Source organism: Schistocerca cancellata, chromosome 7, assembly GCF_023864275.1.
Source record: "Schistocerca cancellata isolate TAMUIC-IGC-003103 chromosome 7, iqSchCanc2.1, whole genome shotgun sequence".
NCBI lineage: Eukaryota > Metazoa > Arthropoda > Insecta > Orthoptera > Acrididae > Schistocerca > Schistocerca cancellata.
This window is the reverse complement of record NC_064632.1, coordinates 1,894,681-2,038,859: the sequence shown is the minus strand read 5'-3', so window position 1 is coordinate 2,038,859 and position 144,179 is coordinate 1,894,681. Positions and strand designations below refer to the sequence as shown.

Genomic DNA, 144,179 nt, shown 5'->3' with positions numbered 1-144,179 from the left:
TGTATAGTTACCCCTCTTTATGCTCCCCTCCCCGTGCCACCGAGTTTCTTGAATAGCTGTAAAGTCTACATCGTATCTATGTAATTTGTCTAATAATGCCTGGAACATTCGTGGCCTGTTCAAACTTTTAACGTTCCATGTTCCCAACCTGAAAGTTCCTTTCGGCCTGAATCTCTTCGAAGTAGGTTCAGCCCGGATCTCTGAATGGGAACCTAGTTTACCACCAGAATATTTTACTTCAAAGGGACCCACGCCCATTAATGTTGCTGATTCTTGATGAATAGATTTGATAGTAAGAGAAGAAGAAACAGGGATGGTTCATCACGCCATCGCCTGCTCCCCACCGGCTGTCCGCGACTGCTTATTTTTTTGTATTCGCAGCTACCCTTCATATCTGAAGGCCGTATCCCCTATCTGCAACCTGGGGACGCGCTGTGCCATGGTGGTAGGGGCAACTATAGATTCTGAAATGAAAAAACAGTAACAGGTGCATACCCGATCCCTAACATTACTGACACATCAGATAATTTAGGTTAGTGCAACTCTGTTCAACCCGATCAAACAATGGAAAATCCAGGATGGAATGTAACAATATTATGAGAAGGGAAGTTGCCATTCACCATATAGCGAAGATGCTGAATCGCCAATAGGCACAACAAAAAGATCTTCACACTTAAAGCTCCAGTCTTGGGCAACTGTGAAACCACACTGTGAGCGGCAGCACCAGTGCATGATGAGAGTGGAGACTGGGTGGGGGAAAGGAGAAGGCTGGGGCGGAGATGGGGAGGGATAGTACGGTGGGGGTGGGGGGACAGTGAAGTGCTGCAGGTTGGGCGGCTGGCAGGGAAGAGGGGAGGGGGGGGGGGTTAGAGTAGCAGAAAAGGAGAGAAATAAATTTAAAAAATGAGAAAAAAAAGACTGGGTTTGGTGGTGGAATGACGGCTGTGCAGTGCTGGAATGGAGCAGGGCTGGATGGGTGAGGACAGCGACTATGAACACACTGTCAAACATGATGTCCTTCAGTTCAATGACTGCTTCACAGCCTGTGTCATGTGGATCCTTCACACCAACACCAGCTTTTCTGAATTGCACAGGTGGGAACTTTCCATGCAACATCCTACATTCCCGTAACCCTCCGGGCCTCAGTCTTTGTTAGTTGCTGTCCTCACCCATCCAGCCCCTTCCCTGCTCCCATTCCAACACTACACAGCCGTCATTCCTTCCCTGCCCACCGCCCAACATTCAGCACTTCACTGTCCGCCATCCCTACTGTACTATCCCTACCCTTACCCGCTCCAGCCTCCTCCTTTCCCATCCACCCAGTCTCCATTCTCATCGTGCACTGGTGCTGTTGCTCGCAGTGTGGTTTCAGTTGCCTGATACTGCAGTCGTGTGTGTGTGTGTGTGTGTGTGTGTGTGTGTGTGTGTGTGCGTTGTTGACAAAGACTCAGCATATCCGCTATATGGCTAATAATATTGTTACATTCTGTTCAACTCTAGATTTAAGAAGTGGGCCTCACCAAATTGAAGCACACATTGATGACAGACCTAAAACAGCATTTACCGCACCTTTGGGTCACTGCCAATATTGTAGGATGCCTTTTGGGTTGAAAAACAAACCTGCTATGTTTCAAGATTTACTAATGGTGCTCTCAGAAGTTTGAAACTAAACAAATGCATAGTCTACCTAGAAGATATAATTGTATTCATAAAAAGCCTAGAAGAGCATGTTCAGCATTTGGAGACGGTATTTGACAGATTGGAAAAGACTCGACTTACGCTTAGTATTGGTAAATGACACTTAGCACAATCGCAAGTAGAGTATATGGGGCACATAATTTGCCAAGGTGGCGTAAGGTCCAGTCCAACTTTACACCAGCAGTATGTGACTTTCCATCTCTCAGTCAGTTAAATAATTACAATCTTTCTTTGGATTAGCAAAATTATTACAGAAAATTCAAGAAGAGGTTTTACTGAAGTGGCACACCTATTAACAAAATTATTATGAAAAGATTTTACATTTAGTTGGGTTCCTGAGTGTCAGGCAGAATTTCAAAATTTAAAACCTATATTAACTTCGAATTCAGTTTTGATTTTTCCAGATTTCACAAAAGGATTCATATTGCCATCCGAGTCAAGTGGTACAGCTTTAGCAGCATTTTTGGATAAATCATTGATGGAAAGAACACCCAGCTGCAGATGTGTCTTGTCAGATTAATAAGGCAGAGCAAAATTATTCCACCACTGGCATTAATATATGGTATTTCCTATTTTCGATGTTATCTACACAGACGTAAGTTCACAGTAGTCACTGATTATGGTGCTTTAAAATGGTTACTAAGGGTTAAAGATCCTTCAAGTCATGTAATTAGATAGGCTTTGAAAGCAAGTGAATTTCAGTACGACATAATCCATAAACCAGGTATTAAACATGGAAGTTAGCCTGTGGTTGTGTGTGGGTGTCCCTAGCTGACGTGCAAATTAGGACCAGAGTGGAGCTCTCACGCATACCACACTCATGAGGATGCACATTAATTATATGCAAGGAAAGATGCTAAATTAATTTGGCCCCAGTGCAACCTGCCTTGAGCTGTCTAAATTTGAATATTACATCTCCTCCAAAATAATGATGGATAGGAATACAAGGGAATCATGTAGTTCCACATAAAAAATGCTGACCTAGAGTATTATAATGAGATTTATTGACTCAAAGACAAACATCATCTTGAAATTCTAATATGAGCAGCGTAAGAATCATAAGCTCCACGAGTTATTGACAAATTTATGAACAAATATAGATAGGGGACCTATCAGAGCAAATTGCTCTGAGGCTCCTGTATGTGACAGGGGCCACAATTAGAAGCAAATTAACTGCAGTCACAGCTAATGTGTCTGTGATCAAACACTTTATCACTCTATTGCCAACAAAAGGAAAGAGGTGCTAAGAGGCACTATGTTTGGATGTGAAATAGATTGATGGAGTCCCTGTTAGCTGGATCAGTGTATATTATCACAAACAGTACATTTCAGCTTGCAGAAGACTGCTGCTTTTCGTGGCTGGATGCACTATGATGAGGCTGATGGCATCCAAGGTAGAGGGCTCCAAACTCGACCACAAAACTATTTGTCCAGGTGACCACACAGATAAGACTTAGGCACCTGTCGTACAGCTGCCAACCTCACCCGCCCCAGTGCATTCACTGCTGGGCCGATGTGGGTATTGTGTGTATGCTGGTTGCATTTCTGGAACTGCATCAGCTTTCTCCCCTCATCAGCTATGCTCAAAGCTGGCAGCTAAAACCTCCACAACATTTGTAAGGTGGAAGGAGAAATTATTTTTAAAAAATTATATCTGTTACCCAAGCAAATTATTTCCCTTAAATGCCAGTACAGAGCATCTGATCATTGATTTGCATAATGAAGTAGGCCAATTGTATATTAAAGGCAAGGAAAACAGTTAAAATTTTCTAAGTTCCAGAGCAAAGCTACCTTGCTTATGTTAGGACAGTGCTGACATGAGACAGGTGTAAAGAATTCCACCATCAAGAGTGTGTTGAGTAAAAACAATATTGGTGATTCAGGTGTGCCAGCCAGCGGACCTCAGCAGAAATGCAGTAGTCATGGCAACTAGACAGGATCACATCACCTTCATTATGTGATGAAGGAAATGCTACTGCTAACGCAATGACACATGCCAAGAGCTTTTACAAACCAGTCCTATGCTGCAAGAAGCTCGTTAAGCAAGCACGGCACAGTGATAACAACTGACATGACACCTTCATAATAGCGAGACCTATGTGGTCGTGACTAGTGATGTCAGGTAAACATTGGCCACTACTTCACTCCATAAATACCCCAGCATTTTAGCACGTAATCCAATCGGTCAGATGGATCGATAGGGTACATAATGTTTGCTCTTGATTCCTTGATCACAGTAAAGTGACATTGGACACAAGTCTGTTGTAGATTTCCTGCACACTACTGAGCAACAACAGCCATTATGGGAAGAAATGGGTACCTCCCCATAACCATCAGTCACAGAGTTCAACTCTGCAGTCTGTCACTGTCATAGATGGGTGGCTCCGGGTGTCTTCCTTATCATCCCAGTTTAGGACACCAACATTCCCGATACTTTGGCGGGTGGGACAGGGTCTACCTAATCGGCAGGACAGGATTGTCGTATTACATGTTTACATGACAATCATCGTCATCGTGGTTCAACAAATGAAGAAGAATGGCAGTGAGGAAGAGGGGACAGAGTACATCCCACATCAGCAAGTGTAAGTCCAACACACATGCCGCCTTCACTCACTGCTGTGGCATTGCAGTACTGCACACATCGAAGCCATTTTGGGCAGCAAAGGCCATAGTAAGAGCCACCAAGGAACAGGCACACGGCATCGGCTACCGTGAGCAGACAGGGCTGCTTATGACTCGATTCCTTAATGGACGCTGACTGCAACTTGTGGAAATAAATAACTAATTGTGACTCTTCTTTCACTTTGCCTACCGGCGACAACAGATCACAACCACCCTTCCAATGAAAACTGACAAGGAGCGAACTGGAAGAGTGTCTCTTGTCACACAGCCATCTCTGCTTTCACCCTCCCATCAGTTGTCTCTTGAAATATATTTTTGCATCTGGGAAGGAATAAGCCAACAGATACAAGATGCCTTTATGTACAGATTGTGTAGATGTTGAAAAGGCCTTTCATTCACTTAGCCATTGTGCTGTCACACAAGCCTTAGTTTAGCAATGGGTAGCTGTGGTCTATGTTAAAATCCTGTATCATATATACGAAACTTCTACAGTGTATCTTGCACCATATATATGAAACTTCAACAGTGTTTTTTTAGTGGGAAGGAAGCAACTCAAGAGTTCCCAGTTCACAGGGGAGTGAAAGAAGACTATCCTATCCCTCCCAAGTTGTTCTCTGCCATCCTAGAAATGAAAGCGTCAGAATTGAACTGGGAAGAAGAAGGAATTAAATTCAACACGAAGAGACTTAACAACCTCAGATTTGCAGAAGAGATTTTGCTGTTGGAAAATGATTATGAGGAACTACAGACATTGGTATTGTATCTTGCCTTGGTATTTCAGGCAGTGAGACTGAGAGCATAAACATTTCCAAGACAAAAGTTACCTCTAATAAATGGAACACAATAGGAAAAAAAATCGCAAAAATACATTACTAGACACTGTCAGAGAATAGATCTATCTTGGCTGACATGTACAATAATATGAATGGAGACATAATATCTTAAATACTTTCATGCATTGAAGTAGGCCTTAAAGCATTTGGAAGATGTTCAACTATTTTCATGTCATACATCATAGTAATCCAGAAAAATAAAGTTTTTGATCAGTCTGTCCTCCCTGTACTGACTTATAGCTGTACACCTGGTCACTATATAACATAGTAAGCTGGCGCACCCCACCTGCTATTGTTGCACTCCTTCTAATAATAAATATTTTTCTCTATTCATTTTCCATTTTAAATTTAGTCTTCTACTTAGTAGGTACGCAATACATGCTTGAACCTCTCAAAACATTAATCAGGCAGTGCTTCTTGTAAATTCATTATTATTACTTCAATTATCCATATGCTGATTAAAACTGTGCATGAAGTTTTCTTAGAAACTATGTGAGTTAAAACGAATTAATAGTTGAACTTATTGCTGCAATATGTGCTAGAAGACATCAACTCAGCTACTCAGACATTTTGGACATATGGACAGAAATCATTAGAAAGCCCGGAATAGAGACTTTACAGTAATATGTTTTAATTTTCCTGAAACTACTTAATTTGAAAGATAATAAGTATTAAAGTTTGGATACATTCAATCCTCAGACCAAATGACACTCATCATAATTCATGAAGCCATTAATGAAGAATTTGTGTAAATTACAATGATCTGCAATGTGACAACTGATCACACAAACTGGTAATTTGTAACACAGACACACAATATAGTTCCGTGACCTTTTGTATTTTATCTGAGATGGATGCTCAGGTCAGTTACACCAAACACCACCTTATTATCAGGAGTTCATTAATTCACCTCTTTACACAAGCAAGGCTTACAAAGAACTGGATGGCAGAAATGCACAAAGATAATGTTTAGCTTAATTAAAAGACGATACTCAGATCGATACTGGTGTCAACCTCATCGGCGCCACATAGCCGCCCCCCTCCCCCGCAGTACAGAGTACTCTTGAGACACCGGGGGGGGGGGGGGGGGGGTGACTATGGTGTCGGCAGGGGTGGTCCGTGGGAGCCGGACCATGGTCAGCTCGACAGCGTCGTTGGGGAGCTGAGTGGGTAGATGTCGTGAAGGAAGGTCCGTGGCCAACGAACCTGGAAGTCATTGAAATGCGCCGGGCGTCGTACTGGGTGTGCTGGTCAAGCGGTGACAGGTAGGCCAACGGTTTGTGGGAGGAACGGAGTGACGATGACGATGTCTCCAGTGGGCGTGGTGAACACACGAAGCATGTCCAGGTTGACGTCGGGCGAGAAGGGAATACATTTCATCAGGTGGCAGGGGATGGTGGAGGTTGTGTCATGAGCACCGGATGAAGGTAAACACACGACGAAAAGTGTACATCGCATAGTATTATAGAGATGTCATGGATTATGTCTGGGAGAACAGGCACAAACACCTCGACCAAGGGCACGTTCAACATGGGGGGGGGGGGGGGGGGTGTAAGAAACCTTGATAGGGCGAGGCAGGCAAAGGGGGAGAGGTCGAAGGGACTAGCGAAGGGCTCGGCTGCGAAGGCGTGATCGTACGTAAGCTCGACGTGGGGAGCATGGGGTCACTCGACGGAGTGCGTGAGACCAGAGTAGGGAGCGAGGTCGGAGGAGAGGTAGGCGAATGGAGCTGGAGGTAACTCAATTGAGTGTGTAAGTCCGACCCGGAGGGAGCGGTTGGAGCGTCGTGAGCCACGACAGAGAGTCGCGTGGTTGTGGCCTGAAGGGAGGTAGAAGAAGGCTCAACATGAGCAGGCTTCAGTCTGTTGATAGAGACTGTGACAGCTGAATCTTTTATCTGGACGTCATGGGTGTTGGCTGAGTACCGGAGAGCTCGGTACGGGCCGGTATATGGGGGTTGGAGGAGAGTACGGACAGTGTCATCTCGGAGCATGACGTACTCACAATTGTCCAGAGATTTCGGGACGCGAACCTCAGGGCGGGAGTAGCTCACAAGTTCGCTCACAAGTTTGCCAGGCAGAACAATGTTCTGGCCATATACGAACTTGGCTATTGTGCCCTTGAGGTCTTACTTATAGGTCGCACGAATGCTGAGTAGCACAAGGGAAAGGGCCTCGGTCCATAGACAGTCGTGGCATTGAAGAGACGCCTTGAAACTGCGGTGCCAGGGCTCAACTAGCCCGTTACTTTGCGGGTGATATGCTGTGGTATTGATGCGCCAGATGCCGCAGATGATACAAATCTCGTCGAACAGGGCTGACTCAAATTGTCTGCCCTAGGCAGTCGTGATGATAGCTGGACATCCTAAGCCCAATACCCATACCTCGACAAAAGCTCAAGCAACAGTTTCTGCCATGATATTGGGGAGGGGGCCAGCCTCGACCCAGTGAGTTGTTCGGTCGATAGATGAGAGGACATAACGAAAGCCATTAGAGGCGGGGGGGGGGGGGGGGGGCAGAGGCCCAACAATGTCAATGTGAATATGCTGGAAACTCCCAGAAGGAATCGAAAAGGCGCCAGGGGGTGGGGGGGAGGAGGGTGAAATGTGTTTGTGTACTTTTCAGCGTTGGCATGCGACGCAGGAGTGTGCCCATTCCTGGCAGTCCTTGTTGACATTTCTCCACACAAAGTGCTCCGCAACGAGGCAGGTGGACGCACGAACCCCAGGGTGGGCTAAATTATGCAGTGCATTGAAGACAGCTCGACGGAGCGTGGTTGGGATGAGGGGGCCTAACGTGCCCGTACTGTCGTCGCACCAGATCTCACCAGAAATGCCAGGGAAGGTGGTGCGGACGCAGTGTAGTGAAGAGGTAGAGTCTGAAATCACGTTTTGTGTTTCCTCGTCGGCAGGTTGGAGGTTAGGCAGTTCAGAGAGGTCTAACAGTGAATGAACGGCATCGACTCGTGAAAGGAAATCTTTAACTATATTGTCAGCACCCTTTATGTGTCTGACATCGGTGGTGAACTGAGATATGAAGTCCATGTATCTGAAGTGGGGAGGAGGCGGGTCTGCTGGCGGGTTTGTAATGGCCGCAGCCAGGGGTCTGTGGTTTGTTAAAACATAGAAAGGGCGTCCCTCAACGTCATTCTTAAAATGCTTGATCGCTTTGTAGACTGCGAGCAACTCCTTGTCAAACGCAGAATATTTCCGTTGTGCATTGGTGAGCTTGCGCGAGAAGAACTGCAGATGCAAAGTCTGGAAATCGACTGTCTGGCTAAGGACAGCACCGATGGCAATATCACTCACATCTGTGGTGATGAAAAGCTGCACATTGGGATGAGGATGTGTGATGGTGCAGGCCTCGGCAAGAAGATTTTTGAGGGTAGTGAAAGAGTCAGTCATAGCAGGGTTCCAAGGAACGGGCCGAGATCCAGAAGTGTGAGTGCCTGCCAAGGCGTCCGTCAGTGGAGCCTGAATCTCTGCAGCCAAAGGTAGATGTCGGCAATAATAATTAACCATCCCCAGAAAGCGTCGGAGTTCTTTGAATGATATAGGTCTGGGTAGGTTTAGTATTGTTTGTACCTTCTCAGGGGGCAGTGAAATGCCGTCAGCAGAGACCTGAAAACCAAGAAAAGTGGCAGCAGGTTGAAGTAGCTGCAATTTGCCCTGGGTGGTCTTGACGCCTGCTGCTGTGAGAGTGTCTATAACAGTTTGCAACTGTCGAATGTTGTTCTCGATGGAGGAGTTGAACACGAGAATCTCATCAAGATATGCAAAGAAGAATTTTAGGTCGAATAGCACTTCGTTAATGAAGCGTTGCCAGGTCTGGGTTGCGTTTTTCAGACCGAAGGGCATAAATCGAAACTGAAATAACCCGATTGGGGTGGTGATTGCTGTCTTCTCGAAGTCTTTAGGTGCCATGGGGATCTGGTGGTAGGCCTGTTTGCAATCAATGACCGCGCCAGGACCCGTCTTTCTTGGGTGTCATATGAAATAGCATAGACCAGCTACTGGCAGAGGGTTCAATGACGCCAGAGCTTAGTAGTTCAGAAATCTGCTTTTTAAGGTCGGAGAGGCGCTCGGGACAAAGTCGATGTGGTTTACTGGAGATCGGGGGGCCTTGCATGAGGCGAAGCTTGTGAACCATGCCGATGGTGACTACGGAAATGTTGCCGGTGGCACGGGAGGTGGTTTGTTTACAATGTGTGGCGGGCGGGGCAGGCGAGGCGTGGCCGTGGTGCTCGGAGCCACTCAGCAGATCAGACGGGAGCCGAGGCGGCAAAGTGTCCCAGGAGTCAACGCGACGAGATGGCCGCTGGCCCGAAGCAGTAGCACTGTGGTCGGGTGAGCTCGGTAGAGCTCGTGAAGCGTTAGTGAGTCCATTGTCTGAGGGCGTGGCCTGCGGCAGCACGGTCGCGGGTGAAACGCTTGGCACGACTGCACTGTTTGTGTTATCAGTGGCGGTCACACGGTGGCGTGCAGGAGCTTAAGTTGCATGGTTTGAGGTGCTGTCAGCGAAGGAAGGGGTAGGAGCTGTCAGTTCAGGAACACGTGACACTCGTCGCGCATGCGCACTTGTGTCCGGCCGAGTGTCAAATGCTGTCATGTTAGGGGGGGTGTGGTCCTGTAGAACTGTCGGTACAGGTTATGGTAGACGTGATAGCACAGTTGCGACGGGTAGAGGGAGGTAAGCACACGGATGCTCGATTGCTGAGACTACAAGCAGATTCGGCACACTTACTGACCTTACTCTGTCCATGCTGCAGTCTCTGTAATTCCTTTGCTGCGTCGGGTAGCTGGACCTGAGTTTCGCGTGGAGCCGGAAGCAGAACTCGATGTTTTCCTTAGGTAGGTGAGAGACGTTTTCAATCTCGACAAGGCACTTGTGCGTTGTTTGTTGTAACGTTGTCGACAGAGCCGTGCATGTTCGGATGAGATGAGCCCGGACTGACGTGTCACGGGGGGGTTTTGCAGTGAAGTATGATGAGGGTGGATGTTCGACGACGCTAAGGATGTGGGCAGCAGTGAAACATCGGCGCCTGTGTCCACCAGGAAAAGGTATCCCGACGAAATGTCTTTAACATAGAGTCACCACAATTATCCGGTCGTTCCCGGACAGGATTTAGCACTGGAGGGTGCCTGTCATGTGCGCAGGAGGCGTTTGGGAAGTAGCAGGGTGGTCTGCAGTTCAGTGCCGCCTCACCAAACTGTGTGTGGACGTAACAGTGTGGGTAGTGCGATTGCATTTCCTATGGAAAGTTCGTTGCCAGAGGCGGCGGCCGAGGTTCGGCGTTCGCAGCAGGCTCAGTTGCAGGAGGGGGCGTGACCGTGGGCGGAGACGGTGACGTCCCGGTAGCTTGTTTACTGCTTCCTGGAGCGAGCGGAACAGTCGGCACAGTACGGCCCCAGCCGCGTCCGGATGCAAGGCAATGAGCCTGAACCTGAGACTTGTCAGGTAGGCAGTGGCTGGCGAAATAGAGCAGTGATGCATCGTGTGGCTTGTCAGCAATTGTCATTCGTTGCTCGACAGGTTCAGGAGACCTCTGAGCCAGAGCAAGGGGGATGTGAGGAGACAGTTTATCTGACCAGATGGCGAGGAGAGCTGTGTCAGAGAGTAGATCGTCGCTAACCATGTCACGTAGCTGTCTCCAGAATTGGGAAGGTTTGTTGTTGCCTAGTTGCTCGAAGTGGAGCATTGCCGTATTGCTGTCTCAGTTGAACGCGCAAGCCGACGTTGAACTGTCTTTTTGGCTAGAGTGTACCGGGTAGATGAGTCCAGGGGTCGACCAGGTCAGCAATCAAGTCCTCCTGGTCGAGCAGGTGGGTGATGAGGCACAGAAATCTGGTTGATTCGTCGAGTTTGAAATGGTCGAACACTTCGTCCACAATTTTGTTCCAGGTTGTTGCCCTGTCAGGATTGAACTGCGGCAGTGTTGGTAAGCATTGTAGAATGTTCGGAAGAACAGGTTGAGTTGAATTCGTTGGGGCACTGCCTGAAACGAGCTGCTGTTGCTGCAGTATTCCAGGAAAGTGTGCCTCCCGAGGATGTGGTGACAACGGCAGGTCGGGTGGCAGCGTGAAGGTAACGTGTTGTGGTTGAGCGCAATCCGTCATGACGCGGATACCGATGCGGGTGAGACACCGTAATGTGTTGATTGCACTTGTGGAAGCTCAACACGTTGTGGGTGTGTTCAGATTGACGCGTTGCATAACACTGACACAGATGAGGCACCGAGATGTGCCGAGAACGGTAGCGGAAGCTCGACTGGAGCCGGTGCGGGGGCGACCGGCTGAGGAAAAGTTCAAAGCTTGAAAATGCGTGCTAGTCCACGGAAAGCTTAATGTACGATCAGAGCCGGAGCCACCTGTGTTGCAGGGAGACTGCGGAGGTGCGGCCTGTCCAGAAGCACAGTGTGGAAAATGATGTCGAACGTGGGATGGAATGTATGAATGTTCACTGTTCATAATGACTCCACTCAAAACGGTGTGCAGATAATGTGAATGTCCTGGCACAAAACACTGAGGTGTAGCAGTGGGACAGAGGTGGAGGCCAGGCACAGATGACAAGTTATTGTTCCTGTTGCAGGCTGAGGTATTGAAGCTGGATGGTATGTGCTGGTGCTGCACCGTTCAGGCGCGGGCGTGGTCGGATCCTGAGGAGGTTGACCTGTGAACAAAGCATTTCCGGCCATGTTGCAGGAATCCGTGTGGTACTGCATGGATTGCGGTGTGGCAAATCGTTGTCCTGGCGGTGGTAGGTTGTACAACAAAGCCTTTTCAGAAATCGGCATTGGTCCCGCACTGCACGGCGATCCGTAAGAGGTAACTGCACTGTTGATGAGGGAGGGCATATGTGGTGGGAACAAAGGCATCTGATAGCCGGAGTCATGTACATTCCTAACCTCACTGATTGCTGCAGGCACGAAAACGTCCGGCGATATCAGCGTAATCGTCGAGTGAGAGGCATCGTGCTCGTTAAGTGTTGGGCCGAAGCCATTGTTCAAATCTTGTGTTGATGTAATACATGTGAAAATAACCGACGCAGAGGCCGTGGACGTAGTAAAATGGTGAAAACGGAAGACGTTACAACTCGGGGTCACCAGTCTGGTGGATGCTCGTGTCAGTTACACCAAACAACACCTTATTATCGGGAGTTCATTTATTCATCTCTTTACACAAGCAAGGCTTACAAATAACTGTATGGAAGAACTGCACAAAGATAATGTTTAGCTTAGTTCAAAGACGATACTCAGATCGATACTGGTGTCGACCTCATCGGTGCCACATATCAACTCATTGCATACCTAATAAATTAAGACTTTGTTGAAACATGTAGCTTATCCAAATTAGTTAATTCTAACCTAGTAGTTTGACAAATATATAGCTTCAGAAATCCAGACGTGCATATGCAAGTCTATATTGACCACCTCATCCACAAATCTTCAGCCCCAGGCAAGCTTGTACATGACTGACATCTCTGTGAGAATCCATTGCTGGTATTCATGCACTCAGCTTTTACTTAGTAACTTGTACTATCTTTTATCAGCTTCTTTGAGTCAATCATTGGATAACATTCATTCCTGTCACTTATTTTTGCCAACAACATGAATGTCTGTGTGCTAGTAACATATACCTGGAAACCTGGCATGTTGAATGACTGTAATCAAAAGCCAATTTTGGTATTCAAACGGTAAGACTCCATATGTGAAATGCACAGTAGATAAACTGGCACTGTCATACTGATTAATAGGATGTTGAAAGTGCCTGTCTGTGATTAACTTTTTATGTAAACTCTGAAACCAGTCATAATAGTGCTGATGGTGAAAATAAATGTGGAATGAGCCAAAGTTGTGCTGAGTACGTTATTGTAGTATTTCCCATAAAGACAATTTTACAACAATGAATTTTCATCAACAAGGCAGCAAGTAAAGAACAGAATCCACAGGTAGGCAACCTTCCAACTTCATGAAAATACAAGATGAAAACTTAGACCTTCATGGTGAGGCATGGAAGGTCTGTGTTGGGATTTAAACTCAAAGACAAGAGACACACTATGAAGGAGTTATGCAAACTGGGGTCACAATTTGCCTTTAGATGCACAGCACTTGAGTTTACAAGGAAAGATGAAAAAAGAGCATAAGACATCAGACCAATTATCATTGTCAAAGACACTGTGGAGAGAATCAGCCTCTATTGAAATGCCAATGGATCAGCCCTGTTGCCAGAAGAAATGATGACCATTGGATAAGGACAGTACTGGAATGTAGTCCAAGAGAAAGAGACAGACCTAAAGGGAGACCACCAGCAGAATATTGCTGGAGTTCAGTGACTGAACCGCCCAAGGCTATTGCTCATGGAAGAAGTAGTTTCAGATGTATCTGAACTCAGAACTTGGAGATGCCACATCATTTAATAATAGAAATGGCCAATGATTTACAGGATGTCCCATTTATCTTGACCACCCAAAATAACTGTTTGTCCAGATGCAAATTACAAAATATTTCAAGCAAATGTTCTTTAGCCTTCAGGGGGACATCAATCATCATGATTGCCTTCATTGTAGCTTTGTTTTTTACAAAGATATGAACAGTGGTATGACTTTTTTAAATGGCACCCTCGATTTTTTATTCGGTAATTCATTTCCTCTTCTAAGGACCTATTCAAAAATGTATCACAGTGTATCATTCACTGAAAAACAGCATTATTTATTATATAACACAGCATTGACTTTAAGCCTGGGATCAAAAACTTTTCCACTTGCTGGAGTTGCCGGCCGGTGTGGCCGTGCGGTTCTAAGTTTGGAATCGCGTGGCCGCTACGGTCGCAGGTTCGAATCCTGCCTCGGGCATGGATGTGTGTGATGTCCTTAGGTTAGTTAGGTTTAAGTAGTTCTAAGTTCTAGGGGACTGATGACCTCAGAAGTTAAGTCCCAAAGTGCTCAGAACCATTTGAACCATTTTTTTGAACTTGCTGGAGTTGTCAGAAAACAAATGAAAACCAAGTAAAAGCATAACACAAAATTGATTTTCACTCTCCTGTACCATTGCCCAGGAGTTGAACATTCAAAGGTACTCAAAGTGGTCACCCTGGACACCAATACACTGGTGCACTTATTGAATGAAAGAATTATTTACTGCTTCCAGTGTTGCCTGCTGAAGAGAATTACAAGCAAGCACAATACGTTCCTGCATGTGCTCTGGAGTTGTTGGAATATCGCGATAGACAATGCCTTTAATGCATCTCCAAAGAAAAAAGTCCAGAGGATTTAAATCAGGAGACTTAGCAGGCCAAGTAACTGTTCCTCCTCAACCAGTAAAACTGGAAGGATACCTTCTGTTCAGAACAAGACGTGCACACAAGGCATTATGTGCTGGACATCCATCGTGTTGATACCACATAAGCATTCTGCTTCTTAGTGGCGCTTCATCCAGAAGAGGAGGAAGAATTTGACTGAGGAAGTTGGCATACACTGTGCCGTTTAGACTACCATTGATGAAATAAGGGCCTATAATTGTAGTACCAAGCATCCCACACCAGATGTTAACTCTCCATTGACGCTGATGTTCCACCTGTCTAAGCCATCGTGGGTTGTTGCTGGATCAATAATGCATGTTCCTTGCACTTACCTGTCCTTTGTTTGAGAAGGAACATTCATCGGTAAATAGAACATTGGAGAAGAAATTCTGGTTGCCGAGGATTTGCTGCTGTGCCCACTGACAGAACTGTACACGATTCTGAAAATCATTCCCCTGCAGTTCTTGATGTAGGTGTACGTGGTAAGGATGGAACCGGTGATGTGAGAAAGAACACGATGTACACTGGTTTTAGGAATCCTAATCCTGTGTTCAAGCTGTTGTTTGCTCACATGTGGATTCATAGCAATGGAAGCAAGAACAGTAACTTTGGCAACTTTGTCTGTGCGAGTGCTACAGCGATTGCATTGTCACGGGTTGAAACTTACCGTTTCCTGAAGCGTTGCAACAAGACGAGGAAACATCCATCAGGAAAGTGGGTTCTTGTCAGGATATTGCTATCTGTACAGTTCCACTGCCTGTGTAGCATTTCACCTACTTTCAACAACAACAACAGTAAAAGAAACGTTATGTGGATGCAGTTTGTAGGAAGGACAGCCTGTACAGTATGCCTAGTCTACACAACAGTATTTAAAAGGCCTAACTACTGTACTAAATACACCTGTACATAAGAAAGCAGTATTGTAATGAATGTTCTGCTAACTTAGATGAGTAGCATTTCTACCTTCTCTTCATTGGTGTACATTCTACTCACATAACTCTTCAACTGACGATGGTTGACAGAATGACAGGTGTGCATTCTACTTATGTTTACATTTGTACTCTGACAACATCAGCTCGTGGATGTGTTCCGTTACCCCTAGTACCTGCACTAAGCGCTGGGAGTGTCAATGTCAGTGTCCTGTTATGTAATTAATAATGTTATGTTTCAGTGAATGGTACACTGTGATACATTTTTTAATAGGTCTTTAGGAGAGGAAATGAATTAACGAATAAAAAAATACAAGGTGGCATTTAAAAAAGTCATACCTCTGTTCACATCTTTGTAAAAAATGACGCTACACTGAAGGCGATCGATATCCCCTTGGCGGCTAAAGAACATTTGCTCGAAACATTTTGTAATTTGCATCTGGACAAACAGTTATTTACAGCGGTATATATATATATATATATATATATATATATATATATATATACGAAAATAATAGAGGGAAACATTCCACGTGGGAAAAATATATTTAAAAAGAAAGATGATGAGACTTACCAAACAAAAGCGCTGGCAGGTCGATAGACACACAAACAAACACAAACATACACACAAAAATCTAGCTTTCGCAACCAACGGTTGCCTCGTCAGGAAAGAGGGAAGGAGAAGGAAAGACAAAAGGATATGGGTTTTAAGGGAGAGGGTAAGGAGTCATTCCAATTCCGGGAGCAGAAAGACTTACCTTAGGGGAAAAGGGAAAAAAGGACAGGTATACACTTGCACACACACACACATATCCATCCGCATATACACAGACACAAGCAGACATTTGTAAAGGCAAAGAGTTTGGGCAGAGATGTCAGTCGGGACAGAAGTACAGAGGCAAAGATGATGTTGAAAGACAGGTGAGGTATGAGCGGCGGCAGATTGAAATTAGAAATTAGCGGAGATTGAGGCCTGGCGGATAGCGAGAAGAGAGGATATGCTGAAGGGCAAGTTCCCATCTCCGGAGTTCAGACAGGTTGGTGTTAGTGGGAAGTATCCAGATAACCCGGACGGTGTAACACTGTGCCAAGATGTGCTGGCCGTGCACCAAGGCATGTTTAGCCACAGGGTGATCCTCATTACCAACAAACACTGTCTGCCTGTGTCCATTCATGCGAATGGACAGTTTGTTGCTGGTCATTCCCACATAGAACGCTTCACAGTGTAGGCAGGTCAGTTGGTAAATCACGTGGGTGCTTTCACACGTGGCTCTGCCTTTGATCGTGTACACCTTCCGGGTTACAGGACTGGAATAGGTGGTGGTGGGAGGGTGCATGGGACAGGTTTTACACCGGGGGCGGTTGCAAGGGTAGGAGCCAGAGGGTAGGGAAGGTGGTTTGGGGATTTCATAGGGATGAACTAAGAGGTTACAAAGGTTAGGTGGACGGCGGAAAGACACTCTTGGTGGAGTGGGGAGGATTTCATGAAGGATGGATCTCATTTCAGGGCAGGATTTGAGGAAGTCGTATCCCTGCTGGAGAGTCACATTCAGAATCTGATCCAGTCCCGGAAAGTATCCTGTCACAAGTGGGGCACTTTTGGGGTTCTTCTGTGGAAGGTTCCGGGTTTGAGGAGATGAGGAAGTGGCTCTGGTTATTTGCTTCTGTACCAGGTCGGGAGGGTAGTTGCGGGATGTGAAAGCTGTTTTCAGGTTGTTGGTGTAATGGTTCAGGGATTCCGGACTGGAGCAGATTCGTTTGCCACGAAGACCTAGGCTGTAGGGAAGGGACCGTTTGATGTGGAATGGGTGGCAGCTGTCATAATGGAGGTACTGATGTTTGTTGGTGGGTTTGATGTGGACAGATGTGTGAAGCTGGCCATTGGACAGATGGAGGTCAACGTCAAGGAAAGTGGCATGGGATTTGGAGTAGGACCAGGTGAATCTGATGGGACCAAAGGAGTTGAGGTTGGAGAGGAAATTCTGGAGTTCTTCTTTACTGTGAGTCCAGATCATGAAGATATCATCAATAAATTTGTACCAAACTTTGTGTTGGCAGGCCTGGGTAACCAAGAAGGCTTCCTCTAAGCGACCCATAAATAGGTTGGCGTACGAGGGGTCATCCTGGTACCCATGGCTGTTCCCTTTAATTGTTGGTATGTCTGGCCTTCAAAAGTGAAGAAGTTGTGGGTCAGGATGAAGCTGGCTAAGGTAATGAGGAAAGAGGTTTTAGGCAGGGTGGCAGGTGATCAGTGTGAAAGGAAGTGCTCCATCGCAGCGAGGCCCTGGACATGGGGAATATTTGTGTATAAGGAAGTGGCATCAATGATTACAAGGATGGTTTCCGGGGGTAACAGATTGGGTAAGGATTCCAGGCGTTCGAGAGATTGGTTGGTGTCTTTGATGAAGGATGGGAGACTGCATGTAATGGGTTGAAGGTGTTGATCTATGTAGGCAGAGATATGTTCTGTGGGGGCTTGGTAACCAGCTACAATGGGGCAGCCGGGATGATTGGGTTTGTGAATTTTAGGAAGTAGATAGAAGGTAGGGGTGCAGGGTGTCGGTGGGGTCAGGAGATTGATGGAGTCAGGTGAAAGGTTTTGTAGGGGGGCCTAAGGTTCTGAGGATTCCTTGAAGCTCTACCTGGACATCAGGAATGGGATTACCTTGGCAAACTTTGTATGTGGTGTTGTCTGAAAGCTGACGCAGCCCCTCAGCCACATACTCCCAATGATCAAGTACCACGGTCGTGGAACCCTTGTCTGCCGGAAGAATGATGATGGATCGGTCAGCCTTCAGATCATGGATAGCCTGGGCTTCAGCAGTGGTGATGTTGGGAGTAGGATTAAGTTTTTCAAGAAGGATTGAGAGGCAAGCCTGGAAGTCAGAAATTCCTGGAAGGTTTGGAGTGGGTGATTTTGAGGAAGAGGAGGTGGGTCCCGCTGTGATAGAGGACGGAACTGTTCCAGGAAGGGTTCAATTTGGATAGTGTCTTGGGGAGTTGGATCATTAGGAGTAGGTTTAGGATTATTTTTCTTTGTGGTAACGTGATTTTTCCAGCAGAGAGTACAAGTGTAGGACAGTAAATCTTTGATGAGGTCTGTTTGGTTGAATCTGGGAGTAGGGCTGAAGGTGAGGCCTTTGGATAGGACAGAGGTTTCGGATTGAGAGAGAGGTTTGGAGGAAGGGTTAACTACTGAATTAGGGTGTTGTGGTTCCAGATTGTGTTGATTAGAATTTTGAGGTTTTGTGGGGAGTGGAGCTGGAAGTGGGAGATTGAGTAGATGGGAGAGACTGGGTATGTGTGCAATGAGAGGAGGTTGAGGTTTGCTGGAAAGGTTGTGGAGGGCGAATGAGTTGCCTTTCCAGAGGTGGGAAACCAGGAGATTGGATAGTTTTTTTGAGGTGGAGGGTGGCATGCTGTTCTAATTTGCGGTTGGCCTGTAGGAGGATGCTCTGAACAGCCGGTGTGGATGTGGGAGAGGAAAGATTGAGGACTTTTATTAAGGATAGTAGTTGACGGGAGTGTTCATTGGCTGAGTTGATGTGTAGGTGGGTGAGGGCAATGGATAGTTCAGTTTGTAACTGGTATAGGGACTGATGGAAAGAAGGGTTGCAGCCAGAGATGGGAACTTTAAGTGTGAGGCTTTTGGGGGTAATGCCAAATGTCAGACAAGCCTGGGAAAATAAAATATGGGAGCGTAATCTGGCTAGGGCGAAGGCATGTTTGCGGAGGGAATGTAAATAAAACTTAATGGGGTCATTGTGGGGATGTTGTGAGGGTGACATGGTATTAGAAGGTGGAAAGTGTAACATGAGGCTGAAATGAAAATAAAAATATATGGGGAGAGATAAAAGTGAAGTAGAAAGCAACTGGAGATCTTGTGTGAAAAAAAGTCGAAAAAGTGTTGGTTAAAGCTGAGCTATGTTGATCCTGTGGTGAACTAGGGTTGGTAAACAACGATGTGCACAAAGGTTAGGTTGTTGTGTTGCCGCTAAAACACGTTAAAGGGTGAAGAAATTCGGGAAAATTTCGAAAAAATTGCGTGTAAATGTATTAAAAGGAGTGGTTTTGTGGTGGCAGATTATGAAAATGAGGCTAACAGTTGTCTGACGAAGAAATAATGACGTTTAAACCTGTGGGAAGCGGCTAATAATGATCAGTGATGTGGGAAAATTTTTTTTTGTTATGGTTTGGAAGTGGGTTACGTATTATTACGTATTATTGAGTATATATCGACGAGATAAAATTGTATAGTAGATTACGGAAAAAAGGAGAAGTTGAATACAAAGTGAAACTACTGGCAAAAACAGAAGGAGAAAATAAGACGACAAAAAAGATTTCAAAATGCAACAGTGGCAATAACAAACGTAATTGTTGGGTTCAAATTAATGATATGAATATAATAGAGGGAAACATGCCACGTAGGAAAAATATATCTAAAAACAAAGATGATGAGACTTACCAAACAAAAGCGCTGGCAGGTCGATAGACACACAAACATACACACAAAATTCTAGCTTTTGCAACCAACGGCTGCTTCGTCAGGAAAGAGGGAAGGATAGGGAAAGACGAAAGGATGTGGGTTTTAAGGGAGAGGGTAAGGAGTCATACCAATCTCGGGAGCGGAAAGACTTACCTTAGGGGGAAAAAAAGGACGGGTATACACTCGCACACACACACATATCCATCCACACATATACAGACACAAGCAGACATATTGAAAGGCAAAGAGTTTGGGCAGAGATGTCAGTCGAGGCGGAAGTGCAGAGGCAAAGATGTTGTTGAATGACAGGTGAGGTATGAGTGGCGGCAACTTGAAATTAGCGGAGATTGAGGCCTGGTGGATAACAGGAAGAGAGGATATATTGAAGGGCAAGTTCCCATCTCCGGAGTTCGGATAGGTTGGTGTTTGTGGAAAGTATCCATATAACCCGAACGGCGTAACACTGTGCCAAGATGTGCTGGCTGTGCACCGAGGCATGTTTAGCCACAGGGTGATCCTCATTACCAACAAACACTGTCTGCCTGTGTCCATTCATGCAGATGGACCCAGAACCCCCCACAGAAGAACCACAAAAGTGCCCCACTTGTGACAGGACACTTTCCGGGACTGGATAAGACTCTGAATGTGGCTCTCCAGCAGGGATACGACTTCCTCAAATCCTGCCCTGAAATGAGTTCCATCCTTCATGAAATCCTCCCCACTCCACCAAGAGTGTCTTTCCGCCATCCACCTAACCTTCGTAACCTCTTAGTTCATCCCTATGAAATCCCCAAACCACCTTCCCTACCCTCTGGCTCCTACCCTTGTAACCGCCCCCGGTGTAAAACCTGTCCCATGCACCCTCCCACCACCACTTACTCCAGTCCTGTAACCTGGAAGGTGATGATGATGATGTTTGGTTTGTGGGGTGCTCAACTGCGTGGTTATCAGCGCCCATACAATTATCCAATCTTTGCTCAGTCCAATTTCGCCGCTTTCCTGGATGATGATGAAATGATGAGGACAACACAAACACCCAGTCATCTCGAGGCAGGTGAAAATCCCTGACCCCGCCGGGAACCTGGAAGGTGTACACAATCAAAGGCAGAGCCACGTGTAAAAGCACCCACGTGATTTACCAACTGACCTGCCTACACTGTGACGCATTCTATGTGGGAATGACCAGCAACAAACTGTCCATTCGCATGAATGGACACAGGCAGACAGTGTTTGTTGGTAATGAGGATTTCAAAATGCAACAGTGACAATAACAAACGTAATTGTTGGGTTCAAGTTAATGATATGAATATAATAGAGGAGAGAGCAGATAGGTGGAAAGAATACATTGAAAGCCTCTATGAGGGTGAATATTTGTCTGATGTGATAGAAGAAGAAACAGGAGTCGATTTAGAAGAGATAGGGGATCCAGTATTATAATCGGAATTTAAAAGAGCTTTGGAGGACTTACGGTCAAATAAGGCAGAAGGGATAGATAACATTCCATCAGAATTTCTAAAATCATTGGGGGAAGTTGCAACAAAACGACTATTCACGTTGGTATGTAGAATATATGAGTCTGGCGATATACCACCTGACTTTCGGAAAAGCATCAGCCACACAATTCTGAAGATGGCAAGAGCTGACAAGTGCGAGAATTATCGCACAATCAGCTTAACAGCTCATGCATCGAAGCTGCTTACAAGAATAATATACAGAAGAATGGAAAAGAAAATTGAGAATGCGCTAGGTGATGATCAGTTTGGCTTTAGGAAAAGTAAAGGGACGAGAGAGGCAATTCTGACGTTACGGCTAATAATGGAAGCAAGGCTAAGGAAAAATCAAGACACTTTCATAGGATTTGTCGACCTGGAAAAAGCGTTCGACAATATAAAATGGTGCAAGCTGTTCGAGATTCTGAAAAAAAGTAGGGTTGAGCTCTAGGGAGAGTCGGGTCATATACAATATGTACAACAACCAAGAGGGAATAATAAGAGTGGACGATCAAGAACGAAGTGCTCGTATTAAGAAGGGTGTAAGACAAGGCTGTAGCCTTTCGCCCCTACTCTTCAGTCTGTACATTGAGGAAGCAATGATGGAAATAAAAGAAAGGTTCAGGATTGGAATTAAAATACAAGGTGAAAGGATATCAATGATACGATTCGCTGATGACATTGCTATCCTGAGTGAAAGTGAAGAAGAATTAAATGATCTGCTGAACGGAATGAACAGTATAATGAGTACACAGTATGGTTTAAGAGTAAATCGGAGAAAGACGAAGGTAATGAGAAGTATTAGAAATGAGAACAGCGAGAAACTTAACATCAGGATTGATGGTCACGAAGTCAATGAAGTTAAGGAATTCTGCTACCTAGGCAGTAAAATAACCAATGACAGACGGAGCAAAGAGGACATCAAAAGCAGACTCTCTATGGCAAAAAAGGCATTTCTGACCAAGAGAAGTCTACTAACATCAAATACCGGCCTTAATTTGAGGAAGAAATTTCTGAGGATGTACGTCTGGAGTACAGCATTGTATGGTAGTGAAACATGGACTGTGGGAAAACCGGAACAGAAGAGAATCGAAGCATTTGAGATGTGGTGCTATAGACGAATGTTGAAAATTAGGTGGACTGATAAGGTAAGGAATGAGGAGGTTCTATGCAAAATCGGAGAGGAAAGGAATATGTGGAAAACACTGATAAGGAGAAGGGACAGGATGATAGGACATCTGCTAAGACATGAGGGCATGACTTCCACGGTACTAGAGGGAGCTGTAGAGGGCAAAAACTGTAGAGGAAGACAGAGATTGGAATCCGTCAAGCAAATAATTGAGGACGTAGGTTGCAAGTGCTACTCTGAGATGAAGAGGTTAGCACAGGAAAGGAATTCGTGGCGGGCCGCATCAAACCAGTCAGTAGACTGATCACCAAAAAAAAAAAAAAAAAATAGAGGGAAACATTCCATAAGGGAACAATATATCTAAAAACAAAGATGATGTGACTTACCAAACGAAAGCGCTGGCAGGTTGATAGACACACAAACATACACACAAACTTCAAGCTTTCGCAACCAATGGTTGCTTCATCAGGAAAGAGGGAAAGACGAAATGATGTGGGTTTTAAGGGAGAGCGTAAGGAGTCATTCCAATCCCGGGAGTGGAAAGACTTACCTTAGAGGGAAAAAAGGACAGGTATACACTTGCATACACACACACATCCATCCGCACATACACAGACACAAGCAGACATTTGTAAAGGCAAAGAGTTTGGGCAGGGATGTCAGTCGAGGCGGAAGTACAAAGACGAAGACGTTGTTGAATGACAGGTGAGGTATGAGCAGCGGCAACTTGAAATTAGCGGAGGTTGAGACCTGGCGGGTAATGAGAAGAGAGGATATACTGAAGGGCAAGTTCCCATCTCCGGAGTTCTGACAGGTTGGTGTTAGTGGGAAGTATCCAGATAACCCGGACAGTGTAACACTATGCCAAGATGTGCTGGCCGTGCACCAAGGCATGTTTAGCCACAGGGTGATCCTCATTACCAACAAACACTGTCATTCCCAACAAACTGTCCATTCATGTGAATGGACAGTTTGTTGCTGGTCATTCCCACATAGAAAGCTTCACAGTGTAGGCAGGTCAGTTGGTAAATTACGTGGGTGCTTTCACACATGGCTCTGCCTTTGATTGTGATTCTCGAACGCCTGGAATCCTTACCCAATCTGTTAGCCCCGGAAACCATCCTTGTAACCATTGATGCCACTTCCTTATACACAAATATTCCACACGCTCAGGGCCTCGCTGCGATGGAGCACTTCCTTTCACGCCGACCACCTGCCACCCTACCTAAAACCTCTTTCCTCATTACCTTAGCCAGCTTCATCCAGACCCACAACTTCTTCACTTTTGAAGGCCAGACATACCAACAATTAAAGGGAACAGCCATGGGTACCAGGATGGCCCCCTCGTACGCCAACCTATTCATGGGTCGCTTAGAGGAAGCCTTCTTGGTTACCCAGGCCTGCCAACCCGAAGTTTGGTACAGATTTATTGATGACATCTTCATGATCTGAACTCACAGTGAAGAAGAACTCCAGAATTTCCTCTACAACCTCAACTCCTTTGGTCCCATCAGATTCAACTGGTCCTACTCCAAATCCCATGCCACTTTCCTTGACATTGACCTCCATCTGTCCAATCGCCAGCTTCACACGTCCGTCAACATCAAACCCACCAACAAGCAACAATACCTCCATTTTGATAGCTGCCACCCATTCCACATCAAAGGGTCCCTTCCCTACAGCCTAGGTCTTCGTGGCAAATGAATCTGCTCCAGTTCGGAATCCCTGAACCATTACACCAACAACCTGATAACAGCTTTCGCACCCCACAACTACCCTCCCGACCTGGTACAGAAGCAAATTACCAGAGCCACTTCCTCACCCCCTCAAACCCAGAACCTCCCACAGAAGAACCCCGAAAGTGCCCCACTTGTGACAGGATACTTTCCGGGACTGGATCAGACTCTGAATGTGGCTCTCCAGCAGGGATACGACTTCCTCAAATACTGCTCTGAAATGAGATCCATCCTTCATGAAATCCTCCCCACTCCACCAAGAGTGTCTTTCCGCCATCCACCTAACCTTTGTAACCTCTTAGTTCATCCCCATGAAATCCCCAAACCACCTTCCCTACCCTCTGGCTCCTACCCTTGTAACTGCCCCCGGAGTAAAACCTGTCCCATGCACCCTCCCACCACCACTTACTACAGTCCTGTAACCTGGAAGGTGTACACGATCAAAGGCAGAGCCACGTGTGAAAGCACCCACGTGATTTACCAACTGACCTGCCTACACTGTGACGCATTCTATGTGGGAATGACCAGCAACAAACTGTCCATTCACATGAATGGACACAGGCAGACAGTGTTTGTTGGTAATGGGGATCACCCTGTGGCTAAACATGCCTTGGTGCACGGCCAGCACATCTTGGCCCAGTGTTACACCGTCCGGGTTATCTGGATACTCCCCACTAACACCAACCTCTCAGAACTCCGGAGATGGGAACTTGCCCTTCAATATATCCTCTCTTCCCGTTATCCACCAGGCCTCAATCTCCACTAGTTTCAAGTTGCCGCCACTCATACCTCACCTGTCATTCAACAACATCTTTGCCTCTGCACTTCCGCCTCAACTGACATCTCTGCCCAAACTCTTTGCCTTTTAATATGTCTGCTTGTGTCTGTATATGTGTGGATGGATATGTGTGTGTGTGCGAGTGTATACCCGTCCTTTTTTCCCCCTAAGGTAAGTCTTTCTGCTCCCAGGATTGGAATGACTCCTTACCCACTCCCTTAAAACCCACATCCTTTCGTCTTTCCCTCTCCTAACCTCTTTCCTGATGAAGCAGCCGTTGGTTGCGAAAGGTAGAATTTTGTGTGTATGTTTGTGTTTGTTTGTGTGTCTATCGACCTGCCAGCGCTTTTGTTTGGTAAGTCTCATCATCTTTGTATATATATATATACTTTTGTTCAAAATCTTAATCTCTGAATGTTCTTCACCAATGGCTTTGAAAGTTTGATCCAATGTTGCATTCAAATACACACATTTTTATTTATCTATTTCTTAATACCTGTAATATATAAATAAATGTGTAATATATAAATGGCAAATGTTATTACCAAAAATCTCAAAGTTCTTCACTGATTGATTTTACACAATACTCTGATCAACATCCAGATGAACATAGGCTGCATATTTTTAATATATAGAATATATCACTTTATGTGTAAAATATGAAGAGAAACATTGTTACTAGGCTACAGGTCAGAGAGTGAGAAAAATAGGAGATGGGAGAGTGGTGGGAGGAAATGGACATAGAAAATTGAAAGATGGAGATGGACAGAAAGAGGGGGCAGGAGAAGCTGGAGAGAGAGGGGAGGAGAAAGCAAACATAGAAAGTGGAGGAAGAGGAGGAGGAGATGGAAAAAGAGAGTGGGAGGGATATGGACAGAGACAGTGGAGAGAAGGTTGAGAGGACATGTATGAAATTCCTATACACAGTAGAAGTGTGTATGTGTGTGTTTTGTGTAAAATAATCAAAGCAGCTAGTGCATCTGATTGCCAGCTATAATTTTATTGAGGCTCAAGAATGTTCTTTTCTTGCTAGACTATTTATTTATTCCTTGATAGCAGATTTGCAATATTAAAATATATTATCTGGCACATCTGAAAGAAAAACAACATTAGAAAGAAGTAACAATGGCCTTCAAAATCTTTTCTCATCCGCTATAAACTTTGCTTCTTATCACATAATGTGGGGGGGGGGGGGGTCCTTGCATCTGTCTGTGATTTTTCACATTTGCTCCTTTAAAAAAGAAAATTTCTTGAAGAAAAACAAAATATGTAACAAATAACAGAGTATAATCTATGATGGTATCAAGATTCTTTTTGAAGGTATATTAAAACATGTTATAAAAGGTTTGTAAATTGACCAGCACCAACACCTTGGCTTGTATAAATATTCTCTATCACATTCCATAAATGAAAAATGAAATTTAATTATTGACTAGTTTTCTCCTTTGGGTGTGTTTTTTCACAATAAAATAATGTTGTAAACCCAACTTTTGGTGACACCTATGTTTTTACTGCAAACAGTGACCATGCCATAAGAAACATAATGGAATGCACAGTTTTTCACAATGGCTGTTTATTTCTTTGGCAAGAATTTGTTTGGTGATTCTTTTATTTATTTATTTGTCCGTCTTTAAGCATTTACTTGCAATCGATGTCGTCATGAGTAATGTACAATTTACATATTAAGAGATATAACTATTGTGAGGTATCACACAAAGCTAAAGTATACATTTTAAAGGAACATACATAATAAAGGAATATATTTGATACATAAAGATATCCCACATAACTAAAGTGTACATTTTAAAGAATGTGCATAATAAAAGATTACATTTCATACATAAGGATTTCTCCACATGTTTAACAGTTAAATGTGGAACTACAGAGACAAAAAAAGCTTAGGAAGAGGTACAAACAGAGTTGCAAGTTGTTTTGTACATCAGGTCTATTTTTGAAGAGTTTTCAAATTCTTTAACACTGTAAAAAGCTTTGTCTTTCAGCCATTTTTTATTCTTACTTTTAAATATATTAACAGAGACACAATGTGCCTACACAGGTAATGTGTTGAAAAGCCTTATTCCCATGTATTCATAACTGTCTTATGTTTTCTTGAGTCGAGTTGTTGGTATGTCTATCTTAAATGTTTGACGAGTGTTATGATTATGAACGGACTGCCTAAGGTTCTAACTGTTAAAGTTTTGTTTTATGTACAAAAGGCAGCTGTATATAAAAAGAGAAGGGACTGTCATCATCTGTAATTCTTTGAAGTATGACCTACATGATATGTTATTTTTGGTAATCCCAGAGATGCTCCTGATGGCTTTCTTCTGCCAAATAAAAATTTTCCTGGACCATGGAGAATCACCCCATAGAAGAATACCACAGCTAATATGGCAATGAAAGAATGCATAATAGGAATTAATCAGCAGGCTTTCAGAAACACAGGTGCATAATTTTTTCAATAGATAGATAACTCGCGAAAGCTTTCGAGATATGTTGTCTATGTGACTCTACCAGGTTAATTTCGTATCTAAGTATATGCCAAGAAGTTTGGTAGAAGTGTTCTCAATATCAGCATTGGATAATCTGAAGGATATATTTACAGACTTTTCATAGTTAATAGCTAACTCATTGGCTTCGAACCACATATTGGACAATCTGAGAAAATCTTTACTTTGCTCCTTCAGTTTATTTATGTCCTTCGCTGAATTGATGAAAGTTGTACACTGTGTCCAACATGCTTCACCCCATTGATGGAGTGGATTTTCTACCTTTCTATGGCCTCCTACTTGATCTAGGCCACCAATGGCCCATTGACTGAACAACTCAATTGACAAGCTATGGATACTTCGTCAAATTATAGACACAGGTGTTCGGTGGAGTGTTGGTTGGCCACCAGTGATTTTCTGCACTAGTTTCCAGTCGTAACTTACAGCATTACCCATATGATATTCAACAGTACATCTCATTTTCATAGTGCCTAGATGTCCCATTAATGGGAGAATGCAGTCAGCTTAACAGATGCAGGTGGCCACACAATAATCTCCCTACTGCTTGATCAGGGAGTCTATCACCCGTCAAACAGCACTTGTTCTTCCCTCTTTTACCAAAGAAGGATAACAGTTGGCACTCCTTTGACAATTACAGGCAACTCAACACTCAGACAATTTCAGATGGCCATCCTGTCGGGCACATTGAAGCCTTAATCATAACTGTACACAGCAATCTGATATTTTGAATGATGCTGCACATTCTACCATAAATCAATTTCTCCACAGGATATTTCAGAAACTGTGGTTCACATAACATTTAGACTATTTGAATTTACCAGAATGCAATTTGGACTTTTTAACTGCAGGATGAAGTTTTCAGTAACTCACAAATGAAACAACATGTGATCAGGTGTTTTGCTACATGTTCTTTGACAAGTTTTGCAGTGATAGTGAAGAGTACATGGCTTCAGAAAAGGAACATAAGGAAAGCCACAAGGTACTTACCAGATGGTATCACTTTCAATCAGATCAACCACATTTTAATTGACAGGAGACATGCAACTGACATCCTTGAGGTTGATAGATGCAGGGAAGCTGACTGTGATTTGGATCATTACATGATAAGAATGAAATAGAGACAAATCATTGTGGTCTTTACATCTGGAGTTAAGAGGAATATCCTGGAAGATACAATGTATCCAGATTAAAAAAGCGGGAAATGTCTGAAAAGTATGAAGCAGAACTTCAGAAGAAGTTTGAGGCAAAACAAAACATGACATTGGAAAGTACTGAAGTGAAGTGCAGTATAATGAAATATGTGCTGCAAGACACTGCAGAAGTAGTTCTGGATACAGAAGAAAGGGTGGAGAGGACAGGATGATATAATGAAGATTGTAAAAAGGCAATTGGAGAGAGAAATGATAAAGATGGCAACATGATCTGATACAGATGAGTTCACGAGGAAAATGAAACAGGCAGATGATTCTATAGAAGTAAGAAACGAGAATCAGAGAAGAAATAGATCATGGAGCTAGAAGAAGAATATAATGACCAAGAAGCAAGGAAATCCTATAAAAGATTCAGGAACTGAGGAAAGTATTTCAGTCGCATATTGTATTCTGCCGAGTTAAAGAAAGAAATTGTATAGGAGGAGAAAAACAGATTGTACAATGGTGAGCTGAATATTTCAGTAAAATACTAAACGTTATTACAGACATCGTACCACTAAAGAAAATGAAACAGAGTGTGACCAGCTGTGGCACAATGTTAGCCAGGATAAAATATCTGTAGTCAAACCAACAGTAGAGGAAGTCAGATTTGCAATCAAAACTCTGAAGAAGAAGAAGAATAAGGCTCCAGTGAATGATAACATTTCAGCAGATATGATAAAAGGTAGGGGTGAACATGTGACAAGGCATGTCCACCAGCTAATGGTTCATTTATGGGAAAAAGAAGTGATGCCAAACCAGTGTGCCTTGACCATTATTTATCTGATTCACAAGAAGAAGGAAAAAGGAAACTGTGAAAATTACTGTGACAACAGTTTATTATGTGTTGTGTGCAAAGTCTTAGCCAAAGTTATTGCCATAAGACTCACTCCACTTACAGACGAGATCATTGAAGACTACCATTTTGGTTTTCACAAGGCAGATCAAATACTGATTATATCTTCATTGTAAGAAAAATAATTGACAAATGCTATGAATACAATGTGGATGAACTCAGCTTTTTGTAGATTTATAGCAGGCTTCTGACAACATTACAAGGAAAAAGCTGAAACACATCCTAATATAAGTAGAGTTTCCCATATAACTAATCAGATTGGTACAAATGGCTCCTCACCAGCATGAAGTGCCAAGTGAAAGTAGAAGGTGAACTCACTAAAGAATCTGAAGTTGACCAAGGGTTGCAGCGTCCTATCTATACTATTTTCAATATTGTGTTGGAGACTGTGATGAGAAGTTTGGTGATCAACACTGTATAACCTTATGAACCAAAACGTAGCATATGCTGATACCATTTGTATGCTGTATAGGAGACTGGATTTAGCAGACTAGGAAAGGGGGCAGAAGAGTTGGGGCTTTGAGTAACTGTATCTCTTTGTTTCTGGCAGGAATGCTGCTGTTAAAGAGAAACACGTACATCAACCTGAATGGAGCCAACTAAGAAATATATGTAAAGTTTCAGTACATTGGTAACCAATGATAACACTGTAAGTGAAAAAAAAACTAAGGCGCGGATGAGATCGACACCCGTATCGCTCTGAGCATCAGCTTTGAACTGAGCAAAATATTATCTTTGTGCGGTTCCGCCATACAGTTCTGTGTAAGCCTTACTTGTGTGAAGAGGTGAATAAATGAACTCCTGATTATAAGGTGTTGTATGGTGTATCTCACCCGAGCATCCACCTCACTGGTGACCCCGAGTTGTAACATCAACCGTTTTCGCCGTTTTACTGTGTCCGTGACCTCCGCGTCAGTTATTTTCGCGTGTATTACATCAACACAACAATCGAAGAATGGCTTCGGCCCAGCACCTAACGCCGGAGTTTTGATCGACATGCATCATGTTGCAGGCCATGTACACCCCCACCAGGACTGCAACACGATGCCTCTCACTTGTCAATTACGCCGATTTCGCCGGAAGTATTCGTGCCCGCAGCAATAAGTGAGGTTACTAGTGTACATGACTCTGGCTATCAGACGCCTTTGTTCCCACCACATGTGCCCTCCCTCATCGACGTTGCAGTTACCTCTTACGGATCTCTGTGCAGTGTGGGACCAATGCCGATTTCTGCAAATACTTCGTCGGAAAACCTACCACCGCCAGGACAACAATTTGCCACGCCGCAATCGGTGCAGTACCACACAGATTCCTGCCATGTGGCTGGAACTGCTTTGTCCACAGGTCCACCTCCTCAGCATCCGACCACGCCCCCACCTGCCTCAGTGCAACATCAGCACATGCCTTACTGCTTCGATACCTCGGCCTGAAACACGAACAATAGCTTGTTATCTGTGCCTGACCTCAACCTCCATCCCACTGCTATGACTCAGTGTTTTGTGCCATGAAATTCACCTTATTTGCACACCGTTTTGAGTGGAGTGACTACGAACAGTGAACATTCATTCATTCCATCCGACATTCGACATCATTTTCCACAGTGTGCTTCTGGACAGCCCGCACCTCCGCAGCCTCCCTGCAATACAGGTGGCCCCGACTCTGATCATACGTTGTGCTTTCCGTGGACTAGCACGCATTTTCAAGCTTTGAACTTTTTCTCGCCTGTCGCCCCCGCACCGGCTCCAGTCGAGCTTCCACTACCGTTCTTGGCACATCCCGGTGCCTCATCCGCGTCGGTCTTCCACGACACGTCAATCCAAACACACCTGCAACGTGTTGAGCTTCCGCAACCGCAATCGACACATTACAGTGTCTCACCCGCGTGGGCCTTCCGCGTCGCGACAGATTGCGCTCAACCACAACACGTCACCTTCACGCTGCCACCCGACCTGCCGTCGTCACCACATCCCCAGGAGGCACACTCTCCTGGAATACTGCAGCAACAGCAGCTTGTTTCAGGCAGTGTCCCGACGAATTCAACTCATACTGTTCTTCTGAAGATTCTACAGCGCTTACCGACGCTGCCGCCATTTAATCCGGACAAAATTGTGGACGAAGTGTTCGACCATTACAAACTCGACGAGTCAACCAGATTTCTGTGCCTCATCACCCACCTGCTCGACCAGGAGGACTTGATTGCTGACCTGGTCGACCCCTGGACTCATCTACCCAGTACACTCTAGCCAAAGAGACAGTTCGATGTCGACTTGCACGTTCAACTGAGACTGCAATACGGTAAGTGTTCCACGTCGAGCAACTAGGCAACGACAAACCTTCCCAACTCTGGAAACGGCTGCAGGCCCTGCTCAGCGACGATCTACTCTCTGACACAGCTCTCCTCGCCATCTGGTCAGATAAACTATCTCATCACATCCCCTTTGCTCTGGCTCAGAGGCCTCCCGAACCTGTCGAGCAAACAGTGACAATTGCTGACAAGCCACACGATGCATCACTGCTCTATTTCGCCAGCCACTGCCTACCTGGCAAGTTTCAGGTTCAGGCTTATGGTCCTCTGGCCGAACTCGGCCGGGGCCGCACTCTGCCGACCGTTCCGCTCGCTCCAGGAAGCAGTAAACAAGCTACCGGGACGTCACCGGCTCTGCCCACGGTCACACCCCCTCCTGCAACAGAGCCTGCTGCGACCACCGAACCTCGGCCACCGCCTCTGGCAACAAACGTTCCGCAAGAAATGCAATCTCACTACCAGTACTGTTACTTCCACACACGGTTTGATGAGGTAGCACAGAACTGCAGACCACCCTGCTACTTCCCAAACACCTCCTGTGCACAACATGACAGGCACCCTCCAGTGCTAAATCCTGTCCGGGAACGACCGGATAATTGTGGATGACTCTACATTAAAGACATTTTGTCGTGATACCTTTTCCTAGTGGACACAGGCGCCGATGTTTCACTGCTGCCCACGTCCTTAGCATCGTCGAACGTGAATTATACTAAACTACCATGCTCAGCTTCGACCTTCCACATTGTCTCACTCTCCGCAAACTCGAGTGGACTTCTTTAGTGTGCAATATTGAGGAACCTCTACTAGGCATTGATTTCCTGTGACACCACAAACTTTCACCGGACCTAGTGCGAAACACCGTGTATCATCTCCCGTCCGAAACTCACTTCCCCAGTGCTCCGTCGAGTAAAACCCCCCGTGACACGTCAGTCCGGGCTCATCTCATCCGAACATGCACGGCTCTGTCGACAACGGTACAACAAACAACGCACAAGTGCCTTGTCGAGATTGAAAACGTCTCTCACCTACATAAGGAAAACATCGAGTTCTGCTTCCGGCTCCACGCAAAACTCAGGTCCAGCTACCCGACGCAGCAAAGGAATTACAGAGACTGCAGCAAGGACAGAGTAAGGTCAGTAAGTGTGCCGAATCTGCTTGTAGTCTCAGCAATCGAGCATCCGTGTGCTTACTTCCCTCTACCCGTCACAACTGTGCTATCACGTCTACCATAACCTGTACTGACAGTTCTACAGAACCACACCCCCCCTAACATGACAGCATTTGACACTCGGCCGGACACAAGTGCGCATGCGCGACGAGTGTCACGTGTTCCTGAACTGACAGCTCCTACCCCTTCCCTCGCGGACAGCACCTCAAACTATGCAACTTAAGCTCCTGCACGCCACCGTGTGACCGCCACTGATAACACAAACAGTGCAGTCGTGCCAAGCGTTTCACCCGCGACCGTGCTGCCGCAGGCCACGCCCTCAGACAATGGACTCACTAACGCTTCACGAGCTCTACCAAGCTCACCCGACCACAGTGCTACTGCTTCGGGCCAGCGGCCATCTCGTCGCGTTGACTAATGGGACACTTTGCCGCCTCGGCTCCCGTCTGATCTGCTGAGTGGCTCCGAGCACCACGGCCACGCCTCGCCTGCCCCGCCCGCCACACATTGTAAACAAACCACCTCCCGTGCCACCGGCAATATTTCCATCATCACCATCGGCACGGTTCACAAGTTTCGCCTCACGCAAGGCCCCCCGATCTCCAGTAAACCACGTCGACTTTGTCCCGAGCGCCTTCGACCTTAAAAAGCAGATTTCTGAACTTCTAAGATCTGGCGTCATCGAACCCTCTGCCAGCACCTGGTCTATGCCCATTCATATGATATACAAGAAATACAGGTCCTGGAGCATGTGCGGAGACTACCGTCAACTAAACGCACGAACAATTATGGACACCTACCCCATATCCAACATTGCCGACTTTACCAGTTCCCTCGCAGGTGTGACCACGTTCTCTGTCATTGATTGCAAACAGGACTACCACCAGATCCCCATGGCACCTGAAGACATTGAGAAGACAGCAATCACCAACCCGCTTGGTTATTTCAGTTTCGATTCATGCCCTTCGGTCTGAAAAACGCAACCCAGACCTGGCAACGCTTTATCAACGAAGTGCTATTCGACCTAAAATTCTTTTTTGCATATCATGATGACATTCTTGTGTTCAGCTCCTCTGTCGAGGACAACATTCGAGATGTGCAAACTGTTATGTACACTCTTGCGGCAGCAGGCGTCAAGACCAACCAGGACAAATTGCAGCTGTCACTTTTGTTGGTTTTTGGGTCTCTGCCGATGGCATTTCATCGCCACATGAGAAAATACAAACAATACTTAACCTACCCAGACCTTCGTCATTCAAAGAGCTCCGGCGCTTTCTGGGGACAATTAATTATTATCGCCGACATCTACCTTGGGCTGCAGATATTCAGGCTCCACTGACGGACGCCTTGGCAGGCAATAAGATTTCTGGATCTCAGCCCATTCCATGGACCCCTGCTATGATTGAATCTTTCACTGCCCTCAAAAATCTTCTTGCCGAGGTCTGCACCATCGCGCATCCTCATCCCAATGTGCAGCGATACTGCAATCGGCGCTGTCCTTAACCAGACAGTCGACGGCCAAACTTTGGCTCTGCACTTCTTCTCGCACAAGCTCATCAATGCACAATGGAAATATTCTGCGTTTGACAGGGAGTTGCTCGCAGTCTACAGAACGATCAAGCATTTTATGACCGACGTTGAGGGACGCCCTTTCTATGTTTTAACAGATCACAAACCCCTGGCAGCGGCCATTACAAACCCGCCAGCAGACCCGCCTCCTCCCCGCTTCAGATACATGGACTTCATATCTCAGTTCACCACCAATGTCAGCCACATAAAGGGTGCAGACAATATAGTTGCTGATTTCCTTTCATGAGTCGACGCCGTGCATTCACTGTTAGACCTCTCTGAACAGCCTAACCTCTAACCTGCCGACGAGGAAACACAAAACGTGATTTCAGACTCTACCTCTTCACTACACTGCGTTCGCACCACCTTCCCTGGCATTTCTGGTGAGATCTGGTGCGACGACAGTACGGGCACGTTAGGCCCCCTCATCCCAACCACGCTCCGTCGAGCTGTCTTCAATGCACTGCATAATTTAGCCCACCCTGGGGTTCGTGCGTCCACCTGCCTCGTAGCGGGGCACTTTGTGTGGAGAAATGTCAACAAGGACTGCCAGCAATGGGCACACTCCTGCCTCGCGTGCCAACGCTGCAAAGTACACAAGCACACTTCACCCTCCCCCCCGCCCCCTCGGCGCCTTTTCGATCCCTACTGGGTGTTTCCAGCATATTGACATTGACATTGTTGGCCCTCTCCCCCCCTCTAACGACTTTCGTTATGTCCTCTCGTCTATCGACCAAACAACTCGCTGGGTCGAGGCTGTCCCCCTCCCCAATATCACGGCAGAAACTGTTGCTCGAGCTTTCGTCGAGGTATGGGTATCGCGCTTCGGATGTCCAGCTATCATCACGACTGACTAGGGCAGACAATTTGAGTAAGCCCTGTTCAACGAGAATTGTATCATCTGCGGCATCTGGCGCATCAATACCACAGCATATCACCCACAAAGTAACGGGCTAGTTGAGCGCTGGCACCGCACTTTCATGGTGTCTCTTCAATGCCACGACTCTCTATGGACCGAGGCCCTTTCCCTTGTGCTACTCAGCATTCGTGCGACCTATAAGTAAGACCTCAAGGGCACAATAGCCGAGTTCGTATACGGCGAGAACATTGTTCTGCCTGGCGAACTTGTGAGCCCTTCCGCTTCTCTCCCTCGGTCTGACTTACCTTCCTTCGTGGACCACGTCAGACGCCACTTCATCAACCTCCACTTCCCTCTGCCTGCTAGCTACTCCTGCCCTGAGGTTCACGTCCCGAAACCTCTGAACAATGTCATGCTCCGAGATGACACTGTCCGTGCTCCCTTCGAATCGTCATATACCGGCCCGTATCGAGTTCTCCGGCGGTCAGCCAACACCTTTGACATCCAGATAAAAGATTAAGCTGTCACAGTCCCTCCAACAGACTTAAGCCTGCTCATGCCGAGCCCACTTCTACCTCCCTTCAGGCCACGACCACGCCACTCACTGTTGTGGGTCACGATGCTCCGACCACTTCCTCCATGTCAGACGGTACTCATTCAGTCGAATGACTTCCAGCTCCAATCGTCAAGCTCTTTTCCGACCTTGCCCTCTACTCCGGGCTCACGCACTCCGTCGAGTGACCACATGCTGCCCACATCGAGCTTACCTACGATCACGCCCTCACCACCGGGCTCTTCTCCGATCCCTTCGACCTCTCCCCCATTGCCTGCCTCGCCCTGTCGAGGTTTCTCACGTCCCCCCCATCTTGAACGTGCCCTCACTCAAGGTGTTTGTGCCTGTCCCCCCGGACATAATCCATGACATCCCCATGAAACTACGCAATGACACACAGTTCGTCATGTGTTTCCCTTCATCCGGTGCTCATGACACAACCTACGCCATTCCTTGCCACCTGGTGAAATGTGTTCCCCTCCCACCCGACGTAGACCTGGACATGCTTCGTGTGTTTTCCATGCCCACCGGAGACATCATCGTCGTCGCTCCATTCCTCCTGCAAACCCCAGGCTTACCTGTCGCCGCACGACCAGCACACCTAGTACGTTGCCCGGCGTGCTTCAACAACCTCCAGGTTCGGTGGCCAGACCTTCCTTCACGACATCTACCCACACAGTTCCCGATGACGCTGTCGAGCTGACCGTGGTCCGGCTCACACGGACCACCCCTGCTGACGCCATAGTCACCCCCCCCCCCTGGCCTCTCAGGAGTACTCCATACTTCAGGGGGGGGGGGGCCTAAGTGGCGACAATGAGATCGACACCAGTATCAATCTGAGCATCATCTTTGAACTGAGCAAAACATTATCTCTGTGTAGTTCCACCATCCACTTCTGTGCAAACTTTACTTGTGTGAAGAGGTGAATAAATGAACTCCTGATTATAAGGTGGTGTTTGGTGTATCTCACCTGAGCATCCACCTCAAAAGCAACAATGGCTGCAGGAAACAGACCTTAGGGACCTTCTATCACATAGTCTGAGCAGAAAATCAAAAGTGACTGTTTATCAAACAGTTATAAGGCCAGTGGTAATGTGTAGCTCAGAAACATGGACAATGACTGTGGCAGAACAGGAGTTCCTGAAAAGAAGGAAGAGGAAAATATTAAGAAAGATTTTTAGAGCAGTGAGTGAGGTAGAGCAATGGAGAATATGGAGGGAAAAAGAAAAGGAACTGAAACAACTATACAATTATGCTGATGTATTCTCAGAAATCAACCACAACAGATTAAGGTGTTGGACCATGTAGAGTGAATGTCAAGAGGACAGATGAATCAGAAAGGTCTACAGAGGAAATCCAGGTGGCAGAAGATGCAAAGGAAGACCACAGAAGCAATGTCTGGTTGATGTGGGAAAGATGGAATAAGAAGATGGAGGAGATGAGCCGAAGATCGTAAAGACTGGGCTGTAATTATCAGAGAGACCATGGCCCTACATGGGCTATAGAGCCAAGTAGTATGTATGTCGTTATTAGAGACTGAATTACATGCATTTGCATGTTGCACATACATTCGCATATATGGCTCCTTTGCACCAGTTATTGCATATTTCTACTAAAAACTAGTGATGATGCATATTTTCACTTTGTGTTTACAATATTTTAAAACTTTAGATGGGTGGTCTCCAGCTTGATGTAGTTTTGATGTCTCATAGATTGACCGCAACCTAGAACTATGTGCAATCACTAACCGAGAGGCCATTGCATAGCAAAATCATTACAGAAGAGAGACAGGAAAAGGCAAACAGAGTCAGTGCTCCAGTGCCTGTGCCCCCGGTTCCTCCACTGTCATACCATACGTGTCAGCAACAATTAAATTAAACTATGCAAACTTTTAGTCGCCCGTCCATTGTTTCAGTTTAGCTTTCTATTTACTTGTACACAGTTGAATGTGTTTATGATGTGTAGTGTGTAACGTGTGCCATGCTGCTCAAAAAAAGAAGCGTTATTTCATGGATAGATGACCATCTTGGAACATTTACATATAACAGAATTGTTTTATATTGTTGAGTTTTCCAAGAAAAACATTTTGTGCAAAAAAAAAAAGTTTCAAATAGACCTGTATGTCAAGACAAGTCTTCATATCGCAGGAATGAAGAAGAAAGGACCATGACAAAACTTCTGACAACAACAAGTTTCAGTAGCAGGGATTTGTCTAAAGGCAACCAAAAAAGTCGGTTTAACGTGGATCTACATGCAGCATTCATTACAAGCAATAACCCTCTTTACAAACTTACAAACCCTGTCCTCAAAGGCTTCCTGCCCAAATACTGCTTAAATCAAAATATACTAGATGAATCAACATTGCGTAAAAATTACATACTGCCAACTTACATGAATGTTGTGGAAGAAATACACAATGTGTTCTGGCATAATGACAAGCACCGCATGACACTCAAGGGCTGTGAGACGATGCCAGCCAATGGTATGCTGGTGAACCGCTCTCTAGGACTACGCCAAGACAGGTGTAGCCTTTACACGAAGAGAATATAAGTGCCGTGCCGCCTTCCCGCGGGTGGAGTGGAAGACGAGCCACCACACAAACATTACAGCAGTGAGTTATGAACTGTATTGTTTTGCTTGCAATGAAATTTTATATACCGAAGGACATTGATTATTTGCATGTCACCAACGTTGCATGTCACACCTTTGTGAATACGCAAAGTTAACTATTGTCAATTTAACTTACTGTAATAAACTCCATTAATACAGTTTGCTTTAATTGTTGTCTGGCGATCCGATGAAACAGCTTCCTAGGCATGCTATATTAGATGAGTGAGTAGACACAACACAATAAATTCAAGGATAGCGTTATATGGATTTCAGTTGACCAAACTACACTCTTGCGGCCTTTCCATTGCAAATTTAATTGTTGATGCTTTAAAGGAAAAGCCTTCTTCTTCCTATTTAGTGGTCTACAAAGAACTTGAAAAAGTAAATCATTCTATGATCGCCAGATTTGTGACTGAGGGTACTAGAAAAATATTTCCAGAACCTTTTGCAGATGAAAAGGTGTTTGTGGTTATTTCAGGTGCTGCTCCCTATATGATAAAAACACGAAAAGCACTCCGAGTATTTTGTCCCAATTTGATTCATGTGACGTGCTTTGCTCATGGAGTACATCACATTGCTGAAGAAGTACGTTCCACGTTTGTGAATGTAAATAAACTGATTTCATCCACAAGAAGAGTCGCCTCGTCTGCACCAGTTTCCATGACCATCACTCCTTGGTGATGCCACAGTCGCCTTCCTCCTGCTTTCGTAACGGCACCAGCCATTCCACCTGCGCTGGTTACTGGCTCACGAGGCAGATGAAACGTACGTCGTCGTCCGAAATCCCATGGATATACAGTAGGTGATCCAGCAATGTGAACCAAGTCTTAGGGTTGACCTTTTGCAAAGCAGGCAGCTTTGCACTCCTGGTGTCAGGAGCTTCCTACCCTGGTGATACAGATCTATGCCTTCCAGTACTGCATCATCATCTGTTACCCAGCAGGTTTCCCAAGCTGCCTGCTTTGCAAAAGGACAACCCTAAGACTTGGTTCACATTGCTGGATAACCTACTGTATATCCATGGGATTTCGGACGACGACGTACCGGTACGTTTCATCTGCCTCTTGAGCCACCTACATGCTCATCCAGACCTCATCAGTGATCTGCTCCTCTCACTGCCCGCCTCTCACAAGTATTTAACGGCAAAAACATTGCTCATCAAACGCCTTTCTACCCACCAGCGGAGGCAATCCACCACATCATCCATGACGAGCACCTCCTTGACCACACACCTTCGTGGCTTTGGCGGCGCCTTCATGTGTTGATTGATGATCAAGCTCTACCAGACTCCACGCTTTGGACTTTGAAGATGGTCAAATTTCCATCGGACCTATGACTTCACCTGCTATCTCACGTCACTGACCCTCTCGAGGTTTGCCTACGCTTGGCCGATTGGGCCTCCGCAATTATTCATCACAAACACCGCCTGTCATGGGCAATATCCCTATCGCCATCAGTTGGCATGCCCACAACTTCGGTTCCACGCTTTGCCAGCAGAGGCCAGCACGCTCACCTCAGCAACCAGTCAGGAGCTGCCACCTAGCGACCAACAGGAGGTACTGCCTGCAGCCTTCCAACAGAAGCTGACCCCACCCGAGCGGTCTCGGGCAATGACGCAGTCAGCTGCATCCCCCTCCACTCCATACCACCTCGCCTCCAAGCTTACCTTCTCTGCTGGTACCATGCCACTTATAGGGTCGCCACCAGCAACTGCCAAACACCTTGTGCATACCCAAACGATTCCATTTAGCACGTTTAGGCGTCCACATCGCCTACTGTCCCATGCCACTTGCTCCAGTGGCACGATGCCTTTACATCATGGACTTGTCATCGGGCACTCGCTTTCTCATCGACACAGGCTCTGACATCAGCATTGTACCAACTAAGCATGCGGGCAACATGCTTTCTCCTGCTAACCTCGCTTTGATCACTGCAAATCACTCTCCTATCGTGGTCCTGACCTGAGTCGAAACAAAGCCCCCGGAGTAGACAACATTCCATTAGAACTACTGACAGCCTTGGGAGAGCCAGTCCTGACAAAACTCTACCATCCGGTGAGCAAGATGTATGAGACAGGCGAAATACCCTCAAACTTCAAGAAGAATATAATAATTCCAATCCCAAAGAAAGCAGTTGTTGACAGATGTGAAAATTACCAAACTATCAGTTTAATAAGTCACAGCTGCAAAATATTAATGCGAATTCTTTACAGACGAATGGAAAAACGTATAGAAGCCGACCTCGGGGAAGATCAGTTTGGATTCCGTAGAAATGTTGGAACAAGTGAGGCAATACTGACCCTACGACTTATCTTAGAAGAAAGATTAAGGAAAGGCAAACCTACGTTTCTAGCATTTGTAGACTTAGAGAAAGCTTTTGACAATGTTGGTTGGAATACTCTCTTTCAAATTCTGAAGGTGGCAGGGGTAAAATACAGGGAGCGAAAGGTTATTTACAATTTGTACAGAAAGCAGATAGCAGTTATAAGAGTCGAGGGACATGAAAGGGAAGCAGTGGTTGGGAAGGGAGTGAGACAGGGTTGTAGCCTATCCCCGATGTTATTCAATCTGTATATTGAGTAAGAAATAAAGGAAACAAAAGAAAAGTTCGGAGTAGGTATTAAAATCCATGGAGAAGAAATAAAAACTTTGAGGTTCGCCGATGACATTGTAATTCTGTCAGAGACAGCAAAGGACTTGGAAGAGCAGCTGAACGGAATGAACAGTGTCTTGAAAGGAGGGTATAAGATGAACATCAACAAAAGCAAAACGAGGATAATGGAATGTAGTAGAATTAAGTCGGGTGATGCTGAGGGAATTAGATTAGGAAATGAGACACTTAAAGTAGTAAAGGAGTTTTGCTATTTAGGGAGTAAAATAACCGATGATGGTCGAAGTAGAGAGGATATAAAATGTAGACTGGCAATGGCAAGGAAAGCGTTTCTCAAGAAGAGGAATTTGTTAACATCGAGTATAGATTTAAGTGTCAGGAAGTCGTTTCTGAAAGTATTTGTATGGAGTGTAGCCATGTATGGAAGTGAAACGTGGACGATAAATAGTTTAGACAAGAAGAGAAAAGAAGCTTTCGAAATGTGGTGCTACAGAAGAATGCTGAAGATTAGATGGGTAGATCATACAACTAATGAGGAGGTATTGAATAGAATAGGGGAGAAGAGGAGCTTGTGGCACAACTTGACTAGAAGAAGGGATCGTTTGGTAGGACATGTTCTGAGACATTGAGGGATCACCAATTTAGTATTGGAGGGCAGCGTGGAGGGTAAAAATCGTAGAGGGAGACCAAGAGATGAATATACTAAGCAGATCCAGAAGGATGTAGGCTGCAGTAGGTACTGGGAGATGAAGAAGCTTGCACAGGATAGAGTAGCATGGAGAGCTGCATCAAACCAGTCTCAGGACTGAAGACCACAACAACAACAACATGAAACCGTGTGTGGAAGTAACAGTATGGGTAGTGAGATTGCATTTCTTGCGGAACGTTCGTTGCCAGAGGCAGTGGCCGAGGTTCGGTGGTCACAGCAGGCTCTGTTGCAGGAGGGGGCGTGACCGTGGGCAGAGCCGGTGACGTCCCGGTAGCTTGTTTACTGCTTCCTGGAGTGACACTCTGATTTATCGGACATGCGTACACAAATTGACGAGCTCGGTACACATAACGAGGTGTTATGCACTCGCACTGTCTGTGCCTCTGCTGAATTATCACATGCACAGGTATGATTCGCAGCCTGTCTACAGAGCTGTAACGTATGGAACCATCACTTACATCTACTGCACCTTCGCACTACATCACTCCTGTGTCTGGATTCCGTCTGCCTGCTGCCATGTCCGCGTCATCGCAGGTGAATCTACAGGATGCTCATGTTCTTGCTTTTCAGGATTCCTCGCATCACGTGGTTACCACGTCACGCCCTCCATTGTCATCTGCTGCTGATGCCCTGCCAATGCTGTTCTGGCCCAGCAAGGTCAGTGAACTGTCGTCGTACCAGTCCTCCCTCTGCCCCCCCCCCCCCACCTGCCTCCCTTTGCGGATATCAGCTATCAGCAATGGCACTTGTCATAGAATCCGCACCCTGGACAGCCCAGCTGTACGTTATAAAGTTAGGCGTCTTAACGCTTCCAAACTTCTGCGCATGAAAGAAATCGTTCAGGATTTATTGGCTTCTGGCATGCTCTGACCATTGGACAGGAACAGGTCTTCACATATCCACCTTGTTCCTAAGAAGGACGGCTCCTTATGCATGTGCGTGGACTACAGGTCCCTTAATGCTCGAACAATTATTGATAACCATCCCATTCCTCATATCCAGGATTTCATGCAATTACTGCATTGCTCGAAGTTCTTCTCTGTGTTATATTGTTTGAAGGCATATCACCAAATTTCCATGCACCCACCAGATATTCCGAAGACAGCCACCATCACACCCTTCAGCGTTTTTGAATACTCTTACATGCCTTACGGCTTGAAAAATGATGCACAGACGTGGCAATTGTTCATTGATTCCCTTTTGCTACCTCTGCCTTTCGCTTTTGCTTAGTTGGATGACGTCCTTATTTTTTCCTCATCTGCCAAGGAGCACCAGTCTCACCTTGATGCAGTTCATTCGACTCTTGAGGCCAACAGTGTGGTGATCAACCATGATAAATCTCAACTCTGTTCTACATCAGTTACATTCCTAGGCCATACTGTCTCGGCCAATGGCCTCCAACCAATGGATTCTCGTGCTATCATTCTCGCTCTGCCTAATCCTTAAAATTATGTTCAACTCCATGGTTTTTGGGTATGGTAAACTTTTATGTATGCCATATCCCTCACGCTGCCTCTGTCCAATCAGCCCTTAACGACACCCTCTCCAGTAAAAACACCACGGGGAAACGAAAGTTGGACTGGACTAAATACATGCTTGATGCATTTGATAATCTGAAAACTTCCATCACAAAAGCTGTCACACCAGCCCACCCCAGTTTTGATGCATGTGTTTCTATTACAACTAACACAAGCCAGTCAGCTGTGGGCACTATTTTTCAACAGCACACCACTGACTCCACCCAGCTGCTCCGTTTCTTTTCAAAAAATATAACAAGGAGTCAATGTAAGTGGTTGGCTTTCATGGTTTATGAAGCAATCAAACACTTCCGGAGCGACATGGAGGGGCATCCTTTCACTATCTACTCAGACCACAAACCTCTCATGGACGTGATACGCATCACAGTGAAGGACCGTCCGCCGCAACGCTTTTGGCACATGTACTATATTTGCCAACATTCCTCAGATGCTTGTTACATCCATGGTGCACAAAATGTATCTCTGTGCTTACCATACCCTTAAACTTAGATGACCTCGCCCGACTCCAGACTGAAGACATCGATACACAGAGATTAGTTTTGGACAATGAGTCTTCACTCACTATCCAACCTCTCGTGCTGCATGTGTTGATGACCCCGGTACTTTGTGACATTTCTACAGGCTCCGTCTTGCCCCTTGGTGCCGCTCGCTCTTCAGCACTGGATCTTCGATGATTTACACAATTTGGCCCACCATGGAATGTGCGAAACAACAAAACTAGTCACTAAACGTTTTGACTGGCCCAGCACGCAACGTGATTGCTGCACCTGGACTCGCGCGTGTGTCCCTTGACAATGTAGTAAAGTAGGCAGACATGTGCAGCCTCATTTTGGCCAGTTCGACATCCAAAGGACCGCCTTCGGCATGTCCACATTGTCGTAGTATGTCCTCTTCCCCCTTCCAAGGGGTACAAATGCATATTATCTATGATCGACCTCATAACCAGTTGGGTTGAGGTGGTCCCTCTTGTTGACGTAACAGCAGAGACCACAGCTCATGCTTTCTTATCCATGTGGTTTACGAGATTTGGCTGTCGTCTTTCACTCACTACTGATCAGGGACGACAATTCAGGTCCATGCTTTTTGCTTGACTGTCCGAACTGTGTGGTGTAGTAAAATTCCACACTACGGGCTATCACCTGCAGGCAAATGGTCTGGTTGAGTGATGGCACCAAACTCCGAAAGCCACACTCATGTGGCCCCGGTGGACTATGGCCCGAGGCGCTCCCTTGGGTCTTACTCGGCATCCATTCCATCCACAAGGAGGACCTGAATGCTTCGTCGGCAGCAATACTATATGGAGAGTCCCTCCTCTTGCCAGCATAATTCGTGGAGGATGCACCACTGGCTGACGCCATCGATTCCGGCCCTTGTAGAATGGGTGCGTGTGCACGTCACTCACATACGACAACCCCAGCCTTGCCTACGTACCGTGCCGCCAGTGTTCATCCACAAAGACGTGGCATCATTTGAATTTGTAATACTGCGTGATGACTCCTTGCATGCAGCCTTGCAACCCCTTACTTTGGCCCGCGTCGTGTCTTATATCGCGGAGTGAATACTTTTGTAATACATCTCAATGGACGATCTCATATGGTTTCCGTTAACCGCTTAAAACCGATGTGGTGCCTCTTCGACACTTCCAATCTGCCTGCCATCGCCACCGCCATGCCTGCTGATGCCACCGACATGACCTCGAGCGACATTCCGCCACCTACACAGCAGTCTGACACAAGTGTCCCTGTCAGCACAGTTTCCAAGGCGCCCACTTCTCACACTGGACGCCACCTTCAAAGGCCGTGCTGGCACGAAGAGTTTGTGTTCAAGTGAGAAAGCTTCCCTCCACTGTGCTTCACACTGTGGGGGAGGAGGGGCCTCTGTGATGCCTCTGGTGTAAGTCTCCATTTCTTTGGATTCGATCATCTTTGATTTATCTTTGTCTATGCTTGCTCAGCGCGCTACATTTGTACAGCCATGTTATATTCGCTTTCTTATGTGTTTAAATAAATGTATGTTCGACACCTAAAGTGTGTTACTACTGCTCTACGACACGTAATATCGACAACTGAAAGAAAAGTTTGAAAACATTTTAAACAATAACCCAGGCATTGCACCCTTGTGCCAAATTGATAGTTTGTTAGTGGGAGAGGTGAACTGTTATCAAAAACGATAAGTTCCAACATAGCACCCAAATTCAAATACTGCCCAGTTACCTCAGTTGATGTAGAATGGTCCTTTTCTGCATATAAAAATGTTTTGAGGGATTGAAGAACATTTGGAGCAGTACTTGTTCATTTATGTTTACAATAGTAGAAAAATGTAAAATAAAATGTAAATGATGCTTTGGTCCAATATTATTAATTAAAAGTTCAGAAAAATTCATCATTGTATGTTGTTTTTTAAATAAAATATTATGGAGTTTTTGAGCTTGCCCCTCAGCACGTGATATATCTGGAAGTTGGTCCTGTACATATCGATTGTTTCGCTGCACTCACTTGCATTGCTTTGCATCTGCTTGTTACTGACAACAATAGCAAAGAAGGAACAATTCTTGAAACATAATTAGCGTTCCCATTTTGCAAATTTTTGGAAAATAATCCCAGAAAGGTCCCCTTCCTAACCTGTACCAGAAAGTATTTAGAAAATGATCTTCCTCGTAATTCATATGCGCTGATTAGACTTTGAGATATAATGCACGCAGTAACTACCATGTTTTTTCTTATTTGATCTTGCATATTTCGACAATTTTCATGCATTTTAAGCATTTTGCATGAATATTTTAAGGTTTTTATGATGCATATAATCTGGTCTCTAGTCATTATGTTTTCAGTTAGTATATTAAATGCAATTTTGGAAGCTATTGATGTCTTTTATTTCTTAGAAAGTGTTGGACCTGCCAGCTTTACAAAAAACGACTTAAAAATATGATTTACACACAGTAAATTAGGTTGATCGAATGAAATGTCATTGTGGCTCAGTCAGTTAAATGCTGTTATGTGGTGACAGAGGTTCTGTGTTTGAACCTAATGAAACTTGATTTTTTCGTTTCTGTGAAAAATGCTGCGAAGCAGCTACGTGGTGTTGACTAAAGAGTCTGCATTAAACTCAACAATGATAAACTATAGAGACCAAACTATGGAGTGAATATGTCCAAAAACCAAAAGCAGCAGTGTCATATTATGTCTGTTTTACGAGAAAATCAAAAATAAAATGAGCTTGATCTTAATACAAATGTTACCAGTGATGTTATAAACGCTATTGAACACACATTTCATTAAAAATCCAGTTATTCAAGATGAAAACTTTGTTTTATATATGTTGCTCAACAGTTTTATTGCTTATGCTGTGTTATGTGCTCTGAGGAAGGCAGCGGAGGAAACCTTTGGGACCACACAAGGCGTGGATGGAGTTAGCTGGCGTGTGCTCAATTGCAAGACTAGTAAAATCACATGAGTTACAGATGTGTGGAGATTTGGAGTAGTTGTTAAAATATTGTCCTGCTGAAGGGAGGCAAGACTGGCCTCATCACCCAAAACAATGAGGAGGTTGGAGGTGATAATACATTGCTGATGAAAATGTGCATCACTACTGTAGTATGACACAATAGAACATTACTTTCACATGTAACGTGTATTGATCTGAGTAACGAAAAACATTATACAAAGCACCATGATACACATTTTCTTGTACTTGTAGTTTGCACAAGCAGCAATTGTGCAACGGCTCCAATGTTTTAGTGAAGGTATTCAGGTTGAGGAAGATTATCGGGTTGGTTGCACCAACAATCACACCCATTTAGCAATAGATCGTTTATTAACCTTAATACATACAAGGATCACCAAGAACTGAACTGAACATGGCGGAACACGCAAAGATATTGCTTAAAGTCCAAAGATGAATGCATATCGATGTTGGTGTCCATTTCATCGGCGCCACATAGTACCTCCCCCTGCAGTTCTGAGTACTCTTGAGAGGCGGGGGAAGGGGAGGGGGTGACTATGGCGTCGGCAGGGGTGGTCCGTGGTAGCCGGACCATGGTCATCTTGACAGCATCGTCAGGGAGTTGTGTGGGTAGATGTCGTAAAGCAAGGTTTGGCCACCGAACCTGGAAGTCGTTGAAGCGAGCCGACTGTCGTACTGGGTGTGCTGGGCATGCGGCAACAGGTAGGCCGGCGGTTTGCAGGAGGAACGGAGCGAGGACGACGATGTCTCTGCTGGGCGTGGCGAACACACGAAGCATGTCCAGGTCGACATAGGGCAGGAGGGGAACACATTTCACCAGGTGACAGGGAATGGAGGAGGTTGTGTCATGAGCACTGGATGAAGAAAAACACATGACGAAAAGTGTATAATCGCGCAGTATTATTGAGATGTCGTGGATTATGTCCGGGGGGACAGGCATAAACACCTCGAGCGAGGGCACGTTCAAGATGGGGGAGGGGGGGGGCATGAGAAACCTCGACAGGGCGAGGCAGGCGACGGTGGAGAGGTCGAAGGGACCAGCAAAGGGACCGGAGGCGAGGGCTTAATCGTACGTAAGCTCAACATGGGAAGCATGTGGTCACTCAACGGAGCTGGAAGTCACTTGATCGAGTGTGTAAGTCCGACATGGAGGGAGTGGTCGGAGCATCGTGAGCCACGACAGTGAGTGGCGTGGTCGTGACCTGAAGGAGGGTAGAAGAAGGCTAGACATGAGCACGCTTAAGTCTGTTGAGAGATACTTTAACAGCTGAATCTTTCATCTGGATGTCATAGGTGTTGGCTGAGCGCGGGCCGGTATATGGAGGCTGGAGGGGAGCACGGACAGTGTCGTTTCGGAGCATGACGTACTTGCAATAGTCCAGAGATTTCGGAACATGAACCTTAGGGCGGGAATGGCTGGTGGGTGGAGGGATATGGAGGTTGATGAAGTGGCGTCTGATGCAGTCCACGAAGGAAGGTAAGTCGGACCGAGGGAGAGAAGCTGAAGGGCTCACAAGTTCGCCAGCGAGAACAATGTTCTGGCCACATACGAACTCGGCTATTGTGCCCTTGAGGTCTTCCTTATAGATCGCACAAATGCTGAGTAGCACAAGGGAAATGACCTCGGTCCATACAGAGTCGTGGCATCGAAGAGACTCCGTGAAAGTGCGGTGCCAGCGCTCAACTAGCCTGTTACAAAGCGGGTGATATGCTGTGGTATTGATGCGCCAGATGCCGCAGATGTTACAAATCTCGTTGAACAGGGCCAACTCAAATTGTCTGCCCTGGTCAGTCGTGATGATAGCTGGACATCCGAAACGCGATACCCATACCTCGACGAAAGCTCGAGCAACACTTTCTGCCATAATATTGGGGACGGGGACAGCCTCAACCCAACAAGTTGTTCGGTCGATAGACGAGAGGACATAACAAAAGCTGTTAGAGGGGGGAGAGGGCCGACAATGTCAATATGAATATGCCCATGAGGGATCGAAAAGGCGCCAAGGGGGAGGTGAAGTGTGCTTGTGTAGTTTGCAGCATTGGCTCGCGACACAGAAGCGTGCCCATTGCTGGCAGTCCTTGTTGACATTTCTCCACACAAAGCTCTCTGCTACGAGGTGGGCGAATGCACGAACACTGGGGTGGGCTAAATTATGCAGTGCGTTGAAGACAGCTCGACGGAGCATGGTTGGGATGAGGGGGCCTAACGTGCCCGTACTGTCGTCGCACCAGATCTCACCCCAGAAATGCCAGGGAAGGTGGTGCAGATGAAGTGTAGTGAAGAGGTAGAGTCTGAGATCAGGTTTCGTGTTTCCTAGTCGGCAGGTTAGAGGTTAGGTAGTTCAGAGAGATCTAACAGCAAATGAACAGCGTCGACCCGTGAGAGGAAATCAGCTACTATATTGTCAGCGCCCTTTATGTGTCTGACTTCGGTGGTGAACTGAGATATGAAGTCCATGTATCTGAAGCAGCGAGGAGGGGGTCCGCTGATGGGTTTGTAATGGCCGCAGCCAGGGGTATGTGGTCTGTTAAAACATAGAAAGTGCGTCCCTCAACGTCAATCTTAAAATTCTCAATCGGTTCGTAGATCACGAGCAACTCCCTGTCAAGTGCGGAATATTTCCGTTGTGCATTGGTGAGCTTCCGCAAGAAGTTTGGCCATCGATTGTCTGGCTAAGGACAGCGCCGATGGTAGTATCGCTTGCGTCTGAGGTGATGAAAACCTGCACATTGGGATGGTGCAGGCCACGGCAAGAAGATTTTTGAGGGTAGTGAAAGAGTCAGTCATAGCAGGGATCTCCGCAGCCCGAGGTAGATGTCGGCGATAATAATTAACCGTCCCCAGAAAGTGCTGGAGCTCTTTGAATGATGAAGGTCTGGGTAGGTTTAGTATTGTCTGTACTTTCTCAGGGGCAGTGAAATTCCGTCAGCAGAGACCTGAAAACCAAGAAAAGTGGCAGCAGGTTGAAGTAGCTGCAATTTGTCCTGGTTGGTCTTGATGCCTGCTGCTGCGAGAGTGTCTATAACAGGTTGTAAATGTCGAATGTTGTTCTCGATGGAGGAGTTGAACACGAGAATCTCATCAAGATATGCAAAGAAGAATTTTAGGTCGAATAGCACTTCGTCAATGAAGCGTTGCCAGGTCTGGGCTGCGTTTTTCAGACTGAAGGGCATAAATCGAAACTGAAATAACCCGATTGGGGTGGTGATTGCTGTCTTCTCGAAGTCTTTAGGTGCCATGGGGATCTGGTGGTAGGCCTGTTTGCAATCAATGACCGCGCCAGGACCCGTCTTTCTTGGGTGTCATATGAAATAGCATAGACCAGCTACTGGCAGAGGGTTCAATGATGCCGAAGCTTAGTAGTTCAGAAATCTGCTTTTGAAGGTCGGAGAGGCGCTCGGGACAAAATCGACGTGGTTTACTGGAGATTGGGGGGCCTGCCATGAGGCGAAGCTTGTGAACCATGCTGTTGGTGACTACAGAAATGTTGCCAGTGGCACGGGAGGCGGTTTGTTTACGATATGTGGCGGGCAGGGCAGGCGAGGCGTGGTCGTGGTGTTCTGAGCCACTCGGCAGATCGGACGGGAGCCGAGGCGGCGAAGTGTTCCAGGAGTCAACGTGACAAGATGGCCGCTGGCCCGAAGCAGTAGCACCGTGGTCGGGTGAGCTCGGTAGAGCTTGTGAAGCGTTAGTGAGTCCATTGTCTGAGGGCGTGGCCTGCGGCAGCACGGTCGTGGGTGAAGCGCTTGGCACGACTGCACAGTTTGTGTTATAAGTGGCAGTCACATGGTGGCACACAGGAGCTGAAGTTGCATATTTTGAGGTACTGTCCGTGAGGGAAGGGGTAGGAGCTGTCAGTTCAGGAACACGTAACGCTTGCCGCACATGCGCACTTGTGTCCGGCCAAGCGTCAAACGCCACCGTGTTAGAGGAGGGGGGGGGGATCCTGTGGAACTGTCAGTACACGTTATGGCAGTCTTGATAGCACAGTTGCAAGGGGTAGCGGGAGGTAAACACACAGAGGCTCGATTGCTGAGATTGCAAGCAGATTCGGCGCACTTACTGACCTTGCTTTGTCCTTGCTGTAGTGTCTGCAATTCCTTTGCTGCATTGGAGAGATGGAGCTGTGTTTCGTGGAGCCAGAGGGAGAGCTCGAAGTTTTCTTTGCGTAGGCGAATGACGTGTTCAAGCTCGACAAGGCACTTCTACATGGTTTCTTGTAACGCCGTCGACAGGGACGAGCATTTACAGATGAGATGAGCCCGGACCAATGTGTCACGGGGGGGGGGGGGGGGGGGGATTTCTGGACGGAACACAGGGGAAGTGGGTTTTGGGTTTTGGACGGATGATGAAACACAGTGTTTTGCACTAGGTCCAGTGAAAGTTTGTGGTGTCGCAAGAAGTCAATGCCTAGTATAGTTTCGTCAATTTCGGACACTAATAAAGTCCACTCGAGTTTGCAGTTTGCAGTGTGTGACACGATGTGTGAAGTTGAACCCGAGCATTGTAGTTTAGTTGGGTTCACGGCTTCCAGTGAAGTATGATGAAAGCGGATGTTCGACGACGTTAAGGACGTGGGCAGCAGTGAAACATTGGCGCCTGTGTCCACTAGGAATAGGTACCCTGACGAAATGTCTTTAATGTAAAGTCGTCCACAATTATACGGTCGTTCCTGGACAGAATGGAGCACTGGGGGGTACCTGTCATGTTGTCCGCTGGAGTGGCACCCAGACCTACTTGCGATTGGCGTTTGTAAAGTAGCAGGGTGGTCTATAGTTCTGTGCCGCCTCACCAAACCGTGTGTGGAAGTAACAGTACGGTTAGTGCGGTTGCATTTCCTGCGGCAGTTTCGTTGCCAGTGGCGGCGGCCGCAACAGGTTCGGTTGCAGGAGGGGGCGTGACCGTGGGCGGAGCCGGTGACGTCCCAGTAGCTTGTTTACTGCTTCCTGGAGCGAGCGGGACGGTTGGCACAGTACGGCCCCGGCCGCGTCCGGATGCAGGGCACTGAGCCTGAACCTGAGACTTGTCGGGTAGGCAGTGGCTGGCGAAATAGAGCAGTGATGCATTGTGTGGCTTGTCAGCAATTGTCATTCTTTGCTCGATAGGTTCAGGAGACCTTTTAGCCAGAGCAAAGCGGATGTGAGGAGACAGTTTATCTGACCAGATGTCGAGGAGAACTGTGTCAGAGAGCAGATCGTCGCTAACCAGGTCACGTAGCTGTCTCCAGAGTTGGGAAGGTTTGTCATTGCCTAGTTGCTCGACGTGGAGCACTTGCCGTATTGCAGTCTCAGTTGAACGCGCAAGTCGACGTCGAACTGTCTCTTTGGCTAGAGTGTAACGGGTAGATGAGTCCTGGGCATTGACCATGTCAGCAATCAAGTCCTCCTGGACGTGCAGGTGGGTGATGAGACACAGAAACCTGGTTGACTCGTCGAGTTTGTAATGATCTAACACTTCGTCCACAATTTTGTACCAGGTTGTTGCTCTGTCGGGATTAAACGGCGACAGCGTCAGTAAGCGTTGTAGAAAGTTCGTATGAATAGGTTGAGTTGAGTTCGTTGGGGCACTGCCTGAAACAAGCTGTTGTTGCTGTAGTATTCCAGGAGAGCATGCCTCCAGGGGACGTGGCAACGACGGCTGTTCAGGTGGCAGCATGAAGGTGTGGTTGTGCGCGATCCATCTCGACCTGGAAGGCCGACATAGGTGAGACACCGTAATGTGTCGATTGCAGTTGCGGAAGCTCAACACGTTGCGGGTGTGTTTGGATTGACACGTCGCGGAAGACCGACGTGGATGAAGCACCGAGATGTGCCGAGAACGGTAGCGGAAGCTTGACTGGAGCTGGCGCAGGGCGAAAGGTGAGAAAAAGTTCAAAGTTTGAGAATGCATGTTAGTCCGTGGAAAGCTCGACATGTGATCAGAGCCAGGCCACCTGTATTGCAGGGAGGCTGCGGAGGTGCGGGCTGTCCAGAAGCAGAGTGTGGGAAATGATGTCGAATGTGGGACGGAGTGTGTGAATTTTCACTGTTCGTAGTCACTCCCCTCAAAACGGTGTGCAGATGACGTGAATGTCATGTCACAAAACACTGAGGCATAGCAGTGGGATGGAGGTTGAGGTCAGGCACAGATAACAAGCTACTGTTCCTGTTGCAGGCCGAGGTATCGAAGTAGGAAGGCATGTGCTGATGCTGAACTGAGGCAGGCGTGGTCAGATGTTGAGGAGGTAGACCTGTGAATGAAGCAGCTCCGGTCACGTGGCAGGTATCCGCGTGGTACTGCACAGATTGCGGCATGGCAAATCGTTGTCCAGGCGGTAGTAGGTTGTCTGACGAAGCATTTGCAGAAATCGGCATTGGTACCGCACTGCAAGGAAATCCGTAAGAGGTAACTGCACCGTCGATGAGGGAGGGCACATGTGGCGGGAACAAAGGCATTTGATAGCTGGAGTCTTGCACACTCCTAACCTCACTTATTGTTGCAGGCTCGAAAAAGTCCGGCGAAATCGTGTTGCAGTCCATGTGGGTGTACATCGCCTGCAACACGATGCGTGTCGATCACAAACTCCAGCATTAGGCGCTGGGCCGAAGTCGTTGTTCGAATGCAGTGTCGATGTAATACACACGAAAATAACCGACACGGAGTTGGCGGACACAGTAAAACGGCGGAAATGGAAGACGTTACAACTCGGGGTCACCAGTGAGGAGGATTACTGGGTTGGTCGCACCAATAATCACACCCATTTAGCAATAGTAATTTATTAACCTTAACACATACAAGGATCACAAAAAACTGAACTGAGCATGGCGGAACAGTCAAAGATAATGCTTAGAGTCCAAAGATGAATGCATATCTATGTTTGTGTCGATTTCATTGGAGCCACAGGGTGAAGTACCGGTACATTGATTACATTTTAGGAACTGCTGTTGTTTGTGGTGGCGTCACCACTATGAGATTTTTTTAGGAAATTCTGGCAGTCAATTGCAGACAGCAGATGGATTGAATTCGCACACACTTTATTACTTAATGTGAAGATACAACAAGACACAGATACCTGACACAATAGCACACAGGAGACTGTGAAAGTAAAGCCCCTCTCCTCACTGAACCTCAACTTCTAACCAGAGTCCTATTATCTAACATTTGTGTTATGAAAGGCAATGTCCCCACATGTTTATTATTAATTTCCAATTCCATGTTTGTTGCTGGATGTTTTTGTTTGCCAGATGGAATGTAATTTAAAAGTTTCTGTAACAGCAAATGTGAATCTGTACTTCTCCTTCCTTATGTCACAAATCTCTCCTTTTAACTTTGTTCAGTGTCATGAGAAGGGTGACTGTATTATTGCTGCTGTAAACAATATGGATATTTGTAGTGAATATCAGCAGATATATGCTAATTCAACAAGCAGTTTTTAGCTGGAATGTAAAATTTATTCCACTGGGACTAGAATGCCCACCACACACAGGTGGAATACATTTACTGTGCTCCGTTTGAACCTTCATATGGTCATGCTACACACATAAAACACAGTGAAATATTTTTGGTGTACTACCACCCCCTGTTATAGATCTACAAAACTTCTTTAAGGAGAAAGGACACCATATCCAGGTGATACAACAATTTCATTGCAGTAGTATTTCAAATTATGTAACAGATGTCGAATGCAGTTAGTTTCATATTATTCCACATTACAATTTTAGCATGCTTGCAACATGTTCTACAGATTGAAGCTGTATATAATAGAATAACATTATTGGTTTTATACAGGATGTCTCAAATATTTTGGGTCAACTCTCTTGATGAGTAACGTTCCAATCTTTGGCTGTGTCATACACTTTACACACTAATACACCTCACAATGGACACATCACAAGCTGTGCGATGCAATGGACAACTGAAACAAGGGATAGTGATATATGTGCAGGACAGGTTAATGTGTCAATGCGAGACACACCATTGTCACATGACACACTTGCTATGAGCTAAGTTGTGTGCAGTATCTTTGTTTGGTGGTCAGGGTGTATGCTGTTTGTCAACTGCTGACCATTCCATTGTACAACAGACACCTGGGATCTTTGTGAGAATGCAGCAGAACTGCTTGTGTCATTGCCATGTACGTATTAAGACTGGTGGTTGCCACTTTGAATTGTAACTATCAGCTACTTTGTTGTTATGCGGTGTATGTTGTGTATTTCCATAATACAATAAATATGCATTTCTGACCATTGGTTCCCTATCTCAGTATAATTCGCTGTGGACCAACTATCACCTGTTTCAGACTGATGCTGTGTTAGTGACCACAGGCAAAAAAAGAAAAAAAAAAACTATTTGTGTCATCTTCATGCACTGTTTTTGTTGCAGTGCACAAGATGGCTACTTCCTGTCATGTCATCATTAATAAGTGTTGGGGCACCACTTTGAAATAATTTATAAAATATGGATAAATTTAAGTTTAAGAAAATAGTGAATCAGTAATATACAGATCTCACACCAAAATCTCCAGTTCACCCTGTCTCAGAAAGACATGTAAAAAAGTTTAAATAGCTCAGTATATAAAAAGTTCCTGAAAAATAATTATTATTATATCACAGCCATTTACAAAATTGGAAAAGATATTGTGTTACCATTTCTAGCAACTGTTGCAATACTTTTTATAGGAATGAACCCAATTATTCATTTCAAATGGTAGTAAATGGAAATCATTTGCAAGTCTGGGAAATATTGTACGCAGGCACCCCACAAGACCAAGTGGTTGCTGAATTTGTAACTGTGAATGGAAACTCCAGGTAGGAATATCAATAATGCAAGAAAAGACAGAGCAAGCAGCAGTCTGGAGAGGGTGGGGAAAGGATAGTAGTAGAGTACAGGTGTGGAGAGAGACTAACGCTGTCTGATGGAGTGTGCAGGAACTAGACTGCCAACAGGCACAGCATCAGGAGGTTGTAGGGCAGGGAGGTGGGGACAATAGGAGGGGATTGGGGAAAGATGGGCAGTTGCATCAGCAAAGGGCTGCAAATAAACATGGTGGGAGATGAGAATGGGGAGGAGATGACAGAGGAGAGGGGGGGTAGAAGCTGATGGGTTGAGCGTGTGGGGATATTAGCTACCGTAGGTTGAGGCCAGGATAATTATTGGTGCAGAGAACCTGTTGTAAGGATAACTCCCATGTGTGCAGTTCAGAAAAGCTGGTGGTGAAGGGAAGGATGCAAATGGCTTAGGTAGTGAAGCAGCCATTGAAATAAAATGTGTTGTGCTAAGCTGCATGTTGCATCACAGGGTGGTCTACTTTGCTCTTGGCCACAGTTTAGCAGTGGCCGTGCATCCTGGTGGACAGCTGGTTGGTAGTCATATCAATATAAAAAGCTGGGCAATGATTGCAGCAGAGCTGGTAAATGACATGGCTGCTATATTATTTGTTGGAATCATGTCTATAAAAGGCACTGATTACAAATTTAAAATAGCTGTTTTGCCCTCTACACAGTTAAAGATAAACTGTAATCTTAGCATAGTTCACATAGTAATGCCACTCTGTATCTAGAGACTCTAGTAGATATCACACCCTGCAACCCGTTCTTTCCCAGATTTTTGAGAATGACTGCAGTGTATTTGTGTTATTGTCAGATTTGTTGCAAATTCTGTATGTGTTTCCGCTCTAGTAGGACAGCAGCTTGTTTATATTTTAACCCTGTGAGCATATATATGAATTTTTATCTGACAAGAGGCCCTTATGAATTGGGTACGTTCGATTTCCTTTCTGTATATTTGAAAGTCTGTAGCCAAACATTGATTTCCTAATACACAGCAACACAGTTTTTAAAAAAAATAAAAAGTCAAAAAAATTGCCTCTAAAAATGAGGTTATTTCAAAGCTCTGTTAAGTACCAAACTATTCAACAAATTGCAACAAATACATGTTTTTTTCGTAGCCAGGAAATTAAAGGGTCCAACGTTCAAAAATCGTATACAGCAGGTTTTTGTACTTTTATTCAAATTCTGTATTTTTTGTCAAGTGGAAATAATAATAAATAACCATTGAATAATAATTTTCTAATGAAAATAACATTATGTTTTCAAATATGGGTCACATTAAGCAAATTAAAATTTGATACACACAAGTGAAATGACATATACATCAATAATAATACAGAATCAATTTTCACTCCACAGCTGAGTGAGTACTGGAATTTATTTCTTTATTCATTCATCCATAGACAAATTTCTTTGTAAGGATGTTGTAATTACAAATACATATATGCATCATTTATAATATAGATACGTAAGATAATGGACAAAAACGGGATATAAATAAGAAATTCATAATACAAACAGAACTTTCTCACAGATTTAAACCTGATTGACCTACTACGAAATTTCATTAATAGCACTGGGGTCATTCTGTATGCTCATGTCAGGCATTAGCAATAAATTGAGGAATATAGGATACCCAGGGAAAAATGTATTTGCAGTTGACCAGCAGATCTTTCTGTACATACAGTCTATCCATTCGAATTTTTAAATACTAGAATCTACTAGACAACTACAGTCTTTTTTCTGCATTTGTAGCTGGTGGCTGTAACACTGTTTATTGTAAATAAGCGTCCACTTGAAGATATTTTGTGGAACAAATTGGAACGCCAATATTTTACACTATAAAGTTTATAGTCTCATAACTTACCACACACATACAAATTTACTATCTAAATTGAGACAATATATATTGAGGGGTTTTATCTTATCTAGTGTAATTCATGTTTAATGTTTAACTCCTATCACTTGACATGGAAAGTTATCTTAAGACGCCTAAATTTGTAGTCTATGTTCTTGTTGGTCCAATAATATACTCCTGAACAAGATTCAAATGTAGCTGCGTAAATATCTTTTGTATTCACTGTATTGAACTCCATACACCGTTCGCATAAATAGGGAGTGTAATATCGGTTCAATAAGCATACAGTAGTTCAAAACACGCTTAATATCGCATTTCCGCAATTTCACCTTAGGTTTTTGCCTCGGCGTCACAGATATGACAGCAGAGCTCATACTCGGCTATCGTCCATTCGACTTTGCCTCCGCTGATAGGCAGAAATATGGCTTGTATTTTATCTATAATGAATGCAGATTAACTCCATTACTGGTCCTTTATAGGGTGTAGAATAATAACCGCTAACAATCACGATAGGTGATTTTATTTAACATACGACCAGTTTCGGGCTTGTGCCGATCTTTAGGTGGTTTACATTCATGTAGATCTACATGTTTTCATACTCAGTGTTGGAAATCACTGTTCAAAAATAAAAGAAATCACGTGATGATGACTAAATACACACAAATAAAACATCTGGAATAGGCTAAGCGACACGGGTTGTAAAATATTACAATACTTCATAGCGATGACATATTCAGATCATTCTAACATTACATTTATAAATTCTTTTACAAAAATATTTGGTTGTTTACACGTTAACTGTATATTAATCACTACACTAATTAATGGTGCTTCTGTATTATGTCAGATACAATAGTAGCACTTTAAGTTAGCAACTCAAAAGCAAATGCACTCACATTCACAGCATCCACCGCATTTGTTCAAATGTGTGTGAAATCTTATGGGACTTAACTGCTGAGGTCATCAGTCCCTAAGCTTACACACTACTTAACCTAAATTATCCTAAGGACAAACACACACACCCATGCCCGAGGGAAGACTCAAACCTCCGCCAGGACCAGCCGCACAGTCCACCACATTTACATATTACACTAAAAAGCAGTAAAAAACAGTTATTGGGGGAAAGAAGTGCATGCATATTAAGAGGTCTGCACACGTTCAGTATTTATCATGCACATGTGCCTTTAAGCCCTTTTTTATGTGTATACATCATGAGAGAAACTATCGCTGCGCTCCTTTCAAAGTTATACTTTGGCTGAAGCACATGGAAGCGGCCATATTGGATTTCGTCAAGCTCATATTTGGTTAGTTTTAAATTGTAACCAACTTATAATTTGTGTCCTGTAAATAAATGCTGTTCCGAGATACTAGCACACTGAGGATCTCTCGAAGAGGTACAATTTATTGATATGGAATGTCACATAATGAATTATCAGTGTTTAAAGGTTTCAGTTTTCACACAACGACACACGACACATACACAATAGACCACATACTAGGCTACTAGCATCAAGCAGCTATTCGCCGAACATGCCATTTTCTGTGTCGTCTGCTGCATCTGCTCTTTTCGCTAACGCTCGGCTCCGGTGCCGCAGTTGCTTGTCACCCTGTAGACACAAGTGCCAACAGTCACCACTGTGGCATGTAGGTAACAAAAGTGAACTATGTTATCTTTGGACCACATCACCAGACAAGGGATTCATCTTCATGTTTCTGACAACTTCGGTGACTTGTCATTGTCAATCATTTACAAATTAAGCTTGAAATAGTGAAATGAGAGCGAATATTCATAACATGTTCATTATCTGGTAAAAACAAACTACCACTCATCGTCAGAACAAAAAACATAAACAAGTCTGACACATGCGAGAAAGAATTAAAAGATGGCTTAGTCTCACTATCAGTCGCCTATATAGTATAAAAGAAAATTTACAGGCTATTTATTTTAGGAGACCTCTTTTCCAGACAACAACGTCGTCCAATCATGCACAGATGTGTACAAATTATATTCTAGTAATGATGCAGGGATACTTCTGCTGGTGTTTTTTCTAGTTGCTTCAGTTTCTTTCAAGAGGAAAGGAAAAAGTTTACTTTCCTGGCAATGAACTGTAATTTTTCGCTCATATGAGAACATTCTTCACACAACCAGCATATTTATTTAGCAGTGGGTGCTTCTCCTTAAGTAATTTTTGTAATATGTATCACTATGTAAATGACTAGTGTGCAGTTGACCGGTTCTCTCTTTCAAATAAAGAAAATACAGTGACACTTGTAATTTTTGCACAAACTATAACATACTTCAAACAATCAGCACACTAACTTAACGTTGTGGGAGCTTCTTAAGTAATATTTGTGCCTCATACCACTGTGTAAAAGGAGTATGAAGTGGGCAGAAGGTCACTTTCAAAGAAAGAAAATACAGCAATAGTTCCCTGATTCGCAATGAATGAGCCAGCTGAACGTATGAAGAGCTTCTCCCTTAGTTCGTCTGCTAGAATGGCTGTCGCAGTCACGACGATACCACAGTCTAACATAGACAGTGACGATACCTTGACAATAGAGACATATATCGACGTCTTCGAAAAACCCAAAGTATATCTTTGAAAGGAGCGCAGCCACCATTACCTCCACGGTAAGAATAGAGAGCAACTCGTAGCTAGTAACATCTTTGCTTGATGTGATAGCGTTGCTGAAGTGAATTATCTGCGTCAAAGAATTGTTTTGTTGTCGTTTAGGGTCTTGCATTTGTTAAGCAAGTAACGAAGTTGGATGTGATGCTACGAAATACGTGAAAGGGGCAAATCTGGTACAAGTAGTAACAGAAAAAAGCATCCAAAATGGATCAGATGTTACCAAGTCCTGGATTCAGCATACCAAGTATTGGTACTCCAATACATCATCAGGATGAGGATCAGCAGATTCTCCCTCAGGCTCAACAGCAGCAGCAACAACAGCAGCAGCAACAGCAGCCTCCTCCTCAGCAACAACCACAGCAGCAGTTAACTTCATCATTACAAATGCCGATATTAGCTACACCTCAGAAGTCAATGCCGGCATTTACACCTGTGGTATTTACGACTCCTCAGAGCTTAATGCAGCCACAAACCCCGGTAAGTGTAATCAAATTTTTAGATTTATTTTGTGGTCGTTGTCTTCTGAAAGCTGGACGTGTAATACTCACCATCCGTTGTGTCTGGAGGATTTGAATTCAACAATGAAGCATGTGTGTGCACGCCATAATTAGGCCTATGATGGGAACAAACTAACCGATCGAAGCCAAGTATTTGTATCCCAGTAAACCCTCCATAATTTTTATGCTTTAGTTACAGGCAGGAAAGGCATGGTTACATGGTTGACACCAATTGTACATGAGTTTAGAAGTTACTGTTTATTTTGTGAGCATTACGTTGATGGACAGATTTGTCCCTTAACTTCCTTCGCAGGCTATTAAAATGTGTTACCCGTTATATTTATTTAATTTCTCATTTGTACATGGATTATCAGCAGGCTTTCTTTTAACTGTCTATACGTTTCTGATGGAGAAATACTCAGTGTGATTTGATTTAATTCTCTTTTATATTTGTTGTAAAACTATGATTTATAGGCTAGTCTGTATCTTGAAAGCTCTTGCAATCTTATCGACATAATAGCTTAGTGAATAATCGTTGAAATGGAATTTATTCATTTATTTTCTCATGCTATAAGTGTAATCAACAAATCATTTGTAATATTAATGTCTTGGTATTATCATAAGATAAAATAGAGGTAGCTTAAATAAACACAAGTCACATACCTGACACATCGCTAATAGGCTACAGGGTCATTCCATGTCAAATCAACACACCTATTTTACCTCACCCTCTTGCATTTTGCTGAAAGTTGGCATACTTATAGTGGGCACTGAGACTAAGAAAAATAACAAATTTCAATTTTTTATCAAAAAACAATTCCTGAAATATGGCTATGTAAACTCTTCAAAAACCAGCCAAAAATGTGTGAACGGACTTTTTTTAAATTGTCTTAGGAGCTGCTGTAATTGAGCTAGAGAACTGGGAAAGGTGTCATTTTGCGTGCTCTTTCCAGGGATATACAACAAAATATAGCTTCTAATTAATAACTTTTTTCAAAATACTAATTAATATTTTGATTTAATTTTAATTTTTTTACAAAAAGTACATAATTGAAAATTTTCAAAATATTTCCATAACTACTTCATACTATCATAAATCACATGGCAAAATATAAATCTGGGATGATGATGGGTTCATTGTTAAAAAAAAATTATTCCGGACTCTTGTTTTTCACTAATGGCACTTTACTTTACACGTGGCTAAGGCCTTATCGACCATACACCTGCTCTACGAGCCTCTTCCAATTATTTCTATCCAGGGAAATTGTTGTCCAATCAGAGTTTATGCCCATCCTAGCTGCATCTTCCCAGATATTCTCCATCCACCTAATTCGAGGTCTTCCTCTTCTTCTCTTTCCTTCTAATTTCTTAGTGGATGCTATTTTGGGTAGTCTGTTCTCCGGCATCCTTGCTACATGACCAGCCCAGTTCAGTCTTCTCTTCTTTAACATTTCCACAATGGTACTATGTTTGTACAGCTCCCGTAGTTCTTCATTTTTCCTTATCCTCCACTCCATGACATTTTCATCGAAGATTGGTCCAAATATTTTTCTTAGTATTTTTCTTTCAAATATCAACAGTTTTTCTTCATCTTTTTTCCTGAATGTAATAGCTTCACATCCATATAATGCTACTGGTACAATAGTTGACTGATAAAAACGGATTTTGAATTCAGTACTAAGTGATCTCATCCTTAAAATTTTGATACAGCTGTAAAAAGTTCTATTAGCTGCTGCTAGACGGGCGTCTATTTCTATTTCTGCTCTATTGTCTCTGCTAAAAAGACTCCCTAAGTACTTGAAGTGGTCAACTGCCTTGAAAGTGAGACCATTTACGGTCAGTGGTGTATTCTTTTGGAGTTTTTTACTTATGACTAGATATTCTGTCTTTTCTTCATTCACATGAAGTCCAGCTTTCTCAGCTATTTTGTAATAATTTTGCATCATCCTGATTAATTCAGCTTTTGAAGTGCTTATTAAGGCTACATCATCTGCATAAGCAAGTCTAGTAATGTTCTGTCCCTGCAGTTGGATCCCTTGTGGATTAGTTTTGGTAAATTCTCTATCAATCTTCTCTAAGATAATATTAAATAGAATAGGTGAGATGGCATCCCCTTGTCTCAGTCCAGTGTACACCTTAAAATTTTCAGTCTCTCCTGCAGGTGTCTTAACTTTGCATATGGTTTCTTCCAAACACATTTTAACTAATTTGATTAATTTTAATGGTATTTCAAATTCTTTCATGGTGTTTAAGAGTGTCTGTCGGTGTATGCTATCATAGGCCTTCTTGAAGTCTATAAATAGAATATGGATATCTGCATTAAATTCCCATGCCTTCTCAGTTATTTGTCTCAATGTGAATAAGTGATCCAAAGTGGATCTGTTAGTGCGGAAACCACATTGGTAGTCCCCAATCAGTTCTTCGGTTATGGGAATCAGTCTGTGTAGTATACACATCGACAAAATTTTATACGTGACATCGAGTAGGGCAATTCCTCTGTAGTTATCACAGACAAGGGGATCATTCTTCTTAAAGATGGGGCATATAATTGCAGTTTTCCAATCGGCCGGTATGTTTTCTGTCTCCCAAATTGTTTCAATTAAGGAATGTAGTTCTATTTCCAATTGTGGTCCTCCATTTTTAAAAAGCTCAGCATATACCTGGTCTTCCCCACAGGCCTTGTTGTTCTTTAATTTCTTTATTGTTTGTCTTATTTCATTTACTGATGGTGTGGTGACTTGTATATCAACTGTATCTGGTTCTTCAAATGTAAAGTAATATTGTGGATCATTGCAGTTGAGCAGCTGTGTAAAGTATGTCTTTCATGTTTCTTGTATGTCATTCTTGTTTGTAAGTATTTTCCCATTATGGTCCTTTATAAACTGTTCCCTTTTAGTGAATTTTCCCAAGGACTTTTTTATATTCTGGTACATCTGCCTTGCTCTGTGATGCTTGAAATCATCCTCCGCTTCTCTTACCATGTTGTTGTAGTGTTTTCTCTTCTCTTGTCTTAGAGTTCGTTGTGTTTCCTTGCGGGTTTTATAGTATCTCTCCTTTAGTGTAATATTGTCCATGTCTTGTAACCATGCCTTTCTCGCATTTTGCCTCTCCAGTACTCTTTCTTGGCACTTTATATTAAACCAGATTTTGTTAGTTCGTTTTCTTTTACCTATAGTTTTGGAAGCTACATCTTGAATACTGTTTCTGAGGTGTCTCCATCTACTTTCCACGTCTTGCTGGTCACTATGTGTCAGTCTAGATTCCGATAGGTTAATTTCCATTTCTTTCCTAAAGTTTTCTTTTACTTTTTCTTCTGCCAGATTTTCTACATCGTACCTTTTAATTTCAACCCTATTTGTACTTTGTTTCTTTTTTAGCTTTATTTTCATTTGAGCTATGATTAACATATGATCTGTCTCACAATCTGCTCCCCTAAAAGTTCTAGCGTCTTTAATACTGTTTTGAAATCGTCTTTGGATGGCGACATGGTCAATCTGGTTCACTACTTTTCCATCTGGTGATATCCATGTCCCTAAATGAATGCGTTTGTGTTGGAATTTTGTGCTGCTTAATGTGAGACCATTTGCCATTGCAAAGTTTATGAGTCGCACACCATTCTCTGAACTTTCATCATGTAAGCTGTAATTCCCAATGGTTGGTTTGTAGATTTCGTCTTTTCCTACTTTGGCATTAAAGTCTCCTAACACTATTGTTACATTATGTCTACTTATTGAATTATATGTCTGTTCCAGTTGACTATAAAATTCTTCTTTCACGTCATCTTCCTTATCTTCTGTGGGTGCATGAACATTTATAAATGTAATATCAAACCACTGAGCCTGAATTGTAATGTGTGATATTCGGTTATTAATTGATTTGAATTCCTTTATTGTGTCAATTGCTGTTTTATGAATGTAAAAGCCCATTCCAAATTCATGGCGCTGACCGCAGTCTCCATACATTATTGTCCCGTCTCCTATTTTCATTGATCCCGTTCCCTGCCATCTTATTTCTTGGAGCGCTACCAGTTGTACCTTGTATTTTCCTAGTTCGTTTATTAGTATTTGTGCGCTTCCTGGGCGGTATAGACTTCTGACATTCCACGAACCAAAAGAGAAATCCTTGTAACTTTGCCAATTTCTGTTCCAGTAAATTCTGTCCTGTTTCCGAGGCATACCTTGAGTGTCCTGACCGGCCATTGTTTTACATGAGTGGGTTGGTAGCCCTCTGCACAACCCCCAACCTGGAGGACCAGGAGTCTTGATTTTGGGGTACTCTACCCCTAGGGATTTGCCTTCACCATGGCTTAACGAGTCTTCCCTACCCGTGCTAGTTTTGGTCCACCCCAGGTATTTTATTTCCCCGGTACCCCCCATATCTGGAGAGCATTCCCCAATCCGCCACCCGGGGAGGCGCCCGATGGGGGACTAGCAACCCCACACGGGCACTAATGGCCCTAGTTTGACCAAATTGACCTTTAACAAACAAGAATTTCTTTAAAATAGGAAATACAGAAGCGTCCGATCCTACCTGTCGGCTTTGACCCATGACATCACAAATATGGCGGAAACGACAATTCCAATATGGCGGATATAAAAACGTCGCATACGTATCATAAAGACGAACATACATAGAAAAACAACACACACACAAGATTCACAAAAAGCCTAATGACTCTAACGGGACAAGCGTGGGAAATTGGGGGTTTTTGGGTGGGGAGAAACTAAATATACACAAATTTAGCCACCCACCGCCATACAAAACCACGCAAGACGGCGAAAAATTCGACATCGCAAAACTCACCAAATACCACAAAACACATTCTTATCCGGAATCGGACACTTCCCTTGACCTATATAGATCTACAGTAGCTCCCGATCCCATAAATTAGGATCGAACACTTCCCTTGACCTATATAGCTCAACAGCATCTCCCGATCCCATCCCCCAATACAAAAATCAAAATACACCGCAAAACATTGCGAACAAACACTTCCCTTCACCTACATATATCTACAGCAGCTCCCGACCCCATAAATTGGGATCGAGCACTTCCCTTGACCTATATAGCTCAACAGCAACTCCCGATCCCATCTCCCATTACAAAACTCAACATACTCCACCAAACATTGAGATTGAACACTTCCCTCCAACTATATAGCTCAACAGCAGCTACCAATCCCATAACTTAGGATCGACCACTACCCTTGACCTATGTAACTCAAAAACATCTCCCAGTACGAATACCAAATATGGCGGATATAAAAACGTCACATACGTATCATAAAGACGAAAATAGCCCTCAACCGAGAACTATTAATCCGGTCTTTCATATCCATTCCTGAACAAAAACCACAACCGAATACACTTAATAACAAACTCAGCCGACGTACAGCAATCATCATTACATTAACCATCACACAAAACCGTTAACTCACTAATACAAATTCCGCTTCAAAAAGACGCACGCAGCACTCACCACTGACCAACAGCAAACTGAGCCCAACACACCAAACAAACGAAAACCATGAACATACCACCAGAGGGCACAACAAACAACAACACGACATCTACAAACACGCCACACTCACAAACCAAACTCCGCGCCGTAATGACGTCACACACCACAACACCCTTACGTCACGGGTCAAAGCCGATGCGTGAGATCGGATGTTTCTGTTGACTGAAAGGCATGTAAAAAAAGTATTAGAAATATCAAAACATCATCTTATTAAACCAAAACTAATCAGCATATTTTATAATTAAGTTGATTGCTTATATTAATTTCATACAATTTCACTAACAGTATATTAACTGATATAACAAAAACAAGAAATTGAGCATTTAACTACAAACTGAAATGAAGTATGAATAAGTACAAATATTTACATAATAGTTCTGGTCCATGATGTTTGAAATGGAACTATTAAACAAATTAAACACGTAATGCTTGTTTTTGAGTAACAGGTATCTGTAGATAGCTAAATTTAACACAATAAGTACTACCAGTAATTTTGAAACAACTTTCAATAAAATATACATTAACACTAACCTGAGACAAAACTTAAGTTTTGAGTTGAAAGTAGTTTCCCAATAAATTGTCTTGGAACTTCACATATTACATTTTAATAAAGCTTGGTTTGGTTTACATTGCTTTCATTAAGAATGTATGTTCTCCCTGTAGGAGTAAATGGATTCACTTTTGTGAGAACATCCACAACTGACGCCCACAGCACAACTGCATGTGCAGGATAAGAGAATGACTTAGCTGGTCCACATGGATGAAGAAAAGTTATTTTCACTTCATCAAGTTCTTCGTTTTTTTTCTAAAATGTACCCAAGCCAGTAGTTTCTGCCATATACAGTGGTGACATAGCCTGATACATCTTGTAACTTCAGTTTGTCTGGTGATGTAGTTACTTCCCTCTCCCAACTCTGCATATCACCTGAGAAGTATTTGACTATGAATTTTGATGTAGTGTTGGGAATGAAAGCATGAAATTGCTGTGTTCCTTTGATTGTCAATGCCTCTTCAAGTCGGCTTGTTAAGAATATTTCTGAAGCAGCGTAGTCTTATTGAGTGGAATATGCAAAATCAACATTTGTTATATTATCTACTGCCTACTCAAAGAGATCTCGTGCAGTTTGGATCTGATTTTGGTATGGCCTTTGCAAACTTGCACGAGCTACCAGTCTCTTTACTGAACCCCATACTCCATCACAGGCCCTTTCCCATGTACTGTGGCTGAAAAGTGCCACTCAGCTTTTATGTGGAAGTCTTCCTCATGAAGGCAAAGGTTCAGGAAGTTTTTCTTATTTTTATACTGAGCAACAGAACTGTCAGAATAATAGTATATCTTTTTTTGGAATCTTTTGAAATTTATTTGTTGAAAGGTGTAAACCGCAATTGTATTGTGCTCCAGGCAAACAGAAACAATGACAAAGCTCATATGCTCAATTTTGTCTTCCTGTTTGTAATATGTAACAAAGGGATGAATGATAATCTGTTGTCTTTTCCTGTGGAAACTCTGAGCTTCATCCTGTAGAACTATACTATAATATTCTGAAAAATCACATATAACAACAAATTCAGATTCCATAAGGTTTTCTCTTGTGGAGTTAAGGAATGTTCATTGTTGCTTGGCAATGAAGTCATGCCGAATCAAAGTCTACATCTTACTACAAAATAAATCTATGAATTCATCAGAAGTTTTCTGAACAATTTCCAGATTACATCGGTCAACTGACATCCACTGTCGGAATTGAACTTGTTGAGTTAAGTTTTCATGAAAAGGGTCTTTTAAAATTTTACGTATGACAGTTTCTCCTGGGCAGTATTCACAGTTTCCCATGTTGCAATCAACTGATGATGGGTTGCAAAGCATTTTTGCAATGCACTGCTTATAATTGTTTAAGCTGCTGTTTGTTACTGTATTTAGTTTGGCATTTTCTATCATTAATTTTATGCTTTGGTGAATTGTGCCACTCCGGCCAGCTAATACACAATGTTTTGGTCTCAACTCAGCAAATTTAGAGAAACCTGTTTTTTTATGTTAGGAAACTTGTCTTTAAAATATTTGTAAGCTTCTTTAAGGTTACACAAAATAAGTCTTTGTGATATTTTTGTTTTATTTCCACTTGTTTCTGTAATTGTCACATAATCTTTAATACCTGGCATTGCCCTGCTAACTTCATCATTTTCGTAAAATGAATGTACCGTTTTGACAGTTTCTGTTGGTAAACACGTCCCTGGTTTTGGGTTTGGACCTTCCATGAATCCTCTCTCTTTCAAAATTTTTTTGGACTACCGAACAATGTAATTAGGAGCATTGAATTCCCTCATTATTTTCCTGACACTCCACTTTTCAGGTCTCTACTTATAGAATTTTTAAAGTTTCTTTTAAGATTTTCAAGAACGGATTCATCAGTATCTGACGAAGAAGTTTCAGGAGCAACAAAAAGTTTACGTGTCATTGATGATATTTTCTTCACTTTTGATTTGGTGTAATGCCTAGATGTTAGTTTTCTCTTGTCAATTGTGGACCCACCTAGTTCTTGAAGTGTTATGTTAAATGTTTTAACAGCTACTGAAGTTGGAGTGAAGTCAGGGTCTTGATCTCGGATGATTATCTCTGATCCAGAAGATTCTTCTTCAGCACTTTCATCACTAATGGGCTCTGGTGTATTTTTCAATTTGGTCACATCTTTCCTACATTTATCACAAATCTTGGCACCACCTGGTATTTGAGGAAATAATTTGGGCATCCATGTTGTGGCATTTCTCAGTTTTTTTTCTGTCTCTAATAAAATGATTTGACTTCTTCAGTGGATTACAACACTGCACTCTTACAGCACTGCACTTTTTACTTGGTTCCATGTTTATACAAAAACCACGTATAAACTGTCCTTCAGTGTATAGATTTACTTGTAAATGGACTATTAAATGTAATAGATACAGACCGGTCAAACCAGAGGTAACAATTGATTTGCACTAAAACCACTGTGGACAATAATGCTGTAGCCACACAAAGCCTTAGAAGGTAACAATGCGGACTACATCGTCTCAACAATGGCTCCAGTCTCTGAATTATTGTACAGACATCAAGCCCTATGTATACGGTTCTCTACTGACGTACTACCTTAAAGGTCAGTTTGGTCAAACTAGGGCAGTTGGTGAAAAACAAGAGTCCGGAATAATTTATTTTTTTAACAATGAACCCATCATCATCCCACATTTATATTTTGCCATGTGATTTACAACAGTATGAAGTCGTTACAGAAATATTTTGAAAATTTTCAATTATGTACTATTTATAAAAAAAATTAAATCAAAATATTAATTACCATTTTGAAAAAGGTTATTAATTAGAAGCTATGTTTTTTTTTGTCTATCACTGGAAAGAGCATCAAAAATGCTGCAAAATGACACCTTTCCCAGTTCTCTAGCTCAGTTAGGGCAGCTCCTAGGGCAATTTAAAAAAAGTCCGTTCACACGTTTTTGGCCAGTTTTTGAAAAGTTTACATGACCATATTTCAGGAATGTTAAAGGCAAAAAATTGAAATTTGGTATTTTTCTTAGTTTCAGCACCCACTGTAAGTATACCAACTTTCAGCAAAATCTAAGAGGGTGAGGTAAAATTTTATTTAAAGTGTGTTGATTTGACATGGAATGACTCTACAATAATAGTGAGAAGAAGTAAAATGGACAAATTAAATGGGCACAAAAGGCAGTTGCTACTGATTATTGGTGCTTGTTGTGAATTCTCTCTTTAGCCATAATTAGTGGCACGTGATTATACAGAAACCAGATTAGGTCACCAATTTAGCTGTCATAACCATCCGTCCCAAAGTTAAAACTTAACTGCATCAGTCACACGGTCCATCAGTGACTAAGTTTCAGGGGTACCTGTAGCAGACAAGTCTAGAAAAAGATTCAGTGCATTGAAAATGTCTGCTAAAGTTACATATTGGACTCCTTGAAATCTTGTTGTGGTACATTGCATTGCATTAATACTTGTTCCATAGTTTGTGTGCATATGACATTTCGTAATGAGGTGTGTGTGTGTGTGTGTGTGTGTGTGTGTGTGTGTGTGTGTGTGTGTGTGTGTTAATGGCAGCATAATTCATCCCTTTTTGTGCCAAAGTCAGATTTTACTCAGAGTAGTGAAGATCATCCTTTCATGTAGTGTTGTAGCTGTGCACTTCGCTATTATTTTTGAATTGGGTTGGGTTATTAATAACAAATTTTGTAAGTGAATACATGTATTGCGAAGGTACAGTGAATATTCCTTAAACAAATGTCTGTGAGGTGATCTTGGGTGGGCTCCAACTATTATTGTGATTACACACTTTCCTGCAATGAATACTTTCCTCTTAATGATGAATTACCCCAAAATATGATGCCATATGAAAGTAGGCTAATCTACTAATATTATTATCGGACATTGAGACGCTGCTGAAGAAGCTCTGCCCCCTCAGTTAAAGCTGATGGGTGACAGATGCAGAATAAGAGCAGCTGCTGGGATGTCACTGAAAAGGACTTGGGGGGGGGGGGGGGAGGGAGGGGGGGGACCTGGAGGATGAGAAGATGAGAAAAAAGATAAGTTCAAAAATTCCCTTCGGGCATTTGCTTCATATGATGCCGAAGGTTTTTGGACTTCTTGATAATTTTTTACATTCACCATAATTCATTTTATTTATTTTCTTGCGTTCGCCTTTTATTAAAAAAATCTAATTTATTTTCTTATGTTCACCTTTTGTAAATTAGTTTATAATTGGTAAATGTGATACGAAAAAAATATTCATTTTTATTAATTTTTCTAGGTACTTTAATATAATTATAGTTTTTTAAATGAAATTATGTGAGCTAGACCTGAAAATTTGATTATAGCAGATAAACTTAGTAGGTTCTAAGTAACCTTTCGTGAGCTGGTGAACGAGGTCCAAAATTTGTAATAACCCTAGTAGCATAAGTAGCTGAACCTAACTGTGTCAGCATATTATCAATGTGTTTCTTCCAATTCAATTTCTCATCAGTGCACACATCCAGAAATTTTGAATATTTCTCATTAGCAACAGACTTCCGCTCAAAGTCTATATTTACCAGTGACATTATGCCATTTACTGTACAGAATTGTATATACTGTCTTTTCTCTCAGAATTTAGTGAGAGTCCACTTCTAGAGAACCACTTAACAGTTTTCTGAAAGATATTATTTACAATTTCCTCAGCTGATTCTTGTTTGTCGGGTGTGAGTACTATGCTTGGCGATTACAGGAGTGTCCAATTCCACCTGTCTGCTTTGACCCACGTCATCAGCAGCGTGGCAGAAATGGCTATTCTAAGCAACTCTAATACGGCGCCTGTGGCGTCACTACGTACACGGCAACAAACGTGAAAATACGTATAAATAAGACAATAACATCTCCCTCCAAAAATACAATGAAACTAACAAGACAAAGGGTGGGGACAAGCTAAATATAACAATAAAAAACATACCACAATCCCAAAACACATTAAAATCTACAGGAACTGTACACTTCCTTTGACCTATATAGGTCAACCACAGCTGACAATGCCAAAACACCAATACCTAGAACTAAAACTACGGATATTGGAATAGGACATTCTGCTCGACCTGTACAGGTAAACCACAGCTGACGATACCAAAACACCCGACACCTACAGCTGAAACTATGTAAATTGGAATCGGACATTTCCCTTGACCTGAATAGGTCAACTGCAACTATTGTTACCTAAAAACCAACACCTACAACTATGAAAAATAAAATCAAAACCGCAACACCTCAACAATCTAAAAATCAAACATCCCTTAGACATATAATAAAACACATTCTTCTTCTTCTTCATGTGCCGTCTCCTCTAAGAAGGTTGGCTGTCATCATGGCAATTTCTGATCTTGATTTGGCTGATCTAAGGAGTTCTGACGTTGAGCAGTTGTACCAATTTTTTAAATTGTCAATCCAGGATGTCCGTCTTCTACCCCTCGTTCTCTTCCCACAAATTTTCCCTTCTAGTATTATTTGCAATATTTTGTAATTTACTCCCCTAATAACATGGCCTAAATATTGTAGCTTCCTTACTTTAATAGTTTTAATTAATTCTTTTTCCTTTCCCATTCTTCTTAGGACATCTTGATTAGTAATCCTCGACACCCAACTAATTCTAAGTATTCTTCTATATGCCCACATTTCAAAAGCTTCTAAACTGTTCATGTCCTTCTTTTTCAATGTCCACGCTTCCATTCCGTATAGTAATTTTGAGAATACATAGCATCTTAGCAACCTCATTTTTGTGTTTAAACAAATGTCTCTCGAACAGAATGCATTTTTCATCTTATTAAAGATACTTCTGGCCTGTCCTATTCTCGATTTAATTTCTTCTGAGCTTTCAATCTCCTCATTTACAATTGTTCCGAGATATTTAAATTTACGTACTTGATCGACTCTTTCCCTATTGATTGTAAGATTTTCTTGTTGGTGTGTTTTAGATATCACCATGAACTTAGTCTTGCTTACGTTAAGAGTCAAGCCAAATTCTTCACTTTTTTCTGCGACTTTGTCAAGAAGTAATTGTAGATCTTTGAGGTTTCCAGCTAGTAGTGCAGTGTCATCAGCAAACCTAACATTGTTAATGTTTAGCCCATTCACTTTAATGCCAGCTATTTCATCTGATAGAGCTGCCTGGAATATGTCTTCTGAATACATATTAAACAATAAGGGTGAGAGAACGCAACCTTGTCTCACACCCCTCTTTATTTCTATATCATTCGATAACTCATTTTCTACCTTCACGGTTGCGGTTTGATTGTAGTAGAGGTTATATATAATGCGGATGTCTTTCTTATCAAGTGTTTTCTTTTCTAACAATTCTATGAGATGATCATGACGAACTTTGTCAAATGCTTTATTATAATCCAGGAAGCACACATATAGTGGCTGATTAACCTCCATACATCGTTGCGCTAATATGTTAAAAGCAAACAATGCTTCTCTTGTACCGAGGGAACTTCTAAAACCGAATTGTGTTTCACTTATACCTTCTTCTACTTTTTTGTATATTCGTTGGTGTATAACTTTTAGAAATATCTTTAAGGTGTGACTCATTAAGCTTATTGTACGGTGATCATTACAAGTTTTGGCATTAGCCTTTTTGGGTAATGTAACAAAGGTAGATGTCAACCAATCCCTAGGAATAATTCCCGAATTATAAATATCATTAAACAATTGTACAAATATATCTATATGGTCTATTCCTATGAGTTTCAGGATGTCATTTGGTATCTTATCCGGTCCAGGGGCTTTTCCTGTCTTTGATTTGTTGATAACATGTAATATTTCTTCTTTCGATATGCTTGGTCCTCGTTCTCCGATCATGTTATCATAAAATTTTTGATCTTTTCTTGTATCTTCAAATAGTTCTTTGACATATTCTGCCCACCTGTCCAGTTTACCTTTAACATCAGGAATTATTTTGTCATTTTTATCTAACAATAAACTTGTACTTTTCTTTTTATTAAGTCCAGCTAAATCTTTAACTTTTTTGTGTAAGTTGAAACTATCATGTCTTGTTTCATAACTCTCAATTTCAGAGCATTGTTCCTTGTACCATTCTTCTTTTGCTCGCCGTGTTTCTTTTCGTATTTCTGCATGTAATCTTTTATACTCACTTTCATCTCTATTTTTAAGTATTCTTCTTTGTTCCATCAATTGTAATATCTTCTCTGTCATCCACTTCTTTTTCATGTTGTCGTGTTTGGTCGCCATTGTGTTTTTACATGCATTATTTAATGTGTCTTTTATAAGTTCCCATTTGCCATCAATGTCTTCTGTTTGATTATTCTTTATCCTAACTAGTTCCTTATTAATCTCTTCAGAAGTCTTTTGTTTAGTCAAGGGGTCTCTTAGAATAGTTGTATTTATATAGTCCTTCTTTTGTTTCTTTTGTATGGCTTTCAGTTTCACATGGAACTTTGCTACTAAAGGGTTATGATCAGAAAATATATCAGCTCCTGGATATGTTTTCACACCATGAATAGAATTTTTGTACCTCTTGTTTATAAGTATGAAATCGATTTGATTTCTGCAAACTTCTTCATTACAGTCTCTTGGTGATTTCCAAGTATAAAGTCTTCGTTTAGGGAGTTTAAAAAATGTGTTTGTAATAGACAGATTGTTTTCCTGGCAAAATTGTGACAGCAAATCTCCTCTTTCATTTCTTGTTCCTAAACCAAAAGGTCCAATAAGATCACCTTCACTTCCTTCACCTATTTTGGCATTAAAATCTCCCATGATGATAATAATGTCTCTGCTTTTTGAGGTTCCTATTGCTTGTGTTAATTCTTCATAAAATTTTCCTATTTCTTCTTGGTCTTTGTCGGCTGTTGGAGCATAGATTTGGATTAAATTAATATTTGTTTGTTTCGTTTGTAAATGTAGACTGATTACTCTATCTGAGATTGGTAAAATGCTTTTGACAGATTTACTAGCATACTCATCTAAAATTATTCCTACCCCATTCCTGTGCTGGCTATCAGAATTTCCCGAGTAATATACTTTCATGTTGTCAATGGTCATTTCTCCTGAGTCAGGCCATCTTGTTTCAGTTACACCCAAAATGTTAATTTTTAGGCGTTTCATTTCTTGTATAACATTATTTACTTTGCCTGGTTGGTATAATGATCTTACATTCCAAGTTGCTATTGTTGCATTATTTTTGTATTTACTTGTGGCATTGTTCAAGGCTCTCCCCCCCCGGAGATCCGAGTGGGGGAGTTGAAACTCCGGATAATTTGACATTGAACCCTGCCATGATGAGTTTTCCTGGGGATATCCATTGGATCTTTAATGCTGTGGTTTCCCGTTGCCTTCAGCATCCTATGCCGTTGACCACCCTTGGTGATTCTTCCGTCTTCAGGAGTGATTTCTCACTCCAAGGACAAGAGGGTGCCCTTGCTCTACCAGCTCATCCGCCCTTCTAGAAGGTCGTTGACTTAGTAGAGGGTTCTCCTTATCCCGGGAGAAACTCGGTCGCCAGAGCCTCGTTAGCGTAGCAGGGGATACCACGTGCCGGAGAGGTTGACATTTGTGTGGGAGAGGCTATTGGTGACGCATCCCACACCTTACCCCCATTCAATACACCACAAATACACAAAACATCACAACTCGAGAAGAATGGACCCAAAAAAACACATACTTACACCAACAAATTCTGGCACTGCAAACACACACACACACACACACACACACACACACACACACACACACACACACACACCTATCATTGGTCTGAGGCAATGGAACTCGGGTCAACCTCATGTTCTCTCAATAAATACTACACTTCACAGTATCAGCAATCAGCTCAGATAACTGGGGCAGTTTAATAATGGACAACGTGTCCTCCTCCATCTCAGACTGCAACATACCACTGTTATATTTCATTGTCATATCCATACCTAACAACAGAAGCCACACAATAAATTAAATGTCTTACTGCACTGCAAAAAGCAAGCAAATAACACATAATGAAAACACCAAATACATAAACAAAGAAAATTAATTGATAACTCACTGAAAAAAAACTTCCAAACCTTACATCCCGAACTACAAACACTACCAATGACTTCATACTTCTAACACCAAGGCTCAGATGATCCCAATACACTGCCAGAGCCACCACCATATACACAAGAAGATGACCCACAAACACAAGGAACTTCTAAACTCCGCCACACCCTTACCTCACTGGTCAAAGCAGACACTTCCATTGTCCTTACAATTGTATAATCAGCAAAAAGAGCTAGCTTAGCATCTTCATGAATATAGAGTGGCAAGTCATTAACATGTATATAGAACAATAAGGGATTCGACTCTGAACCCTATGGGACACCATTCTTTATACCTCCCCAGTTAGAGGACTGCTGATTTTTGCAGACTATCTGTACTGTTAATTTCAATCTTCTGCATTCTTCCTGTTAAATATGAATTAAACCAGTGCACTGTCCCAGTCATATCACAATATTTAACCATATATAGAAGAATTTCGTGATTCACACAGTCAAAAACCATCTAGAGATCACAAAGTATCCCAGCTTGTGATGTTTGGTTATTCAAAGCATATATATATCATTTTCTGTTAAAAAGCCTTTCTGAAAACCAAACTGACATTTTGTTAGTACTTCATTTCTACAATTTTGTGATGCTGCTTTTGAATAGGCCTACATTACTTTTTCAAGAATTTTGGAGAAAGCTGTCAGAAGTGAGATTGGGTGGTAGTTGTTAGCATCAGACCTATCCCAGTCTGTCTAGAAAAAATGCCCTGTTTCAGTAAACGACTACATATGTGGCTGAGAATCGTACTTATCTGTTGGGAACAAGCTTTTAGTACTCTGTTGGAAATGCCATCAATTCCATGTGAGCTTTTACTTTTGAGTGAATTTATTTTTTTCCTAATTCCAGTAGGCGAGAGGGGTTGACTTTCAATTTTATCAAATTGCATAGTTATTGCCTCTTCCATATACTGCCTTGTATTTTCTAAAGGGTAGCTGGATCCTATTTTCTCTACAGCACGTAAAAAATTATTATTAAAAATGTTTTTTTCTACTTCAGACTTTTTGTTAACAAGCTTTTCATTGAGTTTGATAGAAATACAGTCTTCCTGTGCTCTCGGTTGCGTGTTCCCTGTAACAATATTCTAAATTGTTTTAATTTTATTATCAGATGTGCTAATCTCAGTCATAATTCACGTACTTCTGTACTTTTTCATAACTTTTCTTAATACACTCCAGTAGTTTTTATAATGTTTCATTGTTTCTGGATCATTACACCTTCTAGCTGTAAGATACATTTCCCTTTCCTCCTTACAAGATATTTTTATCCCTTTAGTAAGCCATGGCTTTTTAGATGATTTCTCAGGGAAACTGTTTTCAAATATACTCACAAAGGTATCATGAAAGAGGTTAAATTTTAAATTAGCATCATGTTCCCTGTACACCTCATCCCAGTATACCGTATTTACTCGAATCTAAGCCGCACTTTTTTTCCTGTTTTTGTAATCCAAAAAACCGCCTGCGGCTTAGAATCGAGTGCAAAGCAAGCGGAAGTTCTGAAAAATGTTGGTAGGTGCCGCCACAACTAACTTCTGCCGTCGAATATATGTAGCGCTACACGGGCATGCTTTGTAAGCACAAAGATAAATACTGGCGCCAAAACCTCTGCGTCAGTAAATGAATTAAAAAAAAATATATGTGGAAGATGAGCTTTTTTCTCCGCCCCGAGTTTCGACCACGGCATTTTCATACATTACTCAACGAAGTAAATACAAATTCCGTATTGTTCATCTCCGAATGTAGCAGAATGTCAATGTAATACGAAAATCCGACTGGCAAGACTGTTTGGAATGTTTGTCAATATGGCCAACTCTACGTTCTGAATTTTTTCCTGCATGTGAGAAGAGATGGTTGCTAATAGAAACCTGATGAAATGTGAATCACATGCAGTATTCTCTTCACCATAAGAATAATACGAATATAAACATTTTGCCATGTATTCTTTCGTGTTTGCTGCTATCTCATTTAAATCCTGTCTGCCTAATAAACTACGAAATTAGAGTGAGACAACAGCAAACGCGGAAGAATATACGTATCGTTTCAAGTTTATATTCGTATTCTTATACCTAATAGTGATACAGTCAGAAATGAAGCACGGCAACTGACTAGATTTTTAAATCTAAGATGACTCTAATTTCTGTGCAGAATTTGATGTACTAAAGAAGCGGCCGCAAAGATTTTCAAACGGAGAAAAATTTTCGACTAACTCTCATTCAGAACAATGTTCTATCATACGCAGTCTATTATTTGGTTCTTGTTGATCATTATCAAAGAAAGCAGCAGTGTAAGTTAACAACAAATAGCAGTCTCTTGCCGTTGTTTCGGTTATGAGACAATTCCTCTCTTTGTTTTAATTGTAAGCGGCAGTAGCGCGCACAAGAGCAAACCATGCCGCGAGCGGCGACAGGCCGTAAACACGCACTATCAGAATGCGACAAACAAAGCATGACACAGTACAGTAATGCATTTTCAGCTTAGAGTGACGTAAACACCTATAACAAAGAAAACGGCACTTATCAGCTCAAAGCAAAATAAGCAATCGATTCAAACCAGACGAAGCACGTGAAAAAGGAAGGGTACCCGTATAAATACGGACGGAGCGCCTGACGCATAGCAATGGTAGCTGCATCGTCATTCATTCGACCTAAATTGTGTCTCATATTACAATGGACCAACTTTGTTTCGATTTGGAGGTGCGGCCTAAAACTTTTTTCTCCCCTTAAATTTCGAGTCTCAGATTTCAGGTGCGGCTTAGATTCGGGAAAATTTTTTTCCTTTATTTCGAGTCTCATTTTTCAAGTGCGGCTTAGATTCAAGTGCGGCTTAGATTCGAGTAAATACGGTAACTGTTGCAAGCTTTTCCTAAAATTTTCAATTGTTAAATCATTAATTCAACGCACTATTTTGGTGACAGACTGATCTATAGGGCAGCCCAAGCTCTGGGTTAGGTGGGAAGCTGACAGTTTGGTTGAGAGTTGGCAAAGTCAGCAAGAGCAGGAAATCGGGTTGCTAATAAATTGATTAGATTTACTTTCATTCCAATTGATCCGTAGTGAGGAGGTCCTCCAGGATGTGGAACATGTCAGAAAAACAACAATACATGACAAATATTTACAACTAAAACAAATAAGCTAATGTACCATTCCACAGGTCCCAAGTGGAATGATCGTCATTTTTTAATGAACTGTAAGAGTCATTTTACAAATACTAATGCACTGAATTTAAAATAAAAAAGATTTTTATTCATTTATAAGGTAATAAACATGTAATACAACTACTGTAATACTTATTTACAATGAACACATTACTGCACTGAAATGGTGCAGAAGTTTGATTTTACTTACACACACACACACACACACACACACACACATTTTCAGTGAACACATTACTGCACTGAAATTCTGCAGAAGTTATGTTGTACTTATATATAAATCAGTTGGTTTTACTAAGAAATTCATCAATGGAGTAGAAGGAGTTGGCCACCAATAAATCCTTTAGGCTTCTCTTAAACTGAATTTCATTGGTTGTTAAGCTTTTTATGGCTGCTGGCAAGTTATTGAAAATGTGTGTTCCTGAATAATGCACACCTTTTTGTACAAGACTAAGTGACTTTAAATCCTTGTGAAGATTATTCTTATTTCTAGTATTGATTCCATGAATTGAGCTGTTGGTTTGAAAAAGTGATATATTTTTAATGACAAATTTCATTAAGGAATAAATATATTGGGAAGCTGTAGTTAGTATCCCTAGTTCCCTAAACAGGCTTCTGCAGGACGTTCTTGAGTTCACACCACATATAATTCTTACTGCACGTTTTTGTGCCCGGAAAACTTTAGCTTGGCTTGATGAATTACCCCAAAAAATAATCCCGTATGACATTATGGAATGAAAGTAAGCATAGTATGCCAGCTTTTTCATTTTTATATCCCCTATGTCTGACAAAATTCGCATTGCAAACAGAGATTTGTTAAGACGCTTCAGCAGTTCTGTGGTGTGCTCCTCCCAGTTGAATTTATTATCAAGCTGTAATCCCAAGAATTTAACACTGTCCACTTCTTCTATCTTCTTGTCATCGTATGTTAGACATATACTCTTGGGACACCCCTTAAAAGTTCTGAACTGTATGTAGTGTGTTTTTTCAAAGTTTAGTGACAAAGAATTGGCTAGGGACCAGTGATTAATGTCCACAAATATTTTATTGGCTGATCTTTCTAAGACTACACTTGATTTGCTATTTATTGCAATGTTTGTATCATCGGCAAACAAAACAAACTTGGCATCTGGTAATGTTACTGATGAAAGGTCATTGATATACACAAGAAAAAGTAAGGGCCCCAAAATGGAACCTTGTGGGGACCCCACATGTAATTAGTTCCCAGTTGGATGATGCCTGATAGCTTGATACATGTCTCTTTCCTAATAACACCCTTTGATAAATTGACTGGTGGCGAAGCCAAATGTTTATGTCCACACTGTATATCTTAAGTGACTTTTGTTTCCTATTAAGAAAACCCAGCATTAATTCACAAACTGTATACAAGCAGGGCACCAGTGAAACCAGATATTCTCCATGACATTTTGAACTGATTTGTTGTTATTGTTTCAAAGGCTGGTTTGCTGCAGTTCTCAGTGCTAGCATGTCCTGCTCAAGCTACAATTTTTACCAGTAGCTTTTCATTACTTCCAAACTTGCCCATCTGATCATCAATGTTCTTCTTTAGTAGGCCTATCTCATTCCCAAAGATTCTATTGTTTTTTGTCGTACCTGTTTATTGTGCCTGATTCTCTTCTATACAAGGCAACACTCCAGGAAAAAACCTTTGCATAAGACTTCCTAGCATTTCGATTAATGCTCTTCTCTTTTTCAGAAATGCTTGGCATGTTGTTGCCAGTCTGCATTTTGTGTCCTCTCAACTTAGGCTATTGTTGATGATTTTGCTACTCAAATAGCAAAAATTATCTATTACTTTAGTGTATTGTTTGTTAATCTAACCCCCTCACAATCACATGGTTCAATTCAATTATAGTCCATTACCCACATTTTACTTTTGTAGATATTAAACTTGTAAGATCATGTCAAGACACTATCCATTCCTTTCACCAACTCTTTTGAGTCCTTTGCCATTGTTGACAAAATTACACCTTCATAAGCAAACCTTAAAGTTTAAATACGTTGTAGAAACTTTTGGTAGAATGAAAATAAGTTAGCTGTAAAGGAAGCAACTCACCACATTGTAGAAGTGTTAAGCCATTGGTAATCACACAAAATGCTAAGTGTGTGTGTGTGTGTGTGTGTGTGTGTGTGTGTGTGTGTGTCCGCGCGCGTGCGTGTGTAGGGTTGGCGAGTGAGTGAAAAGTGGCTAATGGCTTGGACAAAGGCAGCAGGTGTAATAAGAATGTGGGAGGGAGACACAGCAGATGTAAGGATAGAAATAAGATACACAGACACTGGAGTAAGTGCATTTGTGCAGTGCACATTGACAATAATGTGGGTGAGCAGACTGGGAAGGTGTGACAGAACAGAGGAACTGGAGACAGTTACATAGAGTGCATGGGTGCAGTGAGTTGGTGTTGATTGAAGGTAGGAGGATTAAGAGAATGATGGATGTGTGTTGTAAGGATAACTCCCATCCATGAAGTTCAGAAAAGCTGCTGTTGGGGTAAAGGATCCAGATGGCACGGATTGTGAAACAGCTATTGAAATCAAGCATGTTACACTAAGCAGTTACTTGTTCCATTGGGTGGTCAACTCCGCTCTTGGCTACAGTTTGGCAGTGACCACTCATTTTGGTGGACTGCTGGTTGGTGAGTAAACTGATGCAAAGTGCTGTGCAGATATTGCAGCAGAGCTGAGAGGCTACACTACATGTAATGAATTGGAAGTGTTGATAGACAAGTGCAGGAATTCTTTCAGTGGCAGCACTCATATTAAAGATATGAACCATTTTCTTCCCTGACTCCCCACCCAAGTACCTCCTGGATTTCAGTGCATTACTCTTGACGCCACCTCCTTATACACGAACATCACAAGTGTCCACGGCCTTGCTGCTATTGAACCCTAACTCTCCCAATGTCCCTCTGACTCCAAACTGCCAACCTCACTTGTACATCCAACTATTCACATCTTCACACACAGCTCCTCCTCCTTTGAGGGGAAGATATACAAGCAAATCCACGTCATGTTCATGGGCCTTCCATGGCACCATCTCATTCCAGTCTGTTTAGGGACTGTTTAGAGGTAACCTTCCTGGCCACTCCAGATGCCTTGTTTTATCCGGATTCATTGATGATATCTTCAAGATATGGACACAAAACCAAAACACCCTATCCTGTTTCCTCCACAGCCTCAACACGTCTCCCATTCACTTCACCTGGTCCTCCACAGGCCAGCATCCCACCTTCCTGATTCTTGATCTCCACCTCTCTTCATCAGTACCTTAATCCATATTAAGCCCACTAACCATCAATACTGCTTAGCATTTGGACAGCTGTTATGCCCTCCACGCCAAAAAATCATTCTCACGGAGCCCGGCCACCTGTGGATGGTTTGGTGTGCCTGCAGTAACGAGAATTTCCTTGCTCAGTGTGCTGAAGGTCTTGCCAAGTTCTTCACAGACAGCCACTATCCTCCAAATTTAGTCCACTAACAAATTTATTACTCTATATCTTCACACACTTGAATATCATCCCTAGATTAGGAACTGAACCATGTCCTTCTCCAGGGCTTCGACTATCTATTGCCATACCTGGAAATGGAAATCGTCCCCATAATATGTACCATCCCATCTCTTTTAAAGTGGTATTTAGCTGCCCACCCAACCTACACAATATCCTAATCCAGCTTTATATCACTGCCATTCCCAGCCCCTTACCATAGGGGTTATTTTTATGTGGCATATACAGATGCAAGACTTGTGGATTCACTCACCCAGCACATCCTACTGTAGTCCCGTAACAGTTTATCGTATCCTATCAGAGGAAAGTCCACCTGTGAAAGCAGCCATGTCATATACCAGCTCTGCTGCAATTTTTGCACTTTTTTTTGTGGGCTTGGTCACCAAGCAGCTGTCCACCAAAATAAGTAGCCACCACAAAACTATGCACTTGGTGATCAACACATCCAGTTAATTACACATAGCCTAGCCTCTCAGCTGTGCTGCAGTTTATGCACAGCATTTTGCATCAGCATGACCACCAGCCATTGGTCCAGTAGAAGCAATGGTCACCGCAAGCTGCAGCCAAGAGCAGAGTTGACCACCCAGTGGTGGAAAGAGCTGCTTAGCCCAAGATGCTTGATTTCAATTTCTCCTGCACCAGGTACATAGGTAGGAGTCAGCCTTGCAACATACCCTTCACTCCCGTAATCTTTGTGGTCTCTATCTCCAATAACCAAATGCACCAGCACCATCTAACCAACAGTCTCCCTTCCTCTGTTGTCACCTCCTCCCAATCCACTCCTCCATATCATCATTGTCATTGTCGTATGCTGCATGAACTCACTGGCCTCCGTGCCTGTGTGTTGCATTCTTATTGTGTTCCTCTGCTGCCTCTCCCGCTCTTGTTGCTATCTCACACCCCTGCTGCCTGCTTGTGAGCTGTCAGCCGTCCTTCCCCAATGCTCCCTCCTGCTCCCACTTTTTTTCTCACCTCACCCACCCCTTCCAACACAACCTCTACCACAGTCTACTTGCCAGCCTGTAGACCCGGCAGAGAGAGGGAGTGGGGTCACAAAACAGGAAGGCAATGAATTTTTTATTTTGTTTTTGTGTGCCTGTTGATTTCTCCTCGGTTTGCTATACCGTTTACTCAATGTGCCGATTGATTAACATCAAGGACAGGCTACATACAACCTTGTCTCACTCCCTTCTCAACTACTGCGTCCCTTTCATGTTCCTTGACTCTGTGTGTAACTGCAATATGATTTGTAAAAGTATGTTTTAAAAGTGATTTCAGGATTTCTGTTATTGTATTTTGCCCCCAATTAGTTCTTGTCTGTCCCACAGAAAGACTCTCATTTTGTCGTCGTTGCCAGCTTGATGCATTGCTGTTTTGACAGCTAAACAGATTTCATTCAAAATCTCTCTATCTAAAGCCCTGTAATACTTTGTTTTATACCTGTTTCATAGAAGTTTTTGTGCAAAGTCTGTTTGCAATGGATTATTAGCAATTTCCATTATTTTTTATTTCACCTCAAAAGGTTTTTAAGAAATAAAGTAGCAGAAAAAATAAAACAATTGAAAAATCCCAAATTGTTATACTAAATACACTCCTGGAAATGGAAAAAAGAACACATTGACACCGGTGTGTCAGACCCACCATACTTGCTCCGGACACTGCGAGAGGGCTGTACAAGCAATGATCACACGCACGGCACAGCGGACACACCAGGAACCGCGGTGTTGGCCGTCGAATGGCGCTAGCTGCGCAGCATTTGTGCACCGCCGCCGTCAGTGTCAGCCAGTTTGCCGTGGCATACGGAGCTCCATCGCAGTCTTTAACACTGGTAGCATGCCGCGACAGCGTGGACGTGAACCGTATGTGCAGTTGACGGACTTTGAGCGAGGGCGTATAGTGGACATGCGGGAGGCCGGGTGGACGTACCGCCGAATTGCTCAACACGTGGGGCGTGAGGTCTCCACAGTACATCGATGTTGTTGCCAGTGGTCGGCGGAAGGTGCACGTGCCCGTCGACCTGGGACCGGACCGCAGCGACGCACGGATGCACGCCAAGACCGTAGGATCCTACGCAGTGCCGTAGGGGACCGCACCGCCACTTCCCAGCAAATTAGGGACACTGTTGCTCCTGGGGTATCGGCGAGGACCATTCGCAACCGTCTCCATGAAGCTGGGCTACGGTCCCGCACACCATTAGGCCGTCTTCCGCTCACGCCCCAACATCGTGCAGCCCGCCTCCAGTGGTGTCGCGACAGGCGTGAATGGAGGGACGAATGGAGACGTGTCGTCTTCAGCGATGAGAGTCGCTTCTGCCTTGGTGCCAATGATGGTCGTATGCGTGTTTGGCACCATGCAGGTGAGCGCCACAATCAGGACTGCATACGACCGAGGCACACAGGGCCAACACCCGGCATCATGGTGTGGGGAGCGATCTCCTACACTGGCCGTGCACCACTGGTAATCGTCGAGGGGACACTGAATAGTGCACGGTACATCCAAACCGTCATCGAACCCATCGTTCTACCATTCCTAGACCGGCAAGGGAACTTGCTGTTCCAACAGGACAATGCACGTCCGCATGTATCCCGTGCCACCCAACGTGCTCTAGAAGGTGTAAGTCAACTACCCTGGCCAGCAAGATCTCCGGATCTGTCTCCCATTGAGCATGTTTGGGACTGGATGAAGCGTCGTCTCACGCGGTCTGCACGTCCAGCACGAACGCTGGTCCAACTGCGGCACCAGGTGGAAATGGCATGGCAAGCCGTTCCACAGGACTACATCCAGCATATCTACGATTGTCTCCATGGGAGAATAGCAGCCTGCATTGCTGCGAAAGGTGGATATACACTGTACTAGTGCCGACATTGTGTATGCTCTGTTGCCTGTGTCTATGTGCCTGTGGTTCTGTCAGTGTGATCATGTGATGTATCTGACCCCAGGAATGTGTCAATAAAGTTTCCCCTTCCTGGGACAATGAATTCACGGTGTTCTTATTTCAATTTCCAGGAGTGTATATACTGTATTCATAAATCCAGTGCTTGGACTACAATTGCTCTACCTAGTCCTGCCCAGAAGAAAAGTTTCAGATTCCATCTTGAGATATGATACTACTACATGTTTATCCGTTTATCTAAAACATCTAAATCTGGGTTTTGACAATGTTATGAAAAGGATAGATTGCTACTTTCCTTATAGCGGAGATGTTGAGTGACAGGCACATGAGAAAGACTGCCATACAAGTAAGCTTTCGACCCAAAAATTCCTTTTTCTGAATTGGACAGAACACACACACACACACACACACACACACACACTCTGTCACTGGCTGCCTGAGTTCTCTTTGGCCCCTGCCTCCCATGTGCTGGGCTCCTAGACCAATTAGTGGCATGCCACTCATAGTTAAGTAAGCAGTAAACAAAAAAGTTTTCTGATTCTCGTTTAATTTGTGGATCTTTAATGTGACAAGGAATACAACTTCTGTTTAAGAACTGATGTGATTGAACAGAACAAAGTGATTTACTGTTGTAACAGGAGAAAAAACTTGTGTTAAAGTAGGCTGATTCCTAAAGGTACCTGGAAATTTGAGTCTCAAACTTTTTTTTTTTGTCGTGGTTATGCTCACTAATAAACTCAAAGGAAACAGAAATGTGCTTCAAATCCAGAATATATAAACATCTATTGAGAAGAGGAAGTAATGGAATACGATGTGCCATACGTAATACAGACAGGACACACTATTATGCCACAGTAGTCGACGACATAACAGTTATGTGTTTGTAATCTCGAGTGGAAAAAAAGTAGAATAGGCCACTAATTACACAATTAACAACATTGTAATTAAGGTGAAACCACTTATCAAACCAGATATTGCTGTCAAAAGTTATAGAATGCTCAACTGTAGCTTCTAGCCATCAAATATTTGATAGTTTGGTTTGTTCAGCATTTCTATGACACCCATTTTCTTCTATGACTAACCTGCAAAAACAGAAAAAACTAATTAATGTTTTTTTTAGGGAGAGAGAGAGAGACTTCAGTCATCAATATTATATTCACCTTCACTATGTGTAACAGTCTGCCCAGCTGGGGTAACTTTTTGATACCATGACTGTAGAAATCGAATGATTTGGAGGCAAAGAACTCATCAAGCCTTGTTGGAAGCACACTTTCATCCAGAAAGGAAGTTACTTGAAGGTTGTTTAGTAGAGAGCAAAAAAGGTGAAAGTGCCAATTCCTCTTCAGTGTTTTTTGTCACTGTGGCAGAGAGTGGGCGGGCGTTATCCTGGAGTAGCATCACTTCATGCAGTCTTCAGAGTCATTGTTCGTGTAATGCTTATGCTAGACATCTCTGTCGTTGACATTATCTTTAGTGGATGAACCCAGGCTTTTATACGGACAGTTGTTGTTTCGTTTGCACTGAGGCATTCCTTTCCTTTCGTACACCTTTTCTCTGTTTTGTGTGGCACTCTTTAGTGGTAATTTAAAAACAAAATTTTGATAAGAGGAAATTAACTGGAGTGACAGTAATTAAAAGAAGCTGCCAAGTAAAAAAAGAAAGAAAAAAAGAAAACAGAAAAAAAACACAGCACCACTAAGAGAGAGAAAGTTCGTAATTCAAGATTTTGTCTAGCCTGCTTTGGTACCATTGAGTGAACAGTATCCGTTGGCCGTACGCCGATCATTAATGTTATGCTTTATGCACAGAAGTGGTGCCTGGAAACTGCATTAACAGATCGACTTAACAGATTTTAGGGACCAAGAATGGCTGCTACAAATTCGAACATCAATGCTGTTCCGCAGTGGCCAGCAAACAATATGTTGACAGTCTTGCAGTTCTCCTAGCGGAAACATTGAAAAGTTGCCAGGCAAGGTTAATGTTGTTGAAATGAAACGTTGGTAGACCTAAACAATAACAATTATTCACATATATTAATGATACTTTTACATAGATAAATACTTTACATACCTTGAAAAAATCTTTCGAGAGAGTGATCATTGAGAGAGAGCCAGACGGCGCTCGTGTTTATTTACAAGTAGACAACTGAAGGCAACAGTACTGTCATTTTTTACTCAGTCTCTTCCTGTTCTGGAAGCCTCTTCAGTGAAAACATGTTAGAAAGACTTCGTTTCTGTCACAGATGATCACATAAAATTTGATTGTTGAGCTGCTTGCACTGCATCTGATGCATTATTTGACAATTAAAAAAATGCAGTTGCTCTCTCACATTTAATCCTAGTATGCATACCCTGGGTCCAACGGGCCTGCAGGGAGTTTTAACTTTTAATTGCTGTGTGAAAGACAAAATTGTGGCCCAACTCGTCAGGTATACTCACTTGCAGTATTCAGTAATATATTAAAGGTACCATTAGAAATCTGTGTCATTAGTTTTAAGTGTTACATTTTCATCTTTGTACCACACATTTACATAACCTTGGTCTGGCGGACACTGTGGTTTGCGTTGTAGTGTCGTCAAATTAGACTGGGTTGTAATCTATTACATTTTGTTGGAAATCAGGGAATGCATTATTGGTACACTTACACATTGTTGTAATTGCAGAAAATATGTTGTTACAACTCTTCCCTATGGGCCCCACTTTCACTGTTCCCCTGATGTACTCATTCCTTAGCCTATCCTTTCGTCTCACCTCACTCATCCACCTAACATTCTCGTTTCTGCCACTTCCATCTTTCTCTCTTGTGCTTTTGTAATTGGCCAAGAGAAAAAGATGGAATTGGCAGAAATGAGAAAGTTAAGGTGGATGAGTGAGGTGACACAAAATGATAGACTAAGGAATGAGTACATCAGTGAAAGTGGGGCCCATAGGGAAGAAGATCCAATAAAGTAGGCTAAGATGGTATGGGCATGTGCAGAGAAGAGGGGAGTACTACATGAGGAGAACAATTGAAGACCTAGAAATCGAAGGACCACGGAGAAGAGGAAGACCAAAACTGAGATGGAATGAAAAGGTAGCAGGGGACCTACGGGAGAAAGGATGGCTCAGAGAAGCAGCACTGGATAGGCATTTGTGGAAGAGAGGGATCCAGCAAAGCAATGCTGACCCCACATGACTTGGGAAAAGGCTGAGATGATGATGTTGTTACAACTCGCAACTCTGTTCAACTGTCAGATAGCGTTCTCTTGTGTTGTGTAACGGAGCGAAATACTATAGTGGATTCTTATGAGTATGTGAAGCAGTATAGTAATGTTATAGGAATTTGCTGCACAGCAATGTTGTGTTTGATATTTGATCCGAACTCAGAAGAAAGGTAAGTGTTACTTGTAACACTAAACAAAAATATAAAACAGCAGTTACATTCTTACTGTCGACAGAAGAAGAGAGCAATGAGGTTATTTCTTCACACCTTTTTTTATCCAGATAGAGTGTCAGAATGTACATCTAAAAAAAGGAGCAGGAAAGAAGATAGCATACACTTACCAGTCCCAAATTTTGAATCAGTTGTTAGTCAATGGGTAGCTGAATTTGATGATTTCCTTTCAGATATAAGTACTGCTTCAGATGAAAACCATGAAGTTGTTCATCAGGCAGCAGCATGCAACTCTCTGAGTGATGAATGAAGTAGCAGTGGTGGTGGTGGTGGTGGTGGTGGTGGTGATGGTGGTGCTAATAATGCCTCTGGACAAATAAACAGTGAAAATGCTAACATAAATGTTGCTCCAAATGGTATGCAATGGAGTAAGTCACTCCCCCCCCCCCCCCCCCCCCCCCCCCCCCTTGTGCAAAATAAAATGCTTGCACACAATTTGGTGAAATTTATTCCAGGGCCACTAAGGGGCATAATCACTTGCACCCCCAAAGATGCTTGGGATTTATTTATTCCTCTAGCCATTGTGAATGAAATTGTGAGATGCACAAACCTAGAAGCAAGAAGAGTTTCTGTATCAAGAAAAATAACTGGAATGATGTAGCTAGACGAAATGTTCGCCTTCTGGGGAATTTTACTTCATATTGGAGCAGATAAGGGTTGGGATGGTCCAATCAGGGTACTTTTTCTGGGAAAGTTTTCCAATCCGTTACATAGAGCTACAATATCTGTAAGTCAATTTGAGGCAATAAGAAGATTCATTTGATCTGGTGACAAAAAAAACACAAGAGGCTAGGTTACAAACTGATAAGCTTGCTGCTATACCCTATGCATGGAAAATATTTACAGGACAGTGCAAGAAAATAATGATATCTAAAAGTAATGTTACCGTGGATGAATAGCTATTCCATTTAGTGGCCATTGTGGGTTTGTGCAGTATATGCCTGGAAAGTATGGAATGAAAATATTCTGGATGTGCGAAGCTGAAGCTGGTTATGCCATTGACAGGATTGTGTACACGGAAAGAGAACCAGATGAGCCACCCCAGAAAAATTTGGACCTTACCACAATGAAAACCCTGGCAGGCAATATTGCTAGTATGGCCAGAAATCTTACCGTACATAATTATTTTACAAGTGTACCATTGGCAAAACATATGTTGAGTAAAAACGTAACTGCTGTGGGAACAATGAGGATGAATGAAAGAGAAATTCCAAAAGAGGTGAAGCCAAATAGGAGTAGAGCAGCAAATTCAAGTATATTTGCATTTAAAGAAGAAATGACGGAAATTAGTTTATCACCAAAGAAAAACAAGTGCGTAATCTCCTAAGCACCATGCATTATGAATAATGTATAGATCAACAACGTCCAAAATGGAAGCCTGTGATTGTGAATTTTTATAACCAAACGAAGGGTGGTGTGGATGTTATGGATCAACTAGTGCGTAATTATACATGCAAAAGACAAACTTAAATTGTGGCCAGTGGCTCTCTGGTGCAACATAATGTATGCATGTACTCTAAATGCCTTTATTCTTTACAAAACACATCATCTCACATATGAAGGGCTTTTGCACAAGGGGAGACTTTTCATCAAGGACCTTTCAGTGGAGATGGTACAACCATTTATGATCAGATTGTGTAATCCCTTTTTACAGAAATCCATGTATCTGGATATGAAAAAGTTCATTACTATCCCTAAAACACAGAAACAGCAGTGGTAACAACATCACAGTGAGTCATCTGGAGAGAACGTGTTCATTGTGTCCTGCTTCAAAGGACAGAAAAACAAAGACAGTGTGCTGTAAGTGCACAAAACATTTGCCGGGACCATAGCATTGTGGTGTATAACAATTGTAAAAATTAATGTCTTCCTTGTTTGTTTAATGATTTGCTCTTTGTGAATACCATAACTGCCTTAAAAATGACCAGAGCTGTATTATACTGATAAACCATACAAAAATACAAGGTTTCTTACGTAGGTTTACATAATTTTTTTAGTTTTGGGGCTTAAATTTATTTACACATAAAAAGAAATGTTTCAGTGGGGTTGGGTCAGAATAGCATGGAGGCTATAACATGAATTGCTGACCATCACCACCACAACTGATCAATCAGTTTCTCAGTTTCCTGTTTAAGAATTCATGAACATCATAATGGAAGTGGGATGCAGCACCATCTTAGTGGTAGATGAAGTCCACACTGTCGGTCTACAGCTGTTTCATGAGTTGGTTTTCCAAGATGTCCAGAGACATAAGTCCTGTAGCACTGTTTTCGAAAAAGGAGAAGGGACCATTAACTTCAAACTGTGGGAATGCACAGAACACATTAACTTTTGGTGAATCTCAATGTTGCTTTTTCACTGAAGATGTGTTTGTCACAAAACTGTTCCTCTTCCATAAGCTATTGCAGTTGTGCTGAAAATTCAAAGATCCTGATGTCTGGCTTTGTGATTGGGACTTACAGCTTGTAGCAGTTGCAAGCAGTAAGGCTTCAGCTTGAGTTGTTTCCTTAAGATCTTCCAAATGGTCGGTTGTGTTATGACCAGCTGTCTGCTTGATCCTGCTCATAGACTTCTGTGGGCCAAGTACAAAACTCGCCCACGTGTAGTCAACCATTTCTTCAGTCACTACAGGCCGACCCAGTGATTTCCCAGTGCAGAGGTATCCTGAAGTTTCAAACTGCACATATCATTGCCAAATGAAGTGGACAGTTGGTGGATCTTTGTTCTGAAGCGTCTTTGCTCTGTTACAGCAGACTGATGTTAATGAATTTCAGGCACGGTATACGAGGTGGAATCCATAATTTTTGGGACGGGTGCTGCCATCTGGAAAGTAGGAGTAGTAGATCTTTGCACCGCTAGGTGGTGAGAGCTGCATATCTGACGAGTCAGTGTGCGGAGTGGCATTTAGCTGGGAGGACGTGTTGCATGTCCACAGTGATTTCTGTAATACTCTGTGTTTGGTGTGTGGCAATTTTGCGATGGATCCGTGAACAGAACAGAGTGTGTGTATCAAATTCTGTGCAAATCTCAGGAAAAGTGCTACATAGACCCTTGCAGTGATTCAGCAAGTATTTGGGGGACAGAGCATGAGCCATACACGTGTGTTTGAATGGCATGCTTGGTTCAGGGCTGGCCGTACAGATGTTGAAGATGATGCTCACACTGTGAAGAGCATGATCATCATTTTCTTTCATACCAAGGGAATTTTGCACAAAGAATTCATCCCACCCAACCGAACAGTGAATTCCGCGTACTGCTGTGGTGTTTTGCGATGGCTCCTTGAAAACGTGTGGCGACGACGGCCCGAACTTTGGAGCCAAGGGAACTGGCTGCTGCGTCATGACAACTCGCCCTGTCACACGTCCTTGCTCACCAGGACCTTTTTGGCAAAAAACAACATGGTGGTTGTACCTCACCCACTGTACTCGCCAGATTTGGCACCTTGCAACTTCACACTATTCCCAAAACTGAAGCTCAACTTGAAAGGCCGTCAGTTCGACACTCTAGAGAGGATTCAAGAAGCACCGCTGGCGGTGATAAACACCCTCAAAGAACAGGACTTCTAGAAAATGTTTGACCAGTGGCAGAAGTGCTGGGACCGGTGTGTATGTGCAGGAGGGAATTACTTCTAGGGTGATGGTGACCATAAGTCCAAAGGTAAGGTTTTCAACAGATGGCAGCACCAGTCCCGAAAATTTTGGATAGCACCTTGTACGTTTTCGTGGTGCCTGTCCCATTTTATCTAACTGCTCACTGCTGCACTCTTGTGGCAGAAACCTGAAGTGCGGCTCCAGCAGTACAAAACTTCTTGAGTTTTTTCCATATGAGTGTTGTCTTTTCTGATAATATGCTAATTAATGTAACTACAGTGAATTTATGGAATTGATTTAGTCATTTATAATAACCTTGTATTGTCTGCTTTGACAGTTGTAGTGAGTTAAGAGCTTTCCTATTATGCTATGAGCTTCTAAAGTTATCAAAAGTACAAAATGTACCAAATATTGCCTATATACACCACATATCCAAAAATTTACACCACTGAATGTACAATCATTTACTCCACTGAAAAGAATGTGTTTAAGTCTTATCTAATATATTTGGTATGGAAGTAAAAGATCATTTAAATCCTTGCAGTTTTAAAAATGTTAACAATGGAAGTAAAAGATCATTTAAATCTTTGCAGTTTTAAAAATGTTAACAATTAGTAAATCTCAACACAGAGCCAGTGCCTAGAACCATGTGTATCATATTACAAGTGTTAGCCACTATCCCACTGATACACCCACACCAAAGACTTCAGAAGACCATTAGAGGCAGCTTGCCATCTGGTGGAACAACAAATTCTATGTTGCAGTCAGGAACAGACAAGTGGCACTGCAAAGGTTCAGTGCCAGTCCGTCAGGAGAGAACCTTGCATCTTTTTGAGTCGCAAGAGCAAAAGTACAGTGAGCAGTTAAAGGGCTCATAAGGAGGTCGTAGCAAAAGATTTCAAAATCAATCGATGTCATCCATTCCACACCAGGTACAAGAATATGGAACTCAATGAAGAGTGTCTCTGGTAAAGGAGACAGAAAGAAGATTGACACCTACCCCTGCCATAACAATTAATGGGAATGTTTTAAATTCTCTTGCTGGAATAACATAGCTGATGAGTAGTTACTTCCATTCTTTAAAATACAGTCCCAAGAGGGTACAGATGGATTTCAGTTCAGACAACCAAGAAGAATGTAACTCCCCCTTCTCTATAAGGAATCTTAAATATTCCCTTTCTAAGACTATGGAAACAGCCTCAGGACCAAGTAGTATTACGCGTAGCATATTGAGACAGTTACGTAGGGAATCGAAATAAACTCTCCGTGATCTTTTCATTTGTATACGGTCACAGGGGCTGTACCCAGACTTGTGGAAAGAATCTATAATAGAACACTTGCTTAAATGAGGAGGGGCAATATCACCACAAACAGATACCTGTGACAAGAAGCTTTAGGTTCCAAAGTTCTTGGAGATCTTATAGAACAACTCATCTCCATCCCCTCAATCATTTCCCCTACTGGGAAACTTCAGTGCCAGTAACATATTTCAGAGGGGCCGAGTGGAGACAGCCCTGCATGAAGTCAGGATGCTGTTGGGAACCTGTGGTGTGTCTTCGACAGGTTGTTGTTCTTCCATACCAACCTTGACTGATGCATTATATGGATGTGTATTGGAGTCTAGCTGTTGTCTTCTGAGTCAGCTCAGCATCTGCATGACTAGGTGAGATGTTTATGACCTTGGCACCGCGGCTTGTTGCCAGCAGGCAGTTTCAGCCATTTCTCAGTGTGAAGTGGTCTTGTATAGGTTGCTGGAGTGTCCTCTGTCCTGCACCGAATTCTACAGTAACCCTTGATGACTCGTCAACAGTGCACCTATTGTTGGTAGTTGTGTGGTCAGTTGATCTCCTCCTTACCAGCCCATTAGGTTTTAGCACATGACAGCGCCTGGATGTTGAACACGAATGTGGATGCCAAAAGCCCCCTTTGCTGGCTTCCACATTGAAGTTCATTGCTGGCAGCACCATGTGATGCGGTGTTGCCAGGAGTTTCTCCATCAGTAGATGGTAGGTGGTGAGCAGCAGGAAGTTCGTCAGGTGGAGACCGTCATCTCGAGTACATTTTCAGCTACTTCATAGACTGTGCTGGAGCATCTAGGACATAGATTCGCTACAGTATCATTGTCATGGAATTGAGTGCTATAACTGTGAATGCCATCAGTCCCAATAATCAACTCATCACAAGAGATAGAACGCCGGAGTATTTAACGGGAGCTAGCATGAGGCTGCGTCATGAGACTTGGCTCGTAATGACTGCATGTGTCCTTATTATGCTATATTCACTTAATGACTGTTAACTACTGTGTCAGTTCCTTGCTGGGTGCTCTTGTGTAAGCGATGGGTGTCTTATGAGATAACAAATATGCTTGTCTCACTTCCTTTGGTTTTCTGTCACAGTCTTCTTTCTGTTGAATGCGTATTCTCACTCTGCAGGTGACATCATAATGTGTCGAGGGCCTTGTGACATAATGGCTGTCTTCTTGTTTCTGCCTCGTGTCTTTGGCATGACTTGATTTTGCCTGTGGCAATGTTAATGAGTTTTAGTAAAAATTTCTAATTTCCAACCTCTTATTATTCTGCACCATAGCAGTAGTATGGGGCCCAAACTCTACTTGCTCCAAGTTTTAAGGAGCCTCATGATGTTTCAGGAGCTGTGTATCAACAACATGGGCAATCTCACTCTTTTCAACTCTGCTAAAGAGTCAGCCTCAGCTGTAGACATCTCTTTCTGCCCCCCCCCCCCCCCCTCCCGCTCCCCTCCTTCCAGGAAGTTACTGATGACCTTCATTCCGGTGACCACTTCCCAAACCAGATGCACCTATGAGATGGAGCAGTTCTTGAAAGGCAGCTGCCAAAATGAATGGTGAGCAGAACAAACTGGATATTGTTCAGCCAGATACCTATGTTTAAACAGGGGGAGCATCCAGAAATGGATGGACCCCATGTCACAAGTGTAATCCACCATGCAGCCGTGTTATCCACCCTTAAGTGCTCAGGCCGTGTTAGAAGGTGGATTGACGAATTCCACTCAGCAATGCGGGCCGGCTGTGTGGCCTTTTTTCAATGTGGGAGCTGGATTCAGCAATGTCTAATACTTTCGATCCTGCACCCAATACAGCGCAACATGCTGTGAAACAAGCAAATGCTGTTAAAAAAAATCCTGCTAAAATATTTTAACTCAAAATGGCAGACAGTACAATTTTGCAATTCATTGAGGGAGCCAAGTTCAGTATCTTTCCTCAAACCAGGAAAGTACCAAACATGTCCCAGTAATTACCAGAGCATTGCTTTAACAATCTGTATAGAAAAGAACTTAGAGGGAATAGACGTCAGTCAGTGTTGACAACGTGACCCTGCTAGAGGCAGGTATTCAGCAGGTTTACCAACATAAACAGCATTGTGTAGGAACACTTTTTGACATCAGTAAGGTGTACGATATGGCTCGGAGGCCCAGTATTCTAGGACAGCTGCACCAGTCGGGCTTTTGTGGCCACTTGGATTCTTCTTATCTAAACACTATTTTCTGAGTTGGTGATATGCTGTCTAATAGTTTTGGGCGAGAAATATCACCCCACCCGCAGGTTTTGGGGAACGGACAAGTTGTGCCTGCTGCAGTTTTATAGGGATTTCGTTAGACGGTGGCCTGACTATGGGTGCTCAGTGCACAGGTTAGCGAGACCTTCTGACCTGGAGGGCACTGGTGGACTTCACCATGAGGCGATCATACTGGTCACAGTTGCTCACAGGACCAGGACCATACCCAGTATGGGTAAAGAGACTAGGGTTCTTCCACTTACCATCTGGCAGCAACTCTTCATTGTTCATCAGGCATATAAAATCCTTGCTGTTTCCAATTCATGAGCATACCATAATGTTGCTCATCCATCTCAAATTGTCCACAAGCAATAGGCTGTTTTGGAACCATGTTAAGTATGAGCTGGAGTCACTGGTGAGGGGTATGTATACATAGATGGATATATACACAGGGACTATCTTGGTTTCTCTGTTATTTTTCATGACTGTGTTCACAAGATCAGGTTGCCTCAAAGCTTCCCAATGTTCAGCACTGCATTATACACAATGTTGAGGGCACTAGAGCAGATGAGATGTGCTGCAACTGCTAAATTCCTTGTTTGTTCCGACTACATGAGTGCCCTTAATTCTCTACAGCACAAGCCAGTTACGGCCTCAGAGGAGGGGTCTGACAGAGTGTGTCCCACAGCTTTGGGAGAGAGGGCTGGTTTTTTTTTTTCCTGTGGGCTCTGCTGGTAGTGGTTGGGTACGGGCACAGCATCTCCACGTTTCGCAGCTGGGAACTGGCCAGCACTGCCAGACCTCTTCTACCATAAACTCTGGGCATACATCAGGGACCATATTTAGGTGTGACAATGGAACATTGTGTGTTTCAGAGAATGGCAGGCTTGGCATCACTGCCTGGACTGGTTTTATGCTGCATGCAAATGGGCTGATTGGCTGTTGCTCTGGAGCATCTGCCCCCCCCCCCCCCCAAGTTGTATAAGGCTTGCGCAGCTCTTCCTGGTTTGATATCAGCTTCCCTGGCAGCTCATGGGATTCCTTTGGAGTGACCTCAACCCAAGTCTACTCCTGCTGGGACAGGTGTACAATCAAGAAGCTGCATCTACCCAACAAAGTCAGTCAGTCTGCCCAAGTAGTATAGTCTCAAAATTATAGTGTCAAGGCACTAGTTTGTCATAACACTTTCATCGTAATCAAGAGAACAGAGAGAAGCTTTGAGATGATTTCTTCTTTCTATATTCTTAAGGGGGTTGGAGGTTATTGCTTAGTACTTAAAAAAGTGTTAATTGACTTAATAATGTTCACACTTGTAGTTGAAACTGAAATGTCACACAAAGTACCTTAACTTCTGTAAGGTGTGGGTACCTGTTTCAGTATAATGGAGATGGACTCTGAGGAATTATGTGATGAATGGAAAAAAAACATAGATGTCACAGAAGTGCAGAACTATGAGTACAGTCAGTGGCACTTTGGAAAAAAACTGCAGCACTTGTTCTGACCTTCAACACTCCAGAATTACTTGAACATATTCTTAGAGATTATATCCGTCTTACGGTTTACTTGTTTATTCCCAGTACAATGTGACATTTAAAATGCCAAAGATTTGAGAATACCAGTATTTAAAAACTACTCTGGGGATCGCCCAGTATGGAGTAAGAAGTGCGTAGTTTGTAATGAAGAAAGGAAAATTCAAGAGTTGAAAGTTAGGAGACACATACCCTAAGGTGAAGGTAATAAAGCTTTTCAAGCTATGCAAACTATGGCATTTGCTACTTATTTTGTGCTGGTTTTCAAGAAGCCATTCGCAAAGTGTAATGCCACCACACAAACCCAGACCACAGATTCAAGTATGAGTACATGCACTTTTCAATGTACCAGCAGGGAAAAACTACATTTGACACAGAAACCATTCAGAAGTCATCAAGGATGGGCTTCGAACGTCAGCAAGATACCACTGCACACCATCTGAGTTCCACTAAGCCGTCTCCTCAATCCATGCAACCAACTCCTCCCATAAGTAAGGAAAAAGTCCCAAACAAAGTAATTCAAAATCGACGATAGTCACAGCTAAATCATCTGTTTTTAGATTTTGATTTTACTGTTGAGGCTATTGATATTCACATGGAGGAACCAGAGATATGGGTACCATCTAATGTTCCCCCAGACCTCTCGGGTAAATCACTGCCTTTGAGAGAGGAGGACGAGGATGTCCATCTCTAGTCAGTGATTACGAAATTGCAGTGGAACTTAAGTGGGTATCAAACACATTTGAAAGAATTGCAGCTTCTGGCATGGGAGAGACAGTTCTGCATCTGCTTAAAAGAAACTCATTTTGAAGTTACCGTTACACCAGCTTTATGGGCTACCACCCGTACAGGAAGGACAATCCTATGGGAGACAGGGCGAAGAGTATGGTGGCTGTTTTCGTTGATGACAGATAGCACTTCTGTCCTCTTACCACGATCGTACATGAAGTTTCAGTGGAAGTCCTCACACTAAAAACATAATGTGTTCTTTATATCTTTCACCTTACTATCCGTTGGATACAGGTGGGATACAGGTGCAGTGACAGAGCTCTTCCAGGCACTCCCCCACCCATCTCTCCTCATTGGTAACAACATTGCACATAATGTGCTGTGGGGCTTGGCTACCACATGCCCCAGGTGTCGAATTATCAAGCACCTTATCCATTTAGTGTATCTGCATTTTGAACTCTGTTGAGATGACACACTTTTCTACAGTAATCTTTTGCTGCTGACCTCTGTTTTTGTTCCCCACATCTTGCAGACTCATTTGAGTGAGAAGTGGCCACAGATTTACATTCCAGTGACCACCTTACAGTGTGGATCCACCTGCTGGCACTGATGATGGTTGACAGAAGACTACAAGGATGAATGTTTCAAAGGGCAAATGTTTGAAAGACAGTCCGTAGGCCATTTCTGAACAACAGAAATGTTCCTGGGACAACAACTGATGTGTTTGCTATGCTGGGGAATGGAATCAGCACCAGTTCAGTGGATCATATGTGTAATATTGTGTAGTTTAATTATTTATTGTATTTAATATTGTCCATAGTGTGAAGTGTAATTTACAAAGTTAAAAAACAAGTTTGGTGCTCAACATTGTGTGCAGATAGATCGTATCTCTGCTTATAATGTTTGATTATCTAAGGACGAGTGTCCCTTGTGGATGCTAGTCAGTTGTTTCCTTAGGGTGGCCCAATAAGCCAAAAATTAGTTAGGAATAAACAAAAATCAATAGAACAAAAACAGTTAACTTGTTATTCAACCTCAAAAAAGTAATATGGTAACATGTCACCTTTGTGATCCACTGAACTGTTGCTGGTTCCATTCCACAGTCTAGCAACCCCCTCAGATGATGGCCTGTCCCGAGATGGAATCAAGAATGTTGCTTGGCAATCAGAGCCAAATACACAGCCTTTCTGAAATTAAAACACCATCCATACACAAGTGAGGTGAATGATAAAAGAACTGAAGAGGAACTGCAGGAAGGAATTCGTGACTTTCATTAATCAGTTTGCCTCCACTGCACAAAATTGGGAATCAGTAGGGCAGATTTAAGTTAGGGTGGTACACCTCATGTTGCAAACTTATTGAGGAATGGAATCTTGGTGGGCACTGCTAGATACATGGATCAGGCTTTAGCTGAACACACTTTTATTTTCACTGTGTCGTTTGGACAAATTCCTGAATTCCAGATGTTCCGTAGGACTGTGGAGATGAAGACATCTTAGTTTACCATTCTGCAAGTGGGAATTGGAATCAGCTCTGTCTGTAGCCAAAGACACTGTTCCAGGAACTGATCAGATTCATTATACCAAAAGCAGGTTCTTATGTTTCAATCAGACATGGTTTGATGGACAGTACCCCCTCTCCCCCCCTCCCTCCACTTGGAAGAAGGCAATGTTAATCCCATTATGGAAACCGTACAAGGATTGTACCAACCCTAACAGTTACCGGTGTGTAACCCTTATCAGCTCTGTGATTAAGATTCTCAAGTGCATCATCACCAGCCACCTCATCTGGCTTCCCGAATCCCCAATCTGCCGTTGACAACTTAATTCTACTGAAGATGATTGCTCTGCAATCAGGAACTTCTTTAAATACTCTTTGTGGATGACTTCACTATCGTCTACTCTTCCTCTGATGTTACAGCACGAGGCAACTACAGCTGACTGTTCGAAGTCTGTAAACTTAGGCCTATTAAACTAATATTAAGTTCTCACCAGAGTACGCTACATGCATCAATTAAATAAATTTGGTTGTCGATTTTTTAACCAGCCAAAGTTCACAACAAGGGAAAGGGACAGTATTTTAAACTTTATGAACAGTGTACACCTTTTGGGCCTACTGACATGGAATTAACCTGGCTTTCACAACTGAAAGACTGCAAACAGGTTGTGTCAAATCACTGAATATTTTGAAATTCCTCAGCAGAAAGGTGTGGGCTGCTGATAGGTCCTGCATGCAGTTTTATAGGGTGTTTTTTCAGATCATGATTATGTGCAGTCCGGACCTGGTGTAGATGTGGCTCCCTCATATTCGTGCTGTTCGGTTCTGCGTATTTTGTATACTTACATTAGGGCACCCCTTAGTTTGGCTGAAGATCTGCCTGCCATCATCGCTGATGCCGCCACCAATGCAACAGGGGTTTTCAAATTTTGTGAACTGTCACACTTCATCCCTAAAGTACTGTGGAGGAGAGGGTAGGTCATTGTGCACTACATGGATAGCATGCCCAGGTAGTTTGGCATAATAATTAAGCGATTTTCAGTTTAAAAGGTTAGTGCATTGTGACAGCAGCTTTTTATAATTAAGTGGACTTTAATACATTAAAAGCAAGTCTTTCTGTGGGAGAATGGCCTTTGTTTCTCCCCCTTCCTTTCTTACACTTCATACAATGTGGCATTGTCATAAGAAAGAAGAATGTTACTTCTAACAGAACTATGTGAAACACTGCATATCTTGTGGATCTGGATCATTGCTGTCCAGAGCTACCCATTAGCTGGAAACCAGTTCATTATTTGCTTTATTATTAATATCTTACCTGAATATCTTATCTCAAAAGAATCGGAGCTTTCCAAAATCTCTTCGCAAACACTACATTGGCACTCTCAATATAAACACACTCTTCAAACTTGGGAAACTAAAACAACTCAGACATACTAGAAAAATTTCATATCAAAATTCTTGCCATTAGAGAGATGCGCTTCAGAGATGAAAACCATTTCAATACAGAAAATTACAGGATCTACAAAGGGAAACCTGCTGTCAGAAGAAGCGTACCATCACTGTTTGGTACAGGATTTGCTGTACATAAATCAGTCGTGGATAACATCATAGATTTCAGTTCCATATCAGAATGTATTTCCACACTCCCCTTCAAATCAGGTAATAAAGCATTCACAATTACCCGTGCTCATGCACCAACAAATAACCTTTATAGAAAAAAGCCACAAGAAGTCGAAAACTTCTCGGAAGACATGGAAGAAGTAACCAACAACATTCCAGAAAGACACATGAAAATTTTAATGGGAAGTTTTAATGTGCAATTAGGTAAAAAAAGTAAGTGCAAACAAATAACAGGTCCGCACTCAGCACACATTCGTACAAACAAAAATGGAGAACACTCCATAAAATATCGTCAAAATTTCAACCTCAAAGTTAATGTCGAAGCAATTTCAAAAGCCAAGACGAAAAGAGTGAAAGCACCCAACACCGTGTGGAGAGAATTCCAGATTGATTATGTGGCCATTTCCACCAAATGTACGCGGGAAATTCTGAATGTCACAACATGTAAGGGACTTTACGAGTTTGATCATTATTTACTACAAGTTAAGATTAGGACAATCCCAAGACAGAAAAAAACAGCACGAAACAAAGTAGTCAAACCTGATCCGGAATACTTGAAGATAAACAGGGACAAAGTTGTTGAAGAGATTATAGGCATTCAACAGACACTTGGACAGACTTTGCGTAAACAATTCAGAAGGCAATGCGATGGGGGCAAACTCCTAGGAAATGAAAACATAGGTGGTGGAACGTGATTTGTGATCTAGCCATTGAAAGAAGAACACAGGCATGGAAGAAATTCAGCAGTAACAGAACATCAGAAACATGGAAAGAATTTCACGAGATTCAGAAACAATCAACAAAGGAAATCAGAATAGAAAAACGGGCATATGACAACAACAGGTTGAAAGAAATTGACGAAGATTTCAACAGAAATAACACTAGAAATTTTTACAGAACATTCAAAGAAAATATGAAAGGTTATCAACCTTCTAGGCTCTGCTTCCGAAGAACAGATAGATTCGTCGGCTTCCGAAGAACAGATGGATCCCTCGAAGTGAACATGAAAGAAAATTGCAAAATCCTCAAACAATACTTTGATGAACTTTTGAATTGCAAAAAACCCACAGAAAGATTAACCTTCCAAAAGGCCACATCCAACCCAGATTCTAATCCACCCACAATAGAAGAGATAGAGAGAATCATCAAACAAATGAAAAATAACAGAGCAGCAGGAGAAGATGGTATTATTGCCGAGATCTGGAAGCTCCAAGATGAAAACATCACCAAGCAAATTTTTAAGATTATCTCAGAAATTTGGGTCACAGAGAAGTTGCCAGAGGAATGGAAATGTGCTTCGATCCATCCCCTACATAAAAAGGATGATAAGTCAGATCCAAATAATTACAGAGGTATTTCTCTAGTACCAGTAACATACAAAATTCTCTCAAAGGTGTTATTAAACAGACTAGAACCACAAGCAGAGCAGCAAATAGGGGAATACCAGGCAGGCTTCAGAAGAGGGAGATCAGGCATAGAACAGTTCTTGAACTTGAGAGCACTTTTGAAAGTCAGACAGATGAGAAACACTGTAGTTACCTTTGTTGACTTTAAAAAAGCATAAGACTCCATAGACCAGCAAACGCTCTTTGACATACTGGAAGAATATCGCATCGACAGAAAAGCCAGGGCAATTATACAATAGATGCTCACAGACACCACCTCAAAGATTAAGTTCATGGAAGAAATTTCGGTACCCTTCCAGATAAACACAGGCATCCGACAAGAAGATGGGCTTTCACCATTCCTGTTTAACATAGTCTTAGACAAAATTGTCAAACAATGGGAAGAACAAGTGAAAGGAATACAGCTAGGAAGAACACGTGAAACAAAAACAATCATAAAATGTCTGGCATTTGCAAATGACATATCCATACTTAGTAACAACACACAGGAGGCAAAGGAAGCACTGGAACACCTACATGAAATAGCTGCCAAATCAGGTCTACGGATATCGTATGAGAAGACTCAATACATGGAACGACAAACCAACAATGTACACATCATGCAAACAATGTATGGATCTGTAAAAAGAGTTGAAAAATTTAAATATTTAGGGGAATACATACAAATAGGAGGATCAAACAAGGCATCGAACATAGAATGAACAGAAAGACTCCAGAAAGAATACAAACTCACATGGTCACAGTATAATAAGAAAAGCATATCAAGACAGGCTAAAATTAGACACTACAAAACAGTTGTATTACCGGAAGCACTATATGCATCAGAAACGACCACAATTGGAACATCAGGCAATATAGACAAAGAAAAAATAGAACACAAAATTCTCAGTAAAATATTCGGACCAATACACAGGATGAAAAGACCTACCAATGGGTTATACCAACACACTGACAGACTCACAGACATGATCAGAAAATGCAGACTAAGTTTCTATGGACACATGCAGAGAATGGACAACACCAGACTTAGAAAGAGAATCTTTGATCTAGTAAAACATTCAAGCCTTAAAACAAATTGGCATCATGAAATAGTGGAAGACATAAGGCAGCTGGGGTTCAACAAACAAATGATAAAAGACAGAAAGGAATTCAGGAACAAAATTAGGAACGCAAAATTTATGGTAAATGAGAAGAGGAAGACGGGAGCATTTTGGACGGAACAAAGGAAACAAGAGCATAGTCAAAGGATGAAGAGATTTTGGGAAGAGAAAAGGAAGAAAGGAAAGAAGTAAAAATTGTGTCATCATGAGATATTTGAGTTCAAACACTGTCCATAAGGGTAAAAATTATATGAATGAATCTTACCTGAAACTATAAATAATGTGATTGTATGATCAACTAATAAAACAGGTGTTGAGTAGTATGGCCCACTTTAATTCAAATCTTGCAGATTTTTTTATCACATTTTGAGCAAAATATTTAGCACAGTTTTACTCACTCAGTGATTGTGCCCAATCACATCAATAACCCAACATTTTCATATTTTTCCAGAGTAAAATATTTTAATATTAGACCCTTGTGGAAGTATGGCGATAGACCTAATTTTTAAAATCAGTTATTTCACATTGAACATTAGGCCTTAAAGTAATGAAATTGTAAATATGCCTGCATTTTTGGAAAAAGAGACAATGAATCACAGTTTAGGGCGTCTAAAGACGATTCTATCATATACCATTTACTATTGCTCGAACTATGCAACACAAGAATTACATATGACCAGCCAAAATTTTTTTGTGCTCTGTTAAAGGCTTTGACAGTGCAAATTAAAGAATGCTGTTAGAGAAACTTAAATCTTACTGCAATGATGGCAAAAACAATGAATAGATTATATCATCAATATTAACAGGAAGGGGAGTATCATGTAAGTGTATAATATTTTTGGCACTTATTCCTTGTCAGCTGAGTATGCTGAGACAGTTTTAACTTGTTTCTCATCTTTACAGTTCTGTTAGTTGTGGTAGTTGCATTTATGCTATTTTTTGAGGTTCTCCCCCGCCCACCCCACCCCGCCCCCACCCCACCCCACATATACAGGTACGGCCAAACTTTCAGGAAACATTCCTCACACACAAAGAAAGAAAATATGTTATGTGGACATGTGTTAGAAAATGCTTATTTTCCATGTTAGAGCTCATTTTATTACTTCTCTTCAAATCACATTAATCACGGAATGGAAACACACAGCAACAGAACATACTAGCGTGACTTCAAACACTTTGTTACAGGAAATGTTCAAAATGTCCTGCGTTAGCGAGGATACCTGCAGCCACCCTCCATCGCATGGAATCCCTGATGCGCTGATGCAGCCCTGGAGAATGGCGTATTGTATCACAGCCGTCCACAATACGAGCACGAAGAGTGTGGTGTCACCGCCAGACACCACACTTGCTAGGTGGTAGCTTTAAATCGGCCGCGGTCCATTAGTACATGTCGGACCCGCGTGTCGCCACTGTCAGTAATTGCAGACCGAGCGCCACCACACGGCAGGTCTAGAGAGACGTACTAGCACTCCCCCCAGTTGTACGGACGACTTTGCTAGCGACTACACTGACGAAGCCTTTCTCTCATTTGCCGAGAGATAGATAGAATAGCCTTCCGCTAAGTCCGTGGCTACGACCTAGCAAGGCGCCATTAACCACTTCTAGAGAGAGTCTCACTTGTATCATCAAGAATGCTGTATACAAATGATGGATTAAAGTTAAGTATTCCAGCAGTTACCTACTTTTCTTTATAGCATTCATTACGTATCCTGTTTCAGACCTACCGCCCACCTGCGTGAGTTGACGCGTGCATTTCGGCCTTTTCTTGCAACACAGTGTTGGCTCTTCTGCCAACACTACAAAGAGTCTCTACATTTGGTACCGGGGTTGCGTAGACAAGAGCTTTCAAATGCCCCCATAAATGAAAGTCAAGAGGGTTGAGGTCAGGAGGGCATGGAGGCCATGGAATTGGTCCGCCTCTACCAATCCATCGGTCACCAAATCTGTTGTTGAGAAGCGTACGAACACTTCGACTGAAATGTGCAGGAGCTCCATGGTGCATGAACCACATGTTGTGTTGTACTTGTAAAGGCACATGTTCTAGCAGCACAGGTAGAGTATCCCATATGACATCATGATAACGTGCTCCATTGTGCGTAGGTGGAAGAACATGGGGCCCAATCAAGACATCACCAACAATGTCTGCCCAAACGTTCACAGAAAATCTGTGTTTATGACATGATTGCACAATTGCGTGCGGATTCTCGTCAGCCCATACGTGTTGATTGTGAAAATTTACAATTTGATCACGTTGGAATGAAGCCTCATCCGTAAAGAGAACATTTGCACTAAAATGAGGATTGACACATTGTTGGATGAACCATTTGCAGAAGTGTACCCATGGAGGCCAATCAGCTGCTGATAGTGCCTGCACACGCTGTACATGGTACAGAAACAACTGGTTCTCCCGTAGCACTCTGCATACAGTGACGTGGTCAACGTTACCTTGTACAGCAGCAACTTCTCTGACGCTGACATTAGGGTTATTGTCAACTGCATGAAGAATTGCCTCGTTCATTGCAGGTGTCCTTGTCGTTCTAGGTCTTCCCCAGTCGCGAGTCATAGGCTGGAATGTACCGTGCTCCCTAAGACGCCGATCAATTGCTTCGAACGTCTTCCTGTCGGGACACCTTCGTTCTGGAAATCTGTCTCGATACAAACGTACCGCGCCATGGCTATTGCCCCGTGCTAATCCATACATCAAATGGGCATCTGCCAACTCTGCATTTGTAAACATTGCACTGACTGCAAAACCATGTTCGTGATGAACACTAACCAGTTGATGCTACATACTGATGTGCTTGATGCTAGTACTGTAGAGCAATGAGTCGCATGTCAACACAAGCACCAAAGTCAACATTACCTTCTATCAATTGGGCCAACTGGCGGTGAATCGAGGAAGTACAGTACATACTGGCGAAACTAAAATGAGCTCTAACATGGAAATTAAGCATTTCCGGACACATGTCCACATAACATCTTTTCTTTATTTGTGTGTGAGGAATGTTTGCTGAAAGTTTGGCCGTACCTTTTTGTAACACCCTGTATACCAATTGCCCATAATAGTGAGAAAAATTCCTGTGAAACTGTGATGTTTCTATTTCTAATTATTTCATTTTTGCGTGAACCTATCTTCCTTTGTTGTCTTTCCTTAGTTGACACATTAGGTATGTCAACCATTGTTCATTTTTCAGCAAAATCTCATGTCACCAATGGTTGCACCATCGAGCCAGATTGCACCACCAGCTAGTCTTGGGCCTGCTACTCCTGGTCCAATGACACCAATGACTCCTGCTTCTGCTGATCCTGGAATTGTCCCACAGCTTCAGTAAGTAGCATGTTATTTATGTACAGTGGACTGTGACGTTTATACTCTACTCGAGGAGTAATATTGAACTAATTTCAGGAATATTGTATCGACAGTAAATCTTGGTTGCAAACTGGACCTTAAAAAGATTGCACTGCATGCACGAAATGCTGAATACAATCCCAAACGCTTTGCTGCAGTAATCATGAGAATTCGTGAACCAAGGACCACTGCTTTAATATTTAGTTCTGGAAAAATGGTATGCACAGGTGCAAAGAGTGAAGATGATTCAAGACTGGCAGCAAGAAAGTATGCACGTATCATTCAGAAGCTTGGGTTCTCAGTGCGTAATATTATTATTATTATTATTATTATTATTATTATTATTACTATGATTAGTAGTAGTAGTAGTAGTAGTACCGTTTAATCATCATCATTGTCACAATTATAAGATGCCTAGCATGTAGTAGGAATTATTTTCTCATTCATGAGATGGATATTTACTGATCCTTAAGGAAATATTGTGTTGCAGGCCAAATTTTTGGATTTTAAAATTCAAAATATGGTGGGAAGTTGTGATGTTAAGTTTCCCATCAGGCTTGAAGGTTTAGTTTTAACGCATGGGCAGTTCAGCAGGTACGATGTCTAATATTATGGGAGGTTAAATAGATATATTAAATTCCTTTGGGAATAACATTTGCTTTATTGTGTTTTTCAGCTATGAGCCAGAGCTTTTTCCGGGACTAATATATCGAATGGTCAAACCAAGAATTGTCCTCCTCATCTTTGTGTCTGGAAAGGTTGTTCTGACAGGTAAGAGTGAATATAAAACCAACCTAATTGTCTTTATTGCTATATGTTTCATTAAGATTGTCTGTTCAAATTTACTTACATTTTATGTCCTGCTGCTGAGTAGTAGCCGGAGGGCACTTAAAATTATGCATCGGAAGCATTGTCACATCAGGAATACATTTTCAGGACAAGGGTTAATGTATGTATGTATGTATGTATGTTCACAAGTTGTCTCTGACCTGTCACACCAGCCCCTTTATTGAAAACAAGCACCTTCAAGAATGAAGTGTATAGTTGCCCACTTCACAAAACATAAAAATATAGCGATCTTTCATTACAGCATTAAGGAATCACAATCGGAGTACTCCTGTTACTTGGGAGTAACGAAATATGTGGATGTAAAGTATAACAATTTCATATGCTCTTCTACAGGTTAAGCAAATGAAAGGCTTTAATTTACCAACAAGATACTGGAAAACTACACTTTTTTCAGTGAAAATGATTGCTTGAAGCATTTGTATGGCTGCCCACTTCACAAAACATAAAAATATAGCGATCTTTCATTACAGCATTAAGAAATCACAACCGGAGTACTCATGTTACTTGGGAGTAATGGAATATGTGGATGTAAAGTATAACAATGTCATAGGCTCTTCTGCAGGTTGAGCAAATGAAAGGCTTTAATTTACTGACATACTGGAAAACTACACTTTTTTCAGTGAAAAAGATTGCTTGAAGCATTTGTATGGCACATACCATAGTTTTGCTCATTTGAAGCATATGGAACTTCAAGCTTGGGGAATGTACAAAGTAAGTCAGATGGTATACATGCTCACAGAGAGTAACAAAAACACTGAAAAATCTTAACTAATGGCAATTCAAAGAAAACTGTCTTATGTCCAATAAAATCCACTTTGCAAATTTCAAAAACTGGCTTCAGAGGAAATATTCTTCAATTAAGTACTTATCTTCAAGAGATACTGAATATGTCATTAGATTAATAACAATATGTGCAGAGTGGAAAATATTTTTCCAACACTCTAACCTTGAACTGAATGAAGGGAAAGGTAGTATGTGGTACAATAAAATGTAGAGTCTGTTACACACTATGAGGGTGGTTTGGAAAGTTCTCAGAACGGAATAGAAAAAGGTACCTACATCACTGAAACTTTTTTTTATTTTTCAATGTAGTCTCCTTGTAGATTAATGCACTTGGTCCAACAATGTTCCAGTGCCTTGATCCCATCTCGAAAATGAGTTTCCTCCAGGCCTACAAAATAGTTGTCAACTCCGGCTATCAATTCTTCGTTTGAAGTGAATCTCCGTCCACCTAGAAAAATATTTGGTTTTGGGAAGAGTGGAAGTCTGACACAGCCATATCAGATGAATAAGGATAGTGTGGCAACAGTTCATACTTTAGTTTGTGTAATTTAGCCGTGGCGGTGGCACATATGTGCAGACACGCATTGTCTTGGTGAAAAATTACTTCCTTTCTTGTTAACCTGGCATTTTTACACTTATATTTTTTTGCAATTTGTCCAGGAGGTTAGCATAGTATTCTCCAGTAATTCTTTGCCCAGTGGGGAGACAATCTACAAACAGAATGCCCTTCGCATCCCAGAACACTGATGCCATGACTTTTCCCGCCAAAGGAATCGTCTTTGCTTTCTTTGGTGGCATCAGAGAATCAGCATGTTTCCACTGCTTTGACAGTTGTTTTGTCTCTGGAGTATAGTAGTGCACCCAAGTTTCATCTGTTGTCAAAAACCAGTGAAAAACATTGTTTGTTTCTCCTAAAATGGGCCAAACATTGTCCCGATATGTCCATTCTCTTGCGTTTTTGATCCAGCGTCAAGAGTCGTGGCACCCATCTTGCAGATAATTTTTTCATTTCTAATTCTTCAGTTAAAATGTGACGCACCCTTTCAGATGACATCTGGCAAGCGTGATCAATTTCACGCACTTTCAATCTGCGATCTCTAACGTTTTCCTGACGACTGGAGACTGTGTGGTACTGGGGTGCGAGACTCTCACATCTCTCGCGGGTGATTTACGTATTGTGTGTAGCCGATCTTCTTCTTAGATCAGATGTCTGTGTCAAATACTTCTTCTTCGAAGATTTCATTCTGGTTAGGGAAATGATACTGAACTACTTCTCTACTTTTGAAATGATTTCTTACTCAGAATACTTTCACATCAACTTCGCTATATTTTTTTCTCCACAATAAAATAACCACACAAGATAGCTTTCAAGTCTCGTAATCTGGCGGTTTCCTGTGATTAAGGGTGGCAGTGTAGTACTGGTGTGCAAGACTCATACTCCCTCTTGGCTGTCAAACTTACTTGGAGTTAATTCACTGATCTGCTTTCAGGATAGTCGGTTGCGATATTCTGCCCAGCTTCTTCTCCGAAGAATAGATGCTACTCTGGAGGAATTTTCTATACTTTTAAATAACTCTGTACACTCGAGACTAGTTTGAGTTCAATCTCACTATATTTCACAACACACAACAGTTTTCATACACTAAACATTTCTCATAAGCTCAACACCTTCCGGTCGGACAGAAGCTATTACAATCATCTTCCTACACATACAGTGTATAAATCTCTCCAAGTTTAACAAGACAACTGTCTCGACTTTATGACAGTAAACGAGGGAATGAATTTATAAAAGTATCTTCTTTTCTTTCAACAAAATTCAAATGTTTGCCCCAATAATATTTTATATCTCACAGAGTACGATGCGCTTACACCTTGGGCGGGACGTGTAACTTCTTAGGCAGGCTCGGTGACTACCTGCTCGCGCCGATCGTCAGTCCGATACACGTCCGTCCTGTACACACATAATTGTGGGGCAGTAGACATAGTCCTACTTTACCGCACTTATCTCTAAAATAACGTGTGTTCGAAACGGTGGAAATAAGAGTGTCTCTAGAATTTACTCCGAAATTCTCGAGGCACTACATATCCCCCTCCTTAGCTCAAACACACAATATTTTATACGTGTTCGTTATGTACATCAGTGTCGTATTTACATAACATTACTTTATGGTTCCAACAGTTTCCCTGTTAACAATTGTGTACTTAATACATCATGGACCTTTTGGTTAATTTAAACTTTGTAAGGGCAATGATCTTTCTGTTCCCTTTCCAATTGTAAATTCTGAGTGTGCATTACCCAAGTGTATGCTGTTATTTGCTCTTACTTTGCGTACTACTTTCTCTAGGTATGGATTTATTCATTACTTACTACAATCTGGAGGAACCCTGGGTAAATAAAGGTGTTCTTTTCAACACATGTAACTTCCCACAAACATAACACTGCGAGTGGGAACAAGAATTCAAACTTACCAGAATAATCTCTACAAAATGTGTGACTTTCGTCACGATACTGCCCTTTTCCTTCCTTCCTTGTGTCTGCCTACCTGCCCTTTTCCATCCAATCAATTCTGGGTGCGCCCTCCTTATCCTTCCTGAGTAGGCTTTATAGTCCATAGTCCATTGCCCTAGTATACCTATTTATGTACACTATGATTCTAAACTACCCGGAAAAATTAATATCGTATTTTACTCCTCCCACTCGCTTCACAATACTTCCTTTAACCCTTTCTTGGGTCCTCCATTTCTCTTCCAGTCCTCAATTACCAATAGACACACACACACACACACACACACACACACACACACACACAAATTCGTCAGAATAATCATTAAACTGACACCAATTTAGTCCATTTAAGTATACACTGTAGCATAATGAACCACTCATAACCATGAATACTCTGTTCTTACCTATATAAATACCTCTTTGCATGATCATGAACACTCTTCTGTACATATCTTTATGTAATATGGAGCCATCAACTTAGATAACCATGTGCGCATACCTATCACTATGTGCACAATTTTCCTCCTCCAACACATGACGGTTCTTACATAGTCTTAAACTATACTCTTTCTGTTCGTGTCTTTGTGTTTTACTGTGTGTATGCATATGGGTAGTCGTGTAGCCTGATTTCTTCGGCCAGCTTATGTAAAATAAGTTGAAGGTTATAGAAAACCACTTCAGCAATAGAAGTGTAAGCATATGGACAGAGGGAAAGATAGACTGGTACTCAAAAGAAAAGTAAGAAAGTAAAAAGTAGAAATGGTTGCTAAGATTGACGAAGAGAAGGAAGATAGCCCCAAAGACGGAAACCCTTCCCACCCCCCTTCCCCAGGATCCCCACTTTGCTGGTACTTGAGTGAGAAGCCGGAGGAGGTACGATGTTAAATGTCTCCTGCAGAACAGACATTCTCACCTTCACCTTTGGAGTCCCCAAAGAAAGATCTTACCAAACCCTATGGAACGGCAAATGGTGAAGAATAAGTCACAATTGTCTGCGAGGGTTGTGTGAAAGATGTGGTGTGTGTGTGTGTGTGTGTGTGTGTGTGTGTGTAGTGTTAGTCATGTTTGTACCTACACTACCCACCCCTTTCAAAATCGATATAAACCCTGCCCTCTGCATTACATCTCATAAAAGGTATAAATGTTCATAAAAATAGAAAATTATACACTACGATAACATAGTTATTTCATTATTCACCTCATATTATATTTTATACACACATAAAATACCCTGTTCACTTTATGTCATCTAGATATCATTCTTCTTAAACAGTATCATCATCTTCTCCTAGAATATTATTCTGTTAGTTTTACCTCATGCATAGAAGTCACTGTTTATAGTGACTCCTTAAATTAGTCATAACCATGCAGTCATCGGTCACTTAAATACTAATATGATAGGATAGTTTAAGTGGTTATAAATAGATTACAGAATAGTCGAAGATTTGAAGGGAATTCAGTGTAGGAAAACAAATTTGGAACTAACACCAAAAACAACTCGGGAACCAACGGTCGTCACTCCGCCCGTTAACACAGAATGTTAACATCCCTGGGGTACAGATGTGACTCCACCCACATCCCATGGATCTGAAATTAACCTCACTCGATTACTCACGGACCAATACTTCTCGTTAAATTTTGTGCGAAAGTCTCCCCACAAGGAAACAATCACCATTTTATTAGGAAACACAACATTAAGTAAAGTTATTGTATGTTCTAATCTGCCCTGGACAAGTTTGAATTTCTTGCAAAAGTCATCTATAACCTTGTTAGCATAATTAGGATTGGAAAAAGCAATAATTGAAACGTTTCTAAAGATTATACTCTCAGTAATTTCTCCATCTATAATTATCTCAAATTTTTCCTCCAGACTACTTACATTTATAATGTCAAAGTTGGCTAATTTTTCTTTAAAATTTTGTTCTACATTGTTTGTTTGCAAATTGACAGTTCGTACAGTAACACCTGGAATTTTCAAGTGACTAATCAATATTGATTCCTTCGGTTGATCTGTGCTCTCTTTTAAGATATTCATTTTCTGTCTTACAGAATTACATTTAATATTACATACATTTTTACAAGATTCTAATTTTTCATTGAACTCTGACTCTACACTTCTACACTTGTCTTCAGTGTCAAATTCTAGTTTCATGGTCAAATTCTGTAGTTGCTCCTGTCTTTCGTTAAGGTGTGTAAACATTTGATTCATTTGTGCTGTTGAAGAATTACTTAATTCATTCTTTAAATCTACTCATAAGTTTTCCAGCTCATCATTTAACACCTCAAATTTAGAATTTAAAGCTTCGCCCTGTATTTAGTTTTTCATTTAACGAAGCATTCTGAGCATTTAATTGAATACTCTGAGCTTTGATTAAGTTTATTACTTCAGACAAACCTGGCAGGTCTTTGTTCACCGTCATGGCCATGGCTGGTCCTTCAGTTTCTGTAGGTTGTTGTTCCTACTCCATAGTCCTAACCTGTTGCGATCTCATGATCATAAAAAAAAATCACCTCTGTAAATAATGACCACCCTAGCTTACATTCAAATGGTTATTATCTTGAGCTTGAGGTGTAGAAACAGCACCAGTGAACCTCACGGGAGCCGGCAGCTTCACACATTGGTCATGGCGTCGGCGTCAGTGGGCGCAAAGTTGGCAACTGAAACAGCAACTAGCAACGATGGCTGGTTACTGCGACTGCGTCGGAATTGGCTGGTTACTGCGTCATCGGCGTCGGCTGGTTACTACGTTTGTGAGGGTTTTTTCCTCCCCACAACCAAATCTTCTTGATCGGATCTTGCAGACCAATTTCTTCATCTTGTTATTATGTGTTGCTATGGCATCTCTGAACTTTTTCTTATCTCAATCTTCTTCAAAAAAATTCCTCCTTTTCATGTCCTGCTCACTTCGGTCACCACATTGTGGCAGTTTTGACGTGACGATTTACTTTAGCAATTAATGGGTCAGTTATGCAACAGCTATTATACACTTCAAGTGGACAAAGCAACTATACACACTGAGAGTCTCTCGATCCTTTGACATATGAATATTAATGTTTAGTAAGTTCCCGTATGTCTACTTAACGCCGGAATCAATTAATTACTTTTTCAATTAATACATTCAGAAATATCTCAATGTTTAACATGACAACTCTGTGCTTTACGAGAGTAAGTGAGAGAATGAATGAATAAAAGTCTCCTCTTTTCTTTCAACAACCTTCAATTGTTCACACCAATAATGTTTTATATCTCACAGAGTATGATGCGCTTACTCCTTGGGCGGGACATATAACTTCTTAGGCGGGCTCGGTGACTGCCTGCTCGCACCAATCGTCCGTCCGATACACATCCGTCCTGTGCACACTTAATTGTGGGGCAGTAGACATAGTTCTACTTTACCACACTTATCTCTAAAATAACATGTGTGCGAGACGGTCGAAATAAAAGTGTCTCTCTAATTTACTCTGAAATTCTCGAGGCACTACAGTAAATCAACCACGTCTGGAAAACGTTAGTACTTAACATATATCGTTACAGTCTCTTTTGCTTTTAATAACCCTTGTCAAAACATTTCTTGTTCCTAGCAAGTCAAACAACAGAGTATGTATGAGTCTGTAGATAAAACACATTTCATTTGTTCCCAGCAGTCAATAGTATTCTAGTGCTAAAGAGTAACCCTTGATTACTCCTTGTACTGGACATACGGCTTCCAAGGCATGTGTGGCCACCACTTGTCAGCGCTGATAGACAGCCACAACTTTAGTCTTCTCGTAACGCACGCCTGTCCTGCACACACATAAACCGTGGTGCAGTAGACACATTTCCATCTTCACTCTCGTACCTAAAATATCGGGTGTTCGAGACAGTGGAAAGCCGAGGGTATCTAGAATTTGTTTCGAAATTCTTGAGGCACTACATATCCCTCCCCGTAGTTTGAACACATGATATTTTATACGTATTCAATATGTGCATTGGCATCATACTTAATGACAATCCCCCTCTCTAAGATATTCGTTTGTGCCATAATTCTAGATACATATGTATTTTTCATAAATTCTTGAACTTCACAGGATAAGTTCCCTATATTTGTCTTTCCACTGACTTTTGAAGACTCTCCTTTCAATTTCACTAGTAAATTCCAGGTGTTCCTTAAACATTTTATCCTTTACCCTTAAGCCTTTAATCTACTCCTTCCTTTGTTTGTACGGACTAGTACTATCCTATACAGCTTTCTGTAGTCTGTAGAACCTCTAGAGAAAATTGATGATCCTGTTCTTTCCAACATCCATAAATCTTAATAACACTAGAGATATTAAGAATTCAAACTTACCAGAATAATTCCTACCCAATATGTGATTTCTATCACTATACTGCCCTTTTCCCCCTTAGGCACAGTACTTATCCCTAACCTATGGGAAACCTTTATCATGCCGTTCTGGTAGGTACGCCCCTTTCTTCTACCTATATTCTAAGGTACAGGTCAATTGCCTTCTTGGTGCCCCTGCCTGCACAGCATAGGTCAGCCTCTCTTTGGTCTGCCTATCTGCCCTTTTTTATATACATGTATATACATACAAAGTTTGCCAAGGTAATCCCATTCCTGATGTCCAGGCGGAGCTTCAAGGAATCCTCAGAACCTGAGGCCCCCCTACAAAACCTTTCACGTGACTCCATCAACCTCCTGACCCCACCGACACCCCGCACCCCTACCTTCTACCTACTTCCGAAAATTCACAAACCCAATCATCCCGGCCGCCCCTTTGTAGCCCTAACTCACAACTTCTTCACTTTCGAAGGCCAGACATACCAACAATTAAAGGGAACAGCCATGGGTACCAGGATGGCCCCCTCGTATGCCAACCTATTTATGGGTTGCTTAGAGGATGCCTTCTTGGTTACCCACGCCTGCCTACCCAAAGTTTGGTACAGATTTATTGATGACATCTTCATGATCTGGACTCACAGTGAAAAAGAACTCCAGAATTTCCTCTCCAACCTCAACTCCTTTGGTTCCATCAGATTCACCTGGTCCTACTCCAAATCCCATGCCACTTTCCTTGCCATTGACCTCCATCTGTCCAATGGCCAGCTTCATACATCCGTCCACATCAAACCCACCAACAAGCAACAGTACCTCCATTTTGACAACTTCCACACATTCCATATCAAACGGTCCCTTCCCTACAGCCTAGGTCTTCGTGGCGAACGAATCTGCTCCAGTCCTGAATCCCTGAACCATTACACCAACAACCTGAAAACAGCTTTCGCATCCCGCAACTACCCTCCCCCTGGTACAGAAGCAAATAACCAGAGCCACTTCCTCATCCCCTCAAACCCAGAACCTCCCACAGAAGAATCCCAAGAGTGCCCCACTTGTAACAGGATACTTTCCGGGACTGGATCAGACTTTGAATGTGGCTCTCCAGCAGGGATACAACTTCCTCAAATCCTGCCGTGAAATGAGATCCATCCTTCACGAAATCCTCCCCACTTGACCAAGAGTGTCTTTCCGCCGTCCACCTAACCTTTACCGAGCGGGGTGGCGCAGTGGTTAGACACTGGACTCGCATTCGGGAGGACGACGGTTCAATCCCGCGTCCGGCCATCCTGATTTAGGTTTTCCGTGATTTCCCTAAATCACTCCAGGCAAATGCCGGGATGGTTCCTCTGAAAGGGCACGGCCGACTTCCTTCCCAATCCTTCCCTAATCCGATGAGACCGATGACCACGCTGTCTGGTCTCCTTCCCCAAACCAACCAACCAACCAACCACCTAACCTTTGTAACCTCCTGGTTCATCCCTAAGAAATCCCCAAACCACCTTCCCTACCCTCTGACTCCTACCCCTGTAACCGCCCTCGGTGTAAAACCTGTCCCATGCACCCTCCCACCACCACCATCTCCAGTCCTGTAACCCGGAAGGTGTACACGATCAAAGGCAGAGCCATGTGCGACAGCACCCACGTGTTTTACCAACTGACCTGCCTAACTGTGAAGCTTTCTATGTGGCAATGACCAGCAACAAACTGTCCATTCGCATGAATGGACACAGGCAGACAGTGTTTGTTGGTAATGAGGATCACCCTGTGGCTAAACATGCCTTGGTGCACGGCCAGCACATGTTGGCACTGTGTTACACCATCTGGGTTATCTGGATACTTCCCACTGACACCAACCTATCAGGACTTTGGAGATGGGAACTTGCCCTTCAATATATCCTCTCTTCCCGTTACCCGCCATGCCTCAACCTCCGCTAATTTCAAGTTGCCGTCGCTCATACCTCACCTGTCATTCAGCAACATCTTTGCCTCTATACTTCTGCCTCGACTGACATCTCTGCCCAAACGCTTTGCATTTAAATATGTACACACAAAATTCAAGCTTTCACAACCAACGGTTGCTTCATCAGGAAAGAGGGAAGGAGAGGGAAAGACAAAATGATGTGGGTTTTAAGGGAGAGGGGAAGGAGTCATTCCAATCCCGGGAGCGGAAAGACTTACCTTAGGGGGAAAAAAGGACAGGTATACACTTGCACACACACACCCATATCCAACCGCACATACACAGACACAAGCAGCCACAGGGTGATCCTCATTACCAACAAACACTGTCTGCCTGTGTCCATTCATGCGAATGGACAGTTTGTTGCTGGTCATTCCCACATAGAAAGCTTCACAGTTAGGCAGTTCAGTTGGTAAATCACATGGGTGCTTTCACACGTGGCTCTGCCTTTGATCGTGTACACCTTCCGGGTTACAGGACTGGAGATGGTGGTGGTGGGAGGGTGCATGGGACAGGTTTTACACCGGGGGCGGTTGCAAGGGTAGGAGCCAGAGGGTAGGGAAGGTGGTTTGGGGATTTCATAGGGATGAACTAAGAGGTTACGAAGGTTAGGTGGATGGCGGAAAGACACTCTTGGTGGAGTGGGGAGGATTTCATGAAGGATGGATCTCATTTCAGGGCAGGATTTGAGGAAGTCATATCCCTGCTGGAGAGCCACATTCACAGTCTGATCCAGTCCCGGAAAGTATCCTGTCACAAGTGGGGCACTTTTGGGGTTCTTCTGTAGGAGGTTCTGGGTTTGAAGGGATGAGGAAGTGGCTCTGGTTATTTGCTTCTGTACCAGGTCGGGAGGGTAGTTGCGGGATGCGAAAGCTGTTTTCAGGTTGTTGGGGTAATGGTTCAGGGATTCCGGACTGGAGCAGTTTCGTTTGCCACGAAGACCTAGGCTGTAGGGAAGGGACCGTTTGATGTGGAATGGGTGGCAGCTGTCATAATGGAGGTACTGTTGCTTGTCGGTGGGTTTGATGCGGACGGACGTGTGAAGCTGGCCATTGGACAGATGGTCAACGTCAAGGAAAATGGCATGGGATTTAGAGTAGGACCAAAGGAGTTGAGGTTGGAGAGGAAATTCTGGAGTTCTTCTTCACTGTGAGTCCAGACCATGAAGATGTCATCAATAAATCTGTACCAAACTTTGGGTTTGCAGGCCTGGGTAACCAAGAAGGCTTCCTCTAAGCGACCCATGAATAGGTTGGCGTACGAGGGGGCCATCCTGGTACCTATGGCTGTTCCCTTTAATTGTTGGTATGTCTGGCCTTCAAAAGTGAAGAAGTTGTGGGTCAGGATGAAGCTGGCTAAGGTAATGAGGAAAGAGGTTTTAGGTAGGGTGGCAGGTGATCGGCGTGAAAGGAAGTGCTCAATCGCAGCGAGGCCCTGGAAATGCGGAATATTTGTGTACAAGGAAGTGGCATCAATGGTTACAAGGATGGTTTCCGGGAGTAACAGATTGGGTAAGGATTCCAGGCGTTCGAGAAAGTGGTTGGTGTCTTTGATGAAGGATGGGAGACTGCATGTAATGGGTTGAAAGTGTTGATCTACGTATGCAGAGATACGTTCTGTGGGGGCTTGGTAACCAGCTACAATGGGGCGGCCGGGATGATTGGGTTTGTGAATTTTAGGTAGAAGGTAGAAGGTAGGGGTGCGGGGTGTCGGTGGGCTCAGGAGGTTGATGGTGTCAGGTGAAAGGTTTTGTAGGGGGCCTAAGGTTCTGAGGATTCCTTGAAGCTCCACCTGGACATCAGGAATGGGATTACCTTGGCAAACTTTGTATGTGATGTTGTCTGAAAGCTGACGCAGTCCCTCAGCCACATACTCCCGACGATCAAGTACCACTGTCGTGAAACCCTTGTCTGCTGGAAGAATGACGATGGAACGGTCAGCCTTCAGATCACGGATAGCTTGGGCTTCAGCAGTGGTGATGTTTGGAGTAGGATTAAGGTTTTTTATGAAGGATTGAGAAGCAAGGCTGGAAGTCAGAAATTCCTGGAAGGTCTGGAGGGGGTGATTTTGAGGAAGAGGAGGTGGGTCCCGATGTGACGGAGGACGGAACTGTTCCAGGCAGGGTTCAATTTGGATAGTGTCTTGGGGAGTTGGATCATTAGGAGTAGGATTAGGATCATTTTTCTTCGTGGCAAAGTGATATTTCCAGCAGAGAGTACGAGTGTAGGACAGTAAATCTTTGACAAGGGCTGTTTGGTTGAATCTGGGAGTGGGGCTGAAGGTGAGCCCTTTGGATAGGACAGAGGTTTCGGATTGGGAGAGAGGTTTGGAGGAAAGGTTAACTACTGAATTAGGGTGTGGTGGTTCTAGATTGTGTTGATTAGAATTTTGAGATTTTGGGGGGAGTGGAGCTGGAAGTGGGAGATTAAGTAGATGGGAGGGCTGGGTCTGTGTGCAATGAGAGGAGGTTGAGGTTTGATGGAAAGGTTGTGATGGGTGAGTGAGTTGCCTTTCCGGAGGTGGGAAACCAGGAGATGGATAGTTTTTTGAGGTGGAGGGTGGCATGCTGTTCTAATTTGCGGTTGGCCTGTAGGAGGATGCTCTGAACAGCCGGTGTGGATGTGGGAGAGGAAAGATTGAGGACTTTTATTAAGGATAGGAGTTGATGGGTGTGTTCATTGGCTGAGTTGATGTGTAGGTGAAGGATTAGGTGGGTGATGGCAATGGATTGTTCAGTTTGGAACTGGTATAGGGACTGATGGAAAGAAGGGTTGCATGGGAACTTTAAGTGTGAGGCCTTTGGGGGTAACGCCAAATGTCAGACAAGCCTGAGAAAATAAAATATGGGAGTGTAATCTGGCTAGGGCGAAGGCATGTTTGCGGAGGGAATGTAAATAAAACTTAATGGGGTCGTTGTGGGGGTGTTGTGAGGGTGACATGGTATTAGGTATTTCCCTCTTTCCTGATGAAGCAACTGTTTGTTGCGAAAGCTTGAATTTTGTGTGTATGTTTGTGTTTGTTTGTGTGTCTATCGACGTGCCAGCGCTTTCGTTTGGTGGGTCACGTCATCTTTGTTTTTGGATATATTTTTCCCACGTGGCATGTTTCCCTTGATTTATATATATATACACACCTAAAAATAAAGATGATGTGACTTACCAAATGAAAGTGCTGGCAGGTCGACAGACACACAAACATACACACAAAATTCAAGCTTTCGCAACAAACTGTTGCCTCATCAGGAAAGAGGGAAGGAGAGGGAAAGACGAAAGGATGTGGGTTTTAAGGGAGAGGGTAAGGAGTCATTCCAGTCCCGGGAGCGGAAAGACTTACTTTAGGGGGAAAAAAGGACGGGTATACACTCGCGCGCACACACACACATATCCATCCACACATATACAGACACAGCAGTAAACTTTTTCATCTCCACTTGTTTCTTAGTAATACTATGCAGTGTTGTGATTGGAATAAGATTGACAGTCTAACATTCAAAACTATGGAAGTTAGTGCAGAAATGTCTGCAAATAGGCAGAAGAAGAAGTTCAATAACTTACAGAACAACATTTCTGGAGGTTCAGTTGAGGACAATTCTCGAACTGTTATTAACCTGTCTGAGAAAGATTTGTCAAAAGTTGAAATTTCTGTACTAGCGAAAGGAGGCAATTTTACCCCAAAACTTACCCACAGAGGATATTGTAGCAAATATTGAGGCCGGTATCCGTCAACTGCCACAGCAGTCCGCTGACGTAATTAGGATGGAAATGGCTAGGATTTTACGTACGTGTAAGCCACCTAAAAGTAATTTGTCGCAGGCTCAAAGGAAGGCGCTGAGGGATATAAATGGAGATAAAAACATTATTGTTCTTAATGCAGATAAGGGTAATGCCACCGTCATACTGAACAGTGAGGACTATCATGGAAAAATCAATGACATTTTAGTTCCCTCCAATTACAAAAAACTCCAGAAAGATCCGACTATGAAGATTTTAAGAATTACAAATCGACTGGTGAAAGCGTCTTCATTTGGCTCCGACGATAAGAAGCTGCTTTGTAAAACAGAAGCATATCCACCTAGACTTTATGGCTTACCCAAAGTTCATAAACCTGGGATTCCGTTGAGGCCAATTGTCAGCGCTATAGGTGGACCAACACACGAGTTAGCTAGACACCTTGCCTCAATGCTGCAGCCTTATGTTGGTAGGACGGACAGTCATATTAAAAATTCAGCTCATTTCATTGACAAGTTAAAGGAAATGAGCGTGGGCCCGGATGATTTCCTCGTCAGTTTTGACGTTGTGTCATTATTTACCATGATTCCGGTAAACAAAGCTATCTTATGCATAGCGGATATTTTTCCTACCGATATTGTGGCATTATTCCGACACTGCCTCACCACAACCTACTTTCAATACAATAATGACTTTTATGAACAGATTGACGGGGTGGCTATGGGCAGTCCTCTCCATCCTGCTGTGGCTAACTTATTTATGGAGACTTTTGAACAATAGGCGTTGCAGACTGCCAGTAAGAGACCAGCCAGATGGTATCGCTACGTCGATGACACGTTCGTAGTATGGACACACGGAGCAGAGGAGTTGGATGCCTTCCTGACACATTTAAACAGCATTAATCCGAAAATCCAATTCACTATGGAGACGGAAAGGAATGGGCAATTGAACTTCCTGGATGTGTCTGTGATTAAACGACGGGACGGAACGTTGGGCCATAAGGTGCATAGAGAGCCCACGCATACTGATTGTTATCTACACAAAGAATCAAACCACCACCCTAGACAAAAAAGAGGTGTAATGAAAACTTTGGTAGACAGGGCGTACAAACTTCGTGAACCTGTTTATTTAAAAGATGAGATTGAACATCTACGGTCAACGCTCGTGAAGAATGGCTATTCTAGCAAGGATATAGATCGAGCACTTCGCTCTAGGCAGAGAATCAGGAGTAACGATGAACAACAGTCGTCCAAGGGCAAAGTTTTTCTTCCGTTCATTAGTAAGGTCACAGACCGCATTGGGAAAGTTTTAGGCAAGTATGGGGTGGAAACTATTTTCAGACCCACCCGAAAAATAAAAGAATTTTTAAGGTCGGCAAAAGATGCACGAGACCCTTTGGCTACACCGGGGGTATATAAAATTCCTTGTAGTTGTGGACAGGTTTACGTCGGTACCACAAAGAGAAGTGTGAACACCCGTCTTGTTGAACATAAGAGGAATTGCCACCTGGGTCACACGGATAAATCGGCCGTAGCGGAACATGTTTACCAGGAAGGTGATCATGAAATAAAATTCAGCGAGACGAGCGTCATATCAAAAACCTCGCATTATTATGCACACTTGTATAGAGAGGCTATCGAGATTGATAAACACCGTAATAATTTTAACAGAAAAGACGAAGGTGTTAAACTGGATAAAATTTGGATGTCAGCGTTGCACCGCAAGCGTGACGATCGATTACTTTCAATCGAGAATGTTGGCATTACCAGAGACAATCTCATAGCCGACGCCACGTGATCGACTGTGGCGCCCTCTGTACTGCCTATATAATCAGCGCTTCGTCGAGTTCTCTTCGCAGTTCACCGCTTTACCTCCGAGGATATCTCCCGCAGTCGGAGACGAAACGTCAGGAGAGTGTTTTATACTTCGACCACGGCCTATCAGCCCGGAAGTTTTAAGTGAAGACAATACCGGCCGTGAAAGCTTACATTGTATGATTTTTTCACCCTTTTTTTCCTTTTAAGCAGAAATCAATTCTGCGTAACAGTTTTCTTGACTTGATACTCCCAGTTGCTATGGCAACTCAGTATCTTCTTATCTCTACATCTGTCGTAAAATTCCCGCTTTCTTCGGTCCTGTCACGGTCGCCACATTGTAGCGTTTTCTTGACAACCGGAGACTGTGTGTGGTGCTGGGGTGCGAGCCTCTCACGTCTCTCGCGGGTGACACACACACTGCGTGCAGCCGATCTTCTTCTCAGGACAGACAGCTGCGTTGATCTTCACAGTGCTTCTTCTCCGAAGATTTCGTGCTGCTTAGGGAAATGATACTGAACTATTTCTCTTCTTTTGAAATGATTTCTTACTCTCAAATACTTTCACATCAACTTCGCTATATTTTCTTCTCCACAATAAAATAACCGCTCAAGTTTCACATGCGATTTCAAGTCTTGTAAATCAACCACATCTGAAAACATTGGTACTTAACATTTGTCATTACAGTCTCTTTTGGTTTTAATAACCCTTGTCGAAACAGTTCTTGCTCCTAGCAAGTCAAACAACAGAGTATATATGAGTGTCTAGATAAAACATATTTCATTTGTTCCCAACAGTCACCACTATTCCACTGCCTAAGAGTAACCCTTGATTACTCCTCGTACTGGACATACGGCTTCCAATGCGCACGTGGCCACTACTTGCGCCGATAGACCACCACAACTTAAGTCTTCTCGTAACACACGCCCATCCTGCACACACGTAAACCGTGGTGCAGTAGACACATTTCCATCTCTCACTCTCATTCGTAAAATATTGGGCATTCGAGACAGTGGAAAGCCGAGGGTCTCTAGAGTTTGCGTGGAAATTCTCGAGGCACTACAGATTCTCCTTGAACATTTTGTGCACTTTTGCATTGATTTCTGGAGTAGTGACACATCTTAGCTGACCACTGCATGGATCACCATCTAAGCTCTCCCAACCAAATTTAAATTCATTTGTCCACTTCCAACAGTTTAATATGAAGATATGAAGGAGCAGAGTCCCCATTGTATTCTGGAAATTGGCATGTATGTCCTTTGCTTTCATACCTTTCTTTACGAAGTACTTAATCACTGCTCAAATCTCGAGTCCACCCCCCCCCCCCCCCCCCCCTACCCCATCTTCTCATATTCCTACATGCACGAGAACGACAACAGAGCCACATCACCGCCACAACTCTTTTCCAAGAGCACTGATATGGCATGTGTTTACAGGCAACAGTCCAATGAATATCACATTAACAACTCTTTGTGCTAGTGCTGAGCTCTCATGGTGATTCTGAGAACTTTTCAAACCACCCCCGTGTAATCATTTACAAATTAAAGATATAGATGTGAATGTTGAATATTATGTTGCTTGGAAACTGGAGGGAACTCATCTGTAGAATTTCAATTGGAAAATATTACAAAACTGGTATGATTACATAAAGTCTGTCTCTCTCTCTCTCTCTCTCTCTCTCTCTCTCTCTCTTTCTCACTCACCCCCCCTTCCCTCTCTCACCCCTCTTCCTTTTTTTCCCTTTCCTCTCCAGGATATACACATATTTTTCCACCCCCTTTTCTTGGATATTTTTCTTTTGGATGTTCATGATGCCATTTGAATTTTGAAGGAATCATTGATAAGGAGTTTATTGTCTGAGCTTTTTATATAAGGCAAGTAGGGTGTATTCTAAAAGTATTATCAGAATAGATAATTGTGGATGGAAGGTAAATAATAGTAGGTCTGTAGTTGTATTTGTTTATTATTTATTGCTGATTAAGATTGTCTTGAATTCTAAAACAAGTCAAACTGTGTGTGTGTGTGTGTGTGTGTGTGTGTGTGTGTGTGTGTGTGTGTGTAAAACTATCCATATATAAGTGATAACTAGGATCAGAGAAATCTGTATTTTATCTTTGTTTAAGGTAACTTCCCGTTAACTACCTTATAGCTATTTCCCATCCAGCCTTACTAGCTACAATCTTAATTAACTAATAACTGACTGTAGTCTTGAGATTTCTCGAAATACCTCTCCTGCTTCTATCCTGGTGTAATTATTTTGTCTTATGCCTGTTCACCTCTCAACAGTTCTTCCATACAATGAGCAGTGAACTGTCCATACTGTTATACTAAACAACCAGTTCACCTTAAATGATTGACATTAATGTATCACATTTTTATGCACAGCTACAATACTGCATTTATTCATAAACTGGACTATATTTGGTCGGACAATATAATTATATAATTACTTTTCTGTGGAATTTATTGTTTGTATTCTCTAATTTAATCCAAGACCCCCAAAATCACAGTTTTATTTTCTTTACTTCTCTCTTACACAATGACCAGAACAAGTCAGCAACAATTTGTATTCGTACTCACTTTTTTTTTGTTCCATCTTCATTCTAGATCCTTTTAATGCTTGTTTTAGCATTTTCTTGGTTTTTAGAATGCCTTCACTATACTTATCTTTGGCAGATTTGATCTCAAAATCCTCACATAGATCTGTATTGGCTTTGGCGAATGCAAATCAGAATACCATTATAGTTATGATGGATCTTCATTCCATGGCGATCTTGATGGTCTGTTTAACTTTCGCAGTTTCTGATGCATATTTTAACATCGGTACTAGTTTGCTGTTATGTATATTGCAACATAGGTGCCCACTTTATTGTTTTTGTTATTTTCTTGCTACCCTCCCTTATAGTTTATACTTTGCCCCCCCTCCCCTGCGGTTTGTGACTCTTTTAAGTTTATTCTCCATTTCACTAGTATTACAAGACATGTTTTATTTTCTTAACTTCTTATTACTAATCATGACACTAGGTTTGTATTGTATAGTCAGCTACAATGCTCGCTCATACATCCACATCACTGTCTTGTGAAATACACGTTAGTTAATTTGACATTTAACAGACTTAAAATAATGTTCATCCATTTTTCAGGTGCAAAGATACGGCAAGAAATATACGAAGCTTTTGATAACATTTATCCAATACTGAAAAGTTTCAAGAAGCAATGACAGTTATTTTCCTTTTACTATCCAGAGATGCCTGGCATTCCTCTCAAGGGGAGAGAGCAAGACAAACAGGAAACTCAAAGGACAGAATAAATTTGTAATTACTGTAAATTAATGTCTACCCTACTGCGTTTATAGCAGCTTAATGTGTAACTCCCATGGAGTTGTAAAATTTATTGACTACATTTGTATGTGGGGCGGCTCTGCAAGTGCTTGAAGACATATGGGTGCTGTTATGTATAAAGTATTCAGAATGTCCTCACCAAAGTGATTTTGTATTGAACATATTAATTTAGGAATGGTAACTCATGTCTGTGCCTCTAATTGAATTGTATTATATCATGGTCAGCTGTTGTGAACACCTTACTGGATTGCATCCTTTCACCATTAGACAGCAATAAAATTTTTATTTAATCGGCTTGTCTTACTTTCTGGTATATTTTTAAGAAAGTGCTGTAACTCTTTTCAGTGAGAGTTGTCTTTATGTTTTCAGTTGAAAAATCACTTTTTCATGTAGATCATGCTTAAAAAGTTGTGATTGTAAATCTTCTAGTGTTGAATAAGACTAAAAAGTAAACTATGCTGATGTTGTATGTTGTGTTTTGGACATGGTACTTATGCATAGATAACATACATAGACAACAAACACAACAAAAATCTGTTTTTGGGGTGAAGAAGGGGGTAAAATTGTGTAGTACAAATTTAAAGAGGTTAACAGCAAAAAAAAAAAAAAAAAAAAAAAAAATGTAGTCCATTACACTTGCACTGCTGCTGCAAGGAGGCATTGCTGACTTGCTTGGACAGTGCAGATGTGCATTGTTTTAAACATGGGACTAACTTACAGGCTGGTGATTGATAGCTGGTTGAACATTTAGCCTACCAATTTCAATATTGTGTAGGTTCAGTAGAGTTTGAGAGGATGAAGATAGTTTGTCATGGATATTGTACAGTTATGGGTGCAAAGACTTAAACTGCTGCTCTTATCTGTACAGAGTTGCAGCACCTTCATCTACATCTACATCTACATTTATACTCCGCAAGCCACCCAACGGTGTGTGGTGGAGGGCACTTTACGTGCCACTGTCATTATCTCCCTTTCCTGTTCCAGTCGCGTATGGTTCGCGGGAAGAACGACTGTCTGAAAGCCTCTGTGCGCGCTCTAATCTCTCTAATTTTACATTCGTGATCTCCTCAGGAGGTATAAGTAGGGGGAAGCAATATATTCGATACCTCATCCAGAAACGCACCCTCTCGAAACCTGGCGAGCAAGCTACACCGCGATGCAGAGCGCCTCTCTTGCAGAGTCTGCCACTTGAGTTTGTTAAACATCTCCGTAACGCTATCACGGTTACCAAATAACCCTGTGACGAAACGCGCCGCTCTTCTTTGGATCTTCTCTATCTCCTCCGTCAACCCGATCTGGTACGGATCCCACACTGATGAGCAATACTCAAGTATAAGTCGAACGAGTGTTTTGTAAGCCACCTCCTTTGTTGATGGACAACATTTTCTAAGGACTCTCACAATGAATCTCAACCTTACTATCACATTTGGTGTCAGTGCAATGGTTGATGCTGGTGAAGTAGGTTTTTTTTTTTTTTTTGTTTACTTCTAGAACTGATACCACAGTTGTTTCAGTTGCACTTTAAACCGTTTTGCCGACTGCGGTGGTCTAGTGGTTCTAGGCGCGCAGTCTGGAACCGCGGGACTGCTACAGTCGCAGGTTCGAATCCTGCCTCGGGCATGGATGTGTGTGATGTCCTTAGGTTAGTTAGGTTTAATTAGTTCTAAGTTCTAGGTGACTAATGACCTCAGAAGTTAAGTCGCATAGTGCTCAGAGCCATTTGAACCATTTTTAAACCGTTTTGCAGTTTATGGTGCTGTTTACAAATCTAGACTACTCATTCCAGACACAGGGAAATTTGCCATGCTCACAATGGGATCACAACTGTGTCAATAACAATAACAGTAACAACTACACATTCACAATTATTGTGTGTGTGTGTGTGTGTGTGTGTGTGTGTGTGTGTGTGTGTGTGTGTGTGCGTTTGTGCATGCTTGCTGTGATGACAAGTGGTACAAAGTTCAAGCAGGACATGAGTATGGCTCATTAAGCTGTGACAGTGGTTGGAGACTGACTATCAGATACGAATTTCTAGACTATAAATGTGTGTTACAGGAATCGCTTGTGAACACATGTTGATGTTGTACAGCAAAGAAATAAATGAGCCAGGGTGGAACATAAAAGAAATTGTGGAGTGTGAACCTGGGGAGGGAGGGGGCAGAGGAGGGAACAGGAATGGAGATACGAGCCTGTGGAGGATTGAGACTAGAGGAGATTAATACCATGTGAGTTACAGGGAAAAGAATATGTTGGAGGGACATCACCCACTTCGGAAAATGTAGTATTGGGTGGTAAGATACAGGTGCGATGTTTTGGGTTGTAGCTGTTAATGTCAGCCACATTATTATGAGCAGTATGCCCAGAAACGGGAAAGTCTAGTTGGTTCTTGGCAGTGACCAATCATATAGTTGGTTTGTGGCTGTACTGATGTCGAATTCTGTACATTGGTTACAGTAATTTTAATAGATCGTATTCACACAGGTGCCCTGTCTTTGATGACACAATAAGAGCCTGAGAGAAGTATAGCACTTGTGTCCTCCACCGGGACATTGGAAGGAATGAGTAGGCTCACAGGGATGATATTTCTGTCCTCAGCTCAAGATGAGAGTAGCTGAATATATTTTGGAGATTATGGCTCAATTTTCTTAGTCATAGTAGTATTGTATGGCAAAGGAGGTCCTCATTTATGGCTAGTTTATCATCTGTAAAACACAAATATTGGAAAACAGCACACACTAACAGAAACAAAGCGCGAAGAAAAAGTTCTTACATGAAATCTAGGAAAATTACCAACACTATCAAACAAATTGGCAAATCTTACACATAAATACTAAGTAATCCCAAGAAAACATTAAAGAATCGTCTAGAATCATTTAAAGAATAATTGCAGTGCAACATAATTTTAGAAAACATTCAAGAAGGAACTGTAAGTTTATCACCCTCTGCCCCCCCCCCCCCCCCCTCTCATAACCTTGCGGTCTGGAGAAGAAAGTGGGGGCAGAGCACATAATACAGACAGCTGTACATGATTAGCTAACTGCTTTAGAAAGCTTCTCCACTATTACAAACCTAAGAAAAAAGACTACCATTCCAACAACCTGAAACTCAAAATAGATTCCATTCTGTGTACTTTAGAAGAAATAAGAATAATAGCCCAAAAAACAGACTAGCATTCCAACAACCTGAAAATCAAAATAGATTCCAGTCCGCTTACTTTAGAAGAAATAAAAATGATAGTCCAAAAACTGTAAAGCATGAAGTATCTGTAGGAGACTGAATAACAACAGAAGTGTGGAAACTTTATGGTCCACATTTGGAAAGTTTCTGCTACAGCTAATCATATAAAATTAGTGGTAAGAGGATTGGAAATGGCACCAATCCTCATACTTCACAAAAAGAGACGTAAGCAATTCCCCCCTCCAGGAGGCTGACAGTTCTTTTGTGAGTACTTGCTTGGCTGCCATGGGGCCACATCCTTTCCAGCATTACTTCCTTTCCATGCTGCAAGCTTATATTTGCACTATCCCTTTCCCCCTCTGCCTCTTCATCTGATGATTTTCTTGGTGCAGATTCTGCTTGGACCTGGTATGTGACTGGGACTCGAGTTTCCAGTTCCAATGTTTCCCACAACTTTTCATTAAATAAATACATGGCCCCTATTGTTGTGTTTGATGTGCCACCAATTTTCAAAATGCTCCAGAAGTGCTGGCTGGGTGGTGTCTATGGGGAGAGCCCCGGTTCAGAGTGGATGGCCCCATGGCAGATGAGTTGCAAGTTAAGCAGATGAAGTTATCTCTCACTGGTGCTCGTACAGCCCCAGCAGTCTCTATGGAAGGAAAGAATCTGTTTAATGCAGAGAGATATTTCCCTAAAATGTTCCCTTCCCTGGCTGTGCCATGGGAGCAATGAAGATCTACCTAAGTGACAAGCAGAGAAATACTCCGACAATACTTGGCTTGCACAAGGAGTGGTGGGGACTCCTCCTTGGCCAGAAAGCCCTTATTCTTTATGGAGAAATTAGAAGACAAGTTTGGCGTAATGGCAACCATCTCTAAAACAAAAAGTGGATCAATGTTGATCAAAACAGCATCCCCCGCGCAGTCCCGGGTGCTGCTCACTTGTAACAAGCTGGGTGACATATCGGTGACTGTCACTCCCCGTATTGGTCTAAATATGGTTCAGGGCATCGTTTTCCACCGAGACCTGCTCTTGCAATTTGATGATGAGCTATGGTCAACTTGGAGCAACGGGACTTGCACTTTATCATGTACATCAGGGACCAAAGGACAGAACGAAACTGTCTGTACATCATAACATGGATTTAAACTTTGCTTACCAAAGCAAAGTTAGTGCCTTCTCCTAAACTGACACCATTTTCGCTCGAACAGACAACTGCGAAAGAATGAAGGTGCACCAAATGTTGACAAAAATAAGGCAACAACATTAGATCCTTCTGCAGCAAGTGGATAAGAAAGATATATTTTCTGTTTTAAAATGCCTCAAAAAGAGGACATTTTGTTGTAGACACCCTGTACTTGACACAAAAGAAAACCAGAAAATTATTAGCTGTTTTTGACAAATGTGGACTAGTTATGCAGGTACAACATATAATATTCGAATATTGACCTGAGAGTGGCTTACAGCATAGTAAATGTCGGGAAACCTCTCCCATAACTGTAAGACACTTCAAAAATTATGATTTTAATGATCACTTCAGAGCTGCTCAGCAATAGAAAATTATGTGTTAATTTTCAAAACACCCATAATTGGTGGTGGAAAACAAAAAATGGTCTTCGCCAATGAAGTGTGCTTGCTCCCACACTATTTAGTTTGTACATCAATGACCAGCCATGTAATAAGGCTTCCACCTAAACTTTTTATACAGCTGATCTGCCCCTCTTGACCCAGAAAAACACATCAGAAGATGTCAAAAGACAACTTTCATTGCTCTTGGTGACTCGGAAGAGTATTACGAAGCCAAATCACAGGAAAACAGTAGTCAGTGCTTTCCATCTCTGAAACAAAGATGCCAACTACAAGTTAAAAACGTCATGGCTGGGAACTCCTCTCAGTCACAGCTCTACCCCTAAATACTTCAGAATTATTCATGACAGGAGTCGGACTTTTAAGGAGCAATGCTGTGCTTTCTGAATGAATGTTGCAGCATGAAACAATGCCCTAAGAAAACTCAAAGGCACAAAGCAGAACTGCATCTTGGGAGCAGGCCTGTATGTAACTAGAGACCTTCCACTGCCAAGTCCCAAATGGCCAAACAAAGTACTGCAACACTCTGCTTGATACTAGAGCGCAGCAAGAGGTGTGGATCTGTCTATGTCAATGCTGATACCATTTGCTGTTTGCTGAACTGCAGATACTCATCTTATTGTACCCGATTACAATGTTTAGAAAACAGAACTGCATCTTCTTGTACTGCACTGATGGCTTCATTCATAGTAAATCATGACCTCAGTCGGGCAGTCCACACTATTAAGCAGGATATCTGGAATGAGATGTGTTTAACTAAAGTGAGCTATGAAAGGAAAGTAATGTTTTCTCAGAATGAATGCGAGCACATAGTGTCTTCAGCACTAACAGTGTTTGCTTGCACTTTTCTTGTGTTTGCTTTATTTATGTACCTGGGTAATGCAGTGTACATTGTGAAGAGTTTTGTTTACTTTCCCATGTTATGCCAGTGGCTAAGAAGTTTAGATAGAACTTTGAATTTTTAAGGAACTGATAATGACGATACCTCAAAATCATCTGACTGTGCACAGCTGAATATTGAAATAAAGAAGCAATCATTTTAAGAAAGTGTAATTGTAAAAAATGATAAAATGGGTTTAATCTTAATATTCACAGTTATGTTCAGGCTGTGAGTAGCTGTAGAATAATACTAAGTGGAAACAGAAATTAGTAGTATCTTGTATACTAATGCACTATCTTGTCCCGAAGAGAACAGAGCTAATCCAGGTCCCAAACCAGAAGACCACTCCCAAACAAGAGAAAAGCAAGCAGCAAATCACCTGTGGTCATATGGAGCAGAGGCATGTGTTATATATATCTGATAGTCCCTTACCACTAGAAGTACCACGTAGGTCATTATTGACCCACAAGTGTTTTTCAGAGGCCCTACTCCCCTCCATAATCATTGCAGGACCAAACGGTCTTGTGGCTTTTCATCATTTAAGGGGTTGTACAATTCGCCAAAATTTCTTCCTCCTAGCCCAGGTAGAAGCCTGAAAAATTTACCTGTTATAACAGTGGTTCACCTGTTATACCACGTGCACCATTTTTGATCCATATGCATTTTAACACAATTTGATATCAGTAAAACTGATTTCAGGACACAAAATAGTTTTTGGGCATGTTTTGACATTGTTCACGAAATGTTGGAGTATATTTTAACACTTTGGGCCGAAAAGAATGTGAAATATGAAGAATTTGGAGATCGGGCAGTACTTTATATCAGCACAGCTTTCCGTTTTCTATGGACTGACGACCTGTGGTGTGACACTGGGAAGCTACAGAGTAACATTTTATACAGTGGGGAATCTCCACTCCCCTTCCTACACTGCTGTCTGGGGCACTGCTAATAGTCCTCCTTCGTGACAGCAGATGTCAGCCGCGTCACCCTTACAGAATATCACAACTGACAACCTCTTCACCTCCATGAAACTGTCAGATGAGTGAAACAAAAAGGAACAAGTTTAGCTGGCATTCTTGGGAGAACACTCAATGAGGTCCCTTCTGCGGCGCGAAGTGGAGATGACAAACTGTATGCAACACACAAGTCAGGCAACAATCTTCTCACAGCATACCGAGGGAAAAAGGAAATATAGTCCTTATTCTGAGTAATATGCATGCTGGAGGTCAGGTGAATGAGAATACTGAGAAGACACTTTCAGAAACTGTGAAGTTTTATAAAGAAATTAAGTATGGACTTGATATAGTTGACCAAATGGCTGGACACTATAGTGCCCAAGCTGGCACCCACCGATGGCCAGTGCAGATCTTTTACAACATTCTTGATCTTGCCACGATCAAAGCTCACACAGTTTTGAAATTACTCACCTCTAAGATGATTTCACATTGAGACTTTGTTCTCAGAGTAGCAGATGAGTTTGCTGCTGTCTAAAAACTGCAGAGAGGAGCCAATCTCCCCTTGCAAGCACTCAATACCAGCATTAGCCAATAGGGGAATAGAAGGTGTTGTCAGATTCAGGTTTCCTGCTAACAAGAAAACAACAAGGTGAAATAAAACATCAAATGTATGATTCAAGTGCAACAAGTATGTGTGCAAAAGTTTCCAAGCAAAAGCACTTGTCGAATATTTGCACTGTGAGCCCATCCCAACTTAGGCAATTCTGTCAAGTTCTTAAGTATTTCCAAATATTTATAATTATGGACAGAAAGTATTTGTTCTAATGTTTTAGTTATTTGATTGTTCTAATGTTTTAGTTATTTGATTGCAAAAAGCAAGGAAACACGTATAGTGTTTGTCACCTGCTGCATTTTAGAATCTTTCACAAATAATTGGTACTTATGCAATTTGTCTGTAAAAGTATAAATACTATTAGTAGTCACAAAAACATTGTAACATTGTTTTAATTACTTGTTTTGATGATGACTGATGAAAGATTGTGGAATTTCCTCCATAAAATTTAAAATAAAAAAAAAGTTTATTTCTGAATATTTATGTTTGACAGTGTACTATTAATTTTAGAGACCAAATTATCCTTTGGTTGCACTTTAGAGTCTTCCTGAACATATTGTCAACATGCGACACTCAAAACAGCACCCAAATACGAATAAAATGGTGGTTTCCTTCTGTGAGTAAAAAGTGACCCACACGATACTACTAGGGGTACGGCAAAGTCTGGTACTTCTAGTTAACTGTGTTGATTTCTGCATCCATTTTGATGTCGGGTAAGGATATTAACCTTTTAACTGGTGCACTGAGGCAGAACTTCCCTGAACTGTGCTATGAATCCATAGAGGGTGGTGGGAGGCAGGGTGCCTTTCACTGGATTCTCCCCGAGAGACTGCTGCACATTCGAAGTTGAAGACCCGTAGGGGCAAGAGGCTCAAGTAGTGGGTTAGAGGCTGTGAGAGGGGAAATATTTCATCGCTTGTCTTCCATTAATGACAACTCACAGCTTGCGTGACTTGTACGGACCATCTGCTATGGTATAAATTTTGATGCAGAAGTAACATGGATTTGTGAATATGCATTATAGATATGATGATCTTATAATGAAGTACATATTTGTCACAAGGAATATGAAATTAAGTTAAGGCTGTTGTTAATACAAGACAATGAGCAGAAGAAAAGACATTCCAAAAATTTAGTAAACATTTGTGATTGCAACTTTCCGAGTGTAAAGAATATTCCATGAGGTTTCAGGATTGCAGCCAGATAACAATGACTTCTTGTCATGATATTTTGGCTGTCAATCATTCAAACATTTTCAGTCGTCTTCAGAATGGTCGTCTGCCGAAATATCACGGCAAAAAGTCAGTGTCATCGGGCCGCAATCCCGATGCTTCGTGGAGTATTTGTGATTGCATCTCGTATTGCATTATGGATTTAAATGGAATTACAATTACTGTTATTGATAAATTTTCCACTCACACAGACAACACAACACCATTTCATCAGACAGTTATACCCTCACAACTTGAGGATTGTCGAGGGTGACACCAATCTGAAACTTAGAATACCTTATAGTAAGTGTTTCTTACAATAGCTAATCTATTAGGAGCTAGTAACATACTGATTTATGGAGGTTACCAATTAATAAGATATTCACATTTGTGGTCTGAGGTGCTGCCACACAATGTCTATTGGCTTTTGAAAAGAAAAGTTTGGCGACCACTGATCTAGCTGGTCTGTGGGATCTGCTGACAACATGAATGGTGGAGTGGGTACTGATGTTCTGTGTACACCCATCGAGGGAGCCTATGGAATTGGCGGCTGCAATAGCTGCAGATTGCTTCTTTTGCACAAGCTGTGATGGGTATGCTACGGCAGTGTTGTTGATAACACCGAGGCTCATCACCCGTGGTGATTTTTTCCCATAAAAGAACTGTCCACCGTTTGCATTTCAACTTAAGTTGTGGCATTTGTCCATCTGTTATCATTTTTGTTTGAGAGTTGAGGTGTCTGAGAAAAACTTTGCACACACTTTTCTCTTCTTCAACGCATTTTGGAAAAGGTCTCGAACTCTCGATTTAGAGATGTTATTCCATTGCGATTTGTGACACAACACTTGACACTGCTGTTGCACGTCCACTGCTCAACAGTATCTGCTCGTAACTGACTGCTTGAATGCACATCAGTTATTTATAGCTGTTAGTTCGAGCTTCCACAGTAGTTACTGTGCTGATGTTGCTTATACGCCAAGAATAAAATCAGTCTCAGAACTTTTTGGAGGGACAGTTTGTCATCATCATCATCATCATCTTCTTCTTCTTCTTCTTCTTCTTCTTCTTCTTCTTCATTATCGTCGCCTTGTCCCACGCCACGTAGGGTCAGCGTTGCTCTTCTGGATCCTTCTCCTCCGTAGTTCTCTATCCATTGCCTCTTCCTTCTTCCATCCTTTCTCCCTTAGGTCCCCAGATATCTTATCCTCCCATCTCATCTTCGGTCTTCCTCTCCTTCTCGCTCCTTCAATCCTTATATCTTCAACTCTGTTTCCGATATACTCTTCCCCTTTCCTCTGTAAGTGTCTGTACCACCTTAGTCTGCTCTTTTGTATCGTTTGCCCTATGGGTCCCACTTTCACAGCTCCTCTAACAAATTCATTTCTAATCCCGTCCTTCCTTGTTACCCCACACATCCACCTCAGCATCCTCATTTCTGCCACTTCCATCTTCCTTTCCTGGGCTACAGTGATTCGCCATGTCTCTGCCCCGTATATCATAGCAGGCCTTACCACCGACTTGTACACTTTCCCTTTGAACCCAATGCTCACTTTCTTGTCACACAACACTCCACTCATTTTCCTCCAGTTGTTCCAACCACAATTTATTCGGTGTTGTATCTCGCTTTCCAGTCCTCCATCCCTCTTTATGTACAACCCCAGGTATTTAAATTTGCAGACCAATTTCGGCTCATCATCCTGGATCTTACAAGACCTCATCTGCACATCCTTCAGTGCTAAATATTCTGACTTTGTCGTACTAATTTTCATCCCTCTTTCTTCTAGTGCCTTCCTCCAATCCTCCAGCTTTTCCTCAAGTTTGTCGATGCTCTGCTCACAAAGAACCACATCAACCGCAAACATCATATTCCACAGTGCTTCCTTCTTCACATCTTTCACCAGCACATCCATAATCAGGTCAAAGAGGTAGGAACTAAGCGCAGACCCTTGATGTAACCCTACTTTTACTGGTAATTTCTTTGTCATGCCCACACTACTTCTCACCTGTGTCATTGCTCCTCTGTACATTTCCTTCACTAACCTAACGTACTTCTATGGCACGCACTGCTCTCTCATGCTTCTCCATATTTCGTCCCTTAGGACTCTGTCATATGCTTTCTGCAAATCAATGAAAGCCATATGTAGATTGGCTTCTAGCTCCCCGTGTCTCTCCACTATCCGCCTTAAAGCATGTATTGCATCAGTCGTTCCTCTTCCAGGCATGAACCCAAACTGTTCTTCACACACCACAGTCTCCTTGCGTAATCTTGCTTCTATAACTCTTAACCAAATTTTCATTGTGTGTGCCATCAGTTTAATACCTCTATAGTTACTGCAGTCCTGCACATCACCTTTCTGCTTAAATATTGGGATCAGTAGACTAGTTATCCACTTGTCTGGCATCTCCTCCTGTCGCCAAATCTTCTTCATTAAATCCCAAAGGAGCGCAATTCCCTTCCATACCTCAACGGGGATGTGGTCTGGGCCAACTGCCTTCCCATTTTTCATCTTTTCACTGCCCGTTCGACTTCATCTCTACTTATATCCATCATTATTCCTTCGTTTGCCCCTCCTCCCTCAGTTTTCACTCTTACATTTGCTTCATTCAAAAATTTCTCAAAATAATTCAACCACCTTTGGATTATTTTTCCATGGTCATGCAGAATTATTCCTATTTCATCTTTCATTTGTTTTATTGCTGTTAGATCCTTACAAGCTTTATCTCTTGATTTGCCTATCCGTGTCAGCTGTCTTCATATCCTGATTTTTCTGTAGTTGTTCATATGCCTCCCTTACTGATTCAGCTTTAGCTTTAGCCACGGCTCGTTTTGTCTCCTCCTTTGCGCTTTTGTATGCTTACCCATCCTCAGCACTTCCAGACATATCCCACTTCCTCTTAGCATCTTTCTTTTCCTTCACAACCTTCTGCACCTCTTCATTCCACCACCATGCTTCCTTATCTTGTGGCACCCCTCTCCCAGATGTTAACCCAAACACTTCCCCCCGGTCTTCCTTATAACAGCATTATTTATTTTTCATCACTCCTGCACACTCTCTGCCAATTTTACCTTACCCAGTACTTTTTCACTAAACTCCTCTTCCAAATTTTTATCCTTTAATCTCCACCACTTAATTTTCCTTTCACATTGATTTATGTGCTTCTGTCTTTCACATACTTTCATCTCATAATCCGCTACAATCAACTTATGTTGTGTTGCTATTCCTTCACCATATATGACCTTAGTATTTCGCACCTCCCCACTATTTTTCCTTCTACATAATATGTGATCAATTTGGCTTTTATTTTCGCCACTCCTGTATGTTATTAGTTTTTCTCTTTTTCTTTGGAAGTAGGTATTCGTAATCACTAGATCAAAAGCCACTGCAAACTCCACAATCTTTTTTCCTTCTTCATTTCTCTCTCCATACCCTATCCTCCATGCCACCTCTCTTCCCCACCTTTCCTTCCGCCAACATGACCATTTAGATCCCTTCTGACTATCACTCTTTCATTCTCTGGTATTCCGACCATTACTCCATCCAAATCTCTCCAAAAGTTTTCCATCTCGTCCTCTGAACATCCCGCTTGGGATGCATAGGCTGTCAGTGCTGTTACCATTTCTCCGCCAAACATCATCTTAACATATATGATCCTATCATTTACTCTGCTGACTTCACATACCTCTTCTTGAAGCTCTCTGTGCAGAATAACTCCATTTCTTGATTCCGGGCTTGCACTACTATAAAGTAGCTTATAGCCTTCAGCTAAGATCTTTGCCTTATTGCCCTTCCACCTTGTCTCTTGCACACACAAAGCCTTTAGCTTCCTCCTCTGCATCATGTCTACTATCTCTCTTCCCTTTCCCATCATCATTCCCACATTTAGAGTTCCCACTCTGATCTTGAACACCTTTGGATCCTTCGCAAAACACCTCCCCTGGAGGAGATCCGAATGGGAGGCTATTACTCCGGAACATTTATCTTGAGAAGCGTCCGTCATTTCTCGTGTTTTGGCAATGTTTTTACAGTTGGATGCCCTTCCTGCCGCCAACCCCCTTCCCTTGTTAGAGGGGCAGAGGCTTGCTAGTTTTGGTCCACCCTGGGTATTTTATTTCCCCAGTACCCACCATATCTGGTGAGCGTTCCCCTATCCGCCACCCGGAGAGCTGCCCGATGGGAGACTAGCAACTCCGCACGGGTTTGGAGGGACAGTGTGTAGTGCTTAGTTAATCTTTGTCTGGAATGTATAGACAAGCCATTCAACTTCTGAAATGATTGGAGGATATAGTGGAGTGGTTGTCAGATGTTTAATCTTGATCCTATGATGGAACTATTCAGACTTCTGGCCATTGTCCGTTGCTATGGTAAAATGAGTGTCCTCAGTTGGAAAATAAAAAAAAAAATCTCTATTTTTATGATGATGGCTCTGACCCTAAGGTACAGCAAAATTAGTTAGGGCATCAATAACCAAGATTGACTAGGGTTCACATGGTTTCCAATATAGTCTCAGCAAAGTTTACTAATATCCATTTCTAAGGATGCTGTGGTTTTGGCCAGGCAGGAAGCATTGAGTGATTATGCATGCACGGTAGGAATCAGCAGACTACTTCCCCATCTCTGTGTTAATGCTACATATTCATTCTTTATGTCTCCCAGTGTATAGAATGGAAGATTTTTGGATGGAGGGCCCCGAGAGGTGGTGACCACATGTATGGATGAATCTGTTGCCAGCAGTAAGACACCATTTTGGATGTTCAAGCAGTGACATACCACAGGCAACATTGGAGGCCCTGTGAGTTACAGGTCCAACCACCTTTGTTCCATGATTCAAGGGATGCTCATCAGCAGTGCATCCTTGGTGGCAGTACAGTTGATTTTTTTTACAGCAAGATTAGGAAGTTGTACAATTTTGCTGCAATTCAGAATGCAGCTGGAAGCAAAGTTTCCTAAAAACTTAAAAATATATTAGGATTCCTGTGTTGGCATTTTTTAGTTGAGCAGTGGGCCAGTAATGCATTGATTAGTTGATATTACTTACAAAAAGCTTACTGCTGAAGTTGCTGAGTCATCATCTCAGGTGACTTGCCTGATGGAGCAATAATGTCTTCTACGCCATACTGCCTAGAAAATGACAAAATTTGATGTTATAGTTGAAAATGCGGAATTTTCAAATGTCGTAGATTAGTACCAACACCTGTTTTGGCTAGTGCTGAAATCTGATGACTGAGGTACCGATTGGTAGAGGTTAATTGAGATGCCGCTGGTCACATGAAAGGGCTTAGCTGTTGCTTGAACACTGCTTCACGGTGTAGTGTAACATGAGTTATTCATGAGAATGACCTATGTTCCACTGAAGACACTCATGCTGGTGAAAGATGGTCATGTGTTCTATAAATCTTTTATGTAGTGTGACAAATATACAATGCGCCTCCCGATATGCAATCTGTGCAGATGGTGAATCTGCTGTGACGTAACAGCAGGGTCAAGGCGTGGAATGGTGCATGCGGTAGCATTTGATGAATGTGGACATTTACGCCTTGGTGGTGCACCTAGAGGGTATCGTGAACACCCAGAGAAAACATGCTCAAATGTGGGGACACAAAGGATCACAATTCGACGCTGGATGCTGTCGACCAAGGTGGGGAGTGAGGCTGGAGCAGGAGGCAGCTGGAAGAGACGAAGTCATCAGGGTGGATAGTGTCTCACCTTATAAAATCTTGGCTAGTGAGGCACTGAGATCTTGTTAATGCACTGTTGAGACACCCAGCAGCACCCACAACAGTGCGTCAGACCAGTCACCATCATGGTACATAAGAGCGGCCTTTAGATTGCGATGCCGCCTTTCAGCAAGCCTATTACCTAGAGGGTAAACAGCAAGGACTCAAATTGCCTCCCTCAGTCCACGGTTACGGAGGCAGAGTAGCCAAAATGCGCAGACCCAGTAGACAAGAGCAGTGATGTCTTGGATGGTGATAGCCTCTACCCAGTGTGTTACCTGGTCAACAATGGAGAGGGTATAGTGGTAGTTGCTGGATGGGGGAAAGGGGATGATCAGGTCCACGTGAACGTGTTGGAAGTATCCCTTCATTCTCTGAAATATGCCTAGTGGGGGCTGAGTGCCCTCATCAATAAACTTGCAGTCTCACTTAACATTGGGCCAAACGTATAGCTCAGTTATAAGGCTAGTAGTAGGTTTGACTGTGGGGTGGGTGAGTCTGCAAAACATGCTGAAAATAATCCTGCATAATTGTTGTGGGACGAGCAGGTGTGAGCGTCCTTGGGACGTGTCACAGAGGATGGGGTGAGTTCAACCAGAGATAAACTTTGGCTCAGTGATGAGAGTGGAAGAGGGATCATTTAAGAGGTCCTGTATCTTAGGGTTGTCCTGCTGAGCCTACACATGCTTGTCGAAGCTGATCGTGGCTGAGATGGCACAGGTGCATGACAGGTAGCCAGCGACTAAGTTGTCTGCACTTTTCACGTGAAGGACATCCATACTGAATTACACGATGTGTTCGAGGTGACGGTAACAGCGGAGGCACTCGTCCTCGGTTGTGCTATGAATTGCGTCGGCTAGGGGCGTGTGGTCCATGCAGATGACAAGGGGATGTCCTTCAATATACTCTCCAAAATAGTAAGCCGACCAAGTGTGCTGTGCCACGGTTACATTACATAAGAAGAAACACAAGGGTTGATGGGAGCTGTCGACCACTTGCTGAGGGATGGGTCCTATCACTAAATTGCTAGTGACAGCAGTGATGAACATGGGAGCTTTTGGAATCGGGTGAGCTAAGGAAGCTGCCTGAACCAGATCGTCCTCGGTCGCTTGGAAGTTGCGCTGCATGTCCGTGGTCCATGTGAGCTTCCTGTGACCAGTTGTATTTTTGTCTTTGAGGACCTTTATTAAGGGTTCCTGCAGGGCAGCAGTGTGGGGCAAGTGAGGGAGATATAAATTGGTCATCCTGAGGAAACAGTGGAGTTCGTGGTAGTTGTATGGTGGCATTAGGTGACGAATCAGCCCAGTGCACTCTGGAGTTGGACAGATGCCAGAAGCATTAACGATTTGGACCGAGGAGGTGACTTGCCCCTGATGGAGTTGATATTAGTCGCTGTTGACCACTACACCGTTGGCTTCGTGAACGCTGAGAACTTGTTGAAGATAGGTAGAGTGTGAGTCCATGTCTGGCGAAAAAAATGAGGATATTGTCCAGATATGCGTAACAAAAAGAAAATTTAAAAAGCAGGCTGTTTATAAAGTGTTTACAGGCTTGTGGAGGATGTATAGTCCATGAGGCATAAAAAAGGAATTCAGACAATCCAAAATGTGGTTATGGCAGTGTTGTGAAAGTCATTTTTGTTCATCGGTATTGCAGATATGCTTCCTTACAGTGAGTTATGCTGAAAACTTCAGTGCTGGAAAGATAATGTGTTAAGTCTCGGATATTAGGAACCAGGTAATTTCCACGATTGTACAGGCTGTGAAGGCACGGTAGTCCCCAGTCCCTGCAAAGTCTGGCCAAGCCGTCCATCTTAGGAACAAGGAGGACGGGTGAGACCCAGCTGCTATCTGATGGGTGAATGATGCCAGCTTGTTACGACTCATCTGCTGCTGCCGCATTCACCGTGTGGAGGCGGTCAGGGAGTAGACGTCTGGGGTGTTGACTACCCAGCGGGCTGGGAGTAGTGTTAATGCAGTGCACCGTGCCATTGTTGATGGCTGACAAGATAAAAAAGTCACGCAACATGAAGCCACCGTTTGAAATTTTGTCAGCGTGGGCTGTGTAGATTTCAGTGTCCCGAGTAGCAGGAATGATGTCAGCTGTAGGCTGGAGTCGGGCTGCCTGAACGAGGCAGTAATCTTTGCAAGCACAGTGCAGTCAGTGAGCTGTGGAAGTACGGACACAATGCAGAAGGCCAGGCAGTGCTGCGTGCAGGTGCTGGCTCTGCCTGGGAAGTGGTGTGGCCACACGGCAACTGGAGCTGGGCCGCCTGGCCGAGACCAGTGCACGTGCAAGCGTGGCGCGGTCGACGAGCTGCAGAGGTTCGTTCGAGGCACGACAGTCGACACTGGGTGCAGGCGCTGGCTCGACACGGGCAGCAGCATACCGTGCAGGTGTGAGCAAGGTGCAGGTGAGGCCTTTCTGCGTAGGGCAGGAGGCAGCAAACCGTGCAGGTGCGGACACGGCACGGGAGGCATTGTCCGGCACGGGTGCAGGGGTGGTGGAGGTGAGCGGTAGTAGCACGAGCGCGGTGTAGATGGTGTCAGGTTATGAAGGGGTGGGCACAGAATAAGTGGCAGGCTATGTACTGACCTGGGAAATGGTGAGGTGGCAGTGGCTGTGTCAAGTGACTTGAGGTGTCGGGTGACAGGTGGAGGTCATAAGCGTAGGTGATGGGTGAGGAACAAAGGTGCTTGAGGATGGAGTGAATCTCTGTGAGTTCACCCTGTGCTGTTTGGATGCGGCAGCACAGGAACGGATTGCCCTTTTGGAGGCAAGTTTCTCTTGCGTGTCTGTACACTGTTGACAAATTTGTAGTAAGTGGTTAGTGCAGTCCACATACTGTGGTATGTACCATTACGCGGGCGTGGCTGAGAGCAAAGGAGCACTGGGGCAGTAGGCAGGTGGCTGAGGTGCGTGTACTGTCAGCAGCACGGTCAGGAGGCCTGTAGGTGAATTCGTTTGCTTGCAATAAGGGCACGAGGTGAAAGGCCCGTAAGAAATCGACACCCGGGAGGAGCTCCACAACATCAGTGACAACGAATGACTACATGAAGAATGTAGTGAAGCCGAGTTCTAGAGTCCACGTGTGGACACCCCTAATGGCAATAGTAGAGCTGTCAGCAGCTGTCTAGCGAAGGTGCGAGTCATCATATGTAGGCGAGGTAGGCGTGTGAGTTGCTGTAGTGATCTGCGATCCGGTGTAGACCAGGAAGTGTAGTTTGCTAATGCAGTTGAGGATGCACAAACTGTTGTTCAGAGTGACATCAGAAGCCAGCGGGGGAGGGAGGGGTGGCGACTTTTTGAGTGTGTCGAGGCAGCTTACACATCATTTACACGTTGTTAGGGGCACCTCTCGTGGGCTGTGAAGTGAGTTTGGGTAGTCACAAGGTTGATGACAGAGGTGCACAGTGTCACTGAAGCAGGTGTGGTACCAACAGAGGGAAGACAGTGCGTGCACAGCTGTCGATGTAGTGGGAGTGGTAGCTGGAGTCGAGTTTGTTTTACAAACGCAGGAGGTTGC

The 144,179-nt window shown here is 42.8% G+C and overlaps 1 protein-coding gene across 1 annotated transcript; it reads left to right on the top strand.

Annotated features, from left to right (window-relative positions):
* Positions 1 to 60,273: 60,273 nt before the first annotated feature.
* Positions 60,274 to 126,809, top strand: LOC126092052 (TATA-box-binding protein). The gene is made up of 6 exons (XM_049907460.1): positions 60,274 to 60,711; positions 107,059 to 107,192; positions 107,271 to 107,514; positions 107,704 to 107,807; positions 107,890 to 107,984; positions 126,316 to 126,809. Exons 1-6 carry the CDS (start codon positions 60,439 to 60,441, stop codon positions 126,390 to 126,392), a joined length of 927 nt encoding a protein of 308 aa, XP_049763417.1. The 5' UTR covers positions 60,274 to 60,438; the 3' UTR covers positions 126,393 to 126,809.
* Positions 126,810 to 144,179: the final 17,370 nt, after the last annotated feature.

Coding starts and splice junctions, on each gene's coding strand:
- LOC126092052 (XM_049907460.1), top strand. CDS start 60,439: ATGGATCAGATGTTACCAAGTCCTGGATTCAGCATACCAAGTATTGGT. Junction 107,193..107,270: donor GGAATTGTCCCACAGCTTCA/GTAAGTAGCATG, acceptor AACTAATTTCAG/GAATATTGTATCGACAGTAA. Junction 107,515..107,703: donor TTCAGAAGCTTGGGTTCTCA/GTGCGTAATATT, acceptor ATTGTGTTGCAG/GCCAAATTTTTGGATTTTAA.